Raw genomic sequence first — 144,179 nt, forward strand, 5'->3', positions numbered from 1 at the left:
ACCCCCCATAGTATTAATAAATAAACTTTGTATCAATTGTCAGAGTAGTTGACTGCTGGAACAATTTAACCAAGGCAACATTGGCACTAGTAATTTTAGACTGTTTTTCTAAAAGATATATTCTGGAGTTCAGCAAGGACTTACGGAGTGTTGTGGCCTGTGTTGCAGAGAAGGTAGCAAGGAAGATCCTGAAGCAATCCTCTCTCACATCGTGTGGCATGACTCTCTGAGCCCTTTTCCTGTTCAGCAGATGATGGAAAGAGAGTCAAGTGAGAATGGAAGTGGCTCCGTGGAAAAGCTGAAGAAGAGAGAGTATAGTTGGAGCGTAATGAACTGGATCCTGCGAGGACAGTGTACAGAAGGGGATCTGGCTTTTAAAGGGGAGCAAAGAAAAAGTACCAGGGAAATTGCTGAGGTTAGAGTGGGTATTGATGAAACAGGGGAGACGAAGACCAGGGTCAAGCAGAAGGTCTGTAAAAAGGTTTAGCAGAGTATTTGAAATGGGATTATTTGGGGAGGATTTTTGATACCTAACTTATGAACGCGTGAGTCTGAGCTGGTGAACCTTCAGCTCCCGTTACATTAACAGGGCGAAATAAACGCTCCAAGGGTGAGATTCACCTGACCTAGTTAAGACATCTGCCTTAGAGTAAGATTATTGGCTGTAATGAGGTGGCTAGTTCAGACCCAGCTGGCTAAATATTAGGTGCCTGTGTTATGACAGCCAGATCCCCTTTCAGTGTTAGACGATCAAAGGCCAAGAAGGTGAAGGACTGAGGAAGCAGGACAAGGGCTAAGGGAAAAAAAAAAAAGGACAGCTGAAGTTACAAGGCTAAGGGAAGAGAAAGGGCTACACTTGTAATTCAGCATTGCTTTGCGCTCCTCAGCGAGGTAAATCACACACTTACCCACAAAGGACTTTGTACCAAGAGGGCTGTGTTTTAGTATGGCCTTTATTGCAGTTCCTGCATGGACATCAGGAATGCTGTATCAGTAGCTATTGATAATACAGAGATAGAGCAGCATTAGGAAAGGGAGAGGACGAAGGGGAGAAAAATCAAAGTGTAAGGGTTCTCCACCCCATAATGGCTGAAGAAGGCCTTTGAGATAACTGTGTGCCTTACAATAGCTCTGAGACTTCTCCAGCCTGAACCAGTCTAGCTTCTCTTTGGTGTACATCACTTGTTTACCTTTGTTCTGTACCAGGATAGGTTGAGAAGGGAAAAGTGGACCAGGAGAAAGCAGCAATGGTGCTATGAGAAAGCACATAAATCTGAGGAAAGCAAAGGGGCTGGAGCACTGGTTTTCCCAGCCATTGACTTGTTATAGGAATAGAGCAGCTACCTGATTTTTGAAAGCTCCATGAGAAAACACAAAAATTCCTTTCCTTCACTCCCACTGAGTCTGTTCCTGTTTATATATTTAGTTATTCCTTTCTGAGAAAGTAAAATGTAGTCTTCTAGCTGGATTTATTTACTTTCATTTTAAAGGAGACATTGTTTGGCAATTTTATTTTTCAACAGGAAATGGCCAATGTGCTGATTTGTTTAATGAAGTTCTGATTCACTGGAGGAGTCCAAATTCTTTTTTCTTTTACTCTCTGTAGAACTGAATGTCTTACGAAGATAAAATCTCAATAAAGGTAAACCGTGCAAGCAGCTGTGACTGGAGGGCTGAGAATTTCTGTGCCTGTGTAGAGAAAAATGCCTCAGAGACAGTGGTACTTCATGCTTCTTAACAGTGGTGTGGGTCCTGAATTTTGATCCTATGTCACGTATTAGAAAAAGTAGGAAGAGGAGTTAGGGTTTTGAAGTAAAGCAATGCAATTTTACTTTTGATTATTTGGCCCCTGAGTGATGCACAGAATTAGTACTTGAGTACACTTGCTTCTGACCTCAATAAAAGTTCTGAATGGTGAATGTTTGTGAAAATTAGGGCAGTGTCTGAATGTTGATGTGGGAACATAACTTCAGTCATCTACTTTTGAAATAGTTGCCATGTTGTGTATTGATAAATAATTATCTATTATTAATCTGTTAAAAGTTGTGACTTTTAAAATTTATTTTTATTTTATTTGGCACTGTTTAATGGAAGACTGGCACAGTTTGTGATGCAATCTGCCTAGAGCAGTCAGAACTTACCTGTGGCCTTAGAGCCCAAGATCTGCTTCCTAGGGAGAGCTGTCGTTTTTTATCTCTGCACAGGGATGCAGTGAAACCACCCTGGATGTAAAAGAAACCAAGGAATTTACCTTACCGTTCTCCTTTAACAAAAGTTGTCCTATATATTACTGTAATAATTGATTGTTCTCAATTTTTAGGTGCTGTAGTAATTAGTAGGTCTCCATCTGACTACAAGGGAGCCAGGATTACACCCACCTGGGTTCTGAAGTTGATGGTGACCACGGGCCTTTTCAGATAAGATTAAATTACCAGAAATTGAGGGAAGAGGTTACAGACAAATGGGCAGTGTGTCTGTTGGAGGGAATGCCAAGTTTTATATGTCTATACATTGTCTCAAGGTAGCATTTATTTTGTTTGACTTAAACTCCACAGTTTTCTTATTTTGAGGCCTCAATTTTGCACTTAATTGGGTTATGTAATGGTACAGAGGTATGTTGCAAGAGCAAAATTAGTATCAGAAGCATAGCAAAGCTCAATGCAGGAATTATCCGTCACTGTATTTCATGCTTGCTTTGTACTCAGCTGTGATCAACTTCATGGGCTTTGTATTGTCACTCTTCATTCACTGGTTTACAAGGAAGGATCCCCGCCCCCAAGCATTTCTACTCTGGGTTATGGGAATGGGATTTTCATTAGGTTAATAATTCTGTCTGTTCCTGAGAAGTTTGTAAAAAGGGAAAAAAGATGGCTTTTATTGTTACAGCAAATAGGGATATAGGGATGGTTGGTCAAATTCTCCATCAACTGGTATGAAAGACAACTGACAAAAGTCAAATGCAAAACCAGAGGAAATGCATCCCACCATAGTGCCCCCTTCAAGAAGCAGTCTTTTGGTTAAGAACAACTCAAAAGTTACACAAAGATTAAAGGTCAGATTATGCTACTACAATTTCTGCACGCTCAAGAAATGAACAGAAAGTAAAACATTATGCTTACTCTGAAAAAAAGGCTGTTTTCCTCTTTGTGGCTCTTTAGCGAGCATTTTCTGTGAACTAATTAGGAGTGGAAAATATTAAAACCAGAACTGTATCTTGTTAGTAATTTAATAACTTACTAAAGAATTTCAATATCTAGATTAACTGTTTTGAACCATATGAAATGCTTTTTTTCCTGGAAAGGGAACAAAGTTCTATTCCGTGTGCTTTATGCTTTATTTTCTGTGGTTTAATCAGTTTTCTAAATTTTAGAGAATTGCATTTGCTATGTATCTGTGCCTGTTTTAACTCCTGTTGCTGCTGTTACAATGCTGTCCCTGACTGAAATGGATCATTAGTCTGATATGAAGCCTCATGTACTTTCTTTCCAGATGGTAAGCTCAGGCTTTTGCAATCTGTGGGAAGTTAGTGCAAATACAGCGTTCCACTTCCTTCCTCACCACAAGATTTTGAACTTCTGGTTTTAGTCTCTCATGTCAGATCAGTATATACAGCAAAAAAAGGAGTCTCATCCCTGTTGTGATGAGTAGGATGAGGTGATGAAGAGATACAAACAGAAGTGGGATATCCAAATAGGTAAGGTAACACCATCTAGTGTGATGGAGAGGGCCCTCTGTTCTCACTATTCTTTTTCAGATTTTTGTGGCCCTCAAGTTGAAAGCCATTTTTTAGGGAAAGAGGCAAAGGAAAGCAGCAAGGAGCTTTTACATATGTTTCAAGTCCGACACAGAAAAAGATAAAGAGTTTTCTGGAAAATTTAATGGTGGCAGGATGTAAGATTTTGATAACCTATTGAAGACCTAGAAGGAATGATAATAGGCAGGAGGTGCTGAGACACAGGTGCACCACTGTTTTCCTGTGCTGCTTGCTGACACAATGACATGAAAAGCTGTTTCTAAACCTGGTTGAGCCTATTTGCAGATCTGCTGTAATTGAGTCCATCTTCCCCACGTGATCTTTGTCCTCACACAGTGCTGGATGTTGTTTTTTGGCTATTCCCTTGTGTAGCGTGGATGGTAGGACCTGTATGTGTTCATTTCTGGTAGTTTTTAGCCCTTACTTGCTACAGACTTGTTTCTGGGTTTGGCCTTACCTTCCTTTTAGTCAGTCTTTGCCCTGAATCACATCAGGTTGCTGCTGCCACCATTGCTCCTTACCTTGTGTGCTGGGACTTCTGTGAGTCAGGGAAGAAAGAGAAGATCTAGGAAAGGAGTGGGGAAAATGGGAGGGTGGGGAGAAGAGGGAAGCAGATCTCCTGTCATGTTTTTTCCTTACAGCATATTGCCCTTCACAGTTTCTGTGCAAAAAGCCTGCCTCTTGTTGTGGACTATATTCCAGGGAAGGATTTTTCAAACGGGCTGTTAATAAACCCTCCATCCAGTCATGAAAGTCTGTTGCAGCCCTCTAAACTTGGCATAGTTGGGATTTTGTCGTGCGTGTGGTGGATGACCTGCTGGCCATCAACCCTGCAAGTGGCCGAGGCTGGGAAGGGCAGTGGTGAGGGCTTGCTCCTGCCCATGGTGTGAGGTGGAGGGAAGCGGACTAAAATAGTCCAGGTCTCTATCAGCCCGAGGGTTTTGTTTTATCTTTTAACATTTAGGAGAAATTCTGTTAGCCAAGCTAAACAAAAGGGAAACCAAAACAGACACTGGAGTGGTTTCAGTAGGCATCAATGGAGTGGTTCCCCTGATGTCAGGGGAGGAGCTGATGAAGAAGACAGAAATTTCAGTCTCGGCTAAGCTGCAAAATCTGAAGGATGCATGCTTGACTTCTGTCCGTGCTGCACACATCTGTGTGCCCAATGTCATCCGAGACGTGCCCGACACTATGTCATATGGATTAAAGATTAGTCCTACGAGGCTATGGGTGCAAAAACCCCCACTGAAATATGAGTCCTTGGTGTAGAAAGGAATCTGAGGCAATTGGCGTAGAGATTGTAATCTTTCTTTTCCTGCCGCAGGATATACAGCCTGTATTTTAGGCTCCCTTTTGTAGTTTAAGGCAATCTGTGTTAAGAGCTGACGGTGAATGTACATTAACCTAGTGCAGGAGCCAAGTATGATGCTAGATGCGGTGGGAGGACTCTACAGGGTTTTGGGAAAAGGAAGCCAAGTCAGTATTCAGTGTTCCTGAAAGGGAAATTTTAATAATAGGGGAAATTAAAGCAGCCAGAGAGAAGTATAAAATTGGGTGGCAACAAAATGGGAGAGCAATTCTGTTGGATCATGACTTCTGTGAGAGCTCCTCACGTGGGTTGGACCCTGGCTATTCTGGGGGAGAGGGTTTAGAAGCAAGCCCTACGTGCTTTCAGTGACATATGAGCAAAACCAAGTTAATGGCTTACATTTTTCTGACAAAAATGATCAGTGCCATTAGCAAGGGGTTTATTTAGCAGATGCTAAACAGACACTACACTACAAAAAACAAAATAGTACTGTCCTTTGTTGCTTTCATTTTTTGCATATGTGTGTGCACTTAAGTTTTTGCATGTGTGTACTTATACATCCAATAAAAAGCCATGAAAGATATTCAGGGATTCTTATTTATTTTAGTGCATATTGTATAGTTACCATCTAAAGACAGAGGTGTTCCAGTGCAGCTGTTTTGAAACAAAACAGTTTAGAAACCTGAGAATTACTATCAAGGTAGAGCTTTTGTTTATTTCAGTTAATTCACAGTTAGTAGTTGAATCTACTAATCAAGTAGGTTTATCTTTATAGTTTCATGAATTATACAGTGTAAATATAACGTAAGACTTTCTTTGTCTGGAAGTCCCGTATTTCCCCGATGGTAAGACTTGGGGCTTCAGGCATATGGAGTGTGATAGTAATTTATGGATGTTTTTTCGTTAGCGTTAGGAAACAGCTGAAATAAAGGATGCGAGCGGTTCTGCGTGGTGCTCCTGGGAGGCAGTGGCGCACTAGATGGCACTGTTGGTTTTAGTTTTACCGTTGTCTCGCTCTTCTAGGGAACTTGTCTTAATTAGCTTCCTTTTGAAAACAAACATGCTGTTTCAACAGAGGGTCAGTGTACATTGTTCTGGGCTGCTGCTTTTATGTTTATAGTCATGTAATCAATATGTTGAAGGGTAATTAATTTTTAACTTCAAGCCAATTGTAGATCAAATGCCAGTGGAGTTACTGGGTGGAGACAGTTTAATTTCTTTTGAAGCAATGATACTGATTAGCTGTAAAGGGTTTACACTGAGTTGCTAGAGATCCAGAAGACCTTCTGCTTTGAAATACTGGTGTTAACTTTAAAGTAACATTATTACTGTGATACAGATTAATGAGTTGTGGCATAATTCTGACAAAGTTCTTCTCATGTACTTGCTATATTTTGTCCTGTCAATTCCTATTTCAAAGCAGCTTTGCTTTGACTGTTCCATTCCTATCAAAGGAGTAGTACAAAGTCAACATTAAATTGATCAAACTCACTTTCTGCTTTTTATCCCTTTTCTCTCATTATCTGTGTTCAGGGACTCCAGAGGGCCCACGGCTAAGGATGCGATGTGGTCCTCCATACAGCAGCATATAGGCTACTGTGAGAAACTGGGGGATTTTGAAATCTCTGCAAGCCATGCTTGTGGGGCACACTGGTGTCCTGGCCTCTCTTCCCTTTCCCCTGTTGTCTAGGGCAGCTCTGGCCATCTCTCAGGCTCCTTACTTGGAGATGCTTCCTAGCTCAATACTTCCAGTGCTTTCAGCCCATCCCCTTGATGCTTCCTTGTCTTCTGACTTTTCTTGACTGTATTTTCATCCATTCTCTCTCTTTCATCTTCTTCCTTGTCTCTGTTCTTCAACATCGAAGCAAATTAGAACCTCAACACTCAGCTTTGCGTCCCTGTCTTATGATTTTAACATCTTCTTCCTGCTCCTTTTTCACAATCAATAAATGGACCATGTTCATGGATAGGCTATTGATCACTTCTCCAGGTGTCTGGATTCTTTCTGATCTAGTGTCTGCACTTTCCATTACATTAAAATTTCACTGCAGACTCTGGCTATCCGTTCTTGGGCAAGCCTCAGAGCCTCTCTGCTGTCCTCATCTTCCTTGATCTCTTGGCTGACTTTTGATACTTTGATCATTTAATTGGATTTCATGCCAAGTAAAACGATGAGCACTGGTTTAATCTGAAATTAAACTTCTGTTTAGTCTAACATTAAGAAAAAAAAAGGTCAGTTTAAGAATAAAAAAAATATTTCCCTTTCTCTGAAAAAGCCAGCCTGTCATATTTTTGGGCTTAAACTATTGAGTTCCGTCTGGACCGAACAACAATTTCTGTCCTTTTGAGTCATACTTTAAGTAAATCTTATCAGTTAATGGGACTGTGTTACTGAGCTGTGCCGCAAACATCTCTAATTTCTGCTGGAACCGAGAATAGCCCTCAGTATGGATGGGCACAGCCATCAGCTATTGAGACTTGTCAGATTTTTAACCTTTTCAGGAAGACAAAACACAGTAAGTAGGATAATGATCAGCAGAGGTTGGGGTCCATGCCGTTACATTTTCTGTTAGAAATTAATATTGTGACTAATAAAGGCAAGACTGCAGTTACTGCAGGAGACTGCGCTGTAGCCTATGGTTGTTTGTAAGATACTAGATTAAGATCATGAAATTTATCCTACTTTTGAGACAAACTAGAGATGGATATTTGCAGCATACAGGAAGACTGAAAATCCAATTATCATAACCACAAGAAATGAAGAGAGAAATCTATGCTGCCTTTCTGTCTGTCGGTTCTGCAGGAGGCATTTTTCCAGTGATCTTGGTCGCCGTGCTTCAGAGTAGTACTTCTATCAAAACTGACCGTTTTGGGAGGTGATGGGGTGGCAGGGTAACGTATACCAGTGTATTTACAGCAGAGGGAGCTGATGTTCAATGAGTGCGTGCATGGTGCCTGCGTTTTTACTGCTGTGCCAGTCTTTGTACAGTGAAGCCATTACCAGTGCTTCTGTAAGCACTGCTGAAGAGGTATCTTCTCTCACCAGTTTGAGAGGGGTATCTCTGCATCCCTCGCCCACCGCCTGCAGTCATGGCAGACCTCACTGGCAGAGCACTGGTTAGGAAGAGGCACCTACTGGGGACCCTGGGCATTTTTCCATGCCGATTTGCCGTGAGGGAGAGACTGGCAATAGTGTTAGTGTAACATTGCGAACACGGAGTCTCAGCGCACCTCCTCCCTTACCTACCGAAGTCTAATGTTTCCATCTTTCCAAATAACGTAACTTCCTATTATACCGCAAACAATGTCTCTTTTGTGCTCTTTGCTCTGCTCCATGGGTTTGGCCTGGTTTCTGCCTGACCCATCTCATGAATAAGTGCTCAAGAAATTCTTTGATTTACAGCATTCTCTTTAGAAGCCAGAGATCTGTAGTTCTCTGGCACTGCCTGGCTGGATTATGCAAGTTATTTAAAGTTAATTCATCAAAGTTAGTTAAAATAGAGACAAAGTAAGTGTGAAACAGCAGAATACATATGCATTCAAAAATACGAAGTTATCATTCTTTTAAGTGAATTTCATTGGATCAGGCAGGCTAAGGGACTGAAAGATTGGGATTCCAAGTAACTTGAGTTCCTGCTCCTGGCTTTGCCATAGCTCTGGGTGAAAGCTGTCCTGGTGAGGCAGCTTTCCTGACTGCAGTGGTTCAGCTAAGGCACAAAAGAATTAAGTCAGGAAGGTACGTTGTCCCAAGACAAGTGTAGAGTATGTACTTAAAAAAGAGAGGACTCGGAGAACTGCAGACCCATCTAACTTGTATAACCAGCAAGATCCTCAAACAAGTTATTAATTGGCCTTGTTAGCACCTAGAGCAATTGTTCTCAATCCACATTTGTTTGTGGACAAAACCTCTAAGCACTTAATGTCTGCTTTTCCAGACAACTTGGATTATATCACTAGTGGCTTTCTTTAGCCATGAGCAACAGAGCTGCTGACCTAATCACTCTATAAAGTAGCACATTTTGAGAGTACCAAGTTCATCCTTGGCACCACACTTAGGAAATGTGGATAGACTGGAAAGAACCAGCAAGAAGTTAAGATGTTTAGAAAATAAAGGATATGACTAAGGGTTGAAAAAAAATTTACTTTAGAAAAGATGGGATTAAGATGGGACATCTTTACTATTTTTTTTTTTCTATAAATAACATGACAGTCCTTTGTTGGCTATGTAGCCAGTGTTGGGGCAAAAAAAAAAGAGGGGGGGGGCACAGGAAGGAAGCTGCAGCAAGGAAGATTTAGAAGAGAAATCCAGGAGAACTTTAGCACTATACAAATAAGGAAGCCCTGAAATCCTTGTAGCTTGTACAGGTTTGTTTTTTTAAAGAAAACATGAGACAAATGTTTTCTAAGGCAGCTTAGGTATCTGTCTTTGGTGAAGGCCCTATCTTGGTGATGTGGGATGGCCCAAATGATCTCCTGACATTTCTTCCAGCCCCGTATTTCTGTGCAAGTGATTGGAAATTTATTGATGAAATGCACTCTCTCTAAACTGGGTAGTACTATTCATTATACTTCTTCTTAGGGTAGTTACAAAGGAAAACTCTTATCTCCAAAATTGGTTCCTTCTGTTCGTTCTCTGGTCAGCTTTCCTCTTCGGGCCTTGGTGCTAGGCATTATCATAGCAGGCTGAAATTGTCACTAGCTGTTTAAACAGAGGCGTGTTTGGTTAGAACCATCAAGAATGGAAACGAGGAGGCTTTTACAGTAACATTTCTATTAGGGAGTCCTCCCAATGTTTCAGTATTCCCTAATCACAAGTAATTTTGGTATGAATTTCCTTAACCAGTCCTCCTCAGAGTGATTGATTTGTGGGCTGTATGCTGTGGTCACTGTTTCTGGGCAATACCCAGAATCACAGAGAATACTCAGCTGATCACAGAGGTAGGATGGATTTGCCTCTTTTCAACAGCCTTTTATCAGTTTTCCCTTGTCTTGAAATAGAAGTTATTTTAGGTCTCTCATATTCTCAAAGTGTAGCTTGGCTCTGTAGGAAGATGTATTATATATGCAGTCTGTAGCTAAAGAAAACCTACTCCACAACATAAGCATCTGAAGTTGTGGATACCTTTCACATCCATGAAAAAATACACCACTGGCATCGTAAAACATAGATAAGGCAAAGCAGCAGCCCTCCTCGTTCAGATCCGCTATGTCTGACTGACAGCTTACTGCTCTGTTGTGCTTTACTACTAAATCGAAGTTCCCTTGCAACTGTGCAAGTCTGTCACTTTATGCTTAAATATTTGGAACTTGCAGTACATCTGGGAAGCGAAAAACCACTGGGAAGCATTTCAGATCTTGAAGGAGCTGAACACTTCAAACAGATGGCTTCTTGCCAGAGAGAGCTCTTCCAGCTTTCAGAAATGCTCCTCATAAAATTTGACCTAGCTGTCAGGGGTAGTATATAACTAAGGGTGGGTGGGTGGCGTGGCGTGGGGTGTGTAGGGAGGAGTGATACTAAACTTGTAGAAAATAGTGTTGGGTACCTTGAGCAGTGAAATCATTTGATCTCATTGCAGCCTCTAATTTCCTGAACGTGGCTGAAGGTACGAATGATGGACAAAGTTTCTGTATTTTGATTCAGGTGGTGAAGGAAGTTTTGGTGTTTTTTTTTAGTTTTCACTGAAATGAGAGGTTGTTCGTCTGAATTCAGGTTGAAAATACCAGTGTTGCTTATGTGTGTTGTACTTTATGAATGAGTGTGTTTTATAATATCTGCTTGGCAGACTAGTGCGTAAGTACAGTATGACACATATTCTAAACCAAGCATTTCATTAAGGAAGGACATTTGTTATTTTCTTTCAGTATGGGCCGTTAACCTTCATGGACACCAATTTTCCTGCAATGAAGTTACTATTTTAACACCATTCAAGGTTTTATGCAGTAAAATACAGGACTACATAAATTTTTATGCAGTCGTGGTAAGTACTATAGGGGCTTTAGAAGTGAGTGCATGGAAAAAGTGCTGTGTTCATAATGCTTTGTTCAGTGCAGCAATAAGGATTTGTTTATATTGATCATCACCATCCAGCCATTATCATCCTATTTAGGATTGTCTGCAGAAAATAATATTGGGTAGATATTTGCATGCAGAACCTCCATATCGTGATGCTTTCAGGTAGTGTGAAGATACTAGAGACAAGAGACAGGATGAAATATTTGATAAATCAGTTCTGATGGACAGAGGAACCCTCAAGTACTGCAGAGAGCCCTAGTTTCTACCAGACGATCCCAAATCAGTTTGCTGGACTCTTCACCAGAAATCAACTCAGCTTTGAGAAGAAACAAAACCTAATTCAAGATGCCCAGAGTGGCTAACAGAAGAGAATTCCTTTCATTTATCCAAATAGGCTAGCAGATATATTTTGAAGGCGTTCACTCTCCTAGATATGACATAGACTTAAACATATTTTAAAATAATTTACTTTGTATTTTTGTGGTGGTCTTAAGAAAACCCTGATGCTATAAATTAGTATCAAGATACCTAGAAAATGTATTTTATCATTGTTGTTGCAGATGTGCAAGTATTTTTCCAGGATATTTTCAAGTAAACCAAATATTCACAAAAAGGAATAGAAGTAGTCCTGACATAGATGCCTTTTATTTACTTGTATTTCATACAACAGCCCAAGTTTACACCTGTCAATGAGGTGAGTTTGTTTTCATCTGCAGCTAGATGATCTTTAAGGTCCCTTCCAACCCAAACCATTCTGTGATTCGACACTCATGGGGACTGCATGGGCCTGACAAGCTTCTACCCTTCTCCCACCTGAATCAGAGCTGCTGTTTAAATATTCTGCCAATAGCTGCAACAATTTGGTCCTCAGAGGTGTACGGAGGACACAAGCAGTGCTGGAACATTTTTACAATTATTGAGCCGTTGACCTTTGAGGGAAGTACTTTGAATACTGGCTCTTGTGGGCAGCTGGCCAGTATACTACATAGGCGTGGCTAGTAATTTAATAGGCAAGCTAATTTCAATTGATAATGTTTCCAGTAACTGAAAATGAATAAAGAAGCTATTCGGGTAATTATATTTCTCAACAAAATGCAAAAATTACATGGTGAGACTGTTTTTGACTTCTGAAGATGGTTACCCCTTCTGCAGCAGTAACCTCTTTTAAGAAAAAACTTTTCTTAAAGAAAACCATTGGCATACGATAGGAGTTGGATGCGACTCACTCCTTTTTATGTCCCACTTGCTGACTAGGGTATATGTGTTGTCACAACATTGCATCTCTTTGCCATGAATTCTGCGCTGTGAGCTCCAACAGGCTGCAGCTCCGCTGTCTGTCTTAGCTTACCTTCATTTTTTTTTTCTGAGCTGCACAAAAGATAAGAGAATATACTACTGTTGTCTGGAGGCCTTCTTTGCTTCCTAATTACAGCTCAAACTGTATTTTTAGCGTTTGTGTTTGGTTTTGTCACACTTGCAAAGCATGCCAACTGCCCCAGGGAGCTGCAACCTCCTGGCAGCTGAGGTGTCCATGTTTGGGCATGCACCCTGAAGTTTTTGGCAATAACACTTTTCACATCCTAAAGGAGAATGTTCAAACTGTCATTTGTACCAGAGTGGGGCAAAATGTGTGCTTGGTAATTAGAACTCTGGCAAGTGTTGATACATGGCATTTGTAGAAATGCCCAGGGCCTCAGAGGCTCCGGTGAGGATGACTTCCCTGTTGAATTGTTGTAGTGAACGTGAGAAGATGTTCAGCAGATACCAATGAACCTTCTAACGGCACTACTGAAACAGAAAACCGCATGGAAACCAGATTAAATAAATCACTCTCCTTTGCTGTTCTACCTTGGACTGTGCAAAGAAAATCCTATTAAGCCTGACCTAAGTTTCTGGTTATATTCGCTTAAATCCTTAACTACAACCATGTTCTGTTGTTGAAGGTGAGAGCCTCGTCCCACTGCAGACCCAGGTCAGTCTGCAGCCCTGAGGCTTTCTGCAGCGACTCTGGACGTGGGGAGGAAGGGATGAGGTGACAGCAGGGGGAAAAGAAATCTGAATGTGCCTCTCCTCCTCCCTGTAACCTCAAATAAACTCACAACTGGAAACCCACAAGCCCAGCACGGTCTGCATGTCAGGCTCTCCTTTAAGCCTGATTGGGCTGGACCGCATCTGATCGCTGTGGAGCTGGGAGGGTCTCCCCGGGCTGACCTGGCAAGGATTTACCTTCGGCTGAGCGTCAGTCCCCACCCGTGGTGTGTGGTGAGGAGGCTGCTGGCTCTGGGAAGGATAGCACCCAAGTTAATAGTAACAGCAGCCAGGGAAGCAGTGTTCCTTACACAGCAGAAACTCTGTGCCCCAGGAGGTTGTGGAGTGGCTACAAGTGCTTGGCCTGAATCAGAAAAAGTCTGTCAGCATCCTCGTTGGGAGTTATCACACCTTGAGCACTAGCAGGTGGATGTGGATTTCAAAAGGCAAATTCAGGTTTAATGCCAGAGCACACGGGTCCAGGTCCAGGACAAGAGGCTGATCTCTGGGCCGGTGTCTGCTGAGTCAATCAAGTTGCTCTGAGTTCTCCCTGCTGTCTGTGAGATCACAATTTCTTGTAAATATTTTTAGTAATCGGTTTGGCAAACTCCTAAGATTTACCGTGTCTTTCTTCAATGGTCAGAATACCCAGTTCATGACCTATTTGTTAAAAATCATGGAAATCGGAATTTCTCAGGAATAGACGTTCTGTTTAGTGAGTAAAAAAACAGGATCTGCATTTATCTGCTGTGATCTTTTTCTGTGATACAGTGTTATGGCTGAATTCCAGCAATGAAATTTCCAAAAAGGGAGTTTCATGTGTAGGTTTAAAATTACGTTGATGCCCTTTTGCAGTTGCTCACCTGTACTGCTTCTGCCACTGTAACAAAAATGACAATGTACCTTTCCACTTCATTTATTTACAAAAGGGATGTAGGTCCATTCTTCATGATTGAATTTAACACGACAATATGCAAAGCCTTACCAACGCCATGATGCAGTGTACTGTGTTCCTTGATTTTTACAAACCTTTAATGTTGTTGGATGCGTCAAAAATCTTCCTTAATATAGCAAATTATTTAAAACGGTTAATAATGCCCTAAAAAGAATAAATGTGTGAAATCAAGAGGAAAATTTCTGTGGGGTGAGGATATCCCTCTCTGTTTTTTTAATCTCTTGGCTTTTGTGTAGGGTATCTGTTACTCAACGATTTGCCCACGGGCCACGTCCACAGTTAATATTCATGCAGGGGGAAGGCTGCCAGCCTAAGTCAGCTGGAGATCTGCTGCAGGGTGTACCTGCTATAAACAGAGTTACTAGGGTGAAAAACTGAGCATGGGAAGCTTGTGGTTCTGCTGACCCTTTCAAAAATGCAATATATAGCATCCCTTAGAAATCACGAGGAGCAATCAGAAGAATGTGTTACAAATCTGGCATTTAAGTTCAGACCATCATTTGGCCGTGTGTTATGCCAGTTGAGACTGAAGACCCCGGTATTAATAGCAGACTGTGGTAAAACCATGGAGATTTCTTATTGACTTTTCAGTGAAATTCTGAAAATGTAACTGAAAAATAAATTGGATGTAAAAAATGTCAGACCTTTTAGCTGGATTTGGCTTGTGACGCAACATCCTTAGCTGCTAGCTTCAATGCCTTTTTTCCCTAAAATACACCTCGAGTTGAAGCCGAGCATTTACATTTTGTGCCAGGAAGTAAATGTGTCTGGAGAGAAATGTGTTTTGCTGTTGGTTTGTTTGATATTTAGAAATTAGAAGAGCATATAAATGCTGGTTTTAATCAGCTGAGACTTTGTGCGTTAGAATACATCTGAGTGAGTCAAGTATAAAGTCTGCCTGAGGTAAGCCGCTGGAGAAAGGCGCTCACAGTGTTGTCTGGCTTAGGAGTGGCACAGAGCAGCACATCTTGCAGTGTTTGTGGGGTACCTGCTTAACATGCACTTCACAGAAGCCAACTTGTGAATTCTGTGGGAAGCATCTAATGTAACCGGGAGGAAACGTGTGGGAGACGAGCAGGGCTGGTTCCTGTTCCCTCGGAAAAGCCAAGACCCACAGGGACCGCAGTGCCTTCTCTCTTCAGGTATCAACAGATACAAAGCACCTTGCAGACATGAAACACGTGCTGGATGACCGTGAGGAACACAGGTTCAGGTGCTCGATATTCCTTGTAGATCATGACTGATCAGGGAACTTGGATGCTAAACGCAAGCACGAGCATCCTTGTTGGGCCAAGGAGGTACTCTTTACTATGCCTAAATTCCAAGCTTCAGATGTCGCCTCTAACTCTTAAGTGCATGAAGAAGCTGAAGGCTCTGTGTGGGTGCAGCCTGTGGTTAGGCAAGAGACTTCCTAATCAAACAGACTACACCGTAGCTGTTCACGACAAATATTCTGCACCCTTCCCGTATCTGTTAATGGGTAGGAGCCTGATGAACTGCGTGTTTGATCTCGTGGTGCGCTCCCCGTATTTCTATGTTTCTGAGTTGTTTCCTCTCTCTCGCGCAGTTCCGCAGGCTGCTCCTCCCATGTTAGTCACAGAAAGCATACAGACTTTTATCAGCTTAACAGGCAACTGTTAACAGTAATTACAGCACACTGAGTGTAAAGTATTACAATCATTCATTTTAGTAACATGTTTATTAGGTCATAACAACAACTATAAACATAAGTACCATTTGCAGATATATGAACTTACTAACATCAAATCTTTACCAGAATCACGTATTCTTACAGGTGTCCCAGACACAACATTAACTTTATTAAGCAAAAGTTCATAAATAGTAAAAATGTCCTCTGTTTCACATTGCAGCGTTCCTCAAGCATGTATGTACAAGTTTGGAGTATCTTCTCCAAATCTATGTGTCATAAACTTCCTTAGCTGTTTTAACAACCATAGAGATGACTTTTTTTGCCTGCAGCAAAGCCTTTTGTCCTTGAGCAATCTACAATTAGTATTGCTCCCAGCAGACATGAAAGTTCATTTCTGAAATGAAAGTGGTGATGAAACACAATACAATATTATCTGCTCATGGTTTGCCTACACACTCTGCCCTCGTTATAAATCTTTCAGTTATAACACTGTCTCCCAAGAACAATATGAGTCCCTTATACCAGTTCTTTATCCATACCACCTCTCTCTGAAGACCTTAAAATGGTTGACTTGCAGCAACAGAGATATTATACTTAGGGTGGAGTGTGTTTACAGTCAGTTCTTTTCCTTTTTAATATTTACACAGTATTTTTTTAAAGGTTGCTACAATTTATGAATCATGAACGTTGACATGTATTTTCTGAAATGTTCACAGTGCAGTATTTTGTGGCCTAACCAAACTTTGTAAATGTCATTAAAAATAAACTTTTTTTTTTAATATAAAAATAGAATACTTTATATGTTTACACCAACAAACCCAGTTCTATCCTATACTAAACAAGCTATACAGTAGTATGCACAGAATTCCACAGGAACAGAAATGACATGTGATGCTTGCTCTAAAGCTATAGTACTCTTCCCTACTGAATGAAAGTTTTATTTACTATCTCTTTCCAAAACTGTTTCTCTGGTTGTAATTTCAAAATAAGGTATCGTAATTCACTGGGTTGTGTGATCCAAGAAGAGGCTGGGGGGCCTAAAGCTCTTTCTTCTTTTGGTCTTCTCAGCTCTTTAGGGCTGGCATGAAGAAGTTATCATCAACATTCCTTCTGTGGCAGTGTCTTTTTAGGTCAGGGCTGGATGCAACGCCTCCGCTCTTTACTCACCTTTGCCGACAGCTCTGCCCAAGGGTAGGTGGCAGAGCTTCAGCTACTCACCGTGTGACTCACCTGACAGCAGCTCCATAAGGTTGCCAGCCTGCCTGTCTCCTCGTCCTCTCTAGCATAACGCAGCCCGTATTACTGCATCCCAGGGATAAGCCTGGCATTTAATATGGATGCCTTCAAGTTTTTATTCTGAGTGGTTAATTCTTTATTGAAAGAAATGGAGGCTTTGCATTTTTTAGCGAGAGATCTGTCGATACAGGCTGTTTGACTCAAAGAAGTGGTTGAATGTTGGAATAAAGTTGACACTAGGAATGCTTTAAGCTAGATGCTTTTCCCTTTATTTTATGTACCGTCTGACTACACCAGAGGACTGGCAAGGCTGACATACTTTGTTGATTTCTGTTAAGACATTTACCGTGAGGCTGGCTCTCTTGGCTGCCTGTGTTCTAAGAAACCTTGTCGTTATAGTGCAAAAATCCAAAGTTGGGACTGTGCGGGAGGAAAATACATTTTAAACTACTGTAACTCTCACTGTTTGTCTTAGTCTTTTGTATGAAAACCACTTCTGCACTGCTCATTATCCTAACGTACGTGCACAGTAATAGTCCTTCCAGCCGTACTGATTGGTATTCTACTTTCTCCTTCATGGCATTAATGATGAATCTCTGTTCTTGGGTTTGAGCACACATGAATGAGAGCTAGTGGGAACTAGCTCTGGATGGTAGCACACAGCGTTTCCATTTGGTAAATTGATGCAGTTGTCCAAATACTTGGAAATTACTGTGATGGTTTATAGAATCCCATAGCCTTAAACAATGATATGATGTCCTTGTACTAGTGCAACTTGGGCAACAACATAAACATGTGCAACAGCGTTCTCACAAAGAGCGGGCAGTAAAAACTAGTGGACAAAATGTTTTGCTTTTTGTTCATACAACTAGGAATGAACTTCCCTCTATTTCAAACATACCCGTCATGTGTCAGCATCCATGTCTGTGTTGTCTTGTGATGATAAAAGAGAAGGATAGGGAGCAATGCACTTCACGTTGACATAAGTAGCATTCACATGAACATAGTGTTCCCCAATAAAAGTGGAGAAGATTGTTGATATTTTTGAAACGAGTTCAGAAAATGCTGGACGCATCTCAGGTTTTGGATGCCAGCACTTCAGCATGACTTCATACCTGCCATTCAAATAAAAAAAGCGTTCAATTATGAAAACACGTAAAAAGGCAAAAAGCTCCCCTCTTTCCTCCAACAGTCTCACTTACTATAGTATCAGAATATCAGCAGTATTTGCAGAAAGCTTTGCGAACTATTTACTTACAGTGGGTCGGGGCAGTATTCAGGTTGTAGCAGCCTTCTTCCTTGTAATAAGTAAACAGTTATATCAAAAGAATTTACATCAGGATAAGGTGGTGCCCCTCTTGTCATAAGTTCCCATAACAAGACACCAAAAGACCACTAAGAAAACAAAGAAATAAATAATAAGTTATAGGGTTGGAGGGCTTTACATTCCATTTTTAGAAGACTTTTTGACAGATTTAAGCGTTCAAATGCATGGATTTTCCCTTTGAAAAGTTATTTTACTGCATTCAGCTTTCTTTTAAGTGGGCTAATAAATGCTGTAGGGACTTGAGGAGCCACTTAAATTGCAGCCAGAGAAACTCAACTAAGTAAATGAAAGAAAATAAAAGCCCATAGGCCTGCTACTTAGCTGGCATAAATTGGCAGACCTCTTTTGAGGTTAATGGAGCTCTGCCAATTTACATGAGCTGATGATCTGACTAACCCTGTGTAAATACATACTGAAGAGAATACACATGGTGAAAATTCTATGCATCACAGGCTAATTTGAATCTGGATTGAAAGGAGAGCTAAAATACAAAGTGATCCAGCCAACTAATGACTTCATCTTACATTTTTTTTTGTTCCTAAAAGGCCAGGTAATACTTGAGATTGCTGTAGGCAGTCGGTAAGTATTTATAAAGCAAATAAAGTCTTTTTCAGAACTATTAAATTTTATGAGTCTCAAAGTTAACCTGTTTTGTCAAGCTTTCCAGAGCCCCTCCTATAGCAGGGTTCAGCTCCAGCTTGGCTTCTTGGAATGTCCTTAGTTTCCCTTGGAGTGGGATTAAACTCCTAATTCTTTCCTGAGCAGTAACAGTAATAGATCATCAGGTTAACAACTTACTGCTTTGTGACTGGGACAAATACCCTTTTTGGATGTAGAAACAGTCTCTTATGTGAACTAAAGTTTGATTCAAATCAAAGTTTTGGGTTAGAGTAAGTCCATTCGTTAAATGGCAGAGAGACGCCTCAGGCAAGATAAGAGAAATTAACGTGTGATACAAATATGTTTGTATGTTACCACATCTGACTTTGTTGTGAACTTCTGAGTTTGTAAGCTTTCTAAAGCCATCCATTTCACTGGCAGTTTAGCTCCTGTTTTATTGTGCACACTGTAGTATTCCTTATCGTAGACATCTCTAGCAAGACCAAAATCAGCAACCTTGACAGTGAATTTTTCATCCAACCTAGAGAAATGACAAAAAGTATTATCTGCAACTGAGCAGGCGAGATTTACAGTGATGGTGGATTATAATGAGTGACTTGCATTTTTGAGACTGGAACTTTGGAAGACAGTACTTTATCTTGGATCTATTAACTAATGTAACAGTGAAACAAAAAGTGCAGCAAAGTATATTTGACACCCATTTAACACAGTTAATGAACTCAGGAAATTACTGATACTCTTTTGATAATATAATCTGAATTACAGTTCTTTTAAAGCAATTGCTCTGTATTAAAGGATTTTTGCTAATAGCCTACACATCCTGATTGAGTGTTACATCATTTCTTCCACAGCTGTTTCTTCATCCATACCCTTAGAAACTTCTGATTTTTATTTCCAAGTCAAGGCATTCCCTTTCCTATTCACTCTCAGTTTTGATAAGGAAGGACCCATCATTATCTCAGTGACTATATAGTAGTGTAGTCCTGTAACTAAGGATGCGTTTGGCATCTGGACTGGGAAAGAATGGTGATATAAGCTAAGTTCCTCTGGGATTACAGCTCAGCCATACCAGAAGATCTCCCTAGCTGTGCTCCTCCTATGCTTGGTGTTTGTCCCGACAAGCTGTCTCACTGTCAGAAAACAGATGTAGCTACGCCTAAGCCTACCCCTCATTATATGTGCAGACCTAGCCACAGCAAACATCTGCTTTTGGGATTCTTTACAGAATCACACAATCACAGAATGGGTGAGGTTGGAAGGGACCTCTGAAGATCATCTAGTTCACCACCACCTCTCCTGCCCAAAGTAGGGTCAGCTACTGCAGGACGCCCAGGACTATGACCAGTGGGGCTTTGAATGTCTGGAAGAACGGAGACTCCAGAAGCTCTCTGGGCAACCTGTGCCAGTGTCCAGTCACCCCTACAGCAAGAGCATTTCCTTCTATGTTTAAATGCAATTTTCTCTATTCCAGTTTGTGCCCACTGCCTCTTGGCCTGTCCCTGGGTACCGCTAAGAAGAATCTGCTTTTATCTTCTTTACTTCACCATATTAGGTATTTATACACATGGATATGACCCCGCTGCCTTCTCCAGGCTAAACAATCCTGTCTCTTTCAGCCTCTACATGTGGCATTCCCCCGTCTTGAATTTACGAGGTCTCTGCCTGGATAGCAATCTGGCCTGCTGAAGTCCCTCTGAAAGGCACACAATGATCCGCTGTTTTTACTCATGTAATAAATAAACCATTGCCAATGACGGGGTAGGGAAGGGCGTAGGAGGGAACTTCGATGGGGTAACAGGGGACAATTTATGCCATAGCAGCTTCCTGCACCTCTTCCAGGATAGTGGAACAGAGTCAAGAGCCCATGGGAACTGTATTTGCATCCTGGCTTCCTTTCTGATGGACACTGCCATTGTGGCAAGGGTTGTGCTTCTGTGATTCTTGCCACATAGAAACACAGCCATTCAGTTGGCAATGTGAGACATCCTGACATTTGTTCCCTCCTCACCCAAGGAAGAGACAGTAGGCCAGAGAAATATCCTGTTGCCACTACTTGGACTTTGATTAGATGAACCCGGACTTTTATCCAGTAACCCAATTCCTTTCTTCTTAGGAAACCTGAAAATCATGTTGCTTGCAGCTTTTTTCCTCCCTTAAAACAACCAGCAGCTGTAAGCAAACATTATTTTTCAGAGACTGTTCAGGTGCACCAGTGTGCATCCTTTGAAAAAAACACTGAGAAACATGATGTCACAGGTAAACAACCTTTTTGCAGCCAGAGTTTCAGATCATGATATGCTAAAAATAAACTCTGATGTTTAATCCTGTTCCTCATTAATTCACAGCATAGGTGATGAATCTGCATAATAGTATCAGCAACTCCTGTATCAGTCTCTGTGTGAACTGAACTGTCTGGCTACCCAGACACTAGTAAGATTCTTTGCATGCTCTGATTTTTTAATGTTAATTTGTGTGTGCAATTGAGCCAAAGTAAGCTCATAGTTATGTACTTAAAGATTACTGTCAGGAGGTCTCACTGGTGTTTCTTTGTGTTTCTGTTTTTCTCACAAAATTCCCCTGTGTTCCTCTCCCTCCTGCTAGGCGTGGCAGCAGCGACGGGCTGCTTCTGAAGAGGTTGGGTGGAAGCACAGCAAGTTGAGACAACAGCAGTTTAACTTCCCTTAGGAGATGCCTTTTAAACTGTCTAACCAATGATTTTGAGTGGCTACACTTTCACCTCAGCTTTCCTTATTTCCCACACTCAAAAAAAGCTTATGTGTAAGAAATGAGCCATTAGCAAGCTGAGTAGCTCATCAGTATGCAAGACAAACATCAGTATAACTATGGAACAGTGACAGAACCACCCTATTTTGACTAAAAAAGAATAATCCTGGAAACTTTCATTTATCTTATCCCACTGTCTGACACAGAATAGTGTGATAAAATTGGCTGGAATTAGATGTCTGTACTTACATACAGTTTCTTGCTGCCAAGTCTCTATGGACAAACTTTTTGCTTGCAAGGTATTTCATCCCTTTTGCAACCTGAAGGCCAAATCCAATTAAATCTTTTACTGTTGGGTTCTGTAAAATACAAACATTTGTGATACAATGAATGCAGAAACTCAAGGAGCAGACTGTTTTTTGTTGTGACTCTCAGTTTTTGACACACCTATCTTGCCACCAGAATGGTCAAGACAGCTTGATACTTGTAGTAAAACTGGTGTAAGTTCAGGTCAAGTTCTTACCTCCAGTGAGGAAACACACTTTAAGAAATCAAAAACGCTGACAAGACTCCAGAAGAGCAGAGTTTGCAGCATAAGCAGCATGACCTGGGCTGGGGAAGTGGAACAGTATGCTGAAACCTCAGCATCACAGCTGATACACAAAATTCACATTTGTGAACTTAAGAGTAATCGCATGTAACTCAGCAGAAGGTGCTAACTATGAACTTGGAGCTCAACAGCTGGAAATGATCAAGAAAGGAGAGAGCCCTATCTGAGGCAAAATAAGTGCAAGCTATCATCAGTATGATGCCATAGAAAAGGTAAATGCAACCTTAGCAGTTACCAGAGGAAGATTTTCTGCAAAGACTGGTAACTCTTTCTGGGGGTCTGCAAAGTAAGACCTTACTGAAAATGTTAAATATTAAAATAAGTATAAAGATAAACCTGTAATTCTTTTATCCAGCAGCACGACTTGTTATGTAATCGTGAACTCCCACAGATTTTTGTGTTGTTGAAATTCCTCCATATAATTTTCTTCTGTGCAACAATCTCGTTCAGTTGTGGGCATTATTCTATTTATTTCAGGAAGGGCCATGGCACTATTCACAGACAAGGGATTTGTAGAATGGAAGAAGCTCAGAAGGGAAGAGGTCCCTACTCAGAAAGCTTAACTCCCCCAACAATGTGTCACAATGCATTTTTTTTATTTTAATTATACTGGCTATTGTTGATTGCCACACAGGCAGGGGCAAAATCCTGTTGGCTGAGAAGTCACTTTATACTGTCCTAGCACTGTGAAATGGGTGAAATACTACAGCATAAGGTGGGCTTACACTACCTGAGGCAAGGCCTATGGTCTCAGACTTGCGAGAAAGCAGCGAGGCGTTTGAGAAATCTGCAGTCTTTCAATGGAAATGGGGAAAATCTCTGACAATAGAGTACTCAAAGTCTGTATAACAATTGCTGGTTTTCTTTCTTATAAGAAGAAAAATTATTGATAATAACGGGGCTGTGACACTAGCTGTACCCGAAGATCCCTCACCTAGGAGTTGGAAGAGCAGATGTTGATGACTGGCACAGTTGTGCTGAAGTCAACGGAGACATGCCAGTTTAAACTAGCAGATGGTTGGGCCCCTTGACTTAGATCTCATAAACACATTTGTTTATAAAGAGGCTTATGGATGGGAAATGAGAAATACTTATTGCTGATAATTTCTGGGAAACATTCTAGAGAGGAATTTGAGGGGGAAGGGAAGGAGTGGCAGCACTGTGGTTGGGCTCCGTGCCAGCCTAAGCAAGTGCTAAAGGTTAAGGTGTAGTAACAGCAGCAAGTTATAGACATAATGTAATTATCAGAGCTTGTGGTGTTGGAGCAGGGTGTGGCTAGACCTGAATTACCATTTGGTAGACCTCACCATGTACTTACATGAGTCTCATTCCTAATGAAGTTTCGAAGATCTCCATGTTTCATGTATGGAAGAACGACTAAGGGGGATCCTTCACTGGGCAAACAGATTCCCAGGAGTGAGAGAACGTTGGGATGAGTGAAATCTTTCATTATTATTCCTTCTTTCAGAAACTGAGCTACTTCTTCCAGGTCTGTAATCCCTGAGAAATCCAGTGATAAAATGAGTTAATTAAAAGAAACCCAAACGAACTACGGCTCATTTCTGTACAGCATGTCATTGCACAACAAAGTGATAATGAGAAGTTACAAACGATCTCCCCATCTCCCACATTACAACTAGGTTATGTGCATCCATTTTGTTACCATGACCAAATAGAGTTGGTGATTTTAATTCCATTTCTCTTTTTCTTACTATGAATTATTTAGAATTGAATAACAACACTTGCGTAAAGCCTTTAATAAATGTTATAGTCTCTTCCTGTTTTTCCAGCAGCTTTGCCCACTCTTAAGCAAATTAACTTCCAAACCCAAATCTTCAGTAGTCAGCAGAATAAGAAGTGACACTGCCTTTCCCTCATTTTCCCGTGTCCTTTTCTTTGTAAATGAAATATATGGGTATTTCATTTGAAGTACAAATATATAGTGGTGCCTCATTGTAATCTAAAGTAATTGGAACTGCTCTAGAGATAAATCTGATCCAGCTGCAACTAGAAATCTTTATTTGTGAGCATACTTCACTGTAATTAATTAGTTCACCCCAGTTATCTTTGGAATTACGGTAACGTCTCACTATTAAACATGTAACTCACTATTCAGTGACTTCACAGCACAATGAATTTTCCTGCCATCATTATCCAGCAATGTCCCATGGTACACACACCCAAAATGTCCTGTGTGAAAACATGAGCAAGATTAGTTTTAATAGGTAAAAATAGCTTCTTTTTTTTTTTTTTCCACTGGGTAGCAATTATGCTTTAAGAAAGTGATCGCACTGCATTACTGTCCAATTCCCAACGCTTGTAACGTATACTTCATAACTAACACATAAAACTACCTTTACATAAAACCGTCATTACATAAAATGCAAACTCTATTTGCAGTGTAAGTGATATTTCTTGACCTAGATGGAGAGTACAAATAATGACAAGGCTGATGCCACAACTGCTTCATGTTCTTGTAATGACTATGCACACAAAAACCATGTCAGACCATTCCCACCATACTCTCCTGTGACACAGATGTCAAAAGAGGCCACTGGAAGGGACAAGGGAGCAGTTAGGAGCTGACATGACCCCTGGATCAGTCGTTGCCAGTGGTCTGCAAGCCCATGCCAAGCGGTCCACTCAATTGTTGGTGCACAGTGTTGTTGCACTTTCAGTGGAAAGTTGCAAAAGGAGGGTCACTGTGAGCTTACAGTCTCTTGGGTCTTGCTGTTCCGTAGAAAATGTTAAGTATTAAAAGTGGTGTGCTGGCTATGAACATGAACTACTGATCATAGACTGACCACATCACTAGGCAGCAGTCTATGGTCTCTGCTAGGGCCTAGTTCAGAGTGTGAAATGTCACTAAAAGATGAGAAGCAAAATTTGTCTTCTTTCTCATGGTCTAAGCAGTGACATAGACTGCCAGGGACACAGAAATCCTTCCTGATCCTGTGCTTTTCTACCAAGCAAATGGGGTAGTCTGTAGAACGCTACTATGGGGAAACCTGCTATGAGAAGTCAGGTTGACCTGTTTGGGATACAGAGAACTTTGAGCTCCAGACATTAATTTGTTCAAATCAAATTATGTACAGGTACTAGGGGCTTTCGTTCACAGACGTACTATTTACTGGACACTTTTAAAATACTTACATTTTTCAATTAGAAAGCCAAGTAGATTTTTGTCAAGTGTAAGCTCTGCAGAGAACAAGACTATCTGCTTAATTCTACTAGGTTCCAGTCGAAAGTGCTGGTCAGAGCCCAGCTGGCTTTGCTTTTGGCTTGGGTAAAGTTAATACAAAGTTTGTTTTATAAAAGCAACTAAAATCCCATCAGAACACAGATTGTTCGGAGCCTGGGCACAAATCCTAAAGCTTGGATTGGGTGTGTCTAAAATATTTTGCAGTTTGGCTGATTTCTAGTTATCAGAGAGGAGGAAAAAATTAAAAATGGTTAATTGGTGTCATTTCTGATGTTTTTCAACATTTAAAAAATGGGAAATTACTTGGACTTTTCTGAAACAAGAAAGAAAAGAAAAAGGCCCACCCTTGCTTTGGGGATGATGAAGTGTAATACATGGAAGGGAAACACACTGACTGATTTGTGACTATTTTCCTGCAGAAGAGGCATTAGGAATATCATTTATAGCCAATTTTTTATCAGTATTCTGATATGCAACAAGAGATCTCTCACGCATGATCTGCAGAAGTACTGAAAATCCAGCTTCTACTTGGGTTACTAATAGGTACTCAACAGTACAGAGTTTAATAAATGCCCCTAACAAATGCTGGCTCAGGCTATGAAAGGAGGGAACCTGCTTATGGAGATGCAGAGGAATAGGAATGATGGAAGAAACTGAGAAAAATAGGGGGCTTGCTATATCAGGGATAAAAATAAGGGGAAGTGAATCAGGAGCTATGCATTACTGCAGCTGGGATGAGAGAGGAACGAGGGGGAACAGAGTCTGGTAAGAGGAAACAAACAGTGAATCTCTCAGAGCTGGGGGAAACATGCGGAGGGAAAAGGAGTGTGTGCATTTCACCTAGCCCATGGGGACTTTTACTGAATGCCCTAGTGACTGCTGGAACTTTCTGTGTTGTGTAGTGATCCTGCCAGCTCTCAGGCTCTGAGTTTAAGATGGCTGGTGCCCCTGCTTCAGCATACCCTGCCATTCAGAGGTGTGCCTTAGTCTTGTGCAGTATTCTGTGGCAGCCTCACTCCTCCATCACAGCCTCACTTCTCCACCACAGCCTCATGGATCAGAAGCCCTGGCTGAGCTTTTCTGTAGCCTAGAAAAGGGTAAGAGTGAGGCAGCTGAGGGGGAACCAGCAAATCTCTGAGTTCAAAGGAGCCCTATTAATTGGCAGACTCTCCACCCTCTTGGTGTCTTCTCCAACTGATCAAATGCAGAACCTGTCACCTGACTTCAAGAGCCCCTTGGTTCCCCCCCTTGATTTGGTGCATGGGACGCAGTCCTGTAAGAGGTAAAAGGCTTGAAAAACCTCCAGGCAGACACCTTATTCAGAATGGTTTATAATGAAAGGGCGTACAAAAAAGAAGAGCAGTTGGTAAGGTAAGAGTTGCAGTACCTACCTCTTCCTATTACTTCGCTGAAGTGCACAATCAGGCTGTCAGCACCAATAACCACATGCTGCACTTCTTTGACCAGGTCAGGATTTAAGGCACTGATGTCAATGTGGACATTAGTTTGGAGAAGTGGACTGGCTAAATCTGAGTCTCCGCTAGACAGAATCGGGGAGAGGTCAGAGTGAGGATACTGGGCAGGTCTGCACGATCCATTCTGAGACATGCTTGGAAACTGATCTGCAAGATGAACAGAAACCGTTACAATCCTTTCAGACTTCTTGGAAAACTGAGAGTTTTATTGCTTTGGTAAGCAAGGTTTGATTTTATCAGTTTGGAAGCGGCTTGGCTTTGCAGAGGTTTTGGTCACAAAGGAAAAATGAAAATATGCACTGCTGACCTGCCAAACTCCAGGAAAACCATGTCACTAGAAACTTAGGCCTGTCTCAGCCCTACTTTTATGAAAGTAAATGGCAGAACTTCCACTTTTCTGAGGGGATGGAACGAAGCCTTGTCACTTCTTGCCAAGTGTAGGTTATAGCATTTCTAGTAATTGGGAGTAACAAGAGTAAAATGGAAAAATTACAGCAATATGGGAGGAGGAAGTAGTGAACAATTAAACCCGTGAAACCTTTTATTATTGTCGTATTCTAATCTGGTAGGGAACTCTGCATTTCATGAAGGTTTCTAAACTGCTGGTGACTAGCTATATTTATCCAATGGTAAATATTCAACCAGGGAAATGCCTAAAGGTGATTCATATCCTGTAACTGCTGAAGATAATACAGTTAGTGCTACTCATGAAAATAACATGAGCCAGCTGATTTAGAATAGCAGAAATAAAAATGTTTCAGTCAAGCAAGGAGCATTTATTTGAGAAAATTATTTTTGTCAACAGCATGTTGTTCAGGTATTTTGAACTGCTTTTGTTGAAAAGATTTTTTCCTAGTATTTTGTGTAATAGAATCAAAGAACTAAGTTTAATTGACACCAATTTCAGTCTGTAATGATTGCTGTGGAGTCAATGAGCAGAATTTAGCCCAGGGTCAAAAAGAAAAAAAAAGGAATAAATTTAACAACAGAAATTATCAGATATTTTATCACAAAGAGTAAAAGATGTTGTACAGACATGCTTTATATATTTATGTATAAAACTTGGGAAATTTTTATATAGTGCTGTTATCACTCCAGGTGCCAAGAAAAACTCAGTGCTGCTCTATCTAGAGGTAAAAATACAAACTCTTGCATTTACAAAGCCATATTTAGGTCACCAAGGGCAAATATCTATTTAAAAATCATGGTAAAATACCCTAGTCACGGTTGCAAAATAATTTTTACAGCTGCTGCATGTAGATCTGCATGTTTTCTAATGTTCCTGTCACTTTATTCTTTGACAGTAATTGATGTAAACATTCCTACGGGTACATTAAGTGAACACACCTTCCTGGGTGCACTCTCGGCTGTGCTTTGCTGGTGCACAGTGGCCCCAGGACCACTGCAGATTTACCTTCCACCAAGGATCTCTGCATAGTTGTGTCTCATGTAGCACTTTCCCTTCTAACCAGTGGCACAGGCTTTGCTTTTCCTTTGGGAATCTTTCAATCTAGAAACTTCCTGTGCAAGCTGGCAGCAGCAATTAAAGAATCATAAAGGAAGCTTGGAACAGGCCTGGCTTTCAAACAACTCCACGATTGGGCATTACCAAGGCGGAATAAGGATTTGGAGCGATTTCTATTGAGTTGTAATGGCAGCGCCTGAAACAGTACAAGACTATGTCTACACCAAGACCAACAAGTATCTGTGGTATCTCAAATATCATATGGTAACTTCTAACAGTTAAAGACTCTTTTAATGGTAATCACAGAACACGGTCTCCACACATCTTGGCCACGTTCAGCCTGAAGTGGTATGGTAAGTGCAGCAGAGTGATCTGGAGAATACCCCTGCTAAAACGGTGATGTGTGGCACAAAAATCTATTCAGCATAGGGTTATTCTTCCGTCATGCCCACAGGTCTGAAAATGAACAGCATGTTTTGTAAGACTGACATCTCAGCACACGTGGGCCTCCACTCAATTTGTGACAGTTTTCACACCCCCTTTAGCTTAATTATTAAAATCAGCATTTCTGCATCACACAGTGTGCCATTTTATAGGAGGTGCATGAACGGACAAAAGAGTATCAGTTTACAAATCTCCATGTCCCATGTTGAGCTGACAGAACTGCTTTACCATGACTGTATGAACTCACTGAGACACACTAAACCTACACCCACTCGATGCTATCCTTAAAATCGCTTTTTTCAGAGTGGATTTGTGCATGGTGTGATGGACCTTATGATAACACAAAATCATTCTACCCACTAGCTCCTAATAAACTGTGGAACATACTTACAGAGAATTTTCACTAACAGCATTTTATATATTGCTCCAACCTGAGTAAAAGTAAAAATCCTTCGCACCTTAATCTTGGGAAGCACCTGAGAAGCTCAGTTCAAATAGTAAGCCTGTAAACACATGAAAATCCCAAACAATGCAGACACAGACAAACCAGATGAGAAAATGAAATTAAGATATTGATCACAACAGCTATCATCTGAAGACATATGAAAAGCAAGATGTATAAAATATCATCCATACAGATTCATAATAGAAGTGTACCTTCTAGAAAAGTTGATCTGTAATCTACAGATTCGCTTGAAACCATTTCTGTCGTTGGACTTACACTCCTCGCGCTCACCAGCCTGTCCAGGTGAGGAGTGTGCACCCTGCCATCATAGCGCACTAGGTCGCTTCCCAGATCTGAAGGGGAAGGAGAAAAAGACAGTATGAGAAAACCCTTGTGTTTATTGTGTGCCAACATTCATTTAGGTATTTATTTCAGTTTAGATGTTCTGCTCTGCTGAGAAGAGGGTTGGGCTGTTGCTGAAGCAGACATGTGCAAGACCTGAACTTGCGCTATTTGTACAGCACAAGATTTGCTGTGACTTGTGTTAAAGCCCCACTCTTGGCTACACTGGAAGATCCAAATGAGCTTTGAAGCCTCTGGGGCCAGCTTCATGATCTGACTGTGATATTGTATCAGAACAAGACCTGGTTGTGTATTAGCTCCCCTCCTCCTCCCCCCTTGCGTAGTGCAGCAGTTCCCACTCGAAGGAAACCCAGACATGGGGGCCAGAGGGGAGGCACCCTGATCCGGGTGGACAGAAGACCAGCCACTGCAGCGCTCTGTGTCTTGCACAAACTAGGCACAGCCTAGAGGACTACAAGGCAACTGGATGAAGCTGAAGTACTTGTGATTCCACACATGTCATTGACTCATTCCCTCTTCCAAGGCTGACTGGGGAAGAGGAGTTACTAAGTTTTCTACATAGCTCAGAGTTCCTCCGAAATCCTTCCCCTTTAGGCATAGTGTGGCCCTTCACCCAGCTCAGGCAAGAGCCAAGGGCCAAAACTCAACTAAACATTGCACTTGATTGTGAAACCTCTGCTGACAGGTTACAACAGGACATTGAACAGCGGTTAAGGAAAGCATAAATTGATGTCAGTTTTTAAAATCTAAGATATAATAACAGAATTATTTGATGAAGTCGACAATGATAGACCTTTAATTTGTTTCTTCTTCCTTCTCCAGAGGAAAAACACCAATAAGATAAAAATTAAAACTGATGTTGAAACAACTCCAGCAATTAGTCCCGTGAAATTCTGATCTTGCCGGATCAGCACTTTTCCAATAACTGTTGACAAAACTTCTTGCTTCCACTGAAAAAAACACAGAAAAAATAGTGTGATGATTTCAAAAGACAAGCAAGAAGTAGAATATTAGTGCTAAAGTATAAGCTGATATGTCCCATATGTATTAAATCTTGATTTTGTAATGCTGTACTGTGATAAGACACTGGGAGTAGAGACATTGTTATATTGGTGTACGTGAAAGCAGATGTACATTTTTATGTTTCATTACATGCCTTCAAGAGCTCTGCTAGTGACACAGCTATGTACGTGCTACACCATGCACACAGCACACACTCACACATGCACTCTGGAAAACAGGGTCCCACTGCTACCAGATGTTAATTTAAAATACTAAATTCATACTTTTGCTGAAATGGTGCACAGAAATGTATGGGCTTATGGTTATATGGGCTGAAATCGATGTTAAAAAATTGCCCAAATGTCTTTAATATGCGTCCTTCTGGCATAAATATGCTGTAACATCAAACTCCCTCTCTGTTGACAGCATGCCTGCATTTCAGTTCCCAAGGTCACGTGAGCCTGTCCCTTGCCAGCTTCTTGCTTGTCAACAGTTTAAAGAAACAAAACCAAACAAACAAACAACCCCCAAAACCAACACCCAAACAAACACCAAGCAGCTACCAGGGAAAAACCGTTTTAGGTCACACGGTACTAGCTCTGTTAGTCAGAATGCACTTGGCCATCTTTTCTCTTCCTCCTGTGGAATTCGTTCCTCTGGGTACTGTAATGATGGATTTGCCCGTCAAAAGAGCAAATTTTCTTCTTCGCTGGGCAGACTGCAGTTTCTGAGGCTCCTTGCCAGTAAACAAGCAGAAACCTTATTTAACCCCTTTATGTTGTGTTCTTTTCTACATATGAAATACGTCACGCATATCTGTTTCTTAGAGGTTAAGGAAATATCATTTAGCAGAACTGACTGAATATAGTGCCAGTCCTGGTTGTATACAAAAAATACAAACAGTACAGAATGCAACATGTGCACAAGTATTATATGAAACTAGGCATTTACAGGTCCGGGAAACAGATACACTAAAAGGAGAGCTGCATCTAATTTTATAGGTTGCCTGATTCACCTAAGAAATTTAATCTGTACTTTTCAAAAGAAATTAATTTTAAAATAGATTAATATTTACTGAATTAATAAATCAAATTAGTTATTACTATTTACTTAGATTGCAGTAGCACATAGGACTACCATTTACAGACCAGGATCCTATTGAGATGAATGTCATAAAGACATAGAAAAAAATAGGTGTTCCCTGCTCCAAAGAGCTTACATAGACTTTGATCTTAATCACACTTACATGACTGCCAAAGTCTCCACCGTTTTCAGTGAATCGAGTACATGACAAGCAGATTTCAGAGTTTAAAAGTAATCCCATTCCACTGTGATTTTCCTTTTTTTATATTTACAAAACCCCCATGAAGATACTGAAAGATTTGTGTCTTATTCTACGAGTCAGTAGGTCAAAAGTGTCTACAATTTAAATTCGCAGTAGTACTCGGAATGACTCTAGTGAAACCACCTTTAGAACAATAGTGGAACTCAAACATTTATTCTAAGTGTCTGCATCTTACAAGAAGAACTGAAAGGAAATTACAAAAAGCAGACCAAAAAATCTTTCAGAAAGGATCTGATCCTCTTGACTGCAGCAGAATTTTTTGCTGAAATAAGGGCTTGTGAACTCCAGATTAAACCTACTCCATTATACCTTCCCGTTCCTCCCCGTATGTTTCCTTTGTGTTTGGATTAATAACCATGATTTTATTTCTGTGCTTAGTTTACGTCCTACTTTGTGCCTAAGGCTCCAGAAAGTCTCTGCACAAACAGGTAACAACAACAATGATGATAATTATTTTTTATAAATTTCCATCTCAAACAGAGATAGGGATATCTCTGTAAACACAGGCTTAGGCTTAAATTTAAAGTTCATAGGTTCAATAGCGACCTTGTGAATGATAATAAAAACGGCATTAATATCTCATGTGTGGTGTAGCTGCCTCACCTCTATGTTCAGCTCACTATTGGATTTCAGGAGATCGCTGGGAACCGTACACAGAATTGATTCTGACTGCAGGAGGAGGTTTTCGCAGCTTTTATTTCCAACTTTTAGCACTTCTCCTTTAACAGCTTCTGAATCAATGTAATTTCCCTTGGAAAAGAAAAATCAATTTCACATTACATAACCATCTCATAAAAGTTAGGGAGAAATCCTTTTATTACCTTGGAAAATGTTTTTAATGGAAAAACAATTGTGAAATAAAAGACTAATGCAAATTTACATTGCCCTGTCAATATGCATGTATCAGGTTTTTTTCATGTAAACAGGAGTTTGACAGACAGGCCAGAGGGTGATGATAAAGTTTACAGATAAGATCTGCTGTCACTAATACTCATACAGCCCATGCAGACTGTATGAGTTTATGTATATGAGTATGTATATGTATATGTATATGAGTTTACATTAAAAATGTAAAAGTCTGAGGGATAAAACCTATTGGTCCTGTTTAGATTTTTGCACAAGAAAGGATGCATTATGTGATGCTGTTTATATAAAACTGGCATTATATTTTGTTTAAACTAAAGGCATCTCAAACGTTTTGTTTTGCAAGTGGTTAGGGTAGCAGGAGCGAAGTTTTCAAAAAGAGCTATTTAATTATAATCATAAAAAAGCAAAAATCTGTTAAAATCAGGTTCCACAGACCAAAAAGGAACAAACCCTGGTAAAGATGACAGCATGAAAAGTGCACTCCCTACTCAGAAAACCTGCTTTCACCTCCCAGACATGGAGGAAATATTACTCCCTCTGCTGTTGTGATAGTAGCGTCCAAAGGCCAAGTTCATGATCTTTTGTGCTCAGGAGTGCATCAGTATTTAAGAAGCTGCCCTACCCTGTGTACAGCCCAGCTTAAGATGAAAGGACAAGCACACTAAGCAGGATTAAGAAGGGAGAAGGGAGGATGGGGAGTAACACTAATAAAGGCTATTTATGCGGGCTGATCTGGGAGCTCTTCACAAGAAGGGACGAAGGCATCGTGGCTGACACTGCTGCAAGGCCTTGTACACTGGAAATAAAAGTAGAATCCCATTCTGAGGGGCAAAATATCTTACTCTGGCATATGTTTTAGGTCTGCTGCAGAATCAGACAGAACCCTGGGAAGATTTAAAGAAACATAGAGGAGAGCCAGTTTAATGTCCTATTTTGACTGGTAAAGCCACACCTCAGGTAAATGCTTTTTAATTTTTGGCCAAAGCAGTCCATTTTGCACTCTATCTTCTGTCTACTTGGAGCCATTCTGTTTGCTGGACCAGGAAGCATGTGACTGACTGTTTATGGTTTATTACTATGGAGGCTTGCTGCATATTGTGAGCTATTCAGGTTCAAATCTTTCCTTTGAACGATGTACCTCAAAAGACTTGAATTCGAGTTTTCCACCTTCAGGATAAATATATTATCCTGGAGAGCATGGGTGAGTGGCCTCTTTTCCTTCTACACTGAATCTTAAGATTTTTTAAAAACGATTTCTAAAATTTTTTTTTCCACCAAAACTGATACTTATCCTAAAGGGGGAAAAAAAATCATACTGATGTTTCCTAAGTTGGTCCTTTGCCAGTTATAATGAAGATAGTAACTTTTACTTACTACCATTACCATTATGTTACCATTCATATAATGCAGTTTCAAATATATTCACTATAGTATCTCAATGTATTAAGAGTTTCAAAACTCAGCAGTGGTTTTGCTCTTCTCAGGACCACCAAAATTTGACTACCATTTTAAGAAGAGGAAGAAACCGGCTCCTGTGAGAACGGGGAAACTATTTCCTATTTTAAAATGCGTATTACTCGCTTCTTGCTGAGCAATGCCCTTGCACACAAGCTGGAGAAGCTCGTTACTGGGCTGAGCAGCTGTTGCAAACCAATCTGATAGATCAACTACCTAAAAAATTTAGAGAGATGGGAATAATCTGGGGTAAATTCTAGAAGCAGTAGAAGGACCACAAAGCCAGGCATGGAAATTTTGAGATTGGTGTCAGAAGAATTCTTGAGGTTCTTAAGCAGACGAGGTGGACTTGGGAAGAATGAGGAGTTACTGCGGCTGCACAGCTTCCACTGCAGCTCGCTCAGAAATCCCAGTTTCCATATTGCATTCTCTTGGATCAGATACTGAAAGCAACATAATTTTATGTGCAACGTGGAAGATGGAAAAGAGAGTGACCTACAAAGAGATAAGAAGAGTTCCTTAAGATTGTCTTATAAAGAATGTGTGGTCCTCTTCAGCAGACTCAGGTCTTTGGTTGTCCCCCAACAGCGAAATACCAGAATGTTTCCTGGCCCTAGAGCTTCCCGTGTTGGCGGGAGACAGGAGCCCTTCTGCAGAGGTGTCTTCATGGTGCTGAAGCAGAGAAGTGCCTGAAGGCACTCTGCCATGACCCCTCTGACTGGGGTACGGTGGGCACTGAGAGACTCTGAAGAGCCATGTACTTGGCAGAGGCAGACAGCGATGATGTGGGACCTTGAGAAGCTTGGTAGTGTGGAAGACAAAAGAGCTGGCACTGAAGACAAGAAGGGCTGGCATTCATGGCACACAGTGCCCTGACTGTTTTAGACAGAAGACTTAATGCTTTCTTGTGTGTAACATTTTCTTACAAAAACATCTTATGGCCATCAGGGGAAACCAAACAGAATCTTTCAACTGGTACCCACTGTTATTTGATGGAAGCCAAATATGTCGCACTAGATTAGTTTGATTGAAAAACTCGTGGTAAAAGCTCCCTCCACCCCTCTGTAACTCATTAAGAAAAAGATAAAAGAACTTTGGTTTGGTAGAACAGACTGTTCACTGAAGCAAGCTGCCATTTAATTTCATGCTGAGCTTGCTTAATTACTGCACAAAATATAACCATGAGGGATGTAAACTTGTGTATTTTTGAATGCGGGTACAGGGCAAGGGAAAAGTTTTGCCAATATGGCTTGTAATGATCTTTTGGCTCCCAACTATAATTTCTGAAAGTTGCCTCGCTGTTTTGACAGAAGCATCCCAGTATAACTAATTCTATTTAGTGGAATATGTTAAATTGGTGCTTGTTCATGCTTTGTTCTAGGAGACCGGCTTTCTCTAATGTTATTCTCCAGTCGGTTGCCAGGAAATAACCAGGGCATTAGGCTTAGGTAGACAGCATCTGCCGTGGGTGCCGTGACTACAGGTGACATCAATACTAAAAAGTTGTGACTTTGGTCAGTTGTCAGTGGGACAGCTCTGAGCTAGCCTTTCTTATCTGAATGTCTTCTTCCCACCAGGAAGGCTTCTCCTTCAGGGAGAATAAAAAGTTCAGGAGTAAAAGAAAGAAGAGAGTTAAAAAAACCAACTATTTTTTTAACCCTCAGCCTCTGGAAAGATTATGGAGCAAGTCCTTATGGAAGCACTTCCAGGCAGAGGAAGGATAAGAATGTGGGAAGAGCCAGCACAGGTTTCCTTTGCGCACAGGGTGCACTTTGCCTGAGCAGCCTGATTGCCTTCTATGCAGAGATAATTGGCTCCGTAGATGAAGGGAGAGCACCGGACAGTGTTCACCTTGATTTCAGCACAGTTTGCAACACAGTCCCTCCTAGCAATGAAAACAAATTGAGATTATAAGGACAGGATGGATGGACTACAAGGCAAATGAAAAACTGATGGTCCATCAGCTCAAAGCTTAGGAGTCTAACAAGTGGCATTTGTCAGTGGCTGATACTGGGATAAATACTGGTTTATTGACAACCTGGACAAAGGGACAGGATGCACTGTCCTTGCCCTTTCAGATGACATCAAATTTAAGAAAATGACTGAAACACTGGACCACAAGGTGAAATGAGGCAGCAGCGTGCCATTGTAGTGATGAAGGCTCAGCACATACTTCAACAGCAGCAGCAAAACCAGTACCTCGGAGGTGGATGGTTCTCCTCTGCTCAGCACTTGAAAGGCCACACCTGGGCAATTTGCCGTGTTTTGAACCCCACAGAACAAGAGACATACCGCCAAACTGGATGAAGCCATAGGCAACCTGACCTAATTTTTAACTTAGCCCTGTTTTGAGCAAGGGCTCAAAAGACTACAAAGACCTCTAGAGGTTCCTTCCAATCTAAGTTATTCTATGATTCTTCTCAAATTAGTCTTCTTTCCAATCGGTTGATATGCATGACCTGGAAAATACTGGAAAACACTGCTATCACTGCACTGAGGCACTGAGCCATGCAGCAGATATATATTCCCAGCTCGCCGCTGACGTGCACACAACTCTTTCTAGTGTTCCTCTGCAACTGAACAAGAGAATTGCTCTGCACTGAGGAAAAGTATGTCTTGTATGGCCAAGAGTTCCAAGTAGAAAAACAAAACAAAAAAAATAAAAATCAGAGATTGATTATTCTTTGGAATCTGCCCAAAACACTTTGTGGAAACAGATCAATATTCAGAGTTTGACTGCAACTCAGCATGGCTGACAGAACCTCTGAACCCTCTGATTTCCTGCAGCTCAGAAGCTCGCCCAACTGGACCATCTTGGAGTCAAAGACCTCAGGGCTTCAAGATTTCATGATTGTCATAAGGGAAAAGAGTTCTGGCTTACAGAACTACGGACAAGCTACACAAAGAGATGACCCCAGTATTAGGACTGATTCTCTTCCATAAAGCACTTTTTATAGATTGTATTCTATATAAATTATAGCTATTCTATATAAATTACACATACATAATACTAAATTTTCATAAATATTCACTGCAAATTAGGAATACCTGTATTTATACTGTTTCTGCTTGATACTTAAAAAAGCACTAGATTTTAAGAAATCAGACTCTTGCTTTCTCCACAGCACTGTAGTAGATAGCAGCCTGTGCTTGCAAGGGCCCTGAATTCCTAACAGATGTTCCTCACTGCTGTGTAGGCTATTCTCAGTGCTTTTTTAAGAGGTGCTCAGCATTGACTTTGCATTTTTCACGAATCCATAAATATTTAGGCTACAGTGGTGACTGATCCTCATGAGTGACTTCTGTGCACAGGCCAGAGTTTCCCTCAGCTCTAGAGATCTATAGCTGCTAGGCCACTTTCTAAAGAGAACTCCACATCTTTCATGAGGAAGGACACAAACCCATGTAACAGTCCATGAGCCAGGACTTGCATGCAGACCACCCACTTCAGGTTCTGAGCTGCTGGCCACATTTGATCCTGAACTGGTGACACAGCATATCGCACTCAGAAGCTGACACAGCATGGTCCTCCCATGAGGGTAAGGAAAACCCCTCTCCCACCCCACCTGATGCCAACAACCACCCTGGTATGCATTTTTGTTTTCAAATCTGCATCCTTTAAGTGGCGACAGCTGGGGGCTTGGGTGCACGCAGTACTGAACACACTGCTCTCTCTGCCCTTGCTTCCTTGGGGCTTCCTTCATTTCATCAAAACGTCTGTTATACACTATGCTGCTGCGTGCTTGCAAATAATTGAAAAACTTACTTCAGCATTTCTTACCTTGATTTCCAGAACGTTTTGGTTGCCTCTTGAGATGAACACCGGCTTTTCAAAATGCTTAAATACAGGATTATTTACATAATCAAAATCAAAGAACAAAGAGCTGACACCATCAAAAATAAAGAACACTTTGGTTACAAAGGGTGGTTGGAGGTTGAAGGCTTTCAGTGAAGGAGTTGTACAGCAGATTATCTCTGAACTAGAGCGGTGGCTACATGCCTGTAAGAAAGAAACAAAGGCAACTGCAGTAAGTACGTGCATAGGAAGTCACTGATGAATGTAACTGTTCTTTAACAATACACATATATTGAAAAAATAAACACCAGAGGTCTTGCTCTTCTTTAACCAAAGCAAAATTCTGATCAGTACTACACAGCGTTTATTTAGAGCTGGGAGAAAAGTACAAAAACTTCATGTCAATGCTGTTTGCACTCTTGTTGAGGAAATGTTCAAGTAAACAAGCTTCCTGGCCTGATTGTTCACAGCACTTTTAAAGTAAATATTTTGCAGATAATTAATGGAAAATGATTTCCAAAGCCAAGGACCATCAGGAGGCTGGCCTGATGTACTGAGCAGCCGTAATTCAGCTTACCCAGCCTATGTCAGTGTGACGGCCACATGGATTTCTCTTCCTTTTCTGCTACCAAAGCAATAGCAAGGGCCCAGAGAAGGTAAAAACAAGGCCAATGAATCTGACTGAAATAGCAGAAAACAGAAATAAAGCATTGTTTACCCACAGTGTAGCTAAGTTTCTGTATTTCCAGAGAGGCACTACGGAGTCTGTGAGAAACTGCTTTAAAGCCAAAGCCACCGTGGCATTCTGAGTCACAAAAGCTCAGAAAGTGTTCTCTTCTGTCTAAAAGTGTGTGTGTAAGGCCCCAGATGTGCAGCATTTGGTGCTTAGGTACACAGGTGTCATGCACGTCCCTCCTGGGAGTGCTGACCATAGGATGTGCTTCACAATGCATCTTGGACCAGCAGGAGGGAGATATTTGCCCTGCAGTGCAGTGCACGAGCTGCCTGACAACAGGCATGAAACCACGCTTACCCCTCACTTTGCTGTTACTCCTTGTGAGGGCCTGCTCTGGAGGTCCTTCCCGGGGGGAAGCTGCTGGTGCACCCACACTCCAGGAGGCCTGCCAAAGCATGCATTGTGCCATGGGAGTGTGATCCAGTGTGAGATGTCTGGCCAGGGTCCTTCCCTCTATCCCATACCACCTTGATCAGACTCATGAGACATACAAGTTGGACCCTGGGTCAGGGTCTCTCTCATGGTCACTCTGCCATGTCCTTCCTAAAAGGACTGCTGTGTTTCAAGCAAGGACAGAGGGGGTTTGCAGGCAGCCTGATCTGAAGCTGAGTTTAGACAGTCTTCATGCAGTCAGGATTCATCCAGCCTGCATCCAGACACCTGCACTGGAGTTATGTCTAAACTGTCTTTATAGTCAACAGAGGGAAACAGGATCACCTAGAATGGGATTCATCTGATCCATTTTAGAAAACAGCTTTAATTAGATCAACGGTGCTCTAGAAGGGTCAGCTTCTCTCTCTTGACTGTGAAGGTTTCTACATGACTAATTTGATTATAATGTCAACAGCACATCTACAAGCATCGATGGGAGGCACGGTGGGTGCCGGGCAGCATCACACAAACCGCAGAGTGGATTCTTTGTGATTGTATCATGTACTCCCTTCTCTGTGCCTCCCTTTCATGCTGCCTACTGTGGCTACGGTTGAAGGACTTCTGCCACAGAGTTGCTTCAGCTCCACAGAAGTATTTCTCTTCCAACTGTATAAACCTCCTGTAAGTAGTTCCCTGCACACTGCCTGTGTACACTCCCTGAACAGGGCCTGACAGCAGAGATTACACCTTTTTTAAAAAAACATATAAATAAGAATGGCTAACATGTGCCCCGGTAACAATGGGGTTGGGGCTTAGCTCCTAGTCATCATAAATCTGACATTTGTTTTACAAGAAATTTCCCTGGAAAAGGAACAGTGCTGTTGAATACCTTTGTGCATCTAGAGAAGGCCAAAAAATACACATTTTTCTGTTTAGTTTTTCAAATTAAGTTGGTTCTCATTATAAAATGCTGCCTGCAGGAGCTGTGAAATTAGTTTACATTTCTGTCTAATATGCTAAATTAATGCAATGTAATTTTGCTGTTTCAAATCAGTGACATAACTGTTCAAGCTATATCAGTTATATACCCCCATTAGCTTGAAAAGTGGGATGAAATTAGCTATCTACAAATCAGCACTTTTTCTTATCACCACAGCAATTCATGTTTCTATGCATAATGTTGTGAAAGCTTGAATCCGCCAAGGGAAACATTTTCAAGGCTCTGAAACCAAACACTAGAGTTTTAGAGCTCTACTACAAGGGTTACATGTCTGTGAGCTGTAAGTTCAGCACTCAGTTAAATAACTTGGTGCAGCTCTCAGTGATGCTAATGGGACTTGCATCCCTGAAACTAACAGCCCGTTTAGATTCCTAGCACAAATGCAGAAATATTTGTGCATCCCCCTTGACAAGAAGGTAATCTGTGGGACGCAAGACAAGGCAGATTTTCGCTTCATTTGCTTACAGTATTAGACTATTCTTCCTCTTTTGAATACCTTGTTATACACCATTGACCATATCTCAGGCTTTGCTATATCACATGGATCTAGAAATTCATTTGAATCAGTATGGTAATAAGATGCAACATTAGTATAATGGATGATCAAGCCATACTTTTCCATGAAATATGAATATTCGTAAAGGTATCTATCATATTGTGTAGATTCTAAAAAGGGATTACTAATACATATATAATTATGAAACCAAATATGTCAGGTCATCATTATGTTTATTTGATTAATGTAAATTCATTAGACTTTTTATCTACTGTAGAGTAGTGATATCCCTTAAATGAATAACAGTGGTATTCATAACTTTGTTTGTGGCTATCTATTAGAATCAGATACTTTACTTTATCAGGCTGGTCTCTGAAGCAGCAGCTTTCAAAAAATGGTAAAAATCTAATAATGCTCTTTGGAGGAGATGCAATGTGACTGATTGGTAAGGTCACAAAAATCTTATTTGCAATGCCCTTATTGGTACATGATTGACATGACATTTTTCCCTTGAAATGGTTTTAACAATTGAAGAATATGATGGTTTAGTTTTCAAGAAATATTGGATTGAGGCTCTAGAAGGAAAAAAACCCTAATTCAATAAATTGCCTTCTCAATTAAGATACTGCCTATCACCCAGCACCTTTAACTTTTATTTAATTAGGCTTTAAAATACATTCACTTTAAAAGCTAGGCCTACATTCTTCTTGTGACTATAATCTACATCTGAAGACAATAAGGAAGAAAAGATGTAAAAATTATGGAGCATTTCGCAAGCGTAAAGTAAATACTGTTCCCCAAAGGGAATAATAATCCATTGCACGATGAACATGACTCATCACTTAAAGGTATGTATTCTTGTTTCATTTGTAAAATATGACCCTTGAGGCAATTAATTCAAGCCTGACCTACAGAATCTCAACTTCACTGCCCAATTCATTTTTTTTTTTCAGCTGATAGAAAAACAGCAGAAGTATGAGGAAGGATCTCTGAGCTCCAGAGGTCTCCCAGCAGCTGACCCAGGTAAGAGAGGGGCAGCTGGATGTGTATTACAGGATCTGTAGCAGTCAGAAGGGAGAAAAGGGCCAATTTGTCCTTTCATAAAAAGTAAACTTTTGGACTGCCAGTGAGGAATGAAAGATGAATGAGGTTAAAGACAGACCAGGAGATTCTTCAACCATCTTTGCCAAAGGATGATTTCTCAATAGAAAGAGATGAGAATCCATGTCCACCTTAAGAAAAGCCCATTCAGACGGCTTTTTATGTGCAAGTGTAAGACCGAGCGGTGACACTCAAGCAGGGTATCTTGGAAGATTTTTCAGAGAATTCATTGGGTTTTGCTGCCATTTCAGGTAGTGCAATGAAGAGCCCTAATGCTTTGGTAGCATTTTTATTCTAGTTGTCTTCTTGGATGAAGGCCAGGGAGATAATATTTCTAGTCTATCGGACCACTGGACCAGAAGGTAGAGTAAAACTTCTCTTGCTCCTGGGTCTGAGAGCCAGCCCTTCACATGACACGACCAATATTGACTGGGAGTCTAAATTCCACCCTGGGCTTGGGATGGTCAATGTACCTGCTAGCACCACATCCGCAGAACCCTGCTGATTTCACAATGATCTAGACCTTTCCCTGACACCATCTGCTGCACTCTTTCCCTGGCAGAAGACGTGCCTGAGATGCAGATTTGGCACAGAAACAAGAGCCAATGGTTCCCCTTCATAAGGGAAACTCTTTGCTGGGCTTCTGTGGCAGCCTTATGCCACAGAGTCAACACAGATAAAGGATCCAACCCTGAGTGTCTTCGGATAGGTAGTCAGGAATACCTTCAATAATCATATGCTTACCATCCACAGTTCCCAGGATTATCATTATTGAATAAACCTAAGGTATTCTAAGGTGAATTCTAGGTATTTTGATGAGTATTATGAGTATGGATTGTTCATGGACTTGTAAACATTGAAGGAACTGTAGGATATTTTAAAGTTCTCCTGTAATACAGCAGGAAATGGCATCTAGCAGGGAGCAATTAAGAAATGCTAAAGACCATTCAAGAGACTCAAGAAGTGATAATTAAAAGTCTGTGGAAAGAGATGATCGTGCATAGCTACAGGGTCTGTTGTTGAAGGTCATGCATTAAAAGGTGCTTCTCCCTAATTTTGCAACCTTGCATATTTTGGCACATTCACAATTAGAAGAGATTACGCAGTGGGAAATCTCCACATGAGTTATTGGATGGAATATTAAAAATGCTACAGCAAAGGATCTCCAAATGACCACTTGTTCACTACTGGGGAATCAATGCAAAGTACAGGCTTTCAAAGAGAAAATACTGGCCTCAAGTGCTTCAGAAGCAGAACCATGACTAGCACGACTTATGGCAGAGGCTAGAAGACACTTATTTTGTAATCAAGCTCCTGATCACACACCATTCCAAATTGTGTGAATCTTTTTTACAGGCACAATGCAAAGTGAAAGGAAGGAATGAGCTTCTTCCCTCCTTGTGCGTGTCAACAGGAACTGGATGTGTGAGCAGAAGTGAGAGGGTTTGTGTATCCTCATGCATTATCTAGAGCTGTCAGGAATTTATTCAGCACTGCCTAAATTCCTATTTTTTGTTCCTAGTCAGAACAAATGGTCAAAAGAACTCATGAAATAGAAATTAAAAAGAAACACATTGCAAGTGTTGAAACATATGGTTCAATAGCTCTAAAACATTTTTTCACTTGTTGAAATACCAAATTTGAAGAAGGCAAAATGTATTATTTTTACAGTGTTAACATAGTATGTAATATAAACACAACTAGTGTGAACAGAGTACTGAATGATTTTAAGGAAATTTAAATAAATATGAAATGAAAATGACAAAGTTGAAGCAAGGAATTTTTGCCTTATAGAATAAAACGTTTCAGAAATACTGAACTTCAAACATAAAAGCTGAAAAGCTCAACTTAAATTTTTCTTCTACAGGGCACTGGCATATTGCCCCCAAAACTTTTCAGTCCCAGAGAAAGTGCATTTCTTACAGGGAGTTGTTCCACAAAAACTCTTACCAGTTGTACCACTCATCCCTTTCATCAGGATGGAAAGAAACAGGCAAAGAAGAGCAGACATCCCAGGGCACATCTGCTGGCTCTGCTCCCTGAGGCTTTGGGATGCAGAGCATCCCTGACAACTCCTGCTGCTTACAAAAGCGACCCTCCACTCACACTGCAACTCCACCAGGGCTCTAGGCCACCGTTAAGCCTGATGGAGTGAATTAAGGGTCTGAGGAAAGACAGCTGACAGGAAAAGGTGAGACCTTCTTTTAAACTGGGCACCACCAGTTTTAGGCAAATGGGAGAGGGTATGTGAGGTGGTTGAAAGAATGAGCAGAGCTCTAGGAAACACCACTTATCAGGAGAATTCAGAGTGGTTTGGTTTAACTGGAAAGAGAAAGGTTGAATCATAATGTACTGCAAATATATAAAATTAGCAGGAGAGACTGGTAATCTGTTGTTTGTGTCCACTGAGGGTTAAAGAAGAAGATAGCTAATTAGCAGCTAGGATTGTCGGTTAATTATTAGGAAGAAGTCTTTCCAAACCACTAGGTAAGCAGGTAAAGCAGCTCTTTCCAAAGCTTGTTTAAGCAAGGTTGTGAAATTTCTTTCACAAGGAGCTTTAATAACACCCTAGACAAATATCTGTCAGGCAGTGGTCTGCATACATTTGTCCTGCCGTAGGGAAGTGGGCCAGGCTAGGTCTTTGTGGTCCCTCCCAGCTGTACTTTCCTTTGATGCTTTGGGATGTGTTTCAGTGCTGGCTTTGGTTTTCTCAAGAGCCAGAGTTTCTGAATGCTGACAAAAGCAGCTTCTTGGAGGAGGCTAGTGAGAGAAAATCTGAAAAGAAAAAGGGCTAAGTAACAACAACAACAAGACTCAGCTCTCCTCTAAGAAGCAAGATAGATAACCTCAGCTGCAGGGCTTCTTGATCATTTTGGTTTGTATTCTCCTGTTTGTCTGGGTTTAGTCTATTCAGGACCACAAACTGTTTTCTCCTTTATAATGGGATAGCTGGTCATTGCAGTGCTCTGGAACCCTGCTGGAAATAGTTCCTCATCGTAGTTTATTTTTGTAAGGACCGAATGAAATTTTTGCCGTATCACTTATGCATAGGGCCCAGCATCTCCACCACAGGATGGGGCAGGCTGCAGCCTTAGGCATCCTCTCCCAGCAATTTCCTCAGTTACACAGTGCAGTCTTGTTTTGCCACTTATAAATCTTCTCCTTCTCCCTGAGAACTAATATCCTTCCTTGAGAAATAAGCTTGAGGTAAAGACTAATGGCAGAACAAATGGCAAGCAGAGATGGGCTGCCACAGAGACAGGGAAAGCCACCGAGTGCCAGAAGCCTTCAATTATAATAGAGCAAAATATATTGCTTGGGCAGTGTCAAAGTATAAAACACTCCAGATTATAATCTGTTTGAGGTTATATTCCACACTTTGTGTGGGGACAATGAACTTGTGTACAGCTGCTTTTACACTGGGGCAGATTCCTAAGAGATCAGCAGTGGTAGGGGACAGATACCTTTATGGAAAAGGAGGGTCAAACCTGCCTCTTCTTGTGTGTTGGCAAATGTAATGCACACTGCAAGGTATAAGAAAAAAAAGGGAGACAATTCTGATTGTCTGTGTCCATGCCCTTTTTTCAAAAGCAGGTTAAATGCAGGGTGGCAGCAAACCACTGCTCAAAGGAAAGGCTGCTCCCCAATATCTGGGGGAGAGAGTAAACTCTACAGTGTCGTTGCCTGGAGTTGCCAGTCACTTCTGGAGAGTGGATTTAGTTCTTTAAAACTTCAGATCCTTTCAAATCTATTCAAATTCTGACGAAGTCCCAATATTTGACAAGCGAGGTCTGAGGAGAAGCAGTATCGATATTTCACAGGGGAGCTGAGAAAGCAAGTGAATGATCTTACTTCTCGTATCCACACAAAGCAAAATCTAAAGAGCTGATTTCTTTACTCAAAACCTAATAAATTTTCAGTTTGGTTGATTTCACCGAAATGTTTTGCTTTCTGACTCATGGGTAAAGTGTCTTTTTGATAACATTGAACATGTTTCATTGCAGGGGCACTGATTTTCAGATTAAAATCTGAACCCATTAATTTACAAGCCACGATTACATCCAGCTGAAATTCAGGTCCTAACACTCATAATATATACAAATTAGGATCATGAAGAATATTCTGACCTTGAAGCTATAACAGACTGCAAATTTGCACACATACTGTTTAAATGCTTTGAGCAAACCTAGATCTAATACTTGAAATTCAATACAGGACAATAGTGTATGATGATCATTAGAAATAAGCTGAGAATATGAACAGTAACGTAGCTGTCATCAAAGAGTGTAGGTCAATTTAACTTCAGTTAGGCTAAATAGACCTTACAGGATAAGAAACGTTGGAAGTGCAAGACAAATGTGCAGGCAAAAGCTGGCAGGAAACAGTTCCAGTACAACTAGCCAATAAATGTCATCTTTGCCTTATAAAAATTAAAGAACATCACATGGTCATATCTGAGTACCATGTTTAGATTTAGATATGTGTATTATCAACTCAGGTCACAAAAGAAGGCTCAGATCCCTGACTGACCTGTTCGTGCACAGGTACCCAACTGTAAATGTCCAAACCTCTCTTAAAACTTAGTTGCTGAACTTTGATAAATTAGGAAAGATTGGCCCCAACAGGTAATTGGCAATCAGAAATCTTCAGAAAATAATTTTGATTTTACATGTTTTTCCTCTTTCTTTGATGTCTGTTCTATTTTCCAGTTATATCCAGTCACCATTTGAATATACTTCCTAGCTATCACAGTAGCACTCGCTATGTAATCTATACCTGTACGGCATTGTTCTCTGTTTATTCACTGAATTTGCATTGTTAAACTACAATATAAAAATCTTGTTAGCAGACACTGTAAAAGCCTTAGTTCTTTGGAAGAGGTTTCTTAGAAACTGTTGATCTACCCCCAGCTTAATTTCGCATTTGTTGTTGAGTTTTGCCTGCGCAGTGGAAACAGTCTGTACGGAAAACACCAAAATGTCAGTGGAAGCCATGGAAGTTTCAAGGTATTTTGACTGAAATTCTGTGCCATTCACACATGAAGATGACAAGGTAACAGATTGTCTTCTCCAAGATTGACTCACCACAGAGAAGTTCATTCCCAGTTTAGGTACAGTAATCACCATCTGAGGAAAGCACACTGAGTTCAAGTTGATTCCCTGAGCTGTGATTGTACTTCCACCACTAGGAAAAAGAAAAAAAAAAGAGAGAAAAAAACAGAGATGGGTCGGATAATGATACATCTGCTACGATAATCTCTAATTACAAATTATATTTTAGAGTAAATGACAACATAAAACCAGAATTAGAGATATACAGGGTGAATGCAAATACACAGCTGAGCAGTGAGCTTATTTTTCTGAGAAACAAATTTTACGCTTGCTGTAGCAACTAATCAAATACAAGAAAAGAAAAATAAATTTTAAAATTGTGGTTATGCCAGATATAAACCAAATGTGTACATTTTAAAGGAGGGTGTATACTTGTACTTAGCATTTGCCAACTTACTTAACTTATTGGTTTCAGTGGTGCTGAAAAAGGTGTCTTTTTTACTGCTGACATTTTTTTGGCAAAGGCAGGTGGCTTGGATTAGAGCTACTGAGACCATAAATATATCACTTAAAAACACACACATAATACCATACATATATATTCATAATATTTATGTAGCACTGGATTTAGACTATTTTAAAATCCATTTGCTCTCCTGAGTACCTCTGACTTGTCACATTAAATGATTTTCCTCACTAATCAGTTTAATGCCCAGATGCAGTATAGGAGACGCACTTTGCTGTACAGTAGGTATCTCAGCAGGACATCACAGGTATGCTCAGCTGCAGCTGGGAGTTACATCACATAAAGAAAAGAGGCGCCCTTCCCCCTTCTCCTTCACCTCTGAAAGGAAATGATCTGCCCTTTGCAGCTGCACCATAATAGAAGCAATTGGCATGGCAGATAGAGATAAAAATGCAATTTCTTTTGATAGATTGCTGCGCAGCATAGCCATTCTTCTTTCATTCATTACTTTTCTTATTTCTGTAAGAAACTTTTACTCACCCAAGGAAAGATTTGGCTGGATGAATTTTTAAAACAACCGGGTCTTCCCTGTATGTGAAATGACCGCCTGCATCTCGAATAGCTTCGTCGATTCCTACCCTCACACGATATTCCTGGGGAATTTGTTGTGCCGGTGTGTAGCACTCCACAGTGCTTGCTGATACGCTGGAAGGACAGAAAAGGGCCTGCTTGTCAGCATTATAAAACATGTACTCAGTTTAAAACACTGTCCTTTAGTAAGCCCCAACCTCGCATAAGCTTGTAAAAAAATGCTGTAGATTCCCCCAACGGATTATCATATTGCAACAAAGCAGCATAGCATGAGGTACAGACAGAACACCCCTGCTTAGGCTCAAGATTCATCTTAATTTGGTTGACCTGCACCCTTCCTGCTGGAAGAGTGTTTCACCAGTGCCGGCAGCAGTTACATCAGCCCCTGCACCCTGCAAAGGCAGCTTCCAGTCTGGAAAACAATATTCCAAGTTTAAGGAGAAAGACTTGCTCTGCTGCAATCAAGGGGTAACATCTTTCTCTTCCAAATCCACAAAATTTACTGTGTTAGAAACCTCAAGAAAAGGTACTGGTGGGGGATGTACCAAGATGTCCATGATGTCCTGCCCTGCAGGCATACTGACTCCAGGTGCTGCTGAGGGGCAGGCAGAAGGCAAGGAGAAGGGAAGAGAAGGTGAAAATTCAGGAAGAGCTGTATGAATTCAGTACAGCAGCAGTCTCTGGGATATTCACCTTTCCCTTGTTCTCTCATGCTTGGCCCTGGAAGTCCTCCTCCTCCTCATGCTGTGAGTGGACAGCGGAGGGGTGAAGGATCCTGAAGCACATGAAGTGTGACTACAGTGAGCAGGGCCCATCAGAGGTAAGGTTAACAACTGACTGGAGAAGCAAATGAATTCTACCAACTGGTTTCAGTGATTTGGGCACAAACACATCCAGGAGCCCTCCAAGTGAGGCCATTCTCAAAGGATGTGAGAGATTGTCTCCAAATTAGACAAAAGGGGCATTTACTGACACTTCAGAAGCTTTTCAAGGAGGTGGGATTCACCGTGTGCTCTAGGGATTAGTAATTTGTTCATGTATATGTATCTGGAAGCTTTTTACCATTTTTTAAAGGCAAAAAATAAACCCTTGATGTAGCCCTCAGAACTGGGGAAAGCTTCCCGTTTAGGTAGGGAGATACCTGCACCAAGAAACTCGCTAAGATCTGTGTAGAAGTCTCCAGACAACTTGGGTGGTGAGAAAGAAGAGTGCTGGGGATGCTTCCTGTATAAGTCCCAACTATGGTTCGACACCTAGAGGTCTACCTGACCAAAGCAAATGTTTGCCTCTGAGCTGGCTGTCATTTCATGCCCACAGTACATGTCTCAAATGGATCAGATGAATCATTCCCAAAAGGTTTATTTATTTGTCCATTAGTTGACCAGCTGAGATGATGGCATCAACAAATGCCACCCTAAACTATTAAGTAGCCAGAAGTGGACAGAAGTCCTGAAGATCTTGATAGTGATTAAATATCAGACTTGAATACCTAAATCCTTTTCTTGATTTAGTCAGCCTTAGCTGATATGATCAAGAGCATATAATAAATCATTTAGCAGCAAAGAATAAAACTTAGCTTTCCCGACTTTGAGTCTGACATTAACAAATAGGCTATTGCTTCTCCATGTTTTCTGCAAGTGGGACGTTTCGCCATTACAACTTTCCATAATGACTAGGAGAGACTCAAAATGTAGAGGAATTGCTGGACATGCTATTCCTGGAACACAGTGGGCCACATTCTGCCCTCGGCCACAGAGGTGACAATTCTGGAGCCACGCTGCGGTACCGGAAGACAGGACCATGCAGGATTTGCACCATGGTAGAATGGCTGCCAAATGCAGAACACTTGTCTGCCCATAGCAGAGAACCTGTGCTGGGTATTTAATGATTTATATTCAGCTGGGACCGAAGGCGTTTCCACACAGGGCATGTCAAAGATTCTTGACTGAGCTCCTAGTGGACCCAATACAGAGCCACAAGAAATTCCGGCTTACTCCTCAAAACCATTTTGTATATACCAGGAATAGTCTCAAACTGACGCTGGTTCTGGTTTGGAGGCTGTTTGCTGGTAGCAGCACAGAAATAGCTGCTCCTTTGCATGGGATACAAATTCCCACACTGGTCAGGTTTCCCCCAAACAAACCTGTAGCAAATAGTAACCTGCACCCGCTGGACACTCACTGGGAGCTGCTGCATGAACAGCAGCTCTTGCCAATACAAGAGAGGGGGCTGAGTGTGCGGGAGTCAGGCTGACAAAATGATGGGAAATGGGCAGCTTCTAGTCCATTAGAAGCCGATTTGCTACTTCTCTATGCAACCTTTTAATGAGGTTAATGAAGGCATTACAGAATAAATAAAGTCTACTAGGGAACTGTCATCGCTTCTAGAAACCTTTCAGACATCCTAAACTCAGGATGCAGTCCAGAACTGAATGTGTATTGCAGTTTTAATTCTCCAATATGTATCACAAGGAGAGGAGAGCGATGCACATTTGCGTGTATTTTTTTACTCCAAGCCATTTCAGTATTAAAGGCATCACTTTTTAGTAAGTACATTACCTTTTCAAGGTGCACGGTTTCTCACCAACAAAAATCCTTCTGGATTTTCCACTGTTTAGGTATTTTCCAGCTATAGTTAGCAATGTTCCTCCAGATTTGGGGCCATAGGTGGGAGATATACTTGTTATTACAGGATTCTGTAGTGGGGTAAAAGTAAGAACAGTAGACTGATAAATTATTTTCAAAATGTGAAGAGGAAGAATCTTAGAACATTTATTAGCATTTCCATGTAGTAGTAATAATAAAGCAAACAGGAATATAGAATTACTATACTGGGTTAGACTCATGACGAGTCTCCTTCCAGTTATTACTGAAGCTAATTTTGACAACAAAGTTTTAATCATAGTGCTTACCACGTATGAAAATGTACTGAATAGTGTTTTGCCATGTCCAACAGAAACACTACTGGATATATTGGAACTTGAATTTTTTGCAGCAGGAACTGTGCATTCCAGCCTTTGGAAAACAAGGAAAAAGATGGGATTACATTTTTTTTCTGACTTGATTTTTTGTATTAAAATATAATCACTTCAAACTCATAACAATGGAGGATCCATACTAAACAAATCAATCTATATGCGGTAGAGACAATTCAGAAATAACAGCTAAAAGAACTGTGGTCATCTTCTATAATACTAAATACAAACACTGTGGTGTTATACTTGGTCAGAGAAAATAATTTTAGTATATCAAATACGTTTCAGAAAAAAAGAAGCATGCTAGAGAAAACAAATACCTCCCATTCAATGGCTGAGTTGCTTTTTGGAATTTTCCTTTAGTGCCAAATTTGGGCAGACAACAAAATTAGAAAAAAATGCATTATATACACAAATTTGTTGTATAAATTTAAGTACTACCAAGAATGAAACTTGAACTTTTGAGGCGGCATGTGTATTATATTAGATTTACACAGTCTCATATATGAGCTAGTCTCCTTAAATCATTAAGACTGTTTGGAATAGCAGCGAGAGGAGTGCTCAATACTTCTGGAGGGTGACCTTTTTTTGCTGCTGTATCTATGCATAGGGAAGCTGTGCCATTATTTGCACATTGCGAAGTAGATGATAGTCATATGCTTTGAACTGAGAGAAGATATTCATTGAACTTCCTATTTCTTCAAGACAACAACTGGAATAACCTCCATCTTAAACTTAAGCTATTATCCCACTCTCCCACATACTTATTTCTGAGAAGGAGGAGGAGAGCTGCAGCTGAGGGTCATAAGTCTCTGGATGACGAAATACCTGCATCTTCTCACGCTTCTCTCCAGCAGCTTCACAGATCGGGAAGATGGAGCTGACATAACAGCCCAGCCGGATCCTGGCCAAAGGAACCTGCCCCCTTTTCAAACCTTTGAATAGCTTTGTTCTCACCAGCTCCCACAGATGTTGAACAGCATTTCACAGACAAACCAGAAAAAGCTGCTGCACGAGCTATTGGCATGAACTAGATTTATTTGATCTCCATTTCCAACACTTTTTTCTTGGGGGGCTTACCAAACCAAGGGACTGTTTGCTGTTTGAAATTTCAGAATCGGAGATGACGCTTATAAACTGAATGCTTATATCGTAAAAAAATCCATACCACAAAAAGAACATCTGCATGAAAGGAAATTAGCATTTTAGGTTTCTTACTTGTTTTTGTTGCTGGATTTTGCTTCCAGAGTACAGATATGCCCTCCGATATGGACTACTGTATTTTTTAATTCAAATCTATTATTTCTGCTGAATCCAAAGTCCCATCCACACAGTGTCAGTTTTGTCCCACCTTCTAAGGGAGCACTGCTTGGGAGAATCTGTTAAAAAAATATTGTGTTAGTTAAATCAGGTTTTCTTGAACTTCAAATGGAGTTAAAGAATGTGCAAAGGAATAATTTTAGAAAAGCATTCCTTCTGGTAGACTGTGTCCTACCATTCATCTTAATTGTTCTTCATCTTTCATTTGTCACATTATGAGCTTTCTCTGACAGTAGCAATAAATAACAAAACCTATACTAGAAAGCTTTGAAGGATAGTGTTTAGGGGCACTGAACAAGCTGTGCATTGTAACAACCTTTTAAATCCTACTGTTCTTGTCTTTCACATCTTATTTCTGGCATGTTAAACATACAATGTACTTATTTTGTTAGAAGCTGAATGCTGAACACAAAAGAGTCCCAAAAATGACCATTTTTTGTCAGCTTGATGAAAGTCAGGTTCAGAGTGAAGTAGCTTCAAAGACACCATAATCCAGTATCGCGTTGGCTGTGATAAAGTTAACGTGACTTCTGCTATTCTTTCCTTAAATCTTTTACATTTGGTCACCTCTAATTCCAAGTTAAAAATAAACTATCCCTCAGAAACACAGAGACAATCTACAAAGGAAATGCTTTTTTCTGTATATTGTAAATTGTCCTGTAAAATATAACAATGGTGGGAAAAATGTAGGAACACTATAGAAGTCTTACAAAACTCAGTAAAAGTACTGGTCAGTAATGCCAGTTTAAAAAAAAATATCAAAAAGACATTGGTTCAGGGTTTATGGGGATTTTTAACAATACTGCATAATTTTGAAAACATACCAGTACCACTGGACAAACAACAGAGATTGAAAGACTAAATTTATACTTGTGGTCATAGTGCCTAAATGTCTTGGACTTAATGCTTTAGTGATAGTAATTTTGCCCCGAAAATGCAATACAGCTGTGCCTTTCAAAGGACCGGACTTAATTTTCAAGCTGAAAGGAAAGTGTTTGAGAGATACTTGGCTATTATTTCATCTGGAAATCCAATAAGACAGCACATTTCTTTTCAACTCTCTTGTAGCTACACTTCAAGACTCTCACAAATGAACTATTGTAGACAGAAAGGAGGCTGAAGCATACTTCAAAAGAATTATACCCTATATTCTATATGGGGAAATTTACTGCCCCCATTAGAAACCAGACAAAAAGTCTGATCTAAAATGCACTGAAGCCAGTAGGAATCTTTCCTATTTTAATGAGCTTTGAATCAGCTCTCAATGAGCAAAGAAGAGGGAACCTATGCAGGAACAGTACTTTTGCACAAATCCCATAAAAAAGAAGTGCTGTTCACACAACCCCCATGGCACACAACACTGCAGCTAAGAGTGTGGAGCAGTACTGTACCCCATTGAGTCTGTGCTATTCCCAATTTAACTTTTCCTTATTTCTTTGGGGTTTTTCTTCAAAATCTGGATTGCCTTCAGATCCTAGTTTTCCACTCTACTTAGTATTTCAGCATACTATCTATTTTTGGAGTAACAAAACCCTAGCAGAAACTGAAATTACTCTGTGGGGGTACAGGATGTCTCAATGTTTTGTACAATAATGCACTGACATGTGGCATTTGAAGAGTATGAAATGCAATCCGTAAGTTAGCAAAATACGTGTGTTAAAATCAGGCTTCATAAAGTCACAGAATTAAAATCGAAGGCACTTAACTGGTTTTGAGTGATCTTATCTGCCAAAAGAGACTTGTGATAGAGCCTGTATGCCTTGAGGGAGAGTAAAAATATTTACCACATTCTGCCAGCAAATTTAGGAGGCAAGACCTCTAAGCAGATAGCAAAAAATAAACCAAATCTTAAACTTTTGTATTTAGGTTCTGCAGAAATTCCCCCAAAGTGTTTTTATTCATGTCTTTATTTTTGTTCCGTTTGTCCTGCATGATGAAACCTCTGAAAGTCAAATGTGGTTTCCCAGACTTGCTCTTGGGAGAGTTGACAGGAATGAACAGTGGACCTCCTGGACTTTGAACTCGGGTACAGGAACACATCTTCCATGTGCTTACATCACACAGGTAGTAACAGAAAGTAAGCAAACCTCAAATCAGTTATAAATGCTATGAAATTCAGTATTCAGAAGGTTTCTATAGCAAGGAAACTCCACTGATGATAGGGAGCAAGTCTGGCTGCAAGGCCTGCCATTCTGCTTGTCCCTGCTGGTCTCTGGATTCAGGTTAAGGGAGAGAAAGTTAAATTTTCTTTTTGGAAAAATTTAAAGCATTAATCTAAAGCCTTTAATGGCATTAGCCATTATGCTAATATCCACTCACATACTTTATAAATTGTTGGAAGAAAGTTATCTATTTATTAAAGTTTCAACGGCCCATTCATTTTAATTAAGAGGCAAGAACATGTACAGGCCACGTGCGATTACCAGCAAAACCTCCAACCCAAACAGGCAGCAGAAGGCCTGATGTTCTTGATACGCCTGAGACAAAAGCCAGCTACAATGACTCACTTTAAAAACAACAACAAACCATCTCAGTTTTTTAACCACAACAAAGAATCAAAAGGGAGACCAATTTATTTCTTCTTTTACGCCGTTCACCTTTCAGCGTGACCTGAACGCCGCATGCAGATGCCTGCAATTTGTTCCAGCACCAAGTAATCTCTGAGGAGACTCCCCCCTTCCCGAGTTCCCCAGCTTTCCTCCACACCGCTTGTCCAGGCTGACAAAACACGCCTCACTGTTGGCAGAGGCGGTGGACGGGAGCTGGGTATGGGGCAGAGGTGCAGGGTAGGAGCTGGGCTGTGGTGGGGATGTGTCCCCGTGCCAGCCCTGCTGCGCTGCCTGGAGCAAGGAGGGTACCTGGGCAGAGTGGGAGCTCTGTGCTGGGCTGGGGTGCGGGGCTGCTCCCCGCCATCCCTGGCTCCAAGGAAAAGTGCTCAAAGCAGGGCAGAGACGCAAAGGATCTGCAGGACTCCACAGGAAAATGCTGGGTTTCTTCGCTGCCATCCCTCCTGAGAGGAAGAGATCTTTTTATATTTTTTTTTCCCTCCATTGCACAGCACTCTTCGTAATAACCCAGGAAAAATCTGCTGAAGTCTTAGCTAGCTCAAGTCCACTGGACCAGACCCTCAGAGAAGCTCCCTGTTCCCCTCAGGTTAAAGCAGTTGTATGACATATCTCAAGCAATATGTCCCTCTGAAAGCTGGAAAATATTAGAGGGGGATTCAGACTGAATTTCAGATACTATGCAAAGCAGGTCATCCTCTGTTTGTTAGGAAAAAAACAAGCTTGTTTCTCATATTTTATGTATATGGGTTTAAAGACAGATCAGAAGATGATGAAGAATCTGTTTTATATTTTTTTCAGTAATCATGTTAAATGTCATGGTCCAGTAGAGCATGAAATCTGTCTTAACAGCTAGCAATCCAAAGGGATTTAAGTACTCAGCTGCTTTTTTTTCCTTACAAGCCTTCTAGAAGCAACCTCTACCAACTTGGGCATGCTGTAATTTGAGATTGACTTGTAAGATACATCACTGCCACAGATCCATATTCATTACAGGGTAGACTGGGCTTCTGCTTAGCAGGCAGGGCTAAGCCACATGGGGAAGGGGAGCACCTGGCCAGCCCCACGCCTGCTCCCACCACCCCGTGTCCAAGGTGTGTTCCCCTGGAAAAGCCCTCCCAGTGACTCCATAGGGACTGAAGAGGCAGCCTTGGGGACACACCTCTTGATATAAACATCTCTGCAAGGGCTCCAGGCGCTTCATTCTTAAAACTGCTGAGTGCACACACTCATAATTAAAATTAAAGAGGGCTATATGAGCTCAGCACCTCTGAAAATCAGAAAGCAAGCAGTTCAGAGCCTTAGAAATCTTTCTGGAGGCACAGCAATATGCAGCCACCACTGGAAAGTTTTGCCAAGAAAAAAACATTAAGGGATGCTACTTGTGCTTGAGCTATAGGAAAGACAAAACAACCTGTGCAGGATAGATAAGTAGCTTGGGCCTGCAGAGGCATATAAAAATGTATCAGGATTAATTCTCAGTGTATCCCTTTGACTTGGCGATTTGTAGTCTCATACAAACTCAGGCCGAAAAGGACTATTGGATCATCTAATACAGTCTTTTTGAAATAAATGTGTTCTCGTATAAAGGGAAAGTAAACTGTTCACATTCTGCATTAGCAATTTTTTTTACATCCCCTTCGCCCGAAGGTAAACAGCAATAGAAGGCAAGGCAAACACACACACAGACACACAGAAACAGACACAAACATACGCCCTTTCCATCCATTTTGGGTTTGATTCTTATCATGCTTCATTGTTTTTTCATTTAATTTTGCCTGTCTTAGTCCTAAATATTGTATCTGAAAGGTGAACACAGAAAAAAACCACATTGTAAACATATGTTTCTAGATTATTAGCAGCTTTGCCTGTCTACTCTTTAAAAAGTTGTCATAATCATCTGCCTGGTTGAAAGAAATACATCATTTATTTAAGAAAACCTTTTTTTCCCTCTTACTCTCAGAGAGTTTAGCATGTCAAGTTTTCATCTCCATTTATAAGCTGTATGCCCATAAAGGAAAATGTATTTTTAACTACACGGTGTAGTTTAAATGCACTAACGAAAGTAAATGGGTATAAGTGCTGCCAGAAAGTTTTATGCTTGTCCTTCCCTCAAGTTTTCTAGTCCGTTAACTGCCCTATAAACCTCTGTCTTCACAGCTATGTCACACTTCACACCGGATGATTCGGTTACACGTACAGCCGGCCAGTACGAATCCTGCATTAACCATAGCTAAATTAAAACAGGAACGCGCCGCTGTGGCTCTCTGCTTGTCCGTGTGGTTTTGCTCTTGCAGACCCTGGATGGGCTTTGCCTGGCTGGCAGCAGCCTCCGGCTGTCTCCCTTCCCAGGGAGGGGTGCAGCTACAGGCTCACCCCCCTCGGTGGCGAGTGCACCCATGGGAACAAGGAACCAGGGAGGGATGTTAGGAAAAAACATCTCGCCCAGGGTGGTGTTTGAGGGACTCTTCCCAACAGGGAGAAATAACACTTGTTTCTCCAGCACTGGGGACGGATGAGGAGCGGGGGCCGGAGACCTCCTGTGTTGGGTCAGGCTGTGGCAGCTGTGGGTGGGCAGTGCTTTCCCCCACCTCCTCCCCTTGAGAGGTTCTGAGAGAAAGGCTGCTCCTTTCCGTGACTGTCCTTCCCTGTCAGACCCCTGCCAGGCTGGCTCAGACCCATGTTTGCCCACCACGAGTGCTTTGCAGGGCTGAGGCTCTCCGTGGCAAGTCAGGATGACCAGACAGACCTGTCCACCGTGAGCACCTGAGCCCACAGCATTCGGGGAGAGTACGTGCGTCCAGCCAGAGGCTTCATGGACACCGAGGCCGGGGGGAGTCAAGGAGAGCAGACACGTCATTTATCATAATTGCATAAAACATAAACAGAAGATGCCTGCAGAGTACAGGCCACATTCTTCCCCTAGAGATAAATACAAGAAATCCCCTGTTTTACCTCATAAACCCTAGGCAAGCAGGTCTCCTGGGTCCAGGTGCCGCCGGGGCACTCGGCAGACCGGAGGCACTGCTGGCTGCACCAGCCGCACTGCATGAAGGCAGGCGCCAGCAGGCACTGGCTGCAGGACCTGAAGTGATGGCAGCCTGGCCCCTTCAGCGGGATCTTCGTTATCTGTCGATGGAAAGACATGATGCACAAATCCTTTAATGCATACACAAAGCAGCAAGGAGAGTCTCTATTTATGCAACGTGCTGTGGTGCTGCTCAGATTTCACATGTGCAAGCCACGGTTCGACTTCTCTTTAGCTCAGTAATTACAGGATCTTATAAGTAATTTAACTGACATGATTTTAAATTCACTTGGGAGAAACCCTAAAGGCATCTTAATGTTATATACAGTTACTACCAGCATCTGGTGTTTACAGCAAGATAGCAGTTCTTGCTGATGGAAAAAGAAAACAGCAGTGTGCTCCTCCCTATTCTGCACTAGTTCTTGGAAAAAACAGTGTATCTCTGTGTCTTAGTTCATACATTTGTAAGAACAGGCATGATGGCTGTTCCAACTTTGGCAAGGTTGTGTTACTACCTGTGACACACAGCACACAACTGCTCATGTACTTGTTTTTTAACGCCTATCATCAAAACCCCTATACTATACCTAAAATAGGAATTAAAATGTGTATTGTTTAAAATACCAGGATAGTTATGATAATAGTCACTCTAAATATGTAAGAATTCTTTTTAGTCAAAATATTAAAATGAGTATATGATTACATTACTATATAAGTACATCATACTTCTTTACACTTCAGTACCTTCTTTAAACTTATTTTGGACATTTTCTTGAAGATAACTCTTATAAATATCTCATAATTCCTAGTAAATGATTAATTACCAACTTTACTAATGGTTGATGTATTAATGTAAATTCTTATAGATCTCAAGGGGTCAAATTATTGCTAACTATTATGGTTTAAGATCATCTGTAATATTATCTGCTGATCTTTTAAACCTATTCTACGATGCATATCTACTTATGACAACAGCATATTTATAACAGCTCTTCATCTCTTATTAACTCTTCGTAGACTACATGCTAAAGTAATTTTTAAACTTTACTACGAACACTGAGTCTCAATTTTAAACACACCTATGTAACTCTTGCAACACACTCCCCTCCTTAAAAAGTTATAATGTTATGACACAAACCAACAAAAGCCAGGAAACTGTGAGCACTATTCTTTTCTTAAGCCATTGTGTGTTTTTTCTGTGCAAGCATTTGAATTAAGGACAGGGTTTCAGCCTCAAAATTTGCATTTCCTGGCTTTTGTTGTTTTATATCACAGCTCTTACATAATTTAAACATTTCTCAATACGAGGCTGTCAGTCTGTTTAGTAGGGGGGGGGAAAATTCTTGGAGGAAACCTGTCCCTCCAATGTTCCCAAGGGAATGGCAAGGCTGGGAGGATGCGAAGCATAAAGCAGTGGTGTGAACAGTTGCTCTTACTGGAAGTTGCTGCTCTGAAGGCAGGTTTAGACAGTGCACAGAAGGATTAGATTATGAACCACTCACCTTTTTCCCAGTGACTACCAGGGTATAGCCATCATCTGCTAATGAATCCTCGACAACAACTTGGGGAGAGACGGGATAGGAGTCTAGCTGAAAGCTGACATGTGGAGCTGTGGGTTCTGAACGAGAAACCACTATCTAAGAAAGAAAGAAATTGGGAAAAATCAGCAGGCAGTGTGTGACACAAATGCATGCTGCTCAGTGGTCTCACATTCCTACCACTTCTCTGCTTGCATTAATTACTTTGCATTACATTGCATAATATTTTGCATAATGTTCCATCATGATCTGATTAAAGCACTATAAAATCTACTTTATTTAACACGGCAAAATCATGGCTGTTGGAGGATCCTCAAAATACACCGTATTTATTAAAATATGAAGGAGTCACTGAATGTTTTGTAGTCCTTTAATTTCAGGTATTTGTAAATCAACTGTAAAAAATGAAGATTTGTCATTTAGTCAGACCTGTACTTTTAAGAAAGAAGAACTTTATCTATGTCTATTTAAAAGAATCTTAAAACTCCAGGCCTTCAAAAGTCAAAGATATTTCCGTTTATTCTCACTTTGGTCCTTCAGTTTGGAAAGTAAATGTTAACCTGTGTCAGCAGTATCTGGTTTTGATGCACGTGGGCCCATTAGAGCGCAAACCCATGGCAGGCGCAGGTCATCGCTGCGAGCAGTGCTACAGAGCCACAAGTACATGGAGCTCAGTTCCCAGAACTGGTGAGGTGGCTATTGCTGCAGACAAGCTCCTTGCAAGACATTACTGGGCACCTTGAGGTCTGGTTCCTGATGACTTCTGCGGGAGCCAGGTGTCCAGGACAGAGCACCCAAAGCATCTCTTAAACGACAGGGAGAGCTGGAGGATGCTTTGGAAGATGCTCTAAAACAGGAGCCTAATTTAATTGTCCTGGAGCCCCTTTGCAAGAGCTCTCTCTCTCTCTCTCTCTCTTTCACTTGATTTCAGGAGATCTTAGGGAGATTAGTCACACCAGTATGAAATTCCCCCACTAGTCATCTCTCTGCATCTTGAGTTACTGAAATACTTCTGAGAATTTGGGCCTATTCCTGCAAACACACGCTTAACTTTACTACTGTAACTTTGTTGACTTTAATGGGATGAGTCATGGCTGTTAAGCAGAGGCATAAAGCATCTGCAGATTGGGGTGGATATTTGATAGCAAGATTTTATAGGCTTGGGCATGCAATCCAGAAGGATGTGCACCCAAATGTGATAGCATCAGGGAAGAAAGGCAGAGGATTGTTTACATGAGGGAAGATCATGTTCATGTTTCAAAAGCTGCATCACGTGTAGTTTACTTAAGGAATTTAGATAATCAACATTTGCTAGAAGTTGCGATTCAATGGGTTTCATTATGTAAAAAGATTGAAGGCATTCTGGAAATAACTTGTATGTCAAATGTTTAATTTTTCACTATAATGAAGCTTTTCTTCTGACTCCAAAGGCAGCATCAGAACAGCTAGGACATTGACTTACACGATTTCACTGGCTTTTTGCACTGCCAAGGTCTTTCAGCAAGATGGCTGACTCCAAAACCAGACTTAAGAGATGCTGTAATTACAGTTGATGTTTTGTTGTAATTCAAGACTTAAATAAAATATATGAGCGGTTAATTCATGGCGGTAAAGTGCTCTACATCCCAGAGGTATTTACAGTTTGGGGTACAAGAGGCTTTTTTCTTTTTTTTTTTCTAAAATGAAACTGGTTTTGTTAAAGACTTTGCTATGGGTTTGTGTCACAGTACAGAAAGTGCAGCTTTTAGAAATCAATAAGGCCTGATAGTTTTCAGTGACACAGAAGTATGGTTTCTGACTCAGTGTATTAGGGCATGAGGCTCTGTTTTTATATTCAGGGCAATGAAAAATAGAATGGACTGCAAAGCTGCATGAAAAAGCTTGATTAATGTTGGCATTATGGGGAGAGGTAACACCACAGCTGCAAATACCTTTTTAGTTGATCATTAGCCGTGTCTCATCTCGAATACCCACTGCTATAAAATGCTAAGAATTCTTTTCTATCATTAATCCAGGCTTCCTCTTATTGCCAAGCATTCTTTCGGATTGAGCCACAGTGTTAACCCCTTAAACACATCTGCGTTGCAACTTCAGAGCAATACATGAAAATTTGGAAGCCATTTCTACAATCTTGGAAAAATTTATCCAGTCCTTTGAACACTGACTGACCTTTATTTTACTGAGGCTGATGGTCAAATCACCTGCTCAAAGGCCAAGTGAATAGACTTTGACCTCATGACATGCAGGGAGCTCAGATTACAATTCCTAACTCATTTGGGACTATGCAATAAAAGTCTGGAGTTTGCTTAGAACTTATCTACCAGCCTACAGTGCTGTTGTAACAGATACTAGATGCAAAAATGTTCTTCTTGGTCTATATAACTGCGGTTTTTGCATGCATCAGCCCAGTCCTTGAAATTCTATCTTACCCTTATCCAACATAATCCTGAATAAGAAAGCAATTTGAAGACAGCTTCTACAGCAGGCAGAAGAGGCTACTTAGGACTCCAGCATCGTTCTCAGAAACCTCTGATTTTTATTGCTTGGGACTGGGCTGGTATGCATACAGTGTGGCTTTAATCTACCATGGATACGCCACCATACAGGGGCTACTTCTACCATGGAAATCATTCAGTACTACAGAAGAATTTGTCTTTACAAAGACTATGAAGTGCTGGTTTGGTTTGGGGTTTTTCTAGGGGTGTGTGGGTATGGGTGGTTTTTTTTGGGGGGGTTACATTTTAATAATTAATGTAATAACCAAGCATGTCGCCAGAGCATAAGAGAAATGAAAGTATATCTATGTGCCTGCACTCAAGCAGCTAGGAGAGGGGGAAGGTCTTACACAGATAAATAATTAATTCAAAGAAAACAAACAGACATTACTAGTATATAGTCAGTCCTTGCAATAGTGAGAAGTCACCAGAGGTGTTCTACAAGATGTCTGTGCTGGGATCCATACTGTTCAACATACCCATAAATGAGCTGGAAAACTGGTTGAGCAGTCCAGTGACAAAGTTTTCTGATGATCTGAAGGTATTCAAGGTGATAAGAATGAGGACAGATTATGAAGGATGGCAGAACAACTTTACAAAACAGCATGTCAAGGCAATAAAATGGCAGATGAAATACAACAAAGAAGATGAATTTAAAGTGGTATATGATAGATAGTTCCATGAAAACATAATTTCACTGCTCAGCAGCAGTAAAAAAAAAAAAAACCCAAGCCCCTAAACAAATAAAAACTTAGGAATTATTAGAAAAATAATAGAGAACAAATCAGAAAATATCCTGATGTCATATAAATTCATGGCTTGCCTGAACCTTCAGTTCTCTGTGCAGTTCTGGCTGCCTCATGACAAAAAGAGTATGTTAAAATAGGAGAAGGTTCGGAGAAGGGTAACAAAAGATGATCAGAAGGCTGTAATGAACGATGACTGAGTAGGGTAGGTGTGGATATGCTATGAAAAGGGCATAGAGAATCATGAGTGGGTAGAGACTGACCATTTACTTTCTTCTAATCAAACTACTAAACACCACCAAAAGACAAAAGTGAGAGTCAGGTTCAAAGCAAACAAAGAGTAAGACTTTCTAGCCATATGTGATGACCTATGGGACTCCTTGCTGAAGGATGTGACTGCAAGAGGAATACACATTCAAAGGGAAATTCCACATGTACATGGAAAGAGCTAAATAGAGAAAACCCAGTAGCTCAGGAAATCCCCAGAATGGAAAATAGCTGGAGGCCTGAAGCAGAAAGTGTAATGTATGTTGCCTGATCCACTTGTCACCACTGCTGGAGACAGAGCACTGAATTAGATGGACCCTTCGTTTAAACCCATATGGCTCTTCTGATGTTCTTACAAATAACTCTTCTGAGAATCATATTCATTGTCAGTAACTGCAACCCCAGACATCCTTTGCAAAGCAAACACAGTATTTATGTCCCTCTATTTAAGAGAAAAACAAACAAGTATGTGGTCTTTCAGCATAGCTCAAAGTACCTCCACAAAGATAACAGCCAACAGTTAATTAATGAATATATTAATTTATATATCCTTTATACTGGAAGTCAGTGATCACTTAGGCCCATGAACATTAAAATAATTCATTTAAATATTCTTTCACTGCCATTCATTTATGCATAATACGGGAAATTAAGACTGTAATAACTGGAGTTGAAAAACAGCATGCAACAGCTTCTTTTAAAAATCATTTTGATGCTCAGTTCTGCTAGTCAGCAGGATTGAATTACAAATGTTACTGTCTACATGTTGAAATACCTTCTGCAAAAATGAGAGGCCTTCTAAAAGCAATCCCATCTAAGTATCATATTGTTATTTTTTTCCTAGATGTCTGGCAGGTGTACACCATTACCCAGCAGAGATAGGCTCAGGGTTAACTTTATTGTGTAACGCCTCAAATGCCCTGGGATATGCAGCATGGCCTTGCAAAGGGCACATATGTATCTTTCTAAATGCTGTATATCATCCTAATCCATGGAGAGTATAATGGATCTCCTCTGAGGATCTCCTCTGAAGAGTGTAAGCTTTTCTACTCAAACTGAATATTAAAACATGTGTGCTCTCAAAACAGTTATTTGGCACCAGGTGTTAATTTTGATGATATGGATTTTGCATTATGCAATATTTGATTTTTTTTTTTTCTCGGAGAATCAAGATACATTCTCTACCACAGAAAGAACTGCTATTATAAAACTGATAAAAGTTGAGCTATAGATACGAAGATGTTACTTACCAAGAGTTTGCCACAGTTTTCTGTTCATTTAAAAACGATAAAGTGGGAAGGATTGCAACTATTCACATACCTACAAATGCATGTGTGCACAGTTTGCATTTAGCCTTAAATAGGTCAGACTGCCAGTCCAGGTGAATTGCTGGACCACAGAGGCAAGACAGCAGTGGGCACTGAGGAGGACATCCATTGCAATGACTCCACGGGCACGTCATCACTTTTTCCTCCTTCAGGCTCTGTAAGGTTTAAGGTCCATGCTCATGTATTTCTTGACCTCCTCACACTTGCTTCCAACACGGTTTCCCACTTGCACTGGTGGGTTTTGTTATGACTACACTCGTCCAGTGGGACAGGAATTAGATTAGAAGAAGTCTTTTGAAGGTGGAAATGGCTCCCAGTATACTATGGGTATTTGAATGGATTTGAATGACCACGCTGAACGATGATTCTGTACAGAGCAAAGTACAGAGCAAAGAGCTCCGTAGCTCTTCGCGTCAACTCATTTTGCTGATCGGCTCAATGGCTCTGAGCCTCAGTTCCTGGAGAGGCGAGGCCTTACCACTTTGCTGTTTGCAGGAGGAGAGCAATGCTGAAGGCTTGGCTCTCTTCTTGCTGAATTCTGGGACACATTTTTCCAAGCCTTGACTGCAGTTACAAATAAAAAGCAGATGTGATTATTTTTGTCTATACTAATTTCTGTAGCATGCATTATGTTCCCTGGCATGTAATCTATGAAAGCAACTATGACACATGTTATTTTCTCTCTTTTCAGGGAAATGAGATGTGTGTTAAAGTTTGGTGGTGGTGTTTGTTTTTAATCATAAGTGTTCCTGGGAAATGAGTGTGACTATCAAGTGTTTGGTCTACTTGCATGTGAAAGCCAACAGATTCATACTCAGGGTGTGAAAATTTACCAAACCATTGACCTGTGAAAGCCCCGTCCCTATTCCTTATCAGACAGAATCAGGGGTACCAAATGAAAAGATAAGGCAGCAGGTTAAAGAAACCCCAAAGGAAGCTCTTCATCATTCAAAGTGGAATGAAATTATGGAAGTCGTTCTCACCATGGAGGTACCATGAAGGACAAAACAACAAATAATTTCAAAATGCAATAAGCAAAACTGATGGAAAAGAAGTCCATAAAGGGCTATTAAATGCCAGATATGGTGCAATTTCCAGCTCAGGGAACCTCTGAGCCACAGAGTGCCAGAAGCAGGAGAGTACTTGGAGAGGTATCACTGTGTGCTTTTACCTGCCTCATACTTCTCCCTTACCCATCTTAGCCTCTGTCAGAGATAGGAAGCTCTGCTCCTTGAACCCTTATTCTAACCCCATACATCTTTCTCAGCGAAAAATCTGGTTAAAAATACTGGGATATAATGGGTCCCTAGAATAAGGTTTATTATTATTTTGTATTGTTATGTGTCTAACAAGTGCAGAGAGGCCCTGAGGAGGATGACGTGGCCTGTTGCGTGACATGCTTTACTCCAATGAGACCCATCTGTGCCATCATGCTTTGGTTCACGTGTCCTAAGCCATTTTCATTCCAGAACCTGTTCAGACATGACAGTGCATGACCATGTTTCGCTAATGCTTGACTTCTCAGCTAGAGCTGGCTCATATCCATCTAGACTGGACAGGACCGCAGCCAGCACGTGGCTGACTGCATCTCAGGCAGTAGGTATGCCCATAGAAGGACCCTGTCCTTTACCTCCAGAAGCAACAGATGGATGTCCTACTGGCCTGTGCAGATGAGAGGGCACATGGGGGAGCTCCTCACTCCACATGCAGCCAGTGCTGCCCCACTGTGCTCTGGCAGAGTCAGAAGGATGAGACGGCCCTGCTGCCAAAACTGGATCTAAAGAGAGTGGTTGCCCACAGCAGCTGTAAAATGTACACTGAAAACTTCTTTATCCCTTCCTCCTCAAGGTTACCAACAAACAGTGCATTTGCTTGGCCTTTACCTCGGTGAGGCCAGTGTAGGGAGCGCATGCAGTATTCCACTTCCAAACATAGCATTATACTGAAAACCAGCCTCTGCATATATCAAGGGCATCACACTCTTGTTCACTGTCAAGGCCAAACCAAATGTGAGCTTTTCAGAATAAATCTTGTAAAACTTTCTCATATCCCACTCTCCCCAGAGCTATCAGAAAGATTTCCCCTTCCTGAAGAACTTTGCTCTTCATCACTCAAAAGTCACTCTCTGAAATAATACCAAGCTCCAGGCAGGAAAAAACCCCCACATATCACCTTGGAACTGAGCAAAAATAGAAGATATTTTATCTCAATGTATTATGGTTGGCTTTTTTTGACAAACTCTAATTTCCAAAAATATTGCCTGGTAATGGAAGTGTCTTTTGCAGTTCTGAGTCTTATTCTCAGCATAGCTTCTTTGGCTTGAGTAGAGTAAGGCTGCTTTACACCAGCTGAAAATCTGATTCTTCAGCTATAGCAGTGTGACTGGGTGCTGTTTTCTAATCAAATAACCACTGTGAAATACCTGATTCACTTTGCACCCAACAGCTGTACTTTCAGTCTGTGTTCCCAGTCACACTCTGAAAACAAGCACAATAAGAAAGGCCGAAACAGCTGCAACTTCTCAACAGAAAAAAAAAAAAAGGGGGAAAAAAGCTTGTTGTCAGGCTCCAGCTTAGGAAGGAAGTAAAACCATTTTTCTTTTCCGTCTCATGCATGTCAGCTGTCTTAGAAAAATTATTACTGCTCTGTTTTGTAACAGAAACTCCACAATATTTGGTAAACTACAAACTCCAATCTATTCATGGCCAAATACAGATTTAACATTTCTGATGCAGCCAAAACATGCTCAGTATGTCAATGGGCTGCAATTACTCCCCAGGAGAGCTTTGGAATTCACCTCCTGGCCCCAATTATCCTCCTTAAAAGAACTCATGAATCTTCTGTATTTGGACCATCCAGATCAATTTTGTTTTAGATTTTGGCTGAAAAAATGAAACATTTAGTAAAGGAGGTTGTATTTCCTTTCCAGAATTAGTTATTTCCAGAGCTGTTTAAGCGAGTAGTTCTATTTAATCAAACTAAAAGCACAAGCAGAAAACAACAGGCGACTTATTCTTTGGTTGGATAAAACGTACCTGCTTTTTCATTCTGAATATTATCGGCTCCTCAGATGACTTTTTTAAAAATAAGGAAAATACAGAGTGTATTCTGAGTTGGGTCATTAGCACAGTTTTGATGGGTAATACCATAAGCTTCAGTGGAATCACTTGTAAAGATAGGAATTATTCATTGTGTTATTTCTCTTAAATACATCAAAACCCCAGAACAGGTAGCTATCATCTACAGAAAGAAAAACTTTGTTCCCAGAAACTACATATTAAAACTTCTGTTGACTTTTGCAGCAGTGCTGTGCTATAGTTGTATGGTAAAGAGAGAAAATGGAAATGGAAACAAAGTCAGAGATGATGGGGTGATAGGAAGGCAGGAAGTTATGAGCAAAAGAAACGCAAAAGGGGATGGAAAGATGACAAGAAAAAGAAAAGAAAGTGGTTGGCTGCTTATCAAATATAAGCAAGTATAATGGGACAATATGAGAAAAATTTTCAAATAAATTTCTCTCAGGTTGAGTATCAGTAGCTTGCTTCCACAGCTTACTGGCTTCCACAGCACAGGCTCGGATCTTCAATTCCATTTAGGTAACATGATTGCTACATTTTAAACATCTTCCCCCCGCCCCCCCCCAAAAAAAAAGTTCATAATTAAAGGAAACGCTAAGTTAATACAGCAAAAATGTGAATCAAATGTTCAATACTTTCACCAAGCTGTTTCATATTTGGGCACTTCAGGGTGCGGTTGTCAGAGGCAGAGGTACTGTTCTACTATTTCTTTTAATCTCATGGATGACTGCTAGTGCTGAAATTTATGTCACAAACTAAATTGCCCAAATATGGTAAGGTTTGGTATTTCAAAGAGGATACAAGATGAACTGGATTCACTGGAAGGACTGAGCTGATTTTCTAATTTTAGAACCCCATATATGAATATCTTTTTTCCTTTTGCTTTTAAATAGCTGGCATGAAAATATGTTCGCAAGATATTAATGCAATATAACCAGTTTTAAAATGGGTACCCTGATAGGTAGAATTTTACAACCAATTTTCTCTGAAAGCATACCTGTCTCTGAAGGGAGACAGTCAACTCTGAATAGCTACAAGTTACAAGGGGATTGCATGTACAAAGAGCTAAAAATATGAGTGCAAATGACCATGCAAAAATGAGGTATGTAATAAGTGAAAAACTGAGGATTCTTTGCAATATGTTCCAGAAGATTTGTGAATGAAACACCAGAAAAATAGAACATCATTACATTTCTTTGCTAAAAAATCTGGGGAAGTGTTTGGGATATCTTTCTGATATATTAAGTCATTGTTAGATTATCCTGATTTTTTTAACCCATTTTACTTCAGTAATGGTCTTTTAATAACTCAATTTTTAATGATCTCCATCTCATTGCAGTTAATAGCTGTATTTCCATAGAAACACTGCAAATCTGCTTTAGTTGGGCATTTGCTAATGAACATGTTTGAAAGCACTTCCTAGAGAACTATTAGTGGAAAAAAATAAAAAAGATTTAATGTAAGTGAACATTAAATTCTGCAAGAAGCTGTGTCTGCTGTACCCTACAGGCCTAGAATCCCTTTCAAGATCCTTTAAAAGCAGAACAAATATCTGGAGGCAGTGTCACTAAAGGCAGTCAGTATGCTTATTCTCCTGTTGGTTGCACCAAACCCTCGAAGAAAGAGCTCCTCCTTATTACAATATGAACCCAGTGCTGACTTCCCCCTGTAGCTCAAGCCAATCTAATTCAATTATGAGAATATTTCTGCTAATGGCAATGTGTAGTTTACACAATAGCCTTTCTTTTGATCTGTAACTGAACCTGGAATGGGAAATGTATTCTGGAAATATTTTAATTGTTCCTTGAGTTGGGCAAACGCCTGAATGAAGTGTGTGGTGCAGGACTTGAATGAATAATTTAAAGAATGTTACAAATAAAAATAATGCTGCCTTGCGCTTTCCACAAAACTTCCCTAAAAGCTTTGTGACAGCCCAGAAGAAATGCTGTGAGTAAGACAGTAGTTGCTATTAACTGTATTTTGTAGATAAGGAAATGGCTTCAGAAAGGTTAAACAAATTGCTCATGTTCACTGTTCGAACCAGTACCTACATTTAAGAACAGAGCATAGATGGTGCTGTGCTCAGTGCGTAGCTCTTAGCATTTGCCCCTTCTGTGCTGATGACAAACTGCAGCTTAAATTTACCCAAGGTCATCAAGGGAAGTTCGGGTACAACCAGCAGGGCTGTCACTGAATATTTTGTTAAATTTTTATCTTTTAGGGGGAAAGAGAAACACGATTTCCTCCAACTTTTCATCTGTCCTTTGTGGTAAATCACGCTGACCTCCTTCTGTGTAGGAGCATTATGGATTTTGCATTGTGGGGCAGGTTCTGTGTCCAGTCTGTGCAGAAGACAGAAGTGGAGGTATAGGATTTCCTTCGCCCAGAAAGGGTGCATGTACTGGGGACAATTTGTAACCCTACTTACTGTACGCAGTAAGGACAGGAAAGGAGAGGAAAGGAGAGAAGAAAGGGAAAGCTTGTTTTTATGAAAAGTTACATATGCCCAAGTATTTTCTAATGGAACGTTACAGAAAATGCGAAAACTGGAAGGGCACAGCAACTGATAGCCTTCTCAAGGGGTTTCAGTTAATGATGACCAGGGAACAACACTACTAGCTTAGATGACACTCTGCGGCCTACAGAGCAAGAAAGGCCAAAGACTGCCAATACTTCAGGAAGCCCAGTGGAAGACAAGTAATACTGGCAGAGAAAAGGGCAGTCCTTGGGTGCTTGGGTGCAAGAGGAATCCAGGCTGAGCTGTACATCCAGGCTGGGCTCAGTGGCAGCTGGAGAAGCCAAGCTCTCCAAGGTGCTCACTGCACGATGGCAGTGCTTGAAATAAGATGGGTGAATAGAGGGAGCCCTTGGTGCTTTCAAAGTATTTTCTATTCTTATGTTTGATTTTGACCACCAAGTTTTTAAAAGACTGCTGACTTTTGTTATTTTGTTTATTTTGTTAGTTACCTACAAAGAAGTCATGTAGTATAATCTACCTGTCTAATCAGTTATGTACTCGGTGGAGGGAGACAGGCTTCTCAGGAGGGTGACTTACCACATACTATGGAAAACATATTTTAGGACAGGAAGAATTGCTGTCCAAAAGAACAGGGGGAGATGGGAATGAGCAAGAGCCCAAAAAATTAAGATGCACTCAGAGAAACTTAAAAGTAGGTGGAGGAGGAGCTAATCTCAATTCTACAGCTGTGAGTCATAGGCTAAGGGTATATTAGCAAGTGATCTGGTGCCAGAGGAGTGGATCAGTATATAGAAACAACTACTGCTGAGGCTCCTGCTTCTACATTATAAGCTGTCTTGGCATTTTACACTGAACTAGGTTCAGTCTGATCCTCTAGACCAAATGCTCATATGAAGTGTGTATCTGAAGCTGTCTGGACAATCAGTCACTGTTTCAGACCTTTCTGCCCCAGCTGGGGTTGCAGCATATTTGATGTGTACTCATGACAGAGCTTTCAGTTTAGTTTCCTTTGAAAGGAATCTAGTTTGTATGGACCAAAACTGCTCTGTGATCTGAGCCAGCTGGACTAAGTGGAGATCATGGCAGAACGTGCCCCAGAACCATTGCTCCAGACCACAAAGCCCATGTAAACACTTAAAATGCTGAATGCTCTATTAGGCACTTCGTTTGTATTCCAGAAGCTCTACTTTGCTCAGGAATTTCAATTTTCTAATGCCCCGTTAAACCGGGATAATACTGCTCCTCGCTCTTCACCATCCCGCTAAACTCCAGTATGGTTTTTTTTTTATTGTGAAGGTGTCATAGTAATATTTACCTGCATGAAGTGACCGTCCGAAGTTCCCAGATTAGCAACGGTAAGGTTCCCTTTGGTGAAGACAGATATCGAAGTTAGCAGGACACTGTTGAACTGGCCCATGAACAAGTCAACCCTCTGCAAAGGAGTCGTAACTTCTAAGCGATATTCATCATCTTGTGCTCTGCAGTATGAAGCATTTCTTGAAAAAGCCTGTTGAAAATGAAGTACAGATGAGTACCGTCTTTACGAGTAGGAATAGATCTTTGTCAGAGTGAAGTCATTTAGCACAAATGCATTTGACCAAAAGTATTTAAAAATGTTTCAAACTTAATTGCTTCATCAGTTATGATGTTCCATGAGGAAGGCAATGACTTCTTAATGTTATGGAAATGTTTCTTTTAAGTTTTTTTTTATCTTGTCTGTTGGGAATAAGACATAGGGTCTTTATTTAACCAGATGATATGTGTATATGTACATGCATCAAGGTATCCTTTCTGTCAGTGACTTCCATCATGCTGCTTCTTCAAGGGTCTAAGATTCTTTGACTGCAGAGCCTGCCCAGCAACACACCTGCTTCTAAAACAGTGATACTTTGAAAATTTTTCTCTAAAAATGCTGCAATTTTTTCAACCTTTTATTGCATTACAATAACAATTTCCAGTATTCTTCTATTGTTTTCACCACCTTTTCCAGTGGTAAGAGAGAAAAAGGGAGAAAAAGATGGAGAAAGAGAAAAGGGAGATAAACCAGGAAAAATATGTTTCTGATTGTATATTTAAATGAAACTATGGGGAAGCCAGCTTTTTATAATTACTTAGGCGATCGTATTGATCATCTATGGCTCATGCTCTATTTTGTCCAATCTCTGTATTTCTTGAGTGTACTATAATAGTTGCTGCATTTGCAGGATTTTCTCTTTCAGTTTGGGAATAGAGAATACAGGTTTTTAATTTGCATTGGAAAAATTATTGGACAATACACTTTAAGTTCTCTCTTGAGAAGAATATAACCTGTTGTGCTGACAATTCAATAGTAATCTATTAACTGGTAATTCCATTACTATTGATACTACATCATCTGTTTTGGTGAGACTGTACAGATAATAACCAGGAACCCCCTGAAGAATCTCTAACTGGTTTAAATTTGGAAGCTATCTAGCACGTTCCCACTGTGACATACTTTATGAATGAACATGTAGGGACATTATAAAGGACCTTATGGTGATTCCTCTGTTGTAATCAATAGAGAGCTTCATTTTTCCCAATTTTTTTAATTGATTTGTTGTTGTTACAAATGTGGTTTTTAAAAATCTTTTAAAAAGCTTGAACTAAACCTTTTAAAGACAGTCAGAGTATTTCCACTAAATTAAATAGATCCGGATCATACCCTTAAAGAACATGTAGTAGTAATTATTTTTTTTCTTCTTTTCTGGATTCTAGATGTTTTTCTCTCAAAGTACTATGAGAAACCAAGCAATGAACAAAAGAGTTTCTTGCTGGCTTAACTGCTGAATTCTGGAAAAAAACCCAAGGCTTTGAAAATGCCATTAACAAAATGTTCAAGCTAATAGCTCAGTCCTTTGCTGCTGAATTGTAACATTTCTGAACTCTGCACAGCAACAGCACTGATGGGTGAAGTTTTTCCCTCAAAGTACTACAAGAAAACAAGCAATGAACCAAGAATTTCTTGCTGGCTTAACTGGTGAATTCTGGGGAAAACAACCAAGGCATTGAAGTTATTAACAAAATGTTCAACCCAACAGGGCAGTCCTTTGCTGTCGAATTGTAACATTTCTGAATTGTGCAGGGCAACAGCATCGGCAGGTAGTTTTCTATGACCCCTAGGAGTTGCAGTCAGCACTGGTGCCAGTTTTTCTCCAGTTGCCCTGTCAATTTATTGTATTATTTAGGTAAAAACCTGTGTAAGACCAAGCAAGAGCAACTGAAATCTCTGTGCAGTGCCTTAATGATACAGAAGAAGAGCTTTTAGATTTAATACAGCAATGACTTAACAGTTTCGTTATCCACATGCTAAAGGGTTTGCTGTATTAGTTTTCACATTAACTGTTAACGTATGGTATGTTTTGCTCAATAGGAACTGAACTAATACTTTACATTAGGAACATTGAAAACACATCAACGGGCAAATTTAGCTTTTCTTTGCTTCAGTCACCAAACAAGCTAAAAGCTTTATTCTTTTGCGCTCATATCCTACCCAGTCTAAAAGTATTTCTGAAACATCTGTGCAAAGATTACTCATACAGTGAGTATGAACAGTTCAAGTGCAGAAAGATGTACAGTTTTCATGCTTTTTTAAATAAGGCAGATTTCTGAATTTACCCTCCCCCAATTTTGGGATGTCTGCTCTTTGCTGTAAATCCCTTTTTTTTTTTTTTTTCTTTTCTTTTTTTTTTTTTCCATAAGCAAACTTTAGGAAGAGACATTTCTGTGCTAACCCTAAAAAAGTACTTCCTTCTATGTAGTCATCTCAATACAATTTGAACATCCTGACATGTCTCATCAAACCCTGTTCAAGCTCTTTTTAACAAGTGGCTAGATTTTCCTGCTTGTTCCGACACCTTTCCTAGCTTCCCCGAAGTCAGTTCGGCCACAAAGTCAGCTCAGCCTTCCTCAGTGATGTTGTAATTTTGGGTATCTGCCCAAGAACCTGCAGATTGTTTCACATATGGCTCTCTTACAAAACCTGGCGCTTTATGGATTAACCATAATGTAAGGTTAGCTGTTTAAGAAATAGGAAGGCTTTCATCTTCGAGTAGAAATGCAGAGATTAAAAGACTACTTGGAAAACTAAAGGAAGATTGATAACATGGAAAACTGAGGCTAAGAAGCTGCTTTAAATTAACTCTTTGAAGCCTGAATCTCTCCCTTCCTCCCTCTCTCCCAGTATACACATAAGTATCCATTTTGGCTGTCAATGTGGAAAAATAACTGATGTCAGATGATGCACTCTGGATACTATGCCAAGTTCCAGTGACAAATCACACAACTATTAAAATGGATGATTGGAGCACGGGTACGTGCTTGGGTTGGGCTATATTACTTCTTTTGCAGGACAAGAGGTGCCAATTGCATATGTGATTCATAGTGAGGGCTTTATGAAGCTTATGTAGGTGTGCCACTGGAATGCAATGAGGTGTGGGCAAGCCCTGACCTTCAGCAATGTCCAGAAGGGTAGAAGATAACCAACACTATCTTATTTGTTCATAGGGGAAGTTATGGTGTGTCGGAATTCACCCTGGATTCAGTCCACAGAAGATGAACACGCCAAAAAAGTCTCTAGACGATATTGAGCTGGGCCATCAGGAACTGTCGCTGTTTGGCAGTCAACTGATGATTTATATATCATATTCAGTGAGCATAAAAATAATATTTCGGACAGAGTCTGAAGCCAAAAGTGCAAAGCTGGAAGGAAATCTTAAAGCCACTAATGAAAATCTTAAAAACCCACCCAGTTAGGTCTGTGTCAGAACTGATCATAAGAGTCTAGTCTCTAGTCTGAATACTAGACTGAGGGAAAAACTGTTATTTGCAGTGACTGCAGTTTGGAGAAACTCTCCTCCAGGCTTGTCCTTCTAGACCTGGACAACACCTGTTCTTCTTAGTTAAGTGCAGTGCTCAATTAGAAAGTGATATTGTGTGTTTTATCTTGGTGTTACGTTTTATGTCTTGAATAAACTAGAAATTTGACTTAATCACTGCAGAACAACCTACACTGTCTTGTGAGTGATTCAGAGGACACGATTAAAATTAAGATTTCATTTGACAAATTGGAGTAATGGTCTGAAAGTAACTTGGTAAAATTTCCTACTGTCAGTTGTGAAATACTACAGTTAGGATGAAGAACTCAAGTGAAAGTATGAATAAGCAGGAGTCTATTTCCTGCTGGTTTGTTTATATGACTGTTAACTTGTTGGCTGTCAGGAATCAAATTCTTAAGTATCAACTTCTGCTTGCTGCTATGGATCCTGGGAGTCTCCCTCAGGAGAAGTGGACACCCCCAAGTGCTGACAATATTTATCCTTTGAGCACTTCTGTGACATAACATGGAGCAGGGGGGAATGAGCTACTGCAAAACAAACTAGATCCTGTATCTGCAAATGGAAAAAAATCCTTTTTCAAAGAAAGTGCTGTACAAGTGAATGGATAGATGACTCTACATAACAAATTGATTCCCAAGACAATTAAAATCCAAGAGTGTATGACTTGCTAATCTCTTCTGTCATGGAGGTCAGTGAATTAAGATGAATAATAAAACTACAGTTTTCAGGAGCGTGTCCTATTGGAATCAAGCACATAATGGTGAAGAATTTACATGTACGGCAGAGTCTGAAAAGGAAGAGTAACTGTGAGGAACATATAAGAACCTTATAAGATTTTCCTCGCTGAATATTCTTGTGCATTTTTAGCCAACACAATTTTGCTGTTCTTTAATACATCTGAGTTTTCTGTGTAGTTTGCAGCATTTTTCTTCAGGTGAGAAGTGCATTTGATCACTTCTTCTCTCCATGTGAAATACAAGAAGTGACATTCTGGCCCCAATAACTCAGTGAAGCCAGGCTGTTGCCTGAAAGAGGATGAATGACTTGATCATCATCACATTGGAGGTCTGTCAGAGCGCTGGAGTTAGAACCTGTATTGTGTTTCCCAGTCCCATGTAAATAAAAGTGAGGGACATCATAAATTTTGCCTGCCTATCATTATTTTTGAAAGAAATTACTCCTTAAATTTCATAAACCCCATAAATCTTCCCAGCTGTCACATACTGGTCTTTTTAATTCTAGACTCAGTTAGAGATGACTGTAAGATCTCTGTACTTACAGCTCTTCAAAAAAATGGGAGAGGAGAAAAATAACCAGGACAAACTTTCTGGCTTCTGGCACATTTACAGACTCTGTTCACTTCATGCCTTCTTCTGTTAGTTCCCTTGGCAAAGTGACTATCTCCCTCCTCTTTTCCCCCGTGTTTCATGCCATAGCTAGTCAGAGTGAATAAAGTGTAATGGAGAAGAGGAGAAATATCTAAATAGCTTTCTACTATGCTATCACAAAGGAGTATTTTTTCCTCTGCAATTTGCAAGACAGGAAGTTTGTGAAATGGGCAAAATTTTACTACTAGCAATTCTAAAACATCCTAGTCACATTTATTGTTCTCACTATACACAACTGTCGCAGGGTGTCCGAATTCTTTACGGTTATGAGCATATTCAATGATGATACATGGAAAAAATATGGACACATTTATTTTTTGGAAGTAATTGACCAGAAAAGAATCTCTCATGAACTAACTTCAGAGCTCTGCAACAGACAGAAGAGAAGCCAGCCAGAACTGAGGAACATGAGAAACAAAAATTCTTTGGATGTAGCATGTTGGCTTTCGCCAGCATGATGAAGTCCAAGTCCACAGTGACACTCTTCACCCGCTGGGTCAGTGTAACTGCCGTGTGAGTTCCCAAAACTTGCTGCTGCATTTTCAAGAGAAGCAATTACGGGTAACTAAAGAGGGTTGGCCGTACGTAAGTACTAGTTATATGTACTGTTCAACAGCAGGCCAAATGCACGAGTAGTGTTCCTTATTAGCATCGAGGTTACATTACATTCATATTCTCCCATCTCACTTCCTTTATAAATATTATCAATTAAGAGATTGTATCTTTCAAATTGAACTATCGCACCTGTTCATATTGATAGGGTCAGTAAGTCCTCAGAAAGAGATATCCCAAGTGGATGAATCAGGTATTCCTTGCAGTAGGGACTGCACAGAAGCCAGACCGGAGCAGTCTGCTGGGGATACACAGCGCATACCCCACCTGCTGCTCTCACAGCACACAAAGACAGCTGATTTCCATGTTAACATGGCAGTGACAGGTACCAGGTATGCTGAATTTCTCTTTCTTCTTCAAGATTTATTTTGTCAAACAACTAATGTGTTCTTCCCAGAACAGAGATCACATCACAAGAGAAAAGTTATCTGAAAATACAGTATTCAAAGTGCTACATGCTTTGTAAAAGATTTCTGCACAGTAGCACCAGACATCATTACCAAGCACTTCTTGTAATCCTAAGGCAGGGAAAAATGAGTAATAAATGGAACAGCTCAATTTTGCCAGTGGACACAAATTTATGTGCTACACTATTCCCATAGAAGCAGCTCCACTGCGCTTCTGGTTTCTTCTTGACCAGTGAAAGACACCTCGAGGGTGCAGGTGCTGTGAACTTGGCCCAGTGTTTATGGAGAACTGAACACACCTGGGGCAGGGGACTGGGTTCTCCTGTTTCTAAGAATTTCTGCTGAAGCTTTACTCTAAATGGTAAAAGAGTTTTTTCCTCTTTTTGTTTTAAACAAAGGATTGTTTCCTTCTTCTTCCTTCCTCCTCTTCCCAATTATTTGTCATGTATTTGAAAGCAAATGAAAGGGGTTTTTTTTAGAAAACACAGAAGAAGTATGTTCCCTTTTCAAATCTCAACTGTGAACTAGGAGACTTGAAGAAAAAGCAAGCAACAGAAAACAGTCCTTTAACATGGAAACAAGCAATCCTAACTACGCAGTGGCCACTACTGTGTGCTGCTACCTACTGCCTGGAGGTGGTCCGAGTTACACAGGAAAACAACTATCAAAATACTACCTGTTGCAAAATAAGGAACAATTTAGAGGGAAATACTGCAGGATTAATTACCTTTAAGCTACACTTTCAACTTCAAGGACTTGATTTAGAACTCACTGAAGTCAACAGAAAGATTACACAAATTTTTATAACCCCTAGAGGAAGAGAAATCCTTCAAAGAACTCTATTGATGTAAAATTTTACACAGTTTCATGCCACTAACTCTTAATACTTGTTGTTTTGATCCACTTCACTGCTAAAATGAGAGGGGTGAAGGAAGTTACTGTATTGGTGCTCCACTTAAGGTAACAGATAAAAAGACATCCATGTTAAATGTAATTAGTTAATAGAAATTACGATGATTACATGTTCTGTTGTCAAGATCATTCAAAGAGTTATTTGCTTTTGTCATTGAACAGTGCTGCATTAGTTCTCATAATCTGGTTAGTGCATTAGCACTAAGTAAATTCTATTGATTCAGCAGATAAAATGGACCTAAGTAATCTTTGTATTTTGCTGATTTCCTTTATATTAATTTAACATTTAACTCAGTATACAGATTATCAAAGGAGAGGTGTTGACTAATTACACATTTTGAAGAAATAAAATAATGCATCAGAGATACTGTGTTGATAAAAGCAGTTTTGCTGTACATTTGTTGTGTATTTTTCACATTCAGGTGCATTTTTCATAGAAGTCCTTATTTACATGGAAGCTGTGATGAAATAGAAAAACTGAATTCCAAGTCAGCCAGTTATCCTGAGATAATGCTGAGTGCGGAGACTTATTCCAAGATAACATTGCACAACAACTGCATGTCTAGCCAAAACAGTGGTGCAAGAGATATGTGGGATAGAAAGGAGTCCAGAAAGAAAGAGAAAATCATGCAATTTGCTCTAATTTCCACAGGCTGTGTATAAAAGCAGGGTAACATCTGCCTTAAGAAAATGACGATCTCATTATCACTTCCCCCAAGATCATTCCTCCTTAACATTTCATTGTTTTCACCCACTCCACAGACAGTGCAAGTAACATTTCTTTGTGACCTACACTTCCTTTCTGAACCATTTATGCCACAGATCTTCTTCCTTAGTAGTATTTTTTTTTTTTTTTTACTGGGGGATTTTCCTCTGGTTTTACTTGTAGGTTTGGAAATGAAGAGTAATTCCACTTCGATGCAAAAACTGTCTGAGATCAGGAACCCACATGCCACCTAGAAAGTTTGAGTAACACAACACTCTCCTGGATAATAATTACCTACTGTTGTTTCAGTGAGTAATAATGATGGCAATTCGTGGTCCTGAGTCAGAACAAGTAGAGTAAGTAGAGAAACTGCTGAGGTAAGGTTGGTGCTGAGTGAGCTGAAAGGCAGATGTCTGCTTTGTCGGGATTTATGTCTCTCCATCGTTTGGCAGCAGAAGCTGAGGAAAATTGTTGACTTAGATGTTTCAACTACCTACCAAAGTCAGGTGGGATGAATTCAGGACTTAGATCTGCACTGCAGAATCAGCTTCTCTTCTTCCAGAACATGGAATTGTTTATAAAGAAATCCAAGCAGATCTTTCAGGAGGGGCTGACATGGTCCCATTGCAGAACAGCCATCAGCAGACTAGACAGGAACTTAATCTAGGGCAACAGAGCCTTAAAATTTGGTCTGAACTCAGGAAAAGAGGCTTAGATCTGAATATTACACATCTCTAGTGAGTGCCCTTAATGTTACATACCTACTCGTCTGCATTTTGGATATCTTTTCTTGTGGGATTATAAAGGTTTTTGCATTTGCAAGGTTACACATCATAAGGAAATCATTCTTAGTCCAGTTCTGGTCTTTAGAGATATTTAAGTGCCTTCAGAAACTCTGAGACATAAAAACCACATGACAAGATATCCGTGTTAGAAAGATAAAAATCACTTTCTGCCTGAAATGATTTCTGCACGATTCCAGAGAAAAGCAGCAGAGTCTCTCTTCCACACTAATAACCAATAGGGAACCCTGCCTTCAGTGGAAGAATTTGATTTAAAAGTCTGGAAATGGAACATTATTAGTAACTCTGGCTGATAAAGTAGTGCCCTTTGCAGAAAACGGGAGTTTAACAGATACCACTTTTTCACAGAGAAATCCTGCTTTCATCAAGAAGATGATAAAACACTCAGTAGCAGCACTGGGAGGCAGAGACAGGCCCCTAACAGGACATCAGGAGGAGGAAAACTAGTTTTTGCAGCACTCGGGGACTAACAGGTTGGTCCCCAAATTTCACAGCTGCAAAGATACCTACCACTCAGGGTGGTGTGGCACTTTCCAAAGAAACTCCCTCACCTGCCTTTTTTCTTGCCTTGCCTTTTCTCTTGGGAACTCCCTTGTGCCGGTCCCCACGTGGCTGGTCCCAGGGACAGAAGAGCCTGTGGAATCTGCCCCACCCTGAGATGACACCCATACCCATACCGATGCTTATACCATACCACCTACACGTACCCGTATCTCTACTCATACCCATCTCCATACCCATGCTCCCGTCATATGCAGCTTAACTGGAGTTCAGACTCTTCCTGCAACCCCTTATGCCATGCTATTTGCCCCAGTCAGGTCTTGCATGGCCAGGTGGGTAGATGGCCACATACCTAATGGTGGAGGGGAGCTGGGTGGTAAGCACACCCTGCCTCGCACTCCACCGTACAGGGCACAACAGGGACCCTTGGGGTACCACCTGGGCTTTCAGCAGACAGGCAGTAAGCACAGAACAGGAATGTGGATGCAGCCTGTCACCCTACTACTATGGTTTAAGCCTGTTTTAAAGGGTTTCAGTGCATATTGCCCATCACCCAGTCCCTCTTCATTTATCCTTCTGAGACATCAAAACCCCACAGAGAAGCTTGCACAAAATCTGTACGGGTGGGAGCAGGCTTTGTGCCCAGGCAGGGTGCTGTATGCCATTTGATATAACATTTCCAGAGGAATAAGTGACTGAACCAATTTGACGGATTCTGGTTCCTGACTTTTAGGGAAAATATTCAGGCACATTCTACTCACAATATAAAAAACATCTCCACGCTGTGAGATTATCTAAATAAACCACATCAACCCTTCCTAATGAGAGAGATGTGGTGTTATTTTTAAACCTGCCAAAAACTTTTAAGCTAAATGGTGTGGGATAGTATGGTTACAGGGCCTCGAAAAAGTTATTTGTCTCTATTTATTTTATTAAATATTCCTAGACATACCCTTAGGATGACAGATCAATAAGTGCCTTTGTGGTTTCCTGATAGAAAGCAGCAATTATTTTCTTCCATTACAATATAAGCATAACCCGATTTTACTCATCTATCATTTGTGTAATGGTAATAAAGAAGCATCACCATGTGTTTATTTTACTGTCACTTTTATCTTTTGTTTTGGTGATCTTCTATTTTCATTTCACATTCTTCCAACTGTTTGTGCCTTTCATTTGACAGGACTTGTGAACAGTTTGTCTTGCTTTAGGACACTTGTTGGGACACGGTGGCAAAAGCCTGTCTGTGGTTTCTCTTTTCCTGTAAGGTGAATGGAGTACTTTAGGTTTTCACCGGAGCTTACGTGTAGAAGAAACAGAGCCACAGGATCTTCACAGAGCTGAATTTGGATTTCATTTTTACAGGTGCTTTTTCATGGAAGCCAATAGTGATTGAAATTAGGTATCAGAGGACAACTGGGCCCATGACTGTTTAGCACGTAAGAGACACAGAAAGGCTAAACAAAGCCCGTAAGATCATGATCTAACTAATGACAATTGAAATGAATAGTTGAGATTGTCAAGGCTAAACTCAACCCGTCTTCCTCACTTGGAGAATCTCATTTAATCCATGATAGAAGTGCACACTACTGGACTGTGTCTGCAAATGAAGTAAGCAGCATTTGTCTCCTCATCTAAGTACTCCTCTGCTTTGAGGAGAACCACACTAGGGGTCATAGTGACTAACTGTGACCAAATAAACTCTGCTAAAAGTCTACATCCAGTTTTCTCTTTGTTGTGGGTGAGGATATTCCTAAACAGTGATTCAAAACTTTCCACAGCAGCTACCTTTCAGGTATCTTTGTCCTGACTTGGGCAATAAAACCCTTTACTATGACTCCAAATTTTTCTTTTAATTCAAAGCCAGTTTCCTCCTTGCTGTCATTGAAGTGACAGCCAGCTTTTCACTGAAGAAAATTATTGGGAAGTGCTAGCTGGTCATAGTTCCACTGAGGTACCTCTGAATCAATCAGATGTGCCACCAGATCTATTTTTCCTAACCCTGACTTCAATGACCCCAAGCTTTGGCTTAATATGTACTTCACTGAAACACAACTGGAATTTTTTTATTTTGATTTTATAAAGTTTTCCATGAGCACTGGGGGAAGTGAAGCAGAGTTGTGTCTGGATTTATATCTTGTGGTTGGTTGACTTAGCTGTCCAGCTGAGCTCTGACAGAGCATTTTCCCTTGGGTAAGCAATACCAGCTTCGGTCCCCGTGAGTCCTTCTGATGTTTATAAAGGGGCTCCTTAAATTTCATTGGTTTCCATAGCCTGAGCGTATACTGGATATATCCCTGGATTTACACCTGGCTTCGCACCTGGATTCACATCCTTGAGGTTTCTTATTGTTGAGGTTGTCAGGACAACAAGCAGAAAGACAGGTATGCAATAGCATGACCACATAAACTTCATTCCTTTAGGAAACAAGGCTAAAAAAGAATAAATTTTGGCAAACACATCAAGATGAGTTGAACATTTTTTTTAAAAACGGTTAAAATCCGAGAAGACTAAGTTGAGGAAGTGTTTTGGATGTTACATTCTGGTTTATGTTGGTCTAATTCTGCCTTTAGCAGCCTCCAACTAAACAGTCCTGAGGGACAGCCACTTAAAAAGATAGACTACCCAAAGTCCAACAAAATCATGTGCAATTGTCTTGTGGGACTTCTTTTGATACCATGAAATGGCATTCATCAATCAGACTCTAACTGTAAATTATCAGATAGCACTCCCTTGCAAACACTGCTAAAGGCTCATTTTTCTTTTTAATGTTGCAGTTAGTGGTATACCATATTCACTGCTGTACTGTTTTCACTGTCCTATGACTTAATCGCACAGTGGTCAGTGCCTTTCACTTGCATCAGTGGTCTGTGGTTTCATTCTCTCAACATCAAAGAGAAGGATCATCTTGGCTACATTACAAAATGCAAGTTTTGAATTTTGCCAAAATAAACTGTGACAAACTCTCACAGTTTATAAAAGCTTTCTTTTAAGTTGAAGGTGACTTACAGAAGGGGAAAAATGGGTTATGCCTTCATGTACATTTTTATAATGTACAAAAAAGGGCCTAAGAACAGTTGAGGGGCGTGGGACTCCTTTTGTTATGACTATTTTATCTCCAGCAAAATCAAGGAATACCAGATCTGATATTCCTGACACAAGCATAAGAAATAACCTGCTTTCCTTCTTCTGCCTGTTCCTTCCCTTCCTTCTCCTTCCAACCTTGCAGGTCTATTTCACACACCTGAGAAAAGCAGGCGTAGAAAGGATGCAATTGAAATCTGAAAAAATTTACAGGACACTTTTAGTGGAGCCTTAATGAGCTCTCTGGATTAAAGCAAAGGAAACTGAATGGCAAGGCTGAAGTCTTGATATTTCAGTGTTAAGCAAACAACCAGGACAAAAATTTCTGACTGCCTTTATGCCATTAAAAGAAATCACAGAAACATTTTTCCCTTTATCAATTTAATGTAGCAGAAATCAGAGTTCTGACGACATTTCTTGCAAATGGGCAACTATAATAAACCGTCTGCAGTATAAGGCATTCAGGTCTGATATGCAAAGCAGCAGCAGACTCTGGAGAAGCTTTTGAAACAGGAAAGTACTTCCCAGCATGTGAAAAGTGGCAAATTATTCTGTCAATATTTTAATGGTATACTTTGCTATGAAAAGATCACCTTATGAAATGGGTTTATAGGCAAGTACAGAATGAGGTAAGTTAAAGGCCATAAACTTTAAAGACAGTCACTCACAAATAAAACACCCCAGGAAAAAGGAAAAAAAGTGCTGTCAGAGAAGAACAATGTTAATTGTTAAAAACGAACTGAAAAATTGGGGGGGGGGGGGGGGGGGGGTGTGTGGAAGGATATTAAGACCTGAAATGAAAAATTAGGACAGCAATAGCATAGTGAAGAAAGATAAGAAGTTACTGTGCTGAATGTCTGCTAACTTGCTTTTAGTTCCTGAAAATTGCCTTTCCCTGCAAAAAAAGGGAATAAAATGCTATGTCTGTTGTGGCTGCTGTATCAGCACCCACTGGCAATGCCTACATCTGTGTTCAGCACCTGCGATAAGCAGTTGTCCCCTGAACGCCGAGGCCGCTGTGATGGTGCTCAGGCTAGGTCAGACCCCACCTCTGAGCACATTCCCACTACGGGGGAGAAGCCATAGCAGCTCTGTTAACGGATGCTTCTCCCCAGACCACCCCGCGTCAGCCCTGACAGTGACAAGTAGCTCCTTCTCTTACATGCAAGAGGCTCCCACCTTCAACCAGGGCATGTGCCAGCACCCCATCCTGATGCCCTGTGTGGGTGGCCACGCTGAGGAGGACTCTGGTGGTACTGGGGTGACGAAGGCCTGCAGTTCCCCCATCCTTACCCCGAGCCATGCCGATGATGGGACATGATAGATCCCACCTGTCTCCAAATGCAGGTTGAGCCATTGCTCAATCCTGACACAGGCCTCATCTTGGCTTGCGAGGCTGAGCACAGCCCCATCACCACAGCTCTGGCACTGACCTCTGGTACAGGGCAGCTCTAACCTTCCTGTATTTGAGGGGAAAATATGCCTCCCAGAGAGGATATTTAAAGCCCTGCTGCATAAGCAGGTACAATTCAAAGCTCTAGCATTTCATGTTTCAAAATAAATGTCAAAAATACCTGATTCCCAGATGCTGTATTTCCTTTAGAAGAGCTAACACCAGCCAGACGGGAAAAAATAACTTCTGTGTTTCCTTCAGTCACAATATTTCAGACGGTGGGAGAGCAGCACCTGAACACATGGTGTACAGAAAGGCAACCCTCCCATCCGAGACTACTGGTATCCGCATTCAAACACACTTCTCACAGACACTTCTTTCATTAAGGAAACTGCTTTCAGTGGGGCCGTTTCTGTATCAGGCATGAGTAACTGTATTACAATCTGGCTCTTCATGGCATGTTCCAAACCAGCTCTTTCATTTTTTTCTAAGGAGGGCTGTGATTCAGCATTAACATAGTTTAAATATGAGTGATATTTTCAGGGACTCCTCAGTACACATGGCTACAAATGTTAATGAATACTTTTTTGAAATATTAAAAGAAATAACTGTCTAAATGTTCCATTTATCTGCATCCCAGTCTCTCAAGAAAAATAATTACTTACAATTTTTTTTAAAAAATAAATTTTCCCCCGTTCCACTAATACTTTTTTAACACCTTAAGGACCTCAGCGATTTTCATACTCAACTTACAGGAACTAATTCTTAGAGACATGAATCATGAGCAATGCGAAGTGATCTGAAATAATCAAATGATTTTGTAACTGAAACTGAGGGGACGGCTACCTGGCAATGGAGTAGGCAAAGACAGAATGAGAGTCCCAAAATGTAACAAATTAATTGTCACTTACCCTGTTCAAGCAGTATTTGCTCTCTTTCCCATAAAAGTGCTGGAGACATTTCATGTTCTGCTTGTCAACAATCTTGTTGAAGAACTCATTGATGGTTCGCACGGAGACGGCACAGACTGCAGATCTGTTGGTTGGTTCAGAAGAGTCTGGTTTGCTTTGTGCAAAAACACCATAGAGGATATCATCGTTCAACCCAAGGCCCATTTCGTGGGCTAGAGCTGCACCTGGCTTGCTTACGTAGGCAGCCTGCAAAATGTTGAATACCTCCTTTCGGATGGATCTCTTTCTCCGCTTTTCGGTAAAAATACATTCAAGAGGCATTTCCATGTAAGAACGCATCTCTGAGTCTAAAGTGCAGAAGCGGATAATTCTAGTGTGAAAAGCTTGGGAGTCAAGTGATTCTCTCTGGACAGTCAGAAAATAGACAAAGTGATCATTTTCAAAGGCATGGACATACCTAACGGGATACGAGTCACGGAACTGAGGGAGGATATCTATGTAAGACTGATCTGTGAGAAATTCAAAACCATCCTGTGTTTCTTTTAACCTTCTAACTGATATTGAATGCAGCACATGGGGAGGTTGAAATGTAGATGTCACAGTATTTCCAACAAAGAAGTTAACAAACCTGTCCTTTTCAGTCACCAAAACTTTGGTTCCTAAAGTGCTTACAACACAGTCAGGACAATTATCTGCTTCTCCGTCCACCCGGGGTGAATACATGCAGTGTACCTCGCTTTCGATGTCAGCAGGGTTGTCAGGGTGAATGATGTGACGGTGGCAGATGCCTCCGGACACACTACCACAGCTGATGAGCTGATCATCATAGTAAGTTTCTAAGAGCAGTGCCAGGTTGACATTATCCTTCCATACGCTGTTAGATAAATTGGCTTTATCTCTGCAGTCTTCGCACGGCGCGCAGTTAGGGTTCTCCAAAATGGGCCCGGTCTTGTACACGGAAATGTTCTGGAGAGTTTCATTTAGTACATAAATCTTGTTGACTGCTCCAATATAAACATGATGCTTGTATAAAACTACATTCTGAATTGGTGTTTCTGCGATGAAGTTAGGAAGATCGTATTTTACATTCAAATTCATCTCTGATTTTTTAGCTGCTTCTTTGCATTGTCCATGGCTCCTCTGCAGCAAGGCAAACAGGAATACGATAAACCCAGAAGGATATGCAGTAAGAGACTTCATTGTCAGAGATTTAATCTGTCAAAATATATTTAAAGGAAAGACTGGTTATATTTCATATACTTAAACATCAGTTTATCAGTCAACAGAAATCCGTTTCTAGGCTGCATGTATTAGCTGAACTATTTCAGTCTAAGAAGTGTCGTAATCTTGCTTAGTGTCATTAATAGTCTGTGCTAGCAACTGCTATGATGACTGTTCTTCGTGGGTACCCATTTCACTGCTTTTAGAACAACTCACAGCAAGATTTTCTTACGATTAATTTTGCAGGACCCCTCAGTGTGTTGTACAGCAGCAGCAGAGACAACCACTTCCACATCAGCATTAAATCAACTGACTGATACAGTTTAGAAGATGGTGCACAGGTAGGTGAAAGCAAATCTGCTCAGGACACTCAGGACACAACTGCACGCAAAACAGTTATAGCACTTCAGTGTGTAGATATATTTGGCAAGTTTCTCAAGGGGCTGAGCTGGTTCTTAGCGCAGCTGCTCAAAAATGAGAAATAGAAAAATATGAAATAATGTCAAGATCTGAGCTGGAAGTGGGCTTCTCTTTCATTCTGTTGACATTTCTGATTAACCAAGGAAGAGCCTTTTCTCCACCAGACCAAAGGAAGAAACCCCTCTCTCTCTCTCTCTCCCTTCAGATCCCCAAACCACTGCCTTTCATAAGGGCCCAGTTCGGAAAAAAGGAATGTTTTTTTCAGCCAGCTCTTCTTGGAATAGTCATTTCCCCTAGTGTTGACAAGGTTTTGTAATATATTGTTAGAATATTTTATGCATCATGTGGTGCCTGGCATGTGCAAGTTTTATTTTAGGCCTTGTACCACAGCAGTAAGTCACTCTGGTGAACCTTTACAAGATACAGGCATATCACTGTATTGTAAACAAAGGGGGATCGAGTGACCTACAGCCATTAACTGATGAAACAACCTAGCACTTTCCTTTTTTTTACTTCTCCACACAATTGTTTGATGTGGCTTGAAAAACCAAAGGCAGATGACTAGTACGATATTTCACCCCCTCAGAAGATCAATTAAATGAACTGTGGTTATGAACGTTTCAGTGCAGTGTCCACACTATGCCCTGTCACACCAGACATTTTCTGTTAATGTCATGACACAGTTGTTAAGCCAAATTTAGCTTCTTCATGGAGAAAACAATTATGCATTCTAACAGCAATATGATCACATACTTTGGGAAAATACTTACAGCTTGGCTATAGTTAAGCAATTGTTGCTAACTGAGAAATGCTTATGACCACTGATAGGATTTAAAATAGACAACCTTGAAAACTGCAAACTAAAAATAGGAATCTGTGTTGACTTTTTATTTCATTAAGACTTTAAGCAAAATGAAAAGATTACTATAGACCAGAGCTGTTTCAGACATGTGTAACTTCAGTGTTTTGACTAGATTGGTTAAAATAATCCATCAATAATTCTCCTGCATTTCTTGTGACATTTTATTTCAGCATCCACTGAACTCTTTTTGTGGCTTACCTCATTAATTACACAAAATAATAGGTTTTGGAAACAAAGAATTGTTCTTCCTCCATGCTATCTGATAATAATAATGATCGAGAGCTGGGGATAAAAATCAGAAACAGAGGCTATTTGCAAGTATTAGCTAGTAAGAACAAGTTACGCTTCTGGTATTGAGAAATTAAGATCTTCCTTCAAATCAACAACATTTTCTGATATTAATTAGTGATAAAAGAATCATGGAAACAAATCAAATATGGTTCAAGGTTAAAAGAAAAAGAAAAGAAGAAAGAGCAAAGGCACCGCTATAATTAGAAAATAGCCCCAGTACACAGAGCACTGACTTCTATATCGTATAGGGCAGGAAACAGTTTTGTCATCCTCTGAAACCTATTACAGAATTTTTCCTGATCTGTGCTGGGATGAAACCAAGAGTTTTCGAAGTTTGTGGAAACACCCAGCAGTCCCACCTGATCCAAGAACAACCGTGTTCACATCCCCGCCTCGCCAGTGCAAAGGTCCCCACAACGGGAGGAGTGGGAGACTGGTCTATCGGTCTCCTTTCAGCCAGCACTTCCACCCCAGAAACTGCTAAAACTGACACATTCCTGCAGATTTACTTCTGACGAGTCAACATGTTCCGACAAATACCAGATTAAGCAGAAAATTCCAAAAGTGCTCTATTTCTGACACAATGCGGAGGCAGGTATATTGTTTACTGCAAGGAGTTTAAACCCATCTAACAGAGGTGGCACTGCAGTGGAGAGAGAAAGCAATAGGTGAGACAGCAGATGAGGATGAGGCTGATCAAGCACCAACATGGGAAAAAAAGATGCAAGGTTACTTGGCAGGCACCTACTTTGTTGCAGTATATTCTGTGCTATGTTCTTGTTTTAATAAGTTTCCAAATTGATTTCCCACCCACTATGCCTCCCAGTCTTCAGTTTACAATCCTCCCCATTCCTCCAGTGTCCAAAAAAAAGAATCCCTAGCTGTCCCAACAGTAAACACCAGTGTGCACTGCAGAGCGATTTAGAGCCATAAATATTGTCTGACTAATTATTCTTTGCCTTAAATCACATCTTGGGATGTGAGGCCAGTATCCTTGGATTGGCTACTCTGCCTACACTTGGTGAAACAGCACTGGTTTGAATCTGTGCTCTGGAGACAGAAGATTCCTCCTTAAACTCCTTTAGCAAGTGAGATTGGAATCAAAAAGCTTAACAGCAAGAGCAAGGGCGGGATTCAGTGTAACGCAAAGAATGCCAGGAATAATAGGTACTGTATTTCACCACTACAGGAAGGAAAATATGAGCAATAAAAGGAAAACAAGTAATCTTTGCTCTCATATTTGAGCTCCATCATTGTGTCTTCCTTTGGATGCTTTTGAGGTGTTTTAAGCATTCTCCAAGACAGAAATCTGCTGATTCCCACCTATGGGAAGATCAGGCTCAGATTTATGGGCAGCTCTGGGGAGGATGGTTCCCCACAATGCATGTCTCCAAGACACAGTGAATCTTTCCTCATGGTCCCTGAAATCAGAAGGCACATGCTCTACTGTGAGACGTTTATAGCCTTGGGAGAACACAGGAGTTATGCGAAGAGTACAATGTGCAACTCCTTTTCTTGGGTATTTGTTTCTTCACAGTCCTCACATCATATAAACTTCACTGTGCCTCGGTGAGACTCCCGTGACATTCAGTGCCTCTTTTTATCTGCATTTGATCCAGGGTCTTTATTCCACTGCTGCAACCTCCAACACAGAGCTGCTTTTCTGTAACCGCCACACCAGGTCACTGCAAACACACTTCACTTGAACACAACCTGAAGAAGCAGAGAAACTGGAGAATTAAAATTTCAGTCTCAGCTCTTGTCAAAGGTCCAGTAGTCCCAGTTCTCCTTAGCACACACTCAAAATGTAACTTCAGTTGAATTTAAGCACTTGAAGAGTTTTGCTGAATTAGAACCAAAATACTTAGGCTACAGATACACTTTCTGAGTCCAGGCCAAAGAACTAGCTGCTGTCTATCACTTGCAGAAGGAAAACAAGTAATCCCTTTGTTTCTCTACTTGGTTTGAATGATGGATGCTGTTCATTCTTTTGTGACCTTCTCGTGACTTGTGTGTCAGTGTGTCTTTCATGTGTCTACAGAAGACTTGTAAGCTTTGGCCTGCAATAACTATCAGCAAGCAATAGTCGTGGATGGATTATTCCTTTTGTAAGAGATATTTTCAAAGCCTGTGTCATGATGTACTCATTCTTCCATCCCTCAGCAGACAGTAGCTTGTATAGCTGATGAGAAAATGGATTTTGGTCAACCATTGCAAGTGGCTAGTAATGAGGTGTCGTATTAGTGTGCTTGGCAACCTCAAGTTCTATGTCCAATGGTTCGCACCAGGCGTTGTCTTGAGTGTTTGTGTACCATTAGCAGCTTCCCAATGGCAATCTTTTTCCTACAAGTTTCATTCTCTCTAATTACAGCCTGGGTGATAATTTTTAAATATTGAACGTCATGTCTCTCCTTCACACTGTTTGCCACTGTACCAACGAGTCAGGCCTGGCCTTACTGTGGAATCATGTTCAAGCTGACATATGCAAGGGAGCCAGAAAACATGGTCATGCTTGTTTTCCTAGCTCCCATTTCAACAACTCAGGTCAAATTTAACTCTGATCACAAAGGACTCCTCAGATCTGCACAAGCTAAGACAACACGCTGACATGAAAGTGTTTTGTAGGTTGTTTCATGCATCTCATTTTTCCTTGCTTTATTACAGAAAAGGAAATGCGTATCCTATATAAAGCATGTTTGTACAAGAACACATTTAGTCCTCTGATCATTTCAGGTTAGGTAACAGCAGAGCCACATCAATTCATATTTCAAAAACTCTATTTTCAGCAAATGGTAGCCTTTTCCCCTCTTTAAGGAAATATTTGATAGTACAGTTTTGTATTTTTCCCAGTAGGGCAGTACATCTTGTTACTTTGGGCTCTGACAAACTTCTGGTGGCGAATGTATACAGGATAACTCTAGTGATAACTGCTCCCGACATTTCAGTTTGCTTTGCTATCCTGGACCGAAATCTGTGCCAGTTCAAGACCTGATTCCCTGCGGATCAGAGGCCCTGCCATGGAGACAGCAGCATCATTTAACAGGACAGACAAATGAGACGGGGAGGTGATAACAGCTCCATCCATCCAACTTTAATTTGTTGTTGCAAATCTGTCACAGTGCTGGCACCAGCTTCAACAGTCTAAGCCCGCAGCGGACGTGTCTTCGTAAGACTTTTGAATTAACCGATTGCGTCTGTAGACAAGATTGGTTGTACATAAAACACTTCAAGAGGTTAACCTATTTTCTATGTCCACAGATTAAAAATGTTCTTAAGTCAGAATTGCTAACCTGAATTAGCTACCTTGAGTCAAAATAATGGACAGAACAAGGAAATTTGAGGGAGTAAGTCAATAACAAACACACAAATGAACTCCGAGTTGAATTCAAATGGCTAATCTGAGTGAAAATCCACATTCCCTTGTCTTCAGCACTATTTCAACTCTAGTTTAGGTTACTCATCCTGACCAAGGTGGGAACGCAATTCTTCTACAGTGTAGTACGTACACTATCATGATGCATTTTCCCAGTGCATAGAGTCACAGGACTTCGTAGTGGTGATTTAGTTCATAAATTTATTCATAACAGTGCTGGGAGGTTTCTATGGTACTCCAAGAGGTGCACGTGCATGCAGCTAGCTGATGCTGAGGAACTGGTGGGCAGAGCACAGCCTAGGCAATTGCTGGAGGATCTACCATTAACTAAATCCTCTACATATTCAGTGCAGTCATGTGTGTCAGAAGAAATTGCTTTCATTAGCATGTTCAACTAATCTGTGAGCCTTTTCCTACAATATTCAAACACACAAAAAAAGAATCTAAATTCTCCCTGCATAAAATATACTCTTTAATATACATGGTCCATTACTGGGTCCAAAGTACCACTGTAATTCACCACAGCTATCAATAGAAGCATTTTTGTTCTCTGCCAGTTTATTTTTAACTGCCATTAAAACACAAGAACACTAATCTAGCCTTTGCAGCGGAGAAAATGTTATTCTTATACTCATTTAGCATTATTTCTTTTTTGTCGGTGTCCTGCAGTGCAATAAAGTGTAGAGCATTTTCTTTGAAACTTGGTTCAGATCTTAACATCCTAAAGCCAACTCATGTCTTGGGTCTGTGTCACAACTGGATTTATTTAATCATTTTTTGTTGTGATGGGCTACAATGGCACTACAGGTTCTTTCATAACGAACCTCAGCAAACACTTGCTGATATATTTCAAGAGCTACACATTGCTCAAAAAGACTAATTTAAAAGGTGGTATACAGCATTTGTTGGGATTCAGGGAATTTCACATGTGTGGAAGCGGTACTCATTCTAAGGGCTGAGGAATCAATTCTGCAAAGAACAGGAACTAGAAAAGAAGTTCAAAATATACAAAGAGTAATTGAAAAACAGGGAGGAAATACCCACAATAAGGTAGGTCCTTCGTTGTTTGTTCATGCTTGTATTTTCAGGTTAATTTAGATCTTGAAAATACAGGAGGACAGCTTTCCACATCTGGATGGGGGGATTTTTTAGAATTATTATATTGTTTAGCAATAGCACAAAAATAGAAAGTAAACTTTGAACAACACAACACTATTGATCCACCCCATCTGAAACGCAAGTCAGCAATTGTGGAGCTTCAGTAAGAAAATACCTGTGGTGCTGTTGTGGCTTTTCACACTGGTAGTAAAATAAATTCAGTTCTAGCACAGACTTAAGCTTGGTATCTGCAGCAAATAATTCAGCCTGACAACTGACATGTGAACATCTTATTCAGTCCAAGTGTTCAGTCCATGTAGAAAAGGAGCTCTGTGTGGGGTAGAATAACATGTTATGCTTGTTACGGTACACGTCGTGACCAATAACAAAGGACAGCGTCGGTTTTCGATTTTAAGTTACTGAATACGGAGGTACTTGGGTTCCACTACCGATCTTCCATGTTTGGACAGACTAATTAATTTCTTAACATATTTTCGCCATATATGCAAAGCAAAGACCTTTATTGACTCTAGCCAGTTGAGACATATGCCCTGGTTCACTGAGGAAGTCACACAAGCTCAGGTAAAGATGCAAGCCGTTTTTGGTGTGGTAAAAACACCTTACAGTAGGAGAAAGCAGTTTTCTTGTATTTCCGAGCTGATCCTGTTAATCAACTTTTTGCATGAGTCTGAGCATTTTGTGGTTGTCTTGTACAGAATGGGGACAGTGTAATTTCCTTGGAATGCAGTTCCTCCTTTCGTGAAGAGCCAAGTTGGCAAATCTGGCTGCAAGCACAGTTTTAGCTCAATTCCCTTAACTACTCTCAGCACTTAGATTTTTCTACTTTATGCTTTATGGTTATAACATCTATCTACCTGAATTCTTGTATTGAAATGCAGAGCAGATTTTGGAAGCTTTTCCTGTCTTGTAAAGCTAACAGCCTTCCATACTGTGATAATTAAAGGAATGGCATGGGTCATAAAATGAAAAAGATTAAAAGGCAGATAGCCAGGAGTAACCAAGACAGCATACAGATTTGATCTAAATGTTCTACCAGCAATTATGAATGATCTTGATGCAGGGCATTTCCTGCAGTTTAATTGTCATTTGGTGCTAATGGTTCTTAGGAGTCCCTGAGACAGTAACTCTTCACAGCCAAATACTAATCTCTTTAAAAAGAAAAAAAAATAAATTCTGTACATTAATAGATAGTGATGATAAAGTATATTATATGAGAACTGTACCGAAGGATCTACATGCACACTAAATTATCAAATTCTGTTTTGCTGTCATAATAGATATAATAGGTACAATAACAACAACTAAAACTCAACAAGTCCCTCAATTCCTTCAAGGTGTGGCAGAAATACCTAGGATACCAAGCAAAAGAAATTATGCTGGCTCCGTTCTTTTCTCTGAAGAGCTGGCAGGATGGTGTCAGGCTCTTCTGCTTCGCAGGCACACATAAAGCATGCCACTGGGTACCATGACTTCACCCTTTTCAGTCAATGTGTCTTCAAGGGCCACGAGGCAAATTTGTGACAAAACCTAGGGTCAAGGATTTCCAACAGGTTGCTGATGCCTTGCTTGATACACATCTTGTCACGCCAAGGTGTCACAGTCAAACTTTGTGCAGGGTCAAAGCGAGATCAGCGCATCTATAAGAGTAAGCTGGGCTGCCAGATTTGGGGAGCTCGCCCAAGGGCTGGCATGAGACCATCAGCTTTCCCTCACTCAGCCTGCTGGGGGTGGCTTACCCACATCAAGGAGAAACCAGGAAAAACCTCTGCTTGTGGACCTGTGCTGGCACTGCACAGGGGCTTTTAGGTTGCCTCCAAGCCCCCTCCCTGCATCTAGGAGCTTTTGTGAGGCTGCTGAACCAGCCTGGCCTCGCACAGCCTGTTGAGCTGATACTACGATTTCTCCTCATGTATTATATTTAGTGCTGGCAAATAGACTGCACTCCTTCTATTCCCAAGCTGGCTCCACAGGCAGCACAACCGTGATTGTGTAATGCTGTGTTTGAGATAACGTGCCCCACCAAACACAAACTGCCTCTATGCAAAACTAACTCGGTGGTCTTTGCCCCAAGTAAAAACATGGTGCAAACCCTCAGAACAGCTACGAGTAAAACTGAATTGGCTATGTTTGTAAAGTGGCTAGTGAAAGTAATGAAGTCTATATTTACGCCTTAGCTTAGCAGAACACATCCTTTATCTGATACCAACGTTAATAACCTGATGGTCTACTTAGCTTCACAGCAGCTTTTTGATAATCAAACAGGAACAATGTCAAGGATAGTGCTTATTTCCCATCTGTGTTTGGTTAGGAGGTTATGACCTTTTCTTTTTAATGCTGACCTTGCTTTTGTCACTGCAAGTTTATGTTATTGCAATGCACTTTAACTGATGCCCTACTTTCACTCAGTTTAGAAACTGAGTTAATGATGGCTCATTGGCGTGACTGCTGCCTTGCTGTGAACCTGTGATTCATGATCTGCTTCCAAGGACTTTACGGTATTGGTGTTCATAAATCCCGAAATGGCCTGGGACCAGCCTATCTGACATCCTGGCTCTCACCAGAGGCAACAGTGTCACAGCTGCAATCAGCAGAGTGGCTGATCTGGAGCAGCCTCAGCTCCTGGTTTTTGGCAGATGTCCCTCAGCGAGGGTCCGTCAGCCACAGCTTTTATTCTGAAATATTGTGCTGACCTTCAGAAGATGCTGAAAAGCTCAATAGTTTGAAGAAGGTGTTCAGGGATGGCTGAGTGGTCAGAGTTTTTTCATGCTAATAGGGTCTTTTTTTTTTTTTTCCTGAACAGCTTTTCCAGCTGCTTTATTTACTTTCTTTCAGCTCGACCCCTCCCCTCATTTTGGGGAGACCTGGGGAGCTGAAACGTGCAACTGCTCCTTTCAAGGGTTCTTGTTTATACAGGGCCCAATACCAGGTTTTTGGACTTGTTCAGACCCTGGAGTGTGTCCTTTGGAAATCTGCAGCCAGATGCAAGGAGTTTGTGAGATAAGTAAAGAGGCTGTTTCCAAACTTCAGAGACTATTTACCTTTCTCATAGAGGTGACATGAGGATAAATTAGCTTATTCTTACAAAACACCTCCAAAATACGAAGGGCTTAGTGCCGGTGCTTACAACAGGCACGGCACTGCAAGGCTGAGCTGTAAGATGCTGCCTTCCATACAGGGGCTGATTTAAAACCGCGGTCTTCACCTCTGCAAGAACAGGTCGGCCAAAGGTCTAAATGCAGGACTAGGGCTTGGCTTTGCCCCCCTCTGCCACCTGCCCTCCCCTGGGTGCAGGCAGCCCCTGCCCACGCTCTCCTGCCCTTCTGCCACGAGAGATCCAGCATCTCACCCCAGCGGCCGTTCCTCACCCTCCTCCTTGTTCGGGTGGGAAGATGCCAACAGCAGAAGGTGCGGATATGAATCCCCCTAGGCAAAGCGGTCCTCACACTTCAGAACAGAGCGGGCCAGGAGGAAGAGAAGGGAATGAACGTGGGACTGGAGGCTGCCTGTCAGCAGCAGGACCCGTCTGCGGTGCCCGGCTCCATCCTGTCTGGGGCCTGCAAACAAGCTTAGCTGGGAGCTGTAACCCAGCCAGGACCGAGGGCCTCTAACTGCTCCACGTGATTTCTTCTGTAGAGCTCACGCTCAGGTGAGATCCAGGGAATATTCAGCACAATGCGCAGCCACCAGCTAATCTAAGCACCTAAGAGCTTTGTGGCCAGCAAGTGTTAGCTTTCTGGATGCCTTTCTTGGACTTATGCCTTGAACTCACTCTAAACCCCATTTTAGATGCCAAAGTAGCCTCTCTGGATCTTACGCATAATTTTAAGCTTGGTTTGCTTATCCAAAAGGAAAATAAAATGGCAGTGGTGAATTTGGAAACATCAGTTAATGCATGTTTTTAATTTAGGACTTTATATTACAACAATTGCTCCTGAGCATGGGGTTTTGTTAAGTAGTTGATACCACTGAATTAAATACTTCGGGCACTGAACAAAGGTCACTGTCATTTAACAAGAACATTTTCTTTTACATCCCTGCTCCTACTTAAAATATTCAAATTATATTGTATTACTTATTAGCACCATGCATGTCATGTTCAGATAAAAAACTGGGCTACTCCTGTGATTAACAATTACTTCAGCAATTTAAATTTGAACAAGGTACAGCTGTTGGGGATAATGATGGGACAGATCTAACCTCTTATGCACCCGGGCTTTCACACAAAAGCCTGGTTTCAGACTTAAGGTTTGTCAGGGTAAGTTACGGTCCTTTACTGTGAAGCTGCTACCTTTTCCAAGACTCAGCTCCACAGTCTTTACGCAAACAATATTCTAATCGATTCCTGTGATAGCTGAGCTGACTAAGGACTAGAAAACAGGGTGCCTAGAACAGCCTGAAAGGCAGATCTGTTGACATGACAGAATCTCAATATTACCGTATTTAAAATGAGCAATATATGATACAGGGTAAATACTGAGATATAGAAGGCATAACTTAACAAGGGATGATAGGTGCAGAAGACTATCTTTAAAACTCTTATATATTGTTAATGAAGATAATCATTACTCTTTAAAGAAAGGCTGAATTAACCTACACTGCATTTCCAAGTAACTAGCTAATGGACACAGGCATTATCTTTTCATATGTCTTTGAAACCCCTATAAACCATGCCTAGTCAAATATTTGACTGATGGGCTTTTACCCCTATTAATAGCATGTGATGAAGGTCTCAGTAAATAACCTACCTCCAGATTTGCCTTCTCTAGAAGGGAAAGGGGTACTTTCTTACTCTTTAGCCACCTCTTAAATGCTCCTTGCTGCTTCCTGAAAGGCTTTTTGTACTGTGAAAACAATTCACCGGTTGTTACCTTATTTTTGTGCCCTCCAGGGATTCTGGGCCCTGTACTCTCCTCAGATGAGCAAGAAGCCCTCCCTTCAGTCAGGGGAACTCTGGAAGCCATTCATGCTTATCTGCAGGCAGAGGTTGGCCCGGCTTGTCTTTAGTTTATGAGAGAAGCATGGTATTATTTGCATAAAAGGAGTTCTTTCAAAGCATGTTATATGAAAACCTCTCAATTTGAAAACAAACAAAAAAACCACACAGCAATTTTCAGGAAGCAGCAAAGATGTCTCTGAGCTCTCTCCCAGCTGATTTTATCATGGCAGCTTACATCTGAAGAAGAACAAACATACTTATTTTTGCAAATGTGTTTTCAGTAGGAAAGAAAACTCCAGAGAACTAGCAAACAGTCTTTCTGACTGGTAATGACCATGCACAATCTTTTCCCTTTTCAGTCCTGCAGGAGAACACATGGGATCCAGTTCTGCAGTCACAAAGTCATTAATGATTTTTGTGATTTCATGCACTCTGTGCTGACTTTACCTACCTCCTGTCTGGTTCTCATCTCTCCCAACTTCTATTAGCATGCTCCGCATTCAGAGCTCCTCCTTGTGTGTAGCTTGACATAGTTATCCAGGGGGGGGGGAGAAAAAAAAAAAAAAAAAAGGAAAAGCTAACTGCTGTTGGTCAGGCCTTTCTGACTATAACCAGGAGAGGGAGGGAATCATCCCTTTCTCACAAATGGACCTGCCTTGCAATCCATCTCTTTTGTATATGTAAGATCAGGATAAAAAGGACACAAATCCAATGGAATTTCATGCAAAGAGTGGTAACTAAATTCTATGGGATTTAATGGAAGATAAAATGTAATGGGGTTTTAACATACTGCAGTACTGAAGCATGAACATAACTGACATTAAATTACTGTTAGCTTTTGAACTATCCTACGAAAAGTTCTCATGCTGGGTAGATTCAACAGCATTTTCCCGCTGAGGAAATCTGACTGACGAGCCAAGGTGGAGTCCTGGGAAGATGTGGGGAATATCATAGGAGAGGACCTTCCCAGACAAAGAGCTCTTTAATCCTCTGAGAAGGCAGAAGGAAACGGTGAAATATTGCCACCATGCCATGTTCTCTGGTGATTCATATGTAAGGCCAGTGTTTGCAATACCAGGAAAAGGAGACATTTGGCGACTTCAGATTCTGACTACAACATACTTAATAAACACTAAACACTAGGAAGTGAGGAAGACAAAGCAAAGCGTAGAAATACAGCCATAGTACAAGTGCGGGTCGTCTACCTGTTCTCAGGACTTTCATAGTTTCCACTGAAGGTGACACAGCTTACTTGTATCCAGACACCCCGAGTTTAACAAAAGGGACCTACATCCTGGCTGGGGCAACACCCCCATTTACTACTCTGAAGCACTGCAAACACGAACAAGGATAAAACTCTGCACTCTGTCCTTGAACACGTATGGGAGGGCAACAGCAAAGCAGATGCCAAAGTTTTCCTTCGTCAGAAGGGTTAAGCAACAGTTGAGATGAAGTTTTCAATCATCTACTGTGGGCTAAATTGCATCTTCAAACATGCACATTTTCCACTGATTTGAATGGATGGTAAACACATTTTTCAGGGTGAAATTTGGATTATAGTCTCTGATGCAAAAGTGCTTAATCACATAGGGAGCTCCATACAGGCTCACTGCTTCACTGGAGTAGGTAGAATGCAAACAGTATTGGACTATTTAAAGCATTATTAATATTGTGATTGTATTATTTTATTTTTTTTAGTGCCGCTTTGGGCATTTGTAAGAATGATATCAAATACCAAGGATTAACAAGAATCATTTTTCCCCAGGAAAAATACTGGCCTCTAATCCAAAGAGCAAAAGCAATAAACTTAAAGACTTTAAGCAAAGGTTTTGCAGGACAGTAATACATAACATTTGAAATTAGTACCCACTTTCCAGAAGTAGACAGGAAAACTGAATATAACTCCAGTAATTCATTTAACATTTTCAATGACATTAGGAAAGAGCAATTAATCAACTTTAGACATGAATTCAACTACCAACACCTTTCATTGTCTTCAGCAAAGCTGTCTCTCTCTGCTTTATTCTGCTTTCTCAGACCTAACTAACAGAATTTGGTATTTTTGGATGAGAAGACATATGTCATGAAGACACATGAAAATGATACAATAACACCCATAACAGATACAGGGAAATATAATAAAGATAAAAGGATATATAATTCCCATAACAGAAATCCTAATACAATTCTGGCTGTAAAACAGTCTTAAAGATAGAAATCCAAGCCCCAGTTACCCCAGTGTATATCTGAAGACAGATAAAGCTTGTGAAGTTATTTCAGTTTTACAGAGCAAAACGTTTTCTTTTCTTTTCATGCATTTTGGACAACTCACAGATTTGGGAAGCTTCTCAAAGGCTGGAGTTACTTGGAAATCTGCTACCTTTATCTTCATAGGATCATCCACGGAGGGGGAGAAACAAATTCCAGTATCTTAATAAATATTCTTAATGGTCTTGAAATTTTCATAGAATAGTTTGGGTTGGAAGGGACCCTGAAGACCATCTAGTTCCAACCCCACTGTCATGGGCAGGGACACTAAACCAGGTTGCTTAAAGCCCCATCCAACCTGGCCCTGGACACGTCCAGGGGTGGGACATTTTGGTGACTGGGCCAACCAATCCAAAAAGCATTCTTCTTCATCATAAAGCTAAAGACAAAACAGCAAAACCCCACATATCTCTCTAGGCATTCACATGGCACAACAGACCTCTACCAAGCCTGAAACTGTGCTAGCCAGAACAGTTTCAACATGGAAAAAGCAAAGTAAATGAAAGGTGAGGTTCAGCATCCATCTCAAACAAACTAAAAAAAAAATACACAAACTTATTTTCTGCTTATTTTAGGAGATAATGTAACTTTGGGATTCTAACTGTAACTGCTAACTGTTTTCATCTGCTCATTAGATATACTCAGAAAGGCTTTCTGTTTCCACAAAATTTATACAAAAATAAATAGTTCCTGCAGGAGCAATCAATTCATACAAATATTAATGATCAAATTTTCATGTGGAAAAAAAGATACCTCAATCTTCTATTAAAGCTGAAGGAGAGAAAATCCATTTTGCAAATACCATGCAGAGCTAAACCCAGTGTCCATGAAAAGTCAGTGGCAAAACTCCCCAGAACAACCATGAAGCCACTGGCTGGCTCACGGTTCCTACCAGGCAAGCAGCACAACCAGAAAAGGAGGTATAAAAAGCAAGTTGCTTAAAACCCACATGTGTTGTAGGTCTGAGCCCTTGTGGTGGGTGATAGAGGGACTGGAATTCAGCTGAGGGCAATGCTCTGCCAGATGTGGGCAGGGGCAGCAGCCCGCACAGCTGGGGCTGGGTGCAGACAACCCACACCAGGGCCATGTGGCTCTCAGCCCTGACAAACGCTCGGCGTAATCAGTCTATTAGTCCAGGTTTCTCCCAGTCCCAGACAGTTGTTTAAAATGAGCATCATTTGAAGCAAACCAGAAACCTTAGCATTGCATTTAATAAATAACTATAACTTTACTGCCTAAATTCAGGGTGGTCCAGCCTCATCGCTGCTATAGGAAAAATGCCTTTTTGAGTCTCACAACACCAGCTCTCCCCTGTGAAGGGGGATCAGCTGCAGCACGTAGGGTGCAGAGGCATGCTACAAGGTCACAGACCTAGGCACCCCAGATACCACGAGGCAGGACTATTATATATGCTTTATTTTTCGGTCACCTGCCCACATCTATACAGCTGAAAGCCCTTCGGGTACTACATGCAGTCCTCCGGCAGTTGGGTTCTCGCCTGGAAGCCACCTGTTGGGCTACTCTTAGTCTATAAAGAGAATCAGAAGATTTAATGGAACTCTCTTCAGTCACAACCAAAGCTATGCTTCTAGCCATTTTATAAAATAAATTACACATTTGGCAAATTTCATATCCTTATGCTGAAAGAGCATCTGCCTGAAGCCAAAACTTCCAGTGTGGGAAGTGAACAACTTACATTGTATGAAATTGTCAATAGGAGTTAATTACTTGTTGCCTAAATCTAGCTGTCTTTATAACTGTGCTACCTCAATTAACTGAATCTGCTTGTAGAAGTGTAACTGAGAGGGCCCTATGCTTCATCATCAACTCCAGAGCCATGCTATTTTGAACATAAAAGACCCGTATCCTGTCCAAAAAATAAACACTGGAGGTGACTTGCCATGTTGCCATTTTGGATTACAAAAAAAAAAAAAAAAAAAATAATACCCAGCCAACACACAGGGGAAGGCTTAATTCCAGCAAACACACACATAAACAGGAAATCTCTCTCCAGTCAGAAGGTATTTTTCCTTCGTACAATGGGGTTCAAAGATGTGTCATCATATAGTTTAAAACAATTGCTAAGGAACCTTACCATTTCCAATAGTTTAGGAATAGAGTTGGCTTCCACGGTCGAAAGCCTGTCCGAACTTGCATGGGAAGCACACAAACACTAACAAATATATGCTGGCTTAGGCCAGCACAGTTTTTTTAATCAATAAGCATGTCAAGCTGGGGGATGGGGAAGGGAGAGAATCAATTTTTCAGAAGGCAAATGGTAACAACTCTAGATTTAATCAAATTGCAGCTGCAATCCCTTACTATTCTTAATATTTTTGAAAGAAAATAGCTCCATGGCAAAGAATGAATTTCAATAAATGTCACATATTTAGTTATATTGCTGATTTTTTAAATTTATCAAGCTAGGTCACTGATTCTTCGCAGAAATGATACCCGTACATGTCAAAAAGATTCTGATACTATTTAGTTGGATAAATGTCAAAATGAAGGAGCTACAGTAAAGCAACTTATATATAGATATTGTTATTTCTCTGTGACTAGAGGAAAAAAAAGATATGCCAATGTGACCCTTCAAAGAGAGGTTAAAGCCACAACGTACACAACAAAATGGATAGCTATCAAATACCATGGTGATGGCCATGGTGTGAACACTTGAGCAAAATGAAAATCTTCTGAAAGCATTCAGCAATTTTCCTTTTGCATGTATTTCCAACCAAATTTATCATGAATTCAAACAAGATCCCTTCTGCTGCCGATTGCACATTCATTTTCTTGGGACAAGCAGAAGAGACTATCATAGAGCTGTAGGATGCACAACAAAAGCATTTTGAGCCTATTAAACTCCTCAGCATTACAGAAACTCTTCTCTTATTGACACCTGCTTGAAAAATTAAATGCTCCGAGGCATTTGCATCCCCAGAGACTGGCGCACCGGGGGACAGACAGAGGAGAGGGGTTTCAGGGCATCCATTCGCCTCCCTGTCTGCACCGCATGCACCCTGCGCCTAGGTTATGCACACAGCCTCTCCTTAAAATCTGAGGGTTATAATCCCCTCAAATTCTTTATCTCTGCTTCTGTTTTCACTCTGATATTTGGTGTACTCAATCGCAACTAATTCAAGGGAAGTCCATCTGAGCCGAGGGGAGTCGGTCAGCATCCAGCCGCATCAAGTGACTGAAAAAGATCACAGCACAACTAGAAAGTCTCAGAACAGATCAAAAAAAATGGCAATCTACTTGGGAACATTGCTTCCTTCAAAAGGCGTTATATCCTAGACCAATTTGGTCTGATAACTTTGCCTCTCCTTTATTTTTCTAATGTTTAAAATTGGAGGAAAACAATACTTTATCTTCTTGTACAACATCATAGTTTTCCTGAAGGCAAATAGCTTGGCAATTTGCTAGATTTGTTAATGCTAGAGGAAACAAGTTAGCACACATACCATGTGTTTGAATGCCTTTGGAAATTAGATTGAAACACTGATTTGATTTCCTAAAAGGTATCTTAAACAAGGCAAGGTTAGAGATTTGGAGAGTAATGAGAATTTGTGTGACTTCAAACAGCTCTACATAAAACAGACCTGATATTCTGGGGGGAAAAAGGTCACCTAATTATTCGTTTCCTGAAGGCCCTGTCTATACTACATTTCCCCTGGGTAAGGAAACTGATTTAAAAATGGCTTCTGCTAACGTGTTTGCATCGGTCGCTATGTATGAGATATAGATTTGTTAAAAACATTGCTGAGAAAAACACAATGTTTTTGCAAGGAGAGAACAACAGAAACCTTCCTGGCTTGGCTGTGGCAAAGAGGTGCCATCCAGAGTCCCCTGTGGGACCATGGTCCTGCCTCCTCAGTGATGGAGTGCTGCTTGGAACCACGCAGCATTGACCACGGGTGGTGAGCTGCATGGGTTTAATCACCAGCTACAGCCTTCGCATGGGAGGCAAAATCACAGGCTGTGGCCGCAGCAGACAAGATGCACAGGTTGATGGCTTGGCCGAGGGTAACAGCCTAATGAAACACAAAATTGTGCCACTGTCTCGAAGGTCAGCCAGCAAGGCAGCCATGGAGATGTGGGAAACCTGGACAGAAGGGTTTCACAGGAACCTGCCACGAAAGTGTGGCTGCCACCCAAAATATTAGGAAGGTTTGTTTGAAGTAACACAGGGCAAGCAAACCATTCCTTCTCTTTTGCGCCAAACAGATCCGGTAACTCCCTTCTGGGTTTCGCGCTCCTGTAGTTTCAGAGAACACGGCTCAGCTATTCTATTGCTTTCTCATTCAAGAAATGATGTGTGTTTCTGTACTGCTGAGAGCGCCCAAGCAGGATTTCCCCTACACTAGATACTCCACCAACACACACGGCGATGCAGAATCTCTCCTTGCTTTCTGCCTGAAGCGAATAAAGTCTAGACACATCACCACCGCAAAGCAGTCGTGGTGCAAAGCAGATCAGCCAGAGGTCTGGGACTCCCACCACTGCAGCTCTGGCTCTCCGGCTGCCCCAGCACAGAGTGTTGCCGGCATCAGGCTCCCTTTGCGGCTCTAAAGGCAAGGCTGCTCTTGCACTGCAACCAGCTGTGCCAGTTAGTCTCTGGAGTCCTGAAAGCCAGTTTTGGGAGAGGAGAAATTGAAAGCCTGCTGCCTAAGTTGAAAAATACAGAGCAGTCACTTGCAGATCACAGAAGAACTGAGAGTAGGTGGGTTGGCCCCTTCAGTTGTATTGGACCAGCAGGAAGAGGTTACGGGTCATCAGTTAAGGTACCAGAAAACTATAAATGCAGGAAAGTCAGGATGGGAAAGGCAGTCCTGGGAGGACAACATTTGCCACTCAGTTTTCCATTCATAAGCGGTTCATTGAACCTTTGCTGAATTTTGGCTTTCTGGCTGGTTTGTCCTGACGCAGTATGCTCCTGTCCACCCATAGGCTGCACTGCCACCTCCTCTGAGCAAGTGACACCTCCACCAACCACTCTCCAGGCACAACATGAACAATTTAGTTTACCCAGGGGCTACCGGGGGGGAAGGGGGTGGGGGAAAGCAGAGAAAAAAAAGCCATATAGGATAAAGACAGATAATTCATTCCTTCCCCACCAAAAAGGCAAAGAAACTGACTCTCTTTTCTGTAAATAGAGATTAATGTTTTACAAAATATTCCTTTTTCCACACGATTCAGTTTATATTAGAAAACAGAAAAAGAATCATACGGTGCTGAAGAAGGATTTGGGCACACAAAGAACAAGCGATACAGTCATTCCCTAACTTAGTTTTCAACATGCAGCTCCTGCCAAAGGCTAGCTTTTTGCTCTCACAGTGTATGATCTGTAAACATTTAACCAGCTCTCAGAGGCACATGTGAGACACTTTATCTTGCCCGATTATGAATCCAAACGTCTCAGATCTCATAAAAAAAAAAAAGACAAAAAAAAAAGACAAAGAAAAAAAAAGACACCATCCTCTCTCTGCTGATAGACAATGCAAAAAGCACCTGTAGGATGAAAACAAATGAACCACCACACATGGCATAGGCTCTCTGGAAAAAACATGCATTGCAGCTTGAATAACCTCCTACAGGTTACAAATGCGCAGTTTGTTAAATATCACTATTACTTGACTATTAATCCCTATATTAAGATATATGGGCAAAACTTCCAAATTCTAAGGCAATGCATTTAGTATTTATAAAACCAAAGACCACCTAATTTAATGCGGACATGGAAACAGTGGTGGGATGCCATTATACAGTGCGAATTATTTGCCATTTAAGCAAATTCTACTTTTGAAAATGGGAAAAAAAAAAAAAAAAAAAAGCCCAAACCGCAGCGTGAGTGCAAGGAAGACTGTGAACGCCGTGCAGCCACGACGTACAACCCCCCAACTTGGAGAACCCCACGGGCTCGCCCCCAGACCTCAGCCCCACGGCAAGCTGCCGGGCTGGCCACCACACGCCCGCACCTCGCAGCCACCGCTTCCGAGTTGGAACTTCCACGTTGCGCTTGCGGAGAGCCCCGCCGCAAGCAGCCGCGGGCGCTGCCGCCGCCAGCTCCGCTGCGCGCTCCTACCGCGCCCGCGGAGCGGGAAGGGGCGGGCGGGGGCAGCGCGCTCCGCTGCGGGGCGGCTGCGGGGCGGCTGCGGGGCGGCTGCGGGGAGCGCTGCCCGCTCTGCCCTGCCCTGCCCGCGGCAGCGACTTCGCGGGGCGTCCTCCGGTCCGGGCGCCGTGCGGGTCCCGGGCGGGCAGGGGCGGCCCGGTGCCGGCGGCCCCGCACCCCGGCTCACCTGCCCCGCGGCGCCCGCCCGGCGCGCAGGCTGCCGGCCCCGGGGAGGGCAGCGGCGGCCCCGGGCGCCGCGCTCCCGCGAAGTTCCCGGGCGGGGCACGGCGCGGCACCCCGGCCGCTCCCCGTCCTTCCCCCGCGCCGGGCTCATCCCGCTCCCCGCGTCCCCCGGCTCGCCCCGTCCTTCCCTGCGGCCGCCGGCCCTTACCGGAGCGGAGCGCGCTGCGCGCCGGCACCGCCGCCGGAGGGGCGAGCGCTGCACGCCGGCGGGCTGGCTCCCGCGGTGCTCGCCCAGGCGCCCGGCCCAGCCCGGGCGGGGCGGGGCGGAGCGGGGCGCAGCCCGGCGCACCTCCGCGACCCCGCTCCGCTCCCCCCGCCCCGCAGCCCCCGCGGGCGCAGCCTCCCCGGCCCCCGCTGCCGTCCCTACCTGGGGGCGGCGGGGGCTGCGCGCCCCGGCGGGCAGGGGCCTCCCGCCCGGCACCTGGGCTGCGGGGCGGCTCTGCGCGCCCTTCCCTCCGGCGCCTCCGCCGTGCTGGTGGCGGCTCCCAGCGGTAAATCAGCCGGTCCCCGCGGCTCCCTCCGCCCCTCTGGCGCGGTCCTGACCTGCCTGTGACTCACCACATCGCAGGAGCCCGGGTGCGCGGCGGGGGAAAGGAGGGAGGGGGCGCCTCCTCCTCTCCCTCCCTCTCCCCTCCCTCCTTCCCCCCGTGCCTCCCGGCCAGGCTCGCCCAGCCTGCGGGCGGGAGGGGTGGCTGTCGCTGCCGAGACGGGCAAAAGCCACGGGGGGACCCTCGGTGGCCCTCACCCAGCGTCGGGGCGGTTTCGGGCCGAGCGGGTACCGGCGGCGCGCGGGCACACCCGGCCCCTGGGCACATCAGGTGTCTGCGGCTGCCTGATGCTAAAGCCTCATCCCCGGAGGGCCGGACCGGGGCACCTCCAGGCCTGCCCCGGACCCCACCGGTTGTGTGGCAGCAGACAAATTCATCCCGTATTGCTCCTGACATAGTGTCAGTGCTGGCTGAGCTCTGAACGGCTGTCCATGCGTAATTCTGAGTAAATGCCCTCAATCCACACAGACCATGAAATAACTATCCCCTCCCCTTCCCCCCGCGCTGTATGCTTCCAACAGGGTACTGAATGGCACGGGTTGGGGTCTCTCCCTTGCAAGGTTTCCTAAGTAGATGGTGTCTTCGTTTTTCTGAGATGCTGAGAACCTGACTCACCAAGCAGTGCCATGTACGCTTGTGGGGCTGCTGAGAGACTGCAAGTTGCACCACCGGGGCCTGCACCAGAGGACCCATCTTTTTTGTGGTAATGAGTTTCAGCAGCTACTGATTTAAACCAGATTTTAAGTGAAAGGCTCCATATTCCAATGGAAGTTATTGGAGACATCTATTTTCCCTTTGCATGCTTCCTTTTTTGGCCCCAGCTCTGCTCCCCTTAATCATAGCATTTAAACTGATGAATGTTTTGCATGAGTAAAGTCCGAGGCACTGTAAGAAACATTGCCCAGTTTCATGATTAACCATGGGAAAAATGTCAGACCTTACATCAAAACATTTTGAAAGGAAAATTATTAAATAAAGTATTGTATGCATTTGGCTTAGGCCTGGGATGTCACCATGACGTGTATATAGACAAAGCTGTATATCAGAACAAAATACTTTTGAAAAGCAGTTAGCCATGCTATCCTGCATCAGCAGTGCTTTCACAACTTGTTTATCTGTCTTCTTCTTCCTATGGGCTTTTTGGCACTAGGAATAAAGACATCTAACCTAGCTATAAGCCAATTCTCCGCAAAAACAAATGTGCGATCGAGGCAGCGTGTAACCTTTTATGTGTTTAACTCGTGAAATTCTTATTCTGCAGTATCTTTTGCTGACAACAGATAGCATGAAAGTCAGCCCATTTCAACAAGAACGGCGCAGTAAGACCACAGGTGAGGTTATACTTCTTGCCTCCTCATTTCATCAATGTTAGCAACACACTAAAAATTACACCAAGTGAAAATAAAACCAGTCGCTTCTCCTGCTCCCTGAAAGATAAAATTGCTGAAAAGTAACCAGCAATACAGATGTTCTAAATGCTCCGATCTCTTTCTTTGAAGTCCCTGGCAATCTGTCCATTTACTTCAGTGACCTTTTCTTCAATTAATACGCAGCATTAGTTAGAAAAGGGAGACTGAAAAGCAGCACACACAGCGTCAGCCCCTAGAGGGAAAAGCGCGGTTACAGACAGATTGTGCTGCTCGCTGGGCTTCAGTTAGTGATCACTTAATCAGTGTGCGTCTATACAATTACACCAGATTTGGAAGAATCTGCCTTACTAGTTTTAAAAGAAAGTGATAAAGGGAAAGGTTTCAGTCTGGTGTTGGTCCTCATGAGGATAACTCCGCGTGTTATCTGTTCTTAGCCCATCCTCAGTTCTCCGTGCACCTGCCTGGGCTGAACGGCCAGCACCCGGGCTGTTATCAGTGGGACAGCCTGTGCTATTCTAAAGCTAACAAATGATTGTCACTAACATAAAAAGGAGAAACAGATGTTTCCTTTCCATTTTGACCATGCTGATGCCATGTTATTTTAGGTCAGCTGTATGAGACAACTACACTGCAGCCGGGTTTTGATAATCCTTGGGTACTGCCTTCACTGTGCTTGCAATGATACGTATGCCCCACAAACAACTTCTCAGAGTACTGAAGCACCTTTAAGGTGCAGGAACTGTTGAAAAAGAAACTATGACCTTCTTAATTATCATCCTGTTTTTCTTTTCCTTGCTTCGCCTGTCTAAAAGGAGCTGGTCCTCTGCACTGTTAAGGCATCTGGCATAAATACGACGGCGTGGCACATTTTAGAAAGCTGACAGCACTGGAAAAAACAATTCAAAAGTGTTAAGGAGAGTCTGTCGGGGTGATCTATTCTGCAAGAGAACTGGAACGCACCAGGGAGAGTATTGGCACAGGCTTCCCAGCCCTGACGTGTTTTGAGATAGGGAGCTGATGAGCAAACACTATCACTTGTCCAGGGATACAGACATACAGTTGCAAAAATGAATTGCAAGGCTACGTTTAAGTTAAACTTTCAAATGTAAAGATGAGGAATGAAAACACAGGATAATTTGTATTTCTATGTGTTGGCAGTAGTGCATTCCCAACAAACTAAGGGGCCCAGTTCAGTCCTGTAGGTTTGATTGAGACTTGTGCTTAGAGCCTAAGAAATGATTTATCATAACTACAGGTACGAAAATGGAGTCCAAAGACCAGATGCAGCTAGGTGTCCAGCTTCTACTTGATTTCTGTAAGGAGAAGATATTTAAATATCTGTGTAAATCTGGATCTAGCCACCTTTTTAAAACCTGCAGAATTAAACATGGGTCTACTATGTGTTTCTGCAGGACCACACTATACTGTACGGTACCACAGCTGTATGGTACCATCAGTGGATTTGCTCTTTGTCCTCTGCTGCAGTCATTCACACCTTGGGGAGCTCATATAAAACGCAAATGTCATTGTGAGACTCCAGAGACTTCTGACTTAGCGGGGCTTACTCATGAGTAAATGACTTCACAAGGAGCAAGACAGTGGAAAGGAATTAATTTAATGCTTAAGAACACAGACAAAGATCTGTAGACCCGAGCTTAGTACTGGTGGGTAGCTGGTACCCTTCTGCCACAGTACTCTGCAAAACGGACTGACTGGCTCAGTCAGAGTCTCCCTGGAAGGTGATATACAAAAAGAGAGCCTTAGATAGTTCCACCCAACCCAACTGCTTTACAGACCAGTGATCCAAAGGTAAAATATTAGTGCAACAGCCTGCTGGGGTAATGTGTAACTGTAATTCCTGGAGACCCTTGGTTACTGGAAGGCAGCCTGGCTGCAAATGCCAGTGGCAGCTCAGGGAAGGGGTTGCGCCTGAGGCACATTTCCCTGTGACAACTTTGTCCCTTCAAGTCACTCTGCCACAAATCTGTCTTTCACTGTCTTTCCTGGGCTCAAAAAAAGAGCACCGTGGGCAGGGACAGACGGTATTGACTAGGGGATTGGGCTCTGAGAAAGCATGCCCGTGGCGGTTGTTCTGCCTCTGTGGAAACCAGGCCAGATATCATAATTGCTACTTAGATCTGCAGACTCCAAAGATTTGATCATCACTATGCTTTATGGCTATTTATTAATTATCTAGGCATTTATTAACTAAGCCCATAGATTCTGCAAACTAAGTAAGTACTTTTGGTTTGTTTGTAAGAGGGTCAACAATGACACCAGAAGAGATTTCAGCCTGTAGCTGATGGTTGCAAAAGTCTCTTGCGAAGTCAGAAATAGAAGTCCACAGGTAGAAACACTAATCTCTAACCATTAAGCTACCCTGGGCGGTTCTCCATTTGTATAGAGACAGACAGTAACCAAAGGTGTTTCCACTTATTGCACTGAGGATCACAGGTGATTTCTTTTCTCTAGTTATTGACTGAGCAAAGGGAAGCCCTTTAACTGGGTGGAGTTTTCCTCTGCATTTGTCTTTCTGGTTATAAACAAACACCATAACTGGCGATTCCAAATGGTGCAGGCATCAACTAGCTGGATTGCTTGAGAATGGAGGAAAAAATATGGATGGGGTTAGCGCGTCTGAAGTCTGGATTGCTATGGGTCTGTTGTGCTAGTCCCAGAGCCTCGGTGACCACATGGGAAGCTGGTACATGAAGTTCAGGAATCCAGCAAAAATTAATCACTCAAAAGAATTAGTTTACAGAGAGATCAGCTCTTGAAATCCATCTGCTATGCAGTAATATGAGTGCTAGTGCCTGCAAAAGGACAAGGTCAGAGACCGAGGAGGAGGGTGGGCTCGCAGCAGCTGAGATTTACGTTAGTTTAAACTGAGGAGGTACCTCACCCTCCGGGAAGCAGCAGGGGAACTGGGAGGAGATGGTGTGGATTGCAGCACTGCTCCCTACCTTAGCCTTGCCTCCCTCCCTGCTGGGTGCTGAAATATGTTAAATCCCTGAATGAGTGTTTCTGAACCTACAAAACCAAGAAATCATTTCGGGAATGGAAAGCTGAATGGTTTTTATGGGTTTATGCTCACATCCCTGAAATGGATGCAAGCACGGTAGCTCTCGGCTTTCCAGCACACACTGTAGAGAACTTTTCTAGCATAGCTGATTGTGAACCGCTTCAGGTGAAGCACAGCAGCAAACCCCAAACCCAATAGCATAGACATGCCGCTTTGGCATAGTAGATTTGTTTGTGTAACTGGAAACGAACCTGATGATATTAAACAGTCGGGTATTTACAAAGTGTGGAATTTGCTGTGTATTATATTCATATGTTCACTGTTATCGCACATAAAGCTGTTTTAAAATGGTCTCATAAGTGTAACTGTTTCTTGACATTCTTTCCAGTACATTTTAAATGCATTCCCCTCCCTTCCTTATTTTGGCTGCAAACCTGTTGTATTTGTCTTGTAGTAAAATCACTCTGACTATGATATTTCCAGGATTATTTTTGGACCAACTGCTAGAAAGTTTCTAGAAGTCTTTTCAGTCCAGTTCCTGTGACTCAAATGCAGTCGTTTTTTGGTCTTTTTTTACTGCAGTTTGCTGTTTGTGTTTACAAAGGTTGTAGCAGCCAGATCATTTGAAATAGAAAAATCTGCCTAGTTAAACGCACAGGGACAAATCCTGCCTCTAGCCATGTGTGCACCTGGTGAGCAGGGAAAGGGTGTGACTGTACTATTCCACGTGTGAGCACACGTGAACAAACACAGTCCAGATTCAGCCTACTTTGAAGCACGTAAGCTTTGCTAGAGATAATCGGATGCCTAAAGTCAAGCACATACCAATGTTTGGCGACACCAAGTGCCATGGGCATTTGCAGTGGTTGTGCTCATCATTGTAGGTCACGACGCAGCTCCGCAGTGCGCCGTTTGCACAAGTATTGCCATTGGTGAGCTCCTGCAGATTGAAAGAGAACCATCACCTTCAGATTTCTCCTTTGCCTGAAAGCATCTCAGAGTGCTACTGCCTATGGTAATGCTGCTGTAAGCACTCTCAGAGGAGTGAAACTGAGACATTTGAGGGAAAAAAGGCCTTTTTATTTTCTGCTTGCTTACTTCTTGCATTTATAGCACTTTGCCTGTTACCAGATTAAGTCAAGGATTTTTCCTCAATTTTTTCAACATCTGAGAGAGAGGGGAAAGCGCTTTAGGAACAGAAATTATCACTGTAAAACTTCCATAAGATGCCAGGGAATACATGAAAAAGTAGATCCTGTATCGACCTGTATTTCCTTGGCATAATGTTGACCAGGTGTCAAGCAGAAAGAAAGGAGAAGCATTACAGAACATATTTGGTAATAAAATCGGTTGCATACACAAGTGTTTGCAGACTTGAGGGTCTGCATCTTAGCTCTCCATAACTAGCACAGCAGAGGTCTTTGGCAAAACCTTAGACCGATGTAGTTTCTAGTGGGAACTTAGCTGGCATGCTTAGTTTTGGAGAACTGTGTCTAGGTTTCATCGCCATCTTTTCACCACTTCTAGAGGCTTATCCGTGGAATTATTTGTTGATTTGAAAAACCTGGTCATTTATGCACATATAAGCGTATCACGTTTGTCTTCTACACACCCATGAAGGAGGACACAGTTCTAAAAACTTTTAGTGGCTTTTTACTTAATGTCACTAAATACGAGCGGTTTCCCAGGTGTGGTTTAGAATGTGTTGCATTTTATATACAATACTTTTTTGGGAAATTTTTAAAGATAGAGAAATGTATTCTGTGACAAAGCCAATTTGTTGTAAGTCAGGCCTGGATTTGGATCATTATCGTTAAAGGATCGACATTTTAGCATTAACTTTAGAATAACATTGTTGATTATATAATGATGTAAGTGTATGGTATTTGCCAAAGGCTGTGTTTCATATGGCTGGTTTAGGATACAGCCCAACTCATAAGAATCTTGATAGGAGATTATTCTTTTCAATAACTTTCATAATTTAATTAGGCACATGTGCTGATTATGAATCTAATACTATGGAGAATTAAGTCAACGTTAAAATCCCATTATTTTAAATTAGGCAGAAGCACACCCATAATGTGTAGCCAGGAAATATTTGTGCCCTTAACAATACATCTATACTGATAGCAATATGTTTCTTCACACACACACACACACAAAAGTAAAAATCAGTGTCCTTGTACTATTATTAAAATGTTACCATTTGTATTCCTTTGGAGCTGCGGTGTAGCATCCCGAGGGAAGGCACATTTAACACACCAGCAAGATCTCAGGTATGTTTGAAGTTTAACTTTGCGTTTGGGAACACTTTGCAATTGAATGAAACAAGGCATTTCTAGGTAGTACTGAGCCAAACCAAAAGCGATTACTTCAGCATTGTAATTTTATGTTTCACTTTCCTCTCTTTGCTGAGCATTTTTTAACAAAGACAAAATTCAAAGTTAAGACGTGGGTTTTGTAAGAACACCTTCCTGATTTCAGTCCTTTTCATGGATTTAATTTTATCTCTAAGAAGGAACAAAAGCACCCCACAAGAACTGGGTAGCCAGAAAGAGGGGACCAGTAGGACAAGACACATCCAGCTCAGGAGATTTAGCTGTATAATGAGCACATCAGAGGCGAGGAACTGGAAGGTGATACTTTTTTCCAAGTTAAATCACAGTACTTGCCCTGCCTACCTGCCCAGCCCGCTGCAGAGGACCAGGGAAGGCTCAGGCATCATGTGCTGCTCTTCACCCAGCTCAGGGGTATCTGCCAGGCCCTCATAGATATGGTGACTGTGTCTGCCCTCGGTTTGGCAGGGGTGTTTTTAATAGCATGCTCATTATACAGAAATATTTTCATTTGACAGACAATTTAAATGATCCTATAAAAGCTGCAATTACCATCAGGACAAATCCAGCTCTGATTGACTCCCACGTTAGCTCCCAAAGTTTGACTCCCAACTAAGAGACAAGAAAGATTTTACCCCTTCTTTCTTCTTTCTTACATATGCTCTTCTCCCTTATGGCTGTCTCTCATGTTAACATGCTGAAGAACATCTCAAACTCCTGCTGTCTTAATCCTCCCCCAAAACCACTGCTGAGAAGTGCTATTAGCTTCATTTTACTGACAAGGGACTGAGGAACAGAGAAAACCACTGTCATGTCTAAGGTAAGACAGGAAGGGAACCTCTAGAGAAGTAGAAGAAGAAAAGTAGGTCTAATGCAGAATTATACTTCTGAAGGTCCAAAAATCCTAAAGGAAATGTTTTTATGATGCCTGAATAAATCAGGGATGCAAGCCTTATGAAAATAAAATATCAGCTTTGAAACTGAGACCTTGAGTTATGAAGATAATTCTGCAAATATTCTTTCTGCCAATGTGGTGGTGTTAATCTATACATTAGTAACTTCATTGCTTAGCCAACTGCTTACATAACTGCTTGTTTTTGAAATCCAGAGTTTTTTGTCTGCAACCATTTCTTGAGAAACAAGAAAGAAATCAGAGCTATTTGGATCACCTGCCTTCAGCGTCCTGGTCACCAGATGAAGGAGGTCACCTTGGTCGCCTTGGTCAAGTCAGCTTGTGAGGTCATCTGGCCACTTTGAAGCATCCAGTCCACTTCAGCCTGTTCTCTCAGTCCCCTGAGAAATAAAGGATTAGTTCTTTGAAACTCTTAGAAGTTACACTGAAGGCCGTTCGCTGGGGTTTTTCAATTTCCTCTGAATGTGCCAGCCTAGGCAGATCTTTTACATCTTAAAGTAGTTTTTAATGCTTTTCTCAGAGCTCAAATGTACTGCAAACCTTTTCTGGTATGTGTTAGTGCTCTTTAATGACAATAATGATGTAATAACTGTTAACTATCTTAGAAGGCTGCGATGTGTCTCGTTGCACACATCCTATTGGCATTAATCAGGGAAGTGGCCTAATCTCAACCCAAACATGTCAGGGGAGTGGCTGGGGCAGAGGTGTGGCTGGAGATAAAAAGGAAAGGCTGCTCCTCTCTAGGAAGGAAAGGAAGGTCTCCAGCCCCATCACCCCACTGTGGGGTGGCCTCTGTGTTAGGGGTGCGTTTGCCTTTGCTCCCACCTGGCCTCTCCCCTCACCTGGGCAAGACCCAGCTTACTTTGTGTGCCTTTGAGATGCTCAAGGTGGGGATCTTGTCAGCCTGGTCTCCTTTTATAGTAAACAGCAGCACAGGGAAAAGCATCTGAGAATGTAGTTCAGTGCATCTAAAATATGAATTGCTTTATTTTTCTTCATGTACTACATTCAAGATATGGATGTTTCCTATCTGAGTCTCAGTTATAGATGGGCAGTCAGACAAGAAAAGCTCAACTTGTTTGCCTGGGGTGCTAGGAGGGAAGCACCTAGGCAAATGAAAATTTCAGACCCAGTTAATTTAGGTCAGGTCTCAATAGAAATATTCCTGCTAAGTTTTGTTATCTCCAGTGTTGTCCAAGAGGTTTTGAATCAGGCCATTTTTGTTTCAAGGGAGAAAGCAGACAAAATCCACAGATAAAAATGTAACATCCCAACACTTATACAGCTCCTAAGTTCCTTGGCTCAGGACTGCTGATGTTTTTTTCTCATTGTGATTCATTAATGTTTCATTAAAGGGGTGGCAAATGAGATACCCTTGGACTACAGATCTATTTCTGCCACAGTAGTTTTGGAGATATTTCTTAAATGGACACCAAGAGAGGCAGAGATTTTGGCTCATGGACCACCTTGTTTCTCTTCTGTTGTCTATATCCTGGCAGTTCCAGTAGTCTGATCGACGCTTGCTTTATGTGGAGCAGGTTGCCATTTTTAAACTTAAAAGTTTCCAGTAAGAGATTCCCTAATCCAACCTGGATGTTTTTTCACCAGCTTGTGTGTAAACCTCACATGCCTCTTTCCTGGATAGTCCCTTTGGCAGGGACTCAAGAGCTGGTTCTGCCTGCCCCGATAGCCCTGGCCAGCCTTAGGGCTGAGCACCACTGCTCTGCATCCCTAGGGGTGGTTTTGAAAGGCTACGGAGGTCTCACTTAGACAGCACCTGTGGTTTAGAGACAGGCCAGGTGTGAGCATCTGGAGGTCAGTCTGAGGCGGTGATGTGCCTCAGGCTTGTAGCAGGACACAGGTGACAAAGCTCTGAGGAAGGCTGAAAGCTGTGTCTTAACCAGGCTGCTGGAGATGGATGTTCATAAAGCTGGAAGGCTCACTCAGAGGGGTGAAGTGTGTCTGGTGGATGCTGAGACTCATTTTAGATGTCTGTGTGTTTCCTGAGCTGGTTAATGGTATCAATCACACCTCCACACAGTGTGGCCTGAGCACGCAGGTCACATGTGGACACCTGCAAGTAGGCACCTCCAGGTGGGTGCCTTCGTCACCAAGCTTAATCTGGAATAGCAAAGAGCCGGGACGATGGCTGAGGTGTCATGTGTGGGTAAGATTACCCTTGGAGGAAAACCAGAGGAGGGGATTAAAAGGCATGTGGAGAGCTGGAACAGGAGAGATCACATTGAGGGGTGGTCAGGAGAGAAGGAAGAGGTACAAGCACAGATTCGGGTTTTCAAGAAAAGGACCATAGCTGCAACAGAGCCTAACCAGTTGTTTCAGAAGGAAGTGACAGGTTGAGCTAGCCAACTGTGCAGCTCTTGCTCGGAGAGGTGGCTAGGAAATCCCAATGCTGGCTCTGCAGAGAACAACTCCTTTTGTATGTCCATGGCCTCGCATCCCTGGTGTTTATTGAGGGGCTTGCTAGAATAAGGAAGGAAAACTCACACTGGATGTAGAAAAGATTGGGATTGATACACTGTGTTTAAATCTGATTACATTAATTAATCATCCTCCTGGGAATCCGACAGATCCTGATGGATGCGGTCTATCCAATCACATTAATCTTCGCAATGTGACGGCAACTCTGTGTGGGCCACCCGGCTCCGCTTCGGCACAGAGCCAGCAGCCAGGGTGATGGCCACAACCCCAGCCCTCGGGACAGAGCAAACCAGCCCATGAGCAGCCTTGCAGCGGGTGTTGTAAGCCAGGGAATTCAAATGAAACCACTTGCTAAAGTCACTATGACCTTTTCCTTCATTTGCAATAGAGATGCTGTGTTTCCAGGGGAAGGCTAGAACAGGACAAGGGTATCTCTCCCTTTAGATATTCTTAGCGGTTCTGCATTCTTAGTGTTTGTAAAAATATAATGCAGATATATTTGCACAAACATAGGGGCCTATTTTGTATTCCACTTTCTAAATAAGGAGCTTTTTATTAAAGAGATCTGATATTAGAGAACATAGCTCTAACATGCAGTATTTTTGCTAAATAACAAAGTCAAGGCTTTCTAAATAAAACTGAAATAGGGAGAAATTGCCATTCATTTTTTATTTTACTTCTGAGGACTGGCTGATATCAGGGTGTGATGTTCTGATTTCTGTGCAGGATATGATCACATCGGAATTTAGCATCCTTCAGAAGCCTTCAATGGGCACCCCAGCACTGAACATCCAGGACCATGACAGATGCTTCACAGGAAGCCAGCTCCTCAACTTTACACAACAGTTTCTGCCTTTTCTTGGGAAAATAATTTCTTGTTGTTGGGTTTTGGAAATTAAGGAGATGTCTCAAATACTTCCCCCAGCTTTTCAAAACTGAGGTGATAAATATCCCAGCGACACGTAGATATTTTAAAAGAAAATTAACGTTTCGGAGTGCAATACTAAGAAAATCATGACACTGCCACCTCGTGGATTCTGAGGTAATAGCTACATCATTAACATGGTGGCATAAATGTGTGTTGCATTTCATGACCAAATAATAGCTCATTTCTTACACACAGAGTTTTGTAATACAGAATCCATCTTTTTTGTCAATATTTATGCTTCTAATGGTGTAAGCAATTCCATAAGTTAAGTTCCTAACACTTCCTTTCTGTTTGAAAGTTAGGAGGCATACTCTCACTTAAGCAGCGCTTTAAAAAGCAATAGTAGTCTAAACTTGCCAATTAGTTCCTCTGCAGCATCCACAAAAACTAACACTGCGTTGAGATGTAGGGATTCTAGCAAATTGTGCCGGGGGTTTAGTTCTTATAAAATTGTTGAAAGCTTCTAATTTAAGGAAGAAAAGACTTCTAATATAAGGAACAAAAGACTTCTTTATGTGTAGTTGTTCGCTGTAATGTAAACTGAATGTTATTATTGACCTCTGAGAAAGTTTGGGGTATGTGTGTCTGACTAATCCTTTCACCTGTAGTCTTCTGGTATATAAATAACATGGACTGAGAAGTGCTGTATTCTATTGGACCAAATGAATCAAGAAAAAGTGAAAAAAGCAACAGAACCTCTTTTTTCCTGAAGGATCTGAACAATTCCTTCAGCACATCACCAGTGACTGTGTAGTGAATCAAGGCATGAGAAAAAAATGCTTCAGCTTCAGTGCTGTCCTTGCTTTTTGAGTTTACCAAACAGCATCACAATGCCCAGATCCCATAAGTGTGGGAGCCAATACCTGAAGCACAGCTTCTTGTTAAATGTTGCTGCAGCTTCATGTGCAGCATGAATCCATCCTGAGACCAAACTATTGGCAGCTATAATAAACCAGTGATATCAATATTTGTATCAGGACAGCTTTTCCCTTTAGGGGAATGAAAAATAGCACTTCCGCATATTTAAAATCAGCTATGAAGACGCTTGTGAAAGAAGAGCTGTTGTGCTGCACAGACAAAGCAGAAGCTAGAGGAAGGGCCTCAAACCCCTTAAATAAACAGTGTCTGAAGACTGCTTTAGCAGAAAAATGGGAAAGCAGACACCATCACTGAAATAAACTCCATTATGGTTCATATTTAAGGCTAGACAGTGATTCATACTGTTTCACTAGACTCAGCATGCTGCAAAAGGCACTTGAAATAATTAACACTTAGAATTAAACTACTTAGATTTCACATCATCAAACATTTAACTTTCTTTAATTCTCTCTGCAGCTGTGATTTATTTGCATTTATTATTTTCTCTATTTACCAGTTCTCAGTTGCTTTTTAAGTTGCTCATACTTCCTTCTTCTGTAAGTCTGAACATTGGCTTATTGTTTTGGTTTTAGCTTTTGCATCTTACTCATGCTCACACTTCTGCTGGCTAGTTAAAAAAAACCGCATTACATCAAATATGGTCCTCAAATTGCTGAAAGGAGTTTTCTGTTTATTTATTTTAATCATTGCTTTTGCCTTACTTGTTATTCATAACATGCTTACTCATTACTGCAGTTTGATTGTTTAATATTGGCAAGAACATCACTAAATATATTTTTCCTATTTGTCTCACAAAAAAATATTCATTTTGTTTTGATAAGGTTTAAGAAAGAACACATGTGAAGAGGAAGTCTCATTATATCTGAAAGCTTGTAGCAAGAAATACAGATTATAGTCCTCAATATGATAAGTTAGTTAACTTGTGGAGACAAAGGCCTGATAGATAATTTGAAAAGAATGGACCTGGGAAGTATTAGAAAATTCACCAGCTTTGACAATATGCACTTTGAAGGTATGGTTACACTGGCAAGCTTCAGAAGGTATTAATGGCCATAGCAATGAAGGAGAGATCCAGGGAGAGATACCAACTCTATAAGTATATAAAAATTGCTACACTGGATTGGGACAAATTTCCAAAAAACCCCATCAAACTCTGACAGTCACCCACAGCATATGTTTGGGGAAGAAGCACAAGAACAAGGCAAACGTACAGGGATGTTTCCCCCAGTTTTCCTGCCCACTTTCCAACAGTGTGGCTGGAGGACTTTCGTAGCCAACTGCTGATTCCTCAGGCTTTTGTTTCACTGATCTTGATGGATATTTTTTCCATCCATTCTTTCTACCATGCTTTGTGCTTTTATATACTGTTGGCCTTCAGTGTCCTCTGCTAATGAGTTCCACCATTTAACTAGAATCTGTGTAGAAAAAAAAACCCTCCAGCACTTCCTCCTGTATGTTTTAACCCCTCTGCCTTGTCATTTTGTTTAATCTCGCCTCCTGTATTTTTAGACATACCAAATATTTTTTCCTTACTTTTTTTTCTCTGTGATACTTTCATTTCTTTGTACTTCTTACATTTCCCCATCATTGTCACTTTTCCAAGCTGGCAAATATTAATCAGTTTAGTCTCTTTTTTTAACATCATCCTTGTCACTGTGTTCAAAACCTTTCTCTAGTTCCACCATGTTTTAATGAGAAGCTCATGAAAACAAATCTTTTCTGAACCAATAAAGTTTCCTTAATAATAATACAGTGCTTTAGATATAAGACTATATAGGTTTCTTTTGGAGTATGTTTTCATTCAAAGTTAGCACAAGAGTTTGTCACTCAAGTCTCAAAAGCTGAATTAATGCAAGCTGGGTGTGAACTGCACACCCACATGCGCACAATTGTTTCTTAATTGTTTTTACAATTTATTGCATGTATCTGGCTGTGTAATTCCTAGACCTCGTGCTTTCTCAGTCAATTTGGGGAGAATCTGTTTATCCCTCAAGGGAAATTATGGGAATGTACTAGCAGACTATCAGCTTTCCACTGAGTTAGTCAGCATCCTCGTTGCAAAATACCAGGTTAAAAAAAACCCATGACTGTAGTCTGCAGTGGGATAATCTACTTGCTCTCAAGGTACTGCCAAAGGAGGGTAACAGGTTTTGTTTCTGTGTGTAGGTGGACTTTAGGGTTAAAATTTGAATAAGAGCTTTGGTTCATACTGCTGTGTCTTCACAGGCTATTCTGGTGAAGATTTTTACTAACCTTCTGAAAATGCTGCCAATATTAAACAATCAAACTGCAGTGATGAGTAAGCATGTTATGAATAACAAGTAAGGCAAAAGCAATGATTAAAATAAATAAACAGAAAACTCCTTTCAGCAATTTGAGGACCATATTTGATGTAATGCGTTTTTTTTTAACTAGCCAGCAGAAGTGTGAGCATGAGTAAGATGCAAAAGCTAAAACCTTCCTGTGCTTGGTATTTGTTGAAATAGTTACAGCGAGAAGATTGCCCAGAGCGCTCTTGGCTTAAAACCTGGGGTAAAGGCAAAAGATGCTGGTCAACACTTCTGAAGGGAGCAGGGGGCTCGGAAGAAACCAAGTGCTTTGATCTGCCTCCTGCTGGTACCCACCAGGGCTGTTAAGCTGACACAGGCCCCGGATTTTGTTGATGAGCTGCTTCGCACAGAGTCATCGCCTCAGAATTCAAAACATAAAGCTCAAGCTCCTGTAATTGCTGAAAATGAGATTCACCTCACCTAATTTTGAGAGTGTGAAAGCCTGATATGTAATGTAAACTAGTCAAATCCTGTCGGTAGTCAATGAAGAGAGACGGATCCATCTGGAGAGCAACCATTCTGCTGGCTTCAGACATCACTTTTAGCATGTCCTCGGCAGCCCAGCCAACAAATGGTAGAGCTGACTTAGAAAGTTAGCATGAGGCTAGGCAAACCCCGTCCTGAGAGCCATTGTGGCCTGATACTCAAATGGAAAACAATGGAAAAAAATGTAAAGGTGACCAACCTACTTCAGGAAATGAGAAACCGAAGGGGAAAGCTGACACATAATCTGGCCGCTCCCATTATTCTCCTCAGGGCAGCTGGAGTCAGCTCGCAGCTGCACTCCTCACTCGAAGCGCAAAGCCTAGGAGCGGAAGGATGGTCGTTCCTCAAAGTCAAACATGTGCAGCCCAGAATGATGTGAATGTAAAAGGTAAGTCAGCAATGAGTCTCGGAGAGCAGGTATCAAAATATATCTATTTTATAGCAGGTATCATAAATATATATATATATCAGGTATCATAAATAAGTCTACTGTCTTGCAGCTTCAGCTTTCCCTCGGCATTTTCCAGAACTGGTATCTATTCACTTCCCAGCAGCTCTGTGGGTGGGCAGGTGGACATGTGCTCTGACATGGCTGAGTTCAGAGGCAGGATGAAGTGAGGCACCACTAGCAGCATCCTCAGAAGGCTCCAAGTCCTCACCTTCATCGCCTTCCCCCAGGGACACACCTTTACCTGTCGAGGAGCAGATTTGGTCCAGGGCTCTGGGAAGCTGCAAGGGGAGGCGTCACGATAAACAAAATGGTCCGTTGGGGCCAGCTTGTCCTTGGGGCAGTGGCTCTTGTCTAAGGCTGACTCCCAGCACTGTGAAATAGAAACACGCTGGTTAATGCAACACTTCACGTGAACTGAAAAAAACCTACCACAATACTTCAGAGAGCAGAAAGATACTATAAAAGTCTGTTTGGAGGCAAGATGACACCATAAATTCCAGAAAGAACGTTACGGGGCAGGAAACTGAGAAAAGAAATAAAACACTTGCAGGCAAAAGTGAAAGCCAAACCAAACTGTAATAACTGCAAGAATATTTTGAATCTTGTAACTGTAATTAACTATTTGAAGAGGTACAATTTTTTTTTTTATGAAAGCAGAGAGGACTTGTATGATTAGGCAACCAAAAAACTAATTTGTTGCAGACTGATAACAAAAAAATTTTTCATGATCAATAACTGGGCTTTAAATGGTATTTTGGAGAAATCTGTGAGTTGGAAATAATTTTGGAAGTTCATTAGAAAGAGATTTCATCATTTTGCTTCATAGAAGCCAGCTGCATGGCTCATGTTATACATTGTAATACTGAATTTTAGAAAAGAATGTTTGTAAATTTAAATAAATAGCATCTTTTTAAAAAGTAAGTTTTGAGGAATAAATTGGCAATTTTTGTAACTTAGGTTTTCATACATACATACATATTTCATTGTTCATCATACATTCATACATTTCATACATACAGAAATAACTGTTTTCTGGAGGCAAATATACTGTCTCCCAAGTAAAGGTCCCTCGTTTCCCCAAAAAAGTATTGTTTTCAGCAAGGATGATGCAAATATTATTAAGATGGATACCTTGAGCTTATCACTGCTCATTTTTTAATTAGCCTAAATATTAGTTGATTTTTAATACTTGAAATAAACATTAAAGTATGAGAACAGGAGTGATTACTGTCATCTCCAGTCTGATCTTGCCATTTTGATGTTCTGTTTTAGGAAGAAGTTCCAGGTAATAATTATGCATTTATAACTGACACCTTCCATGATGCATTCTAACCTGTGCTCTAGAAAACACAGGAAAACACACACAGAATAAAATTATGCAGTATGAGTTGTAGCTGCTCTACACAATCCGACAGAACTACCTGCAGGTCTCTTTCAAGGCACCTGCATGAGGAGCCACCATTATACTTACCCTGAATTCAATCTTTAACATAGGAAAGACATCCCAGTTTAAAAAGAACCTTTTCTTTTTTTCTTTTTTTTTTTTCCCCCCAAGTTCGTCTAAAACAGCACCAAGAGACCTATACCTAGGTATTCCATAAAAAGCTGCACAGAGTGCTGTAAAACACAGCTTTGGACTAGAGGCATTGCCATCAGCACGTTAACATGCCAGTATTTGTTTATTTAATTCTCCAAATATCCACACACTCACACACACATACATACCAGATATACATGCATACACCTCCCCCCCCTCCCACTTTTACTCGATGGCTACTTAAGTAGTCTGGCTTTGAATGTGAGGACTAGAGAACCTCTGACATTATATAGCTACATAATCTATGAAAAGGTGTTGAAACAGGGTCAGCACCCGGTAATATCCTCTCAGCCTCCAACAATTTGCAGATGCTAAGCTGTCATTATTATTTGTTGGCTTTTTGCATAGCTACAGTTCTGATTATGTTTCAGCTGTAAAGGTGCAATTAACTCCACGGATAGGACTTGCCTGCTACTGGCTATCCTGCCTTGCTTTTCACAGCAGCATTGCTTTTGCTACTGTAAGAAATACGCGAGGTGAACTTGTATTATTTCAGGCAGTCATAGCATAAGAAGTTTAGAGATTTGAGTTATTTGTAATCTTGAAACAGGGAGAGGTTGTTTAAAATTTTATTCCCTGGAGCAATGTCATTGTAAGTATGAATTTTTCTTTCTGAACAAGAAGATAACGACATTCCTCCTATACACTGTTGCACTGATGAACTGCAGTGCTCTGACAGAGGAACTCTTTCTCAGAGCAGAAGGATGACCTGCCTGGAACTGCTCAAGGGAGATGTGAGAAGGTACAAAGTGTGACTGTGCTTCTGTGGTCTGAACATGTTCAGCTGAATCTGGGCTAAGACTCTTGAAAGCGTTTCAGAAGACAGCAGCTGATGGGTGGTTGTACTCAGGACTGAACTTCTTCATGTTTTACACAACGCAACTGAGTGTTCTTGGCAATAAGGAACTGCCCTTCTTGTAATCAGCTGCATTATGAATTGTAAAATTGCCAGGAACCTGGAGTATTTTGAACTGTTATACAGCATGCCTCCTTAGCTCTGTTGTCAGTACTCAGCGTAACTAAGCTAAAACCAGCTTGAAAACATCTCTCAGGACTGGAGATACTCACAGTGAGTATAGTGGAGACATATCCTAGGATTATAGCATCCCCCAGACGTTGAGTGTTCAGATCTTCTCCTTTCTCAGGATATTTTTTTAGCTTGATCACATGCAAATGTTAGGAGGACAGCACAGTTTGCTTTTGTATTGTGACAGTAAAAATATACATTTCTGTCTCATATCCATCATAACATGATCCTCTGTTCTTGCTGGTATAACTCTGCTTTGGATAATTGTCAAGAGAAAGGGTAAGACAATAATCAATCGTATCATCAGAAGGAGACGGATCGTAGATAATCCCCCAGAGACTCCTGGCACAGGAGTTGGCAGAGACCTAGCCAGTACTCTACAGCCACCTTCCAGAGCATCCCATCCCTGGCTACCAGGCTTCTTGCCTGCTCCTCTGAACTTCAATGCACCCAAGGCTGAGTTACAAGCCACGTGCGCTCCCTGCTTCCCTACCTTCTGAGGGCAGGGAATGGAGAGTGGAGATGCTGGGACCGCCAGACCTACTCTTCGGAAGTGGCCAGCACACTTGGTTAGACGTGTCACACACCACTGGTGCATCTCTGTGCTTAGGGGGGCAGAGGTCAGCTAACTGCTGCCTTTGGGATGGTTTGACTTTTCTACTATAACCTCTACCTACAATGCACACGAATGGCAGTATTATTTTTTTTTTGTAGGATGTGCGCTATATCCAAGTGGTATTAGCTTGATTTCAAACAGAAATTAAAAGGCAAATTGTACTGCTACAGATCTTACTATTTATGTGATAAAACCACCCTAAATGTGCTGAAATGAAATCAAATGGAAGAGTGCAGATGTTTGATAGTACATAGGAAAACTATAGAGTGCTTGGAGTTTACATTCTGAAGAGTCGGCTTGAAGATGGATAAAACAATACCGTGACATATTCCTGTTGATTCCAGTCAAGAAAATTTCTTCTGTCTATCCATAGTAAATATTAAAATGTACCTTTATTTTTTTCTCTACTACCAGCTTTATTCAAATGTAAATCTATTGACTTTAGCAGAGTTCTGATATTTATCTCATTTCCTCAGTGTATTTTCCAGTCTTACGCATGACTTCCCTCTCCTGAAAAACCCAAGGAAGAAAAACCCACCAAAGTTTATTATATGCAAACTGAAGCTCAGCATCTGCAAATTGTTGGAGGCTGAGAGGGTGTTACTGGGTGCTGACCCTGTTTCAACACCCTTTCATAGGCATCTGAGGCTAGCTTGTCAGATAGAATACTGGTCTGGGAGGACCTATCCATCTGACATGGTACAGCTTTTATTATATTCTGATTGCTACTCTACTGTTTAATTATTTGAATCCTCTCTTAGGGAGACTAATTTAATTAAGCTATTTTTTAGAGTTTGAAAATGCTAACATGAATAACAAACCCCAGTATAATTAATAATTATGATTCTTTTCCCTAGTAAAAGACCAACGAGCAAAATAAAATAAAAAAACTCCACCAAACTCCCTTCTTCCTTACTCTGCAGTGATATATGGCTAAACATAAGAAAGAGAAATGGTCAGTCCTTTTACATGTGACAAGAGAGTTTCTACTGGATTTATCACAGCAATACTCCTTTGACGAGCCAGAAATCATGGAGGCATCCTAGGGAAGAATTTTTGTTTCTAGAGAAAATGGTTAAGGTCACTGGGAAAACAAAGAAGAAAGCTCGTATTCATGCTGCTGCTACTAGAGCCTCGGATTAACATTTGGGGCTTTAATTTGAGCAGTGTCAAATACCATAGTGCTTAGAAGCAGAAGTACAAATATTTGCACTTAGAATTAAGGCTTTTATTCTTTTACCAAAGCATATACGCTTGTACATTTTAAAATATAGAATCGCATATGAGACAAAACTAGCAGCCTAGGATGCTAGAAGACAGGAAGGTACCATGCCCAGGGTACTACCCTGTGGGCTGGAAGCCTGGGAACCTTGGCTAAGTTAGGAGCTGGGGTCACCCCATCCCATTTCTCATAACCAGTCTGGAGAGCTATCCTTCTCTTTTGGCTTGGTAGCTTGGCAGTCTGGGGACTCACCTGAGCTGAGGGGCATCAGCACTCAAATCCTTCCACTGCCTGGTGGGAGGGGATTCCAGATCTCCCATTTCCAAGGTGTTTCTGGCCATTTTCTCTTGTGCTTTTGCTTCTGTTCAGCACTGCATAAATATTTAGCATTGTAAGAGCAGCAATCAGAGGTTTCACGTAGTCTATAGGGGAGGCAGTCTCTGCCTCCTCTGAATATTTTATGCATGTGATCAGAAGCATCCTCAGATGGGAAGAACTGAGACTGCCTTTATGTAGATGACCCAGCAGTCCAGCTGATGGAGTTGGAAGGTCAAAGGCTGCCACTTCTGAGGAGAACACTCGTGACACTGGACCGCTGATCTGTCTGCATGTGGCTTTCTTGCCATTTTACTTCTGTTGACAGGAAAGCACCTCTGCCATCCCAAGTAGGTGCAAATAGGTACTTAATCAGAACATTAGTTAGGCTGCCAGCATCTTCATCACAGTATGGTTTATATGGGATTAAATACATTCCTAGCTATCAAGTCAATTCTCAAAGGCTGGGTAAAGACCACAATATTGTGGTGCTAGGTATGGAGCAGTGCTACTAGGATTTAAATGGAAGACGTGTGCTCAAACAGTTCAGTGCAGCCAAAATGTAGGTAGTTCTGCAGACACGTAGAAAGGCAGGAGGGTTTTTTGTGTGTGTCTAGTGTTAAATGGAGGTCTGAAGGATGTTAATTTGGGACTTCAGGAGTCTGGAAAATTAGTCCCTGTTGTGAAGACAGTAGCTGGAGGCAAAGAGCTTTCCCACGCAGCGTAAGTCAGACTGGGCACCCAGTTGCTTGGACTGTGTGCATGCCTGTTTCACTTAATGCAAAGTGTCCTCGCAATTGTACCCACCCAGTTGTGGGCATCAAATGATAAAAAATAGCTGTCTGACAGCCAGTTTGGTCTCTAGCTATTTTTCTAAGCCTACAAAGGAAATCTGGCCAGCACAGTGGGAGAGCAGCTACACCCAAGTAAACAGTCTAATTCAGAATTTCTGTCCTTTGCCTAAATGAAATGTGCATAGAAGGGACTTGGCAACCCCCAGTTTAGAGAGCCCAGGGTTCACAAACAGCAGCTTACTGCAGAAACACACAGTGCTGGTGAGGAAGGTGTTTTTTTTTCTTTCTTCTGTCACCAAAGATGCAATGATCTTTCCCAACACATGATGTTTGTTCACCCTTTCTAGGCTGGCAATGCTGGCACTCCTGCTTTCTAAGGCTGTTCCAAGGAATAGCTCTCTTATCGCCCCGGTGGCTGTGGCCTCTCCCAAACCCCGTGGATTATCCAAGGCACACAGCACAACAGGGTCTCCCAGGGAACACAGCACAACGTCCTGCAAACTGCCCCCCGTCACCACTGGCCCAGGCTGAGGTTACTTTTGCAGAACAATAGGCTGAGCCATATTTCACTGTCAGTGCAGTGACAAATGGTGGCCCACTGAGACTCTGAGGCGTATGTAACTTGGCTGGCAATCAATGGTAAAGGTCATGAGTTGTCATCTTACATCTTAAAGCTCAATGAGATGGTTTTGTGCCGTATTAGTCTCTGTGTATTAAGTTTCAGCAAAGAGGGGGCAGGGGAGGAGGAAAGAGATTTTAATCTGGAGTTAGGTGATGTTAAATGTTCTGAATAATTAGATAAGATTGTGTGTGTCAAACTCCGTGAAGAACAGATCATGTTTTCTGATAAAGCATCTCTGATTCCCTCTGCCTCCCTGCCCTCCAGTATGAGGGCATGCTCATACACACTTTTAAAGTGGTTTCAGGGCTCATTAAATAAGCCAGGCTGATAATTCTAGAAAACATCATTCTTTCTCAATGGGGCAATGAATCCATGCTCTGCACATTTTTGGAAGTCTCAAAAAGTAGCCAAAGTAGGTGAAAATTCACTTTCCATGGCTGAACCCTTTATTCTCAGCATAGAGCTTTTGAAGCCTGACCAAGCACCCATTGCCTGGGCAGTGTCCCAGGGCTTACAGCACAACAACTGCCACCACTTCAGCTCAGTTTACTTCCAAAACTCCTCTTGAATTTCCAAAGAGGTGTGCAAATCTTACCAGGAATAGGCATATAAGGATGCACGTACCGTGCTCCTGGCCCTATTTGAACAGAGCTTTGACCAAATCTAAGCCATGCTGGAAAAAATGGATGCTAGGATGTGATTATGCAGGGGTGTCCCCATAGGCTGCAACTCCTTCTGAGACTGGAGGAGAAGCCAGGAGGGAGACTGGCCGTACCCCTTCTGTTCAAAGCCAAGTCCACCCTCACCCCAGGACTTAGCTTTTCCTAATGGAAAGAAGACGTCTTCCTGAGCAATGTGGCATTTTGAACATTTCTTTTATTCATATCCTGTCACTTCCCTGGCTGCTGTCACATCAATGTTATTAAATTGGATTCTATGGTAGTTTATCAGGCAGAATGCCTGAAAGCTCTGGTAAGCAAACATATGACAGAGGTAGAAACACCAGGGAAATCACAAGAAAATCATTAAGATGAAGGACGTTTTAAAGACAGTGTCACCACTCCAGAGGTCTACCAGCCTGGGAAGACTGCAGGTTAGCTTTTTAGTTCATTACAACCCAATAAATCTGATGTCAATAGAAAGTATACCTAGGGATGGACTTGCTGTCACTCTTTCCAGACAGATATCCTCTACAGCCAAATAAGTTTGTCATCTGCCCCCTATTCCCACATGGGGAGCATCAGTTCCTGTCTGCAAATTGCAGAGGAGCTGTTGTGTGGAGTGACAACTTGAGCATCCTTCTTCCATGGCATGGGTGGTAGGACCAAGCAGGGAGGCTGTGTACTGCTTTCCTGCAGATGTGTTGGCTGATGGCTCCCACCTGTCATGGGGTTACAGTTTCTCATGTGGTCTCACCGCAGTTTATTCCTCGCGTATCTGCTCAGCAGCAGTTTTCTTTGCTCTGGGGCCTGATTGCTATGGAGAAAGGTGGGGGGTGGGACTTTGGCTTGGCTGCGTGCTGTGGTGGGCTGTGACAAGAGCCCCAGGAGGCATGTAAATGAGTGCTCCCCTTGCTCCCTTGTGGCAGATTTAGGGCACCCACATGGCAGCCACGCTATGGCTGGTCATGGCATATTATGAAAGCAGAGTCTGTCATACTCTACCAAAACTGATGAATAAGGGAAAAAGCGTAAGCGGCCATTCATATTCCCTTCTACATTTGTTTTTCCAATACAAATACTTTACGAGTACAAGCAGATGAATGTTAGGCACGACATTGTTATTCGCTCCTTCAGGCTCATACTTGTCTCTGAGTCACCTAACTATTAGATGAAGAGCCATACATGCTAAACAAATACAGCACCTGATGGATGTGAACGACTATGTAAGGCCTGAGGTCAGGGCAGGACTCTGCAGGGTGCGTGGAAAAAACTGCAAGATGGCACTCCCATGTAAGCAATTCTTGTAAGAGATGTTGAACAAGAGCAATGTCAACCCTTGCTCTTTCCTTCCGGGAATTTTACACTTGGTATTGATGTACCCTTGAGGAACTAAATACCATTTGAAAATATCCATACGTACGTGCTTAGTGCTGCTAGGGGAGCAGAGGGAGGACACGGAGGCAAGTGGGCACTTTCCCTTCCCCCAGCTGCCACGCAATGAGATGATGCAAACGAACAAAGCTGGTGCTTACAGCCTTAGCCAAGGATAGTTTAAAATAAAGAGAAAGATAATACTTTTGAAACCAGGGCCATAATTACTATTTATTTCAACAGCAATTTGCCTTATTATGGTGCACAGCATTTGTTACCTAGGCAACAGGTATCTGTAGAGGCCCGGCTCAAATTAAAGTAAATCAGGCAAGATCTAAAGTCAATATCAATATTATATTTTAAACCCCAAAGACTAGGGAGTCAGCAATTTCACTTAAGTGTTGTGTTTTTTATTGTTGTCATAGGCAGACACGAGCAACACTATTTGCATCCAAGTCATACTTTTCTGTACTGTGCCTGACTGATCTTCTTCATACACATTTGAAAATAAAGTGAATTTTACAGAGTCCTGCTCTTTTCCGAGGAAATAATTGTGGGCATGGATGAGTGACATGCAATACACTGCTGCAGCTGTGTGTGGAAGAGGCAGCACTGATGTGTCTAACCTGCTATTTTAGTCTCAAGCCCTTGCTGAAGCCCAGACTCCACGTTGTTTATGAGCAGGTATGTGCTTTGCTGTGGGCTCAGACAGATGTTTGGCATACACCTGGGGAGGAAAGCTGGGGTCTGGTCACTGCCTCGGTACCTGCACCGGCTTGGGTAACCCGAACAGATGTGCATGGGGGAGGTCAAGCTTCCTGGACCAGTCCATGGCCAGAGCTTATTCATGAGTTGCCTTCAGCACGTGCTTTGAATGAAACTAATAGGCAGGGATATGTATGGAAAGCATCCATTCACGCATGGAGATCATGACATGAGGCTCAATGTTCTCAGGCTTGTCTGCAAGCCTGTCTTAATCTCACAGTGTAAGCAGAGGCCAAATACTGGTTTATGAATTCATAAACAGTGTGCAGTTTGATGTTTTCTCATCTATCAGCAAATAAATTAAAAGACTGAACATTTGCAAGTGGGATTTAGGGAACAGTGTGCAGATATACTTTCAAATTTAGCTTTTGGAGAAGAAAGGACTGTATTTCAGGACTTTCCCTTACCTGAGAGAACACTGGAAATGTAACTCATTAAAGATATAAAATTTTTAGGAAAGGAGTCTGACTCCAGAAGATCTTTTGGAGTTCAAGGCAGAATGAACATAGGAAGATAGAACTAAGCACTATGAACTATATATAAATGTAGTAATCTCTCTATAAATTCTGCTTTAAAAAATGCTAGTCAGCAAACACTAAGCTTGGAAATGGACCACTGATCATTCTAACCTTTTTTTTGCATCTCTTCTCATTTGCTTTTTGCTTTTTTTTTGGTGTTTGTACGTACAGAACTTGTGAAAAAAAATCTGTCTTGAAAGTTTGAATGGGCCTAGGAGAAGTACTAGGAAGTCTGCAGTGAATAGCAATATAGGAAGTCTCAAATATTCCCCTCTTTCAGACAGCTCTGCAACTATAATCCTTTAATGGGGGATTTTCCCTGAAGATTATTGACCTATTATATAGATTTGACCAGCTATTATAGGCTTTCCTTTTCGGATTGGGCTTCTATTCTTGGCAAGCCACTGTCTTTGTCATCTAACCCTTCCTTAAAGTACCTCAGCCAGCCTTTCTCCATCCCAGGGCTGCTGAAATGTTAGGACTGTCATAGCAATTACAGACAGACTCCGTGGCTGCTTCGTGGCCGCCTGTCCTTTGCACCCCTCCACCGAAGGCAGCGGTGGGGCAGGGTGCCAGCCTGTGGGGCTGGACCTTGCTGTCGAGACAGTCACCCACCTTCTGGTGAGGCACTTTTAGGGCTGTGCCATTTCCTTTTATCCTACCTCTCACATAGTCTCTGGGAGTTCCGAAAAATCATTGAGAGAAAGGTCCCGACCGTTAGAGCCATTGGGCAGCAAATATTTTGCTGGAAAAACTTAATTAAGATGCTGCAATATGGCCCTAAGGTAGTGCCCACTTTCTGAGAGCTTTTACAAATTCATGGCTTCCAATAAATCCCACAGTGGCAAACAACCCCAGCTGCCTGATGTTGAGGGAAGAAGAGCTTTTTAGTAATCTTAAAGTACTTTGACTTGCTGTGACGCAGTCAGGTTTTTGAACATGCACTTGGGGAAGTTGCTTTGCTTTGTGCTGAAAACGTTGGATGCTTTTCTTGCTAATATGCATCTTGTCTGTTGATTCAGTATTTCTAATAATACCAGCAGTGCAATGTAGGAAAGACTGTTCCATCTTAATACAGATGGAGAAAGAGGTACACATGTTGAATCATTTGCTTGCTGGCAAAAGAAGGGAGTTTTAATCAGCTTTGGCAAAAATAAGCATTTATTATTGTTAAGTTTCCCCTGAATCCTTCCTGATTACCTCCTTCACAGGGTCTTAGGGAGGTGCAGGACTTTGGAGGTAACAGGTTTTGGACGAGGTGTTATCACTGGCATCTGTGACTGTTAATGATTAGCAAAGGTCCCCTGGTTCTTTTTTTCCGAGAATATCCTGGCCATGCCCCAGTTTCATAACATGCAAATTCCCCCCTTCAGTTTTAATAAGCCATTGAACTGTGTATGCCACTGGACTGTTGTTTTTGGAGCTGCCCAGAAATTATTTTTCTTAATGAAAATTATGCTTTATGATGAAAAATTAAGCTCATGTTTTCAATGGAAAATGTTTTTGTTTTGATACCTCAAGCATCTCCTGGGAGCGGTAGTCTGCATGCTTCATATTCCAAAGCCTTCAGCTGTGTGGGCTTCTTAAACAAACTGCTCCTCCCTTGACCTGCTGTACGAGTTCCCGGCTGTAGGACTCGTTATACGATATCTGGTCCAGCTAGGAAACCTGGGCAACGGAGGGGGCTGGAGACAGCTACAGCTTTCATGAACCACCACAGGGACAATCCTGAAATGTTTTGGGTTTTTAAGGGAAAAAAAAAAAAGAAAAAAAGAAAAAAGAAACAGATGATTTAGATTTCTGGTAATCTGCTTTAAGAAAAAAAGAAAAAAAGAAGCTAATTTAGATTCCTGGTAATCTGCTCTGGTGGGTTGACCTTGGCTGGGTGCCAGGTGCCCACCAAGCTGCTCTGTCACTCCCCTCTTCAGCTGGAGGGGAGAGAAAAATATAATGAAAGACTGGTGGGTCGAGATAAGGACAGGGAGATCACTCAGCAGTTACCGTCACAGGCAAAACAGACTTGACTTGGGGAAAAATTGATTTATTACCCATCAAATCAGAGTAGGATAATGAGAAATAAAACCAAATCTTCAAAAACACCTCCCCCTGCCCTCTCCCTTCTTCCTGGGCTCAACTTCACTCCCAATTTTTCCGAAGTCCTCCCCACCAGCAGCGCAGGGACAGGGCCTGGGGGCTGCGCTCAGTCCCTCACACGCTGCCCCTGCTGCCCCTTCCCCCTCAGGGGGGCTCCTCACACCCCGCCCGGCTCCAGCCGGGGTCCCCCCCATGGGAGACAGTCCTCCACAAACCTCTTCAACATGACTCCTTCCCATGGGCTGCAGTTCATCCGTTCCATGGAGTCCAGCCCCTCAGGCACAGCCGGCTCCAGCCGGGGTCCCCCGCAGGGCCACCAGCCCGGCCAGCAAACCTGCCCCAGCCCGGGCTCCTCTCCCCGCGGGGCCACAGGCCCTGCCAGGACCCTGCCCCAGCACGGGCTGCCCACGGGGTCACAGCCCCCTTCGGGCACCCCCTGCTCCGGCGTGGGGTCCCACGGGCTGCAGGTGGGGATCTGCCCCACCGTTACCCTCCACGGGCCGAGGGGCACAGCCGGCCTCACCAGGGGCTTCCCCAGGGGCTGCCGGGGAACCTCTGCTCCGGGCCTGGAGCCCCCCTGCCCCTCCGTCTGCACTGGCCCGGGGGGCTGCAGGGACGCTCCGCTCACACAGCCTCACCCCCCTCTCCCAGCTCCTGCTGTGCAGGTTTTTTCCCCTTCTTAAATACGTCATCCCAGGGGTGCTACCACCATCACTGATGGGCTCAGCCTTGGCCAGCGGTGGGTTCACCTTAGAGCTGGCTGGCGCAGGCTCCATTGGACATGGGGGAAGCTTCTGGCAGCTTCTCACAGAAGCCGGCCCTGTAGCCCCCCTGCTACCTAAACCTTGCCATGCCAACACAATGCATCCGCTTTTTGGAAAACATGAAATTTTGCCTGGTAAATGGCTAGTTCTCATCAAGAAGTTAATTTAGCTGAAAACTTGTCAGAAAGCAATGGGATAGAAAAGGTCTGCATATCATTAACTGATTTCCTTTGTTTCAGGAATGATGCTGATTCTGTCAGAGAACTGATCTGTGCTGCACGAAAGGAAAGTTTATAAGATGGATACTTGACAAAATTATAAATGACTGCACTTGAGATATATACGCAAAGCACTGAACACAATTGAAACAATAGGAAACCTGGTCCGACCACCTGCACTTGGGTGATCAAACTCTTCTGCTGCATAGCAAACCTGTAGCATAAGCACTTCACCACCTGAAAATACTGAGCATTTCGCATTAGCCACAACTGCTTTCAAACAATTTCAGGGTGATTTTTGAGGTATTTGCACCAGAAGGTCTTGCATGGGAGGTTTTTTTAAACTTGCTTGGGTACTAGATTGTTAAGGCTTGGCGTGGCAGTCTCTTAAACATCGTGTTTTCCTGTCTGTATTCTCATTCTTACTATACGGTCTTAGATTTATTTTTAAAAATAAATATATTGACTTTTTAAGTCAGAACCTAGCTCATTTATTTTACCTGCCCTACAGCAGCAGCAGGTCCTGACGTTGTGTTCTCAGACACCTTCCTCCCCTCCGTTTCAGACAGCTTTTCAGGTCCCTCATGTTCCTGTTTGCACAAGTGGGCCTTTCTCATGCTTTTGTGCACTTTGTCACAGGTCTCAATTGTCTGAATTAATCTCTGAGGATTTTCCTCCCCTTTTTATTGCAATGGGCTACCTCAGCCAGGTTTTGCAATGCTAAAAAGAACAAGCTGGGGAGAAGTTTCCTTCTATCCAAACTGTCGATTTAAAATCCATTGGTTTATGGTACGCTCAGTGCCAACTTTGGTTTTTTTTAGTGAGAATCAAAGGTTTTCCACCTATAATGATATGATTTGCTGGGCCTTATGGCTTTGTCTGAAATGCTTTATGCATTTATGATCTGTGTTAAACATGATTTTCATGTCAACTGACCTGCTTGGTGAGGTATTCTCATTTCCTAGCTTCCCTGTGTTCATTTCTTTCTAGGCATATTCCCCCCACACCTTTTAACCACTCAGCAGCAAAAAAGGCATTTTTTGGTCACTGGAAGTCAAGCATAAAATTTTCGAGTTTCAGGCCAATTAAGGACTTTTTACTACTTTAAAAGTAACAAGCATTGAGGAACAGTGAATTCACGGAAAATTGATGGCATATAGGCATGCTAGTTGATTTTATCCTGAAAACAAACTATTGTGTCTTCCAAGATACCTTATGTCTTTTGTCTCCCCCTTCTCCTGCTCCTGTGAGACTGATGGAGCAGACGCGATTCATTGACTGACTCCTTTGATGTCAGTGGGATGAAAGTCACGACTGAATTGGGCTATGGGCTTTCAAGATGACTTGGTTTATTATCTTCTGATTGCCTTAATAAAGCTGCTGTAGTAAATCTAGAGCTGCCAAGATAATATTAATACAACAACTGTCTTTCTCATAGTTGTATTATGTAATTATATTGTGCCCAGGAAACAAGTGCCTTCAGGATATTTCGGGAGGCTGCTTTTCTGCAATATTCATTTTGATTGCTAATCTGACAGGTAAACCTGTTAGTTTACCTATCACGCAGTCAGTCTGGCTTCTTTTGTTAAACATGACTATATCATGTAAGATCTACCTTTGATTCAAAGAGCTCAAATGGTCTGAGGGGAGATAATCCCACTGTCAGTCCTACTCCGAAATGTGAGCATCTGAACTGCAGCGTTAGCTCCCACATTTGCTGACTCCTTGGGACATGACCAAATCTCAGCTTCAAAGGTGCTATATTTTTAAAGACATAGAGGTGTTTCATCCGCATGGGCAAGTCACGTTTGCTGTTCCCTGACTCCTGTCAGCTGTATGGATTCTGTCTGTGTAACCTGTCTCACAGGGCTGCACATCCTGCACCACCAGCAGCAGATGCACTTGGGTGTCACTGTAGGTGCCTGTCATGGTTTTGCAGAACCACATGGAGTAAAGTATAGTAAATGCATATTGTGATTAGAAAATCAGTCGGTAAGGTACTATTAAATGGACCTTGGTGCCTTTGGAATAAAAAACTTAGTTGCTGTGCAGACACAGTTGGGAGAACAAATGAACCTTTCAGATGGTTTTCATTTACTAGTCTGTTCTGTCCAACATAGATATGGATGTTGATTCTTGCTTCCCGGCGAAGACAACTGAAGTGATTGCAAACCTCTAGGTATTTTACGTGTTTATTTCATCTTTTCCAAAAAAGCACCTAAACCTTCTTGAAGATCAAAATTAATCAATTTGTGTTTAACTGAACTGTGTTTTAAAAATCACAACATGTATCTTTACTCCTAAGGTAGATTTAAAAAAATCCAGAAAACATAACTACTGAGACTATAATTGAACAGTATTTATCTTTTTAATCGCTTGCTGGTTATGTTCTAAGCTTAGCATCTAATATTGTTGACTGAATAGTCAACAAAGCATCAGCAAGATTTTCTTTCTAGACTCCTGTTTTAGTGCCCAAAACATAAATTACTTCTTACTTTCAGCTGTTAGCAATCCAGCCGATACTCTGTATTTAGTATGCTGAGTCTGTGGTAGAAACATGTCCTTGCACAGGCAAGTGTCTTTGACTTCAGTGCAGTATTAAATAACTAATGTTGTGACAATCTTTCAGAAATGTCATCACTCCTGCTTGTCAAACGGCTCTTCAACGCATTTACAAACCAGCCAATAGCAATGCGGCTTGTTAGCTCAGCTTAAATAGAGGCTCCAAAGATATAAATTCATTTACAGATCAGAAGAGACTTTAGATTTCTGTCAAGGTGGTTTTACAAACCATTAAACAAGCTGCCAGGCATAGGGGTGATCTCAGAAAAACCAGCAGGAGCAGCGGTGCTGCTCAGAAGAGGAGCCCGTGTGATTCCTGCACTGCAGCCCCTGTGTCCCTGCCGTGAGTGACAGCGCTGTGATGAGCTGCTCCTCCAGGAGAGTTTCTTCCACTTCGATAAATTCGTAGGCATCCACACACCCTGCTTCTTCCTAGTTATTAAAAGAATAATAATCTGAATAGCCTTTCTACCCAGATTGTTGTACGACAGTGAAACAGGATAACTGCCCGTGGCTCTGATATATCGTCAGATTCCAGATGCAACAGATTGGGCAGCAGATTATCACTAACCCATCCCCATTTCAGCCTGGGTGACAGACTATTCTTTTCCATTAATACGTTGATTTTTTCCCCCAGTGAACAACAAAAGGAAGAATATGGGATGAAATAAGGAGGTGCGCGTGGAACTGAAGTTTCTTTTTATCACCAGCTAATTCACCTTTCTGCTTTAAAACCTGTGTACCACCTCCAGTGGCTCTGAAGATGGACTTCTTACAGCATCGTGATGCTAGCCTTGTATTTTGCCTGTTTGTATGTATTCATAATTAATCAGGTTATTATTGTGTATTTTTCCAGATGCTACCTTGCCTGCAGCTATGGCAGCAGCCTTTTAGAAGACTCTTTTAAACTGCAATTAAATAAAATAAATGTACACAGAAAGAGCACGGAACCTGTTCATGGAGGACAAGAGTATTTGGGATGCAAGAGGTGCTCTTTTTCTGTATTGACCTCTAATCATTTGCATAAACCACCTGCCTTAGTTTATCCAACTGTTAAATTATTATAAGAGCACGTTTCTCCCCCCAAGGGTTGTGGACAGGACTCATTAATGTTTCATAAACTCTTTCAAATGCTTTCGTAAGATCATCATATTCGCCGTGGATCACACTAATGATATCTATTGATAAAAGGTAAAATACAGGTATTATCATACAATTCACTTTCAAACACAAATATTTTGATAGTGTATAACAGTCATGGCACCTTTACAATGAGAAATCTATCGTAATTTTTAATTAAAACATTATTTCTAATTAAACCGGCATTAATTCTACAGCAATAACATTATTTTTTCCATTGATAAGCCAATCAAAATTCTGACATATAGTCAGAGATTTTGTAATTAAATTCTTTATAACACATCCCAGCTCTGACTCTGATTTTTATCCATCTCAGTACACAGCACTGCCAGCAGCTTTCCACAATAATTTAATGATTTCTGAGAGAGCAGCCATTCATTTCTAACCCACCCTCCCCAACCCCCATGACAGAAACCTTTCCTAACAATAAAGCCTGGATTTGCTTCTCTCTGCAGCCTCAGTTAAGAAGTTATTGCTTATTTCCAGTGACTCCTGAAATGGACTGGATGCATCTGTATGACCCAGGTGTTGACCACAGGCCTTATTCTCCCCTCCCATAACGTCTCCAGGTGGCTCGGCTGGGACCGGGGGAGTGTGGGACACCAGGCAATGGTGTACCTTTAGCAAAGGTGTGAGGGCAGGGTGCAGCATGGCAACTGTGCCAAGGTACACAATAACCCCCTCACAAGGCAATGAAAAGCCAGTCTAATTACTAATGCATACATACAGACAGGAGCTAGAGTTTGTCCTCTTTTGAACCATGGAGATTTGGAAGATTTGCTACATTGCTTGAGTTTTCCAAAGAACCGTCTGCATTTTCAAAGGTGAAGTTCCTTCCAGACAGATCTAGTTTTTTTTTTCTAGGATACCCTCAAAAAGGATCCCTGAAGGTAGTGCTTAGTACCTCGTGGAGGATGCTCAGTTCTCCAAAGCTGTGCATGAGGTACAGACTGCATAGGCTCAAATAAAGTTTCAATGGGCTCCAGCAAAAAGTCAGTGGAATTATGGCAACCACGACTTCAAAAATACATAGAACATCATTATATACTGTCTTCCAGTTGGTTTTTTTCCCCTCTGTTTTCTGTCCTGGGACTGCATAATAGATGTTAGCTTTGTTTACACAAGGTTCCCCGAAGAACGGTCTTCTGCAGAAAGGGATCTGTGCAAAGGTTTCCTCTCTACCCTACACATTTTTAGAGCCAGCTCTAAAGCAGGCTGGAAAAGGGAAATCCAGCTCTAGAGGAATTCCTGTATTTTTAGTTAGCTGATCATAGTGAAACATTTGATAATGCATGTTACTTGAAACAGAAAAGCTGAAATGGTAACAGCGAATTGTTTCAACACTGCAGAAATTAATTTGCAGCTAGCTTTTTAATTTACAATTCCAATGAAATTAAAAATTGCTGCAGAATATTTGGATTTAGCTGAAACACTGCTTTCAATGGAAAAAAAAAACAACCCAAAAAACAATAGCAATTGGAACACTGAATCCTGCTGGTGATTTGCAAGGGTACTTGACTTTGAACCTGCTCTCTTAAAAATACCTTTCTTGAGGAAGCTTTGTTGGGTGCAGGTAATACACCCAGCAGTTCAGAAGGAAAGTTCAGCTTGGGTGCATTGCATTGTTCTCCAGTGCAGCCTTTCTCCCCCTGGCAGGGTGCCTGGGAAAGACAGGCACCCAGTTTAAGAGCTCCAAGGCTCCTGTTTATATGTAAATAAAACACTTCCCTGTGGCTTTTCCTCAACTCTGCATAACCAGTTTTCACAGTAGGAAGATGATCAGCAAGGTAGCAGAGGATATTGTATGGCAGAAAGAACATCGTGACTGCCCAGTGATGCTTCCTTCATTAATGCTTGGAAAAACAAATCTTGGCTCTTTAAGAAGGCAAGTAGGCCCAGCTCTACAGGGTTATCATACAGCCACAAGGTATACAAGCTGGAAAGACAAAGAAGTTTTAAATATAGGTGCTTGCTATCCACTGGAAGCGAGCTGGAAAAAGGTTACCCTGTCCAGGATGAAGACTACATTTGCCAGGAGTCCACACCTGGAGAACTGCTGAAAAACTGTAGTTTTTCTAACTTAATGTGCAAGTCTGTAACCTGTTAAACTGAAATAACTTTCAAGAATTCTGAAAGTAAAAAGTAACATCGATGTTGCTGCTTTATGAAAAGTACTGAGGCCCTAAGGAGGCCACTGCTTTGCTATTGACCTGCTGAATGAAATTTAAAAATGTGGGCCAGAGCTGGCCTAGAAATACCTTTTTTTCTGGAGAGATCAAAGGCTGTGAATTTCTACAATAACCAGAAGAAAGTAATCGACCATCTGCAAACTTACAAATTGTAAGCATTGAAGATCGAACAGCCCACTCCTCCCCAGTCAGCTATGGGGATACAGCTGGTAAATAGCTCACAGAGTGGCCCTTCCTTTCAAAACTTCTCCTGCTCTTGTCTCTGAAGTACTTAAGGCTTTTCCAAGCTATATGGATGGCTTTCTGGACCTTTGACTTTTAATTAAACACAGAAGCAAAATGTTCCTTTGCAAGCCTCATGAACATGGAAAGAAACTTTTCTTGCAAGCTTTCCATTTTGCACAACACTTTTGAGGGTCTGCCAACTGTATCAACAGCAAAACAACACTGGATTGCATTTAACAGAAGTTAAAAATATGATGTGCATGTCCCAGAAACTATAATTGTGTTGTTGACCCTTGTAACACAGCTATGGCACGATTGCAATGAAACTTACTCCCTCTGCCTACAGGAGGTCTGCAGTTCCAACTGACACCTGGAGGTGGAAGTACCCTTAAAATTATGCAAATGGTGATCCAGATACAGCAAAATCTCCACCAGATCAGCTGAACCCTGCTCTGTTGAAGAGATGGAATGAGACAGTGAAGGGACTCGACTTTGCCCACGGCACCTGCAGAGCCTGAGCGCTCCCCCGTGAGCTGGATGCTGCTGACCTGGCAAAGCACTGTCAACCGAAAGCAACAGCAGCTCCTGTCACCTCTTATCTTCTCTGCAGCTCAAGGACCAAAAGTAAAAAGCTCACTGTAAAGGAGATCCGGGGAGGATGTCTTCTGAGTGCTTGACAGAATCTGCCCATGTCATTGCTATTCTCCCTGTACACCACAGAGGATGCAAACAAGCCCTTTATGCCATCAAGACAAGAATTTGGGACTCCTTCAAAAAATTGGAGCCATAGTGTGAACGTGTTTGAGATGAATTCACTGCTGGGAGATGCTAGATCTTTCTCACTAGTATACTCAAAAAGAGCAAGGATCTTTGTTCTTCTCCAACATGGAAAGCCACCAAGTAACATTACTGCTGTTTTAATAGCTTTCCTACTGGCAATTCATAAGCTCATGGAAGAAGTTTTGCTGGTCAGCAAGATCAGAACAGCTTTGCCAAGGGAACAGACCTGTTCCCTATGGTGTTAAAATTGTATGGGCAAGATTTTGTTTTCATTGGGCACATTGTACTCCCTTAACAACCAAAATAGCTCTCATGGATTTAGCTGCATGGAGGAACACAGAATTGCGCAGCTTCTAGCGTCACCCACCACTGTCATACACTGCTGGCTATGCTGGTGAGCAACCATCTCAACTGTAACCTTCTGAACAAGCTTGTGCACCTGGGTGTGCTAGGAAAGGTTTACCACAGGTCCATGCCTGCTCCTTCACTCCTCAACATCTACATTTTTTCTGTTAAGTTCTTCTATGATGATTATATCTTTGTAGCGCAAGCCGTCGTTTTTGCTTAGTTGAAAAGAATGATTACACACCTGGTGGGTTGGAAGCTCCACTGTAACATTACCAAAGCTCACTACTGATTCACAAAAGAGGAAACCCAGCGCAGAACTACTTACCATTACTTTTCGCTGTCAATGAGTCCAAAATGTATCTCATCTGAAGCGTACAGGCATAGCTTTGGACTGAAGATTTGCTTTAAAATTCATCTGAAAAAATATATAAGAAGACACTAAAACTGATATCTAGCCTCATATGAGAATACTGATGCTGATTCACACACGCCTAGAAGTGTGTGCGCAGAGTGCATGGTGTTTGCACTGAACAGATCTCTAGTCGTATAACTGAATGAAATGGATAAAATAATAAGTGTTTACCCTCTGTGACAACCAATTTTGCAAATCTTTTTTAGGATCACCAGGCTCTTAAAGCACCTGCAGAATATCTATCTGGTTTTCAAGGCCACGGGCTGCTGGTGCCCCAAGCAGACCTCTAACAAACAACATCACTGAAAAGCCTCTGAGCATGAACACATCCTGGAAACTACAATTTGCATTGAACTGTTTCAGGATATTGCCAAACATCTTATACCTTAGGAAGGTGAGGACAATATGAGCAAAAGGGATGGTCACAAGCTGCAGACTGCATCATGGATCAGTGCTGATGACAACTATTTGTTGAATGGGTTTTACACTTAACAAGAAGTGACTTCCAAAACTGTTCATAGCTCACTGATCTGAATTTAATTAGCCAAATGTGTCCTATCATTTCTTTCAACATGGGAAACATGGCCTTTAGTGCAATTCTTATCAAGAGAATCAGGGTCCTATTTCTCCCCAGAAGACTGAGCTCTCTGCTGTGTTAACTAGGAGATCCCTCCATTACCTTGTATTAATAGCTCCAAAGTCCAGGCAATGAGGTTACCTAAATCCAGTAAATGCCGACTAAATGGCAATGCTAACAATTTAACAATCTAGTTACAAGTGGTAAGTTACAAAAGAAGTCAAGTTGTCTCTGTCTTTCTTTAGTTTTCCCCTTAATGGTCTCGTTAGTTTTTGTAGTTGGGCATAGCAGTTAATGGCCTCAGCAATAAATCCGGCAAAGTGAGGTTTTAAATCATCAAGGTAGATCTGTGCTACTCGTTTGTCTTGTTATTTTCCATGTTGACCTCTGCTACCTTTATTTGGGTCATGCTCCCTTAACTGTTTCAGAGTCTAACAAGCAAAACCTAGCTCCAAAATATTAAATCTTGACCACATACATGCCAAGTCAGCGAGTGCTCCAGGCTCTACAAAACAAGGTATCAAGGTCTTCCAGGATTACAGCAGCTTAAAATCAGAAGTGTTTGAAATAAGTGACAGTAAAGCCATGGTTTCTTTTTATTTGTCTCTTGCAGATCTGAATCTTATTACGCAGGTTTTGCCAGCAGTACCACGAGCGCCAGAGAGTCCTTTTTAAAAAATAACAACAACACAAACCCACCAGTTTTTATTTAATCATACGAGTCAAGGACCTGGGAGCTTAAGGAAGAATGACAAGGAAAACAAAAATCGCAATCAAAGCTCAAGACTGTTAGCGATGTGCCAGAGACAAACATTCTTCCTTGCGACTTCAGGATCTGTGTATTACGATAATAATCAGATTAATGATAAAGATCATTGTATTTTCTGTTTTCTTTCTCTTGACAGCTTTCATGTCTGATTCACTGTGTTGTTTATTGTGTCCAGGGGTGTTCAGCCAGAGCACAACTGGAGTAAAACAGCCATGAATCATGCCCTCGAAGTGCTCTTTGCTGTAGCCGCTAACACTTTATAATGTTGTCTAGAAATCCAAAAGAATGATTTAGTCAAACCATGGCTTCTGTTTCATTTTTATTAAACCTGGCTCTCTGCCTAACCTCTTGGCATTTTGAACAGTGAACTTAGGCTAGAATATATTGCTTTATCTGGAACATTTGTAACCTTTATTGATCCGCTCAGGTAAAAGCACAGAGTAAAAGTTCTTTATTATTGATGTGGAAAATATTACTTCTCCATTGCTTTTCAGTCCACAAGCATCTGTCACATTTTCCTTGATAAATCCCCTTAAGAATTCCTTGTTCTGGGCCTAGAAATCCCATCCATGGTTGTTTTGTGGGATCCAGGTGTTTTTCCACGTAGAATCATAGAATGGTTTGGGTTGGCAGGGACCTTTAAAGGTCATCGGGTCCAACCCCCCTGCAATGAGCAGGGACATCTTCAACTACATCAGGTTGCTCAGAGCCCGTCCAACCTGACCTTGGATATTTCCAGGGATGGGACAGCTACAA

The 144,179-nt window shown here is 41.6% G+C and overlaps 1 protein-coding gene and 1 long non-coding RNA gene across 4 annotated transcripts; one reads left to right on the forward strand and one right to left on the reverse strand.

Moving 5' to 3' along the window:
* Positions 1 to 15,723: 15,723 nt before the first annotated feature.
* On the reverse strand, positions 15,724 to 106,656 carry MET (MET proto-oncogene, receptor tyrosine kinase). Of its 2 annotated transcripts, XM_037388582.1 has the most exons (22): positions 106,283 to 106,388; positions 85,290 to 86,504; positions 71,032 to 71,223; positions 59,289 to 59,423; positions 57,714 to 57,887; positions 52,093 to 52,253; positions 50,812 to 50,914; positions 50,459 to 50,595; positions 47,850 to 48,014; positions 46,877 to 46,976; positions 38,073 to 38,291; positions 32,573 to 32,719; positions 30,416 to 30,572; positions 29,472 to 29,612; positions 26,822 to 27,052; positions 24,338 to 24,418; positions 23,547 to 23,728; positions 21,868 to 21,977; positions 19,249 to 19,414; positions 18,205 to 18,341; positions 17,848 to 18,061; positions 15,724 to 16,104 (listed from the first exon to the last, which is right to left on the reverse strand). In XM_037388582.1, exons 2-21 carry the CDS (start codon positions 86,487 to 86,489, stop codon positions 17,851 to 17,853), a joined length of 4,149 nt encoding a protein of 1,382 aa, XP_037244479.1. In that variant the 5' UTR covers positions 86,490 to 86,504; positions 106,283 to 106,388; the 3' UTR covers positions 15,724 to 16,104; positions 17,848 to 17,850. The 2 variants fall into 2 exon arrangements, with proteins under 2 accessions (XP_037244479.1, XP_037244478.1); XM_037388581.1 differs by lacking the exon at positions 106,283 to 106,388 and adding an exon at positions 106,502 to 106,656 and having other exon boundaries at positions 15,724 to 18,061.
* A 555-nt stretch (positions 106,657 to 107,211) lies between these two features.
* On the forward strand, positions 107,212 to 114,804 carry LOC119149185. Of its 2 annotated transcripts, none has more exons than XR_005104599.1 (5): positions 107,212 to 107,385; positions 107,944 to 108,013; positions 113,297 to 113,350; positions 114,114 to 114,230; positions 114,519 to 114,804. It is a non-coding gene; the product is annotated as an uncharacterized LOC119149185 (long non-coding RNA). The 2 variants fall into 2 exon arrangements; XR_005104600.1 differs by having other exon boundaries at positions 113,308 to 113,350.
* Positions 114,805 to 144,179: the final 29,375 nt, after the last annotated feature.

Source organism: Falco rusticolus, chromosome 5 (assembly GCF_015220075.1).
Source record: "Falco rusticolus isolate bFalRus1 chromosome 5, bFalRus1.pri, whole genome shotgun sequence".
In the NCBI taxonomy this organism is placed as follows: Eukaryota; Metazoa; Chordata; class Aves; order Falconiformes; family Falconidae; genus Falco; species Falco rusticolus.

Excerpts from the sequence above, each read along its gene's own strand:
- MET (XM_037388581.1), bottom strand. The coding sequence starts at position 86,489 with ATGAAGTCTCTTACTGCATATCCTTCTGGGTTTATCGTATTCCTGTTT. Across the intron at positions 52,254-57,713 it reads GCTTGCCTAGGGTTTATGAG|ATTCTCCCAAGCAGTGCTCC; the intron begins GTAAAACAGGGG and ends TTTTTTTAACAG. Across the intron at positions 23,729-24,337 it reads TGCTGTGAAGTCACTGAATA|GGATTACAGACCTGGAAGAA; the intron begins GTGAGTTACATG and ends TGGATTTCTCAG.